The following is a 101,154-nucleotide window of genomic DNA, read 5'->3' as shown; positions in this document are numbered from 1 at the left end:
TTGTTGCACAGTGTAGCCCACCATTACAGTACACATGGGTTTGTAATTGGTAGATATTGTTGTTGAACAGGAAGAGAGCGACCTGTCAATTTCTTTTTTCGATCACGTGACCTTGGCCTCGGTCGGAATGGATCGTAATGGATTTCCACGTCATCTTACCTCTCAAAAATTCTGCCTGGCGGATCCCACTACAACTCGGGTAAGAGGCACGCGCTCCTGAGAGCTATGTTGTGGGCGTTGCGTTTAGGTCTTGCTAGCTCAAGCTAGAATTTGCGCAGGTACAATGATGGATTTTGACGAGAGGGTTTCTGTTGGCTCAAACATGTATCTGCCCAGCTGCACGTATTATGTTCCGGGGGCTGATTTCTCCACGCTGCCCTCTTTTCTTTCCCAAAGTCCGTCTTCTCGTTCCGTACCCTACTCTTTTTCTTCTAACCTGCCTCAGGTACAGCATGTCAGGGAGGTTACATTCCGGGACTATGCTATTGACGCTTCTAGTAAATGGCCTCACCGGGGTCCATTGGCTCAGTGTTATCCGCCGGAGGACATAGTACACAGGGAGTGTTTAGCAACACCGACGACTGTTGGTGAGATATTCCCCAAGAATAATTCATCTGCATATTACCACACATCGCATGCGAGCTCCGCGTCCAATTTCTACGGCGGTGGTGGAAGAAACGGGGTGCTGCCTCAAGCATTTGACCAGTTTTTCGACGCAGCCCATGTGGGCTCGGACAGTGCGCCGAACAGCGACTATGCAGCGAGGGATAAACAGCACTCCAGTAAACAGGCAACGCCAGTCCCCGCACCGGAGCAGGAGTCTGAAGAAAAGGAGCGACAGGAGACCAGTAGCCCCGAATCTTCTTCTGGCAACAACAATGAGGAAAAGACCAGCGGTGCGAACAGTATGTATGAGCGCAGCGAGCGTGCGAGAAAGTTTGCAATCTAGCGCGCTCCTGTTAAATTTTTTATATGCTGTTTTATAAGCGTATAAGGTTTATGGAGGGCTTGAGATTTCCCCAACAAAACCTAGGATACGTATAAACTGTTTGAATCACGTGCGCTTGGAATTGAAATTGGCCATGAAAACGCGGAGCGTGCATTTTTTAACTTGAACTTTAAAACGTATTTAAGTGGCTGCGGTGATTTCATAGTATAGCCTACTGCTTGCAACAGCCTTAATAACAAGCTTCTCCTGTGTCTCTGTTAAATCATGAATGTTTCTTTCAGGATTTAAAAGGCTTGTGCTAGGGAAAATGCAATATGTGCCTATACCAAGGCGTCTGATAAACAATCCAATATAAAAGTACTAATACTTTAGTACTAAAATAAATTATAATGTTTACAGCAATATTCGTAGTAGCTATACTGACAACACTAAATATTTTCATACTTTTAATGTATTTATATACATTATCAGTAGTAATACTTATATTAAAATATAAATATGTATATTTAATATTATATTGTAAAATATGAATATATGTCTAATATTTTTCTAGTCTTATCATCGTAAGAATTTTCTAATCTTATAATATTATATTATTTGTTAATTGTCTCCCAGGTGGACCCAGGGTTCGCAAGAAGAGATGTCCCTATACAAAATTTCAACTCCGAGAGCTCGAAAGAGAGTTTTTCTTCAGTGTGTATATCAACAAAGAGAAGCGACTTCAACTCTCACGGATGCTTAATCTCACCGATCGGCAAGTGAAAATTTGGTTCCAAAACCGGCGCATGAAGGAAAAGAAGCTTAATCGAGACCGATTGCAATACTATACAAACCCGCTGCTGTAGGACAAGGAAATGCCAAAAATGCACAAACACAACAGCGGCATTAATGATATCACAAATGATACGATACTGATGATCAGCGCCAGCGGATAATTTCAAGTTCGTGATAAAGAACCATTCGCAATAACTTGAAGAGTTCCATGATTTCAGTAAACGTTGTTTTGTGCTCGTATACTGACACACGTTGTGTTCCGATTAATTTTGTTGCGTACAAATCAGTATTTTTGGGAGGTCGAACAATTGCACCGAGCAATTGCTTCCCTGTTTTCAGTTGTGCATTACAAACAAAAAGTGAGAAAAACTGTGTAAAGCATTTGGGTCTAAACAAGTAAATGCTTTGTAACACACTTTTAATGTGGTGTGATAATCGTGGGGGAATGTAGTGTCTTTTTACGTTTTGGGCTAAAGACTTTGGTGTGACCAAATAGAAGAACAACATACGAGAATGTTGGTTTGACTGCTCGCCGTTTTCGAATTATTTATTGATTTTCCAACAATTACCTTCAGCATTATTATTGAAAGACTTAGGTAAGCAATTTCATATAATAATGTCTAAACATCATGGTCATCTGTAGCCTATACTGACCATATTCTGATCATTTCAATTTTTTTATTTTTTGCAAAGTCTGTGAACGGAGAGATATGAAATAACAATTTTACAAAGGTTGATTGAACGAAAAAAAGAGCAAACTTTCTGAATTCCAATCAATAGTAAAACATAAACACACCTGGTAATGCATATATTAAGTGTTTCTCTTGGTTTACTTGCATTATGTCCCTTTTCATCCTAAAAAGAAATATTTTTCGCACTGAACATTTTTGTCCACCTTATTCTCTGCACAGAAACGTGACAAACACTGTGCGGGGATGAAAACAAAGATTTGTCTGCTTGTATCAGAAGATCATATGTAAAACATATATTTCAAAAATTAAATAATCCAGAGGGGTAATTTGAAAGAGTGTTTGTAGCTCATTATTTGATCTGCAATGTATATAATGTTCCTTGCATGTTATGTGGTTTCATACGATGTTTACCGCCTTTCTCTTAAAAGCTTTCAAAAGAGCAACTCTCTCGGGGAAAAACTGTTTTTACCTGACTTTTACTGTGGTCACCTTATTTGTAGTTATCATCCGAGTGTTTATGGGCGTACTCGTAGCGTTCACATATGACAATTTAAGAGCAATAAACTAAGTGAGAGGGAGATAGAAAGAAAGTAGAACAGAGGGGGAGAAAGACTGAGCTTTATGATTGCTTGCAGCGAAGCGGCCGGGCCTGCCTGGCGCATCCTTTGAGGCGGTAAGGAATATCCGCCTAATTACGGAGACATCCTCCTTGTTGCTTAAGCAACGCAACCATAAAAAGCTCACTGTGTCTGGAGCATTTGGACAATTGCAGTGTTGTGTCATAAACTGTCTGAGAACCAAGGTAGCTACAGTTTCAAGGGGACTGAGGCGAAGACATCTTAAGGTGTGCTCAAAGTGTGTTTTCTGTCCAGTTCGTATTAATTGACATTGTTCGTATTAATTTAATTTCAACTGTACTTCTGCTAAATTTACAGTGCATTGTTTTTCTGCACTGAAGGTCAGTTATGACTGTCCGACGAGTAGTTTCAAATGGTGTCCATTGGGAGGCACTCGTGGGATCAATGTCATGGTCGTGGATCATCCATTGAACAGTATCTCACGGCTTGGAAACGGTTCAAATAGAAAGGTTTGTGTATCTAAAGCAATATATTGACAGTTGAGAGTTGTATATGGAATAAATTGAAGTGAGACAGCTCCCACTCAGAGTGGCTTTGAATGGATAATTTAACGAGACTTTCTTTAAACGTTTCCAATGTAAAAGTGGATTCATGCTCTGAACGGCTTGTTGAAACATATCAAATCCTCTGCAGGTGTTTCCAAAGGACTTGATTCAGTAAGTCACTGAGTTTATTCCGGCAAAACCGTCTGCTTCCAGAACACACACCAAATGTCAACTGTACTTATTATGTGAAATATGGGGATGTAAAAATATGAGGGCGTTAAAAGTCCACTTTTCGCACTGAAATAAAAAGTTTATGGCAAATGAACTGTGCTCCTGTGATTAAGAAATCCATTAAGCATATAGCACAGACGTTGAGTTTTCCGCGATATGGTTGAGCAAAATTTATTAGATTATTTTTTTTACAAAAATGGCCAAGTTAATTTATAGGCAGCTCTACTCGTCGATTTATTGGTCTCAGAAATGGAGCACATCTTTCACTCGAGCTTTCAGCAATGATGGAACTTTCTCTAAAGAACATAACAGTCACAAAGCTGCCTCCAAAGGCCCACTCTCACTCTAGTTGAGACAAATGATGTAATTTGAAATGGTGTTTTTAATTGTGAAACAAGACCATGCCTTTCCGCAATAGAGATTCAATAACAGTATGAAGACGTGAAAGGCGGATAGTATTACAGTGCGCGTGCACTATTTGTCTCCAGTGCAAAATAAATTCTTCCGCTGATAGCAATAAAATATCAGATTATTGTTCTCGAGTTCCGTTTACAGCGAACTCGATCTTGGGGATAAAGAAACATAGTAACCAAAGGGCTTGGTATACGATATTTCAACACGGCTATAAGCGTGCCAGCTAAAAGACAAAGAGAAAATTGTAGTTTGGCAAATGTGAAACTAATGGATGATCAAAGGGGTGTGTTAGGTTGTTATTTGATCAGGAATAAAATAGCTATATGAATTTGCAGTCCTTAAAGTATGCCTTCCTTCATTCTTAGCTCTGTATTAGCACTTTGAACAGATGTCTAACATTTTTAAGTTTCCTTTGTTTGTAGGGATGTAGCAATATCAAACGCTCACTGCACTATAATATCTCGGTATAAAGTCCACGGTACGATATTTGTTGCTATATTTAAAATGACACATGATGACTTTGAAACGTGCCATCATCTTTTCGTCATCCTTAGAGGTATGACCTAGAAATCCCTTTTATAAAATAAAATAATTGCAACAGATAGACCTTGATCTATTTTTTTTACATTCTCTATGTTAGGCCCGGAAGACCTATCGTTTCATACAATCATGTGACCACGATAATATTGAGACAATTTTGCTATTGCATAACACCACATCTATAATATTGTTACATCCCTATTTCTTACTGAAAGAAATTTTCTTACTGATGTGGATTACAAATAGGCACATCTGTGCTAAAGTATTACAGTATTAATTATTATTGTCATTATTATTATTATTATTATTACTACTACTACTACTACTACTATATTAGTAGTAGTAGTTGTAATAAATCGTCGTCGTATAAATTAACAATAATAAATACTTCGCCGTATCTTATTAATATTGGGCTATTATTGTATATTAAAAGTAGAATTTACAAAAACGTTTTCCTGTTTGCTTAAACTTCAAACAACCTCGTTTCAACAAGGCTATGTCATTTGATCAGTGTAAATTGTAGTAATGAGTGACGTGGTTCTTCATGTAGTTAAATTTTATTTTAGGCTATATGATGAAATACATTTGAAAGGGTAATATTATGTATATGTCAGGACTTTTCATCACCAGAAATATGCAATGTTTATAATAATTTACAAAAATATTTATAAGCTAACCATTATAGTTTGTTTTTACTTCATTTTCTCTTTTATATTTAATTATTTGAATAAAATATTCCTTTATCTTGTCTAAAATAGTTTAGAAGGCAAATTTCAAAGCAGAAATCCATTCACCGTACATATTCTTTTCTGCACAAGCTGCTGCTACTGTAAAGGTGACGCAGAGATGGGGGTGTGGTTTTGTGTTCCCTACTGGTATGCACTTAACCTCAGCACATCCAGCGTGTTAAACAAGGTAAATGACAATGCCTACCAATGTGCTCTCTGGTTCATTACAGCCAAAAACACCTGTCGGTAATGGCGTCTAGACTACATCCAGCGAGATGGGGAGTGAGCGTCTTGTGCTAATTGATAAGCGGACTGAATCTGCCGCCTACACCATCATCAGGAGCTGGGGTCTACCACGACATTAAAGCGAAACATTACTAAAACACGTTTGGATGAATGCCGAGCAAGGCGGAATTGTGAGAAACAAAGTCGTGACGCACAGTTTATGTGCGCGTTTACGTTTAGGAAAACCGGGCTGTTGTCTGCTCGACTTGAGGAAGGACTAGAGTTCACTAGATGTTTGTGACCCGTATCATATTTGCCTTAGGATCAAATACTTCTGCTGATATGCACTCTTGGTTCAAATACGGCATTATCAAGAGAGCGAGATGGAGATGTGTTAGTGCCTCCAGCTATTGGTGGCAAAAGGGACATTTACCCAGCAAACCCAAAATGTTTTGGGAACCAAACACTGCTAATTGCATACGGCTATCCTTTGGGCCTACAGAGCAGGAGTAAGTCTGTGAATTGTGTCAAAGGTGAGGCAACCTAAATATCTAGTGTTATGGTATAGGCCTATATGTTAACTTGATATTGTATTTATCGTTGTTAGACTAATCTGGTGTACACTATGCCTTATGTTGTTGTTCTGACTTGAACAGCACCAAATAGATGTAAATTTCAAAAAACGCATTGTTATTTTAAATGGTATATTTTCAGAGAGTAAAAAGAATATGCTGGCATGGCTTCAGTTTGAGTAGACGAGTATGATATTAAATGTCAGGTGACGTGCTGAATGATAAAAATCAACAAAACGCATCTGTGCAATCATAATAAAGAAAATTCAAATAGAAATACTAAATAAAGCATATGCTTACATGAGTAGTTATGCATTTGCTTATCCAGACTTAAGTCTAAAATATTTCATAATTTATATTTTTCCTTTAAATTTGTATACTTTCCTTGCTGTTCGTGGTTTAATGTATAGTTTAATGTGCACAGTAGACCATTAAACAAACATGATATTTCGGTATGTGCTTTTACAATGCATGTGTTTCATCGCTTAGAAGAGGCACGGAGTGCTCAGCTAACGGCTAGGGATACTAGGCTACCGGAAGAAGTACTGTCAAAACAACAAACGCAAAACCTCAAGAAAAAGGAGTTCCTCTTCAGTAGGCTATGTACTTGACTCATGAGCGCCGCCTAGAAATCAGACGCAGCCTGTACCTGATCAACAGGCAAGTCATGAACAATAAACATTATGATAATATTTGACAAAACAGCGCGTTTTTAATTTTCTCTCGGATTAGTTGCGTTCATGTCCCTGTTTGATCCAGTTATCATTTTGGTTCATTTACAAACATGTCAAATGTAAATTGCTGCGCTTTGGTCTTTACATGCCATTGGCCTAGACATACTCTAATATTTTTAAATGCTTATTAGCACATACATCATTGTGCTATAGAAACAATATAGGCCTATGTGTGAGTTCAAAGATCAGCTATTAAGAAGGTCTGCATGGCTAAAACAACCAACAACAAAAAACACGTTCATTTCAGTGTTTTACTGGTAATGTGCTTCTATACAGTTTATTTATTTTTAATTGTGTAGCCTATATTTTGCCTATGAATTTACTTGACATTTGCTGAGCTTTGATTTCGTGTACATTGCTTTCTGGGACATTCTGGGAGATTTTTGCTATTATTATTTTACATTGTTTCACATTTTCTATTATGGCGGAAATGGTTTGATTATATCTCAGCAAAGTACCGCAACATGTATGGACGTCGTAGTATTATAGCGAGTTTAGTCCGCTTTTGTGACGTTTTATTGCTGGTTACTTTATGAGGCTATAGCTTTTCAGAGTGACTACCCTCAGTATAGACTGGATGGAGGCAGGAATAAGAACACTAGGATTTCTGGCAATGGAAATATACGTTGTTTTTGCGCTGTTATATTTAAACGAACGCAGGTAAGTTTTTTTTTATCGGAATTGTGCAATTTATGATTAAAATTTAGTCATGTAAATGTTAAGAAAACAATGTTACACTGCTTTTATAGATATGCATTATGGATGGCGGCAAGAAAATGCCAGCGGTTTGTTTAGAATAGCCTTTAAGTTGTCAGATGTTTTGAACCAGACTGCCGAGTGGTTTAGGTAGTTTCATGTTGTTGGGATTGTATAGTTAAACTCTGCAACATGAAACTGTCTTAATTACCCCAGTTTAATTCGTCTTTAGCCTACGATATTACATTTTTGCATCATATATAGCGGGCATCGAGACTAGAATATATTTTACTGCCTGAATTACTTTTTATTCTACGAAATGCAACACATATTTTTTAATGCGGTTTCAACAATCATTGTCACATTGTTTAATTTGTATATTGCTGGTGAACGGGACTAAAGCTAGACGTTGATTTGTCCTCGAGCTCAATGCAGACAGGACTTGACAAGGCCTAGGTTACGTCCACAAAGCCGAAATCGAGCCTCGGGGGCTGTGGGAAACAGCGACATCAGTGGCGCGCAAGAGAGCTCAAAAGACCCAACATCCTCACTTTTGCGCCTAAGGTGGCTAAACACAAAAGATCGGCTTTATGGTGGCACTGCCGCACAACCAAAGGGAATTTATCTGTACCTAAAAGGCATTGTGGTTGTGCTAACTCGACCGTGTTAACAAACACCCCTGTGCCGTTTACAGCCTCAAAGTGGCATGTTGTTTCCGTCTCTTTTTCTTTCTTGAGTAGTGGTGTTTCCTGCTGTAAAAGGAAAATCGTCCGGCATGTCCTTCTGGTAATTAGTGGACCTCTTAGCAGTGTGAACATGCAAATAAAGAATTATATTTGTATATATATATTCATTTTTTTACTGAATGCTCACAGGTACAGAGATGATCAGAATGGATACAGGAGGATTTTATAATTTTGCATATAAATAATATTTTTGTTATGCTTTAAATACGACGTTGTTGTCTATTCCTGCATTTTGTTTGACGTAGGATACCCATTAGAGTTTCTATTTTTATTACGTTTATTAGGCTACATTTTCCTAATAGGTATGATGAGATTATAGGTTATAAAGTTAGTGTTTTCCCCTTTTCCCTTTTCCCTGTTCATGAAACACTAACTCATCGTTTTTTCTTGAGAGTCCTATGATTTTATAACTAATGTCAATTCTCCTAAATTAATTTTGTTTTGCGTGTGCTGAAAAATATCTTGTACTTTTGCGTTTTAAAACAATTTTTGTGTACATGAAACGTCAAAAATTCCTTTATTGGACGGTGATTGTTGCATTGAACACATTGTAAATTACTGTGTATTAGTATTCATTGTATCGCTATTTTGTCAATTCTGTAGTTTGTAAAAATGGTGTATAAGTTTTAAGTCAAAATAGTCAGATACAATTTTGGCTTGGTTGACGTTTTTGTCCGTTCTATTAAGCAGAAGAAATATAATAAAAGATACATTAAATGAAATGTATGTTTAGCTGAATGTAACATATATTATATTATACGTATTCAGTCTATCATTTGTTAAATTAGTGATATATATAGGACATTGTTTACTTACATGGATAAATGCTTTTTTACTACAGCCTGCATTTGTGTATTGTTTTATATAATTTATCCATATTGCAACAAAGTTAAACAATAAAAATAAAAGCTGGACAATCGATAGCCGCACGTCTATTAAGCTTATTTTTTTCTGTTCATACTGTTTATCATTACGGTATCAATCTCATTCATACTGAACATTTTAAAATAAAAAAAGAAATGGAAATGACTGAAAACCAAGTAAGGGAATTACTGATATGGACGACGTTATCTGACCTTGTTAATTACCCCTTTTAAACCAGATGACGTGCATAGAAATATCTGTACTAATTTTAATTTCATGGTTACATTGTTAAAGATAAATTCGCAAACATTACAGAAAACACTAGCTTGAAGCACAAAACAAGCCATTCCTAAAAAAATGATTTTAATACAGGGTGTCAACGGATTATATAATTTTTCTTTTTATTTTCATAAATTCTATTTTGCAGTATTCTGCAGAACGGTCAGAATAAGTCAATTCGAGGGATTTCATCAATATTTTGCTTTGAAAGACATAATCTGTTCAGAGAAAAGTTATTTTAAATGGAATTTTATGTGGACATAGATGTGCGCATTAATTTTCATAATTTCACATTTGACAGTTGTAGTTACAGGAAAGAATTGTATAATTAGGGTAAAGCAATCTTTATTTCTATTGATTTATTTTTTGTCCTCTTCTAATGGTCACGTGCGCACCTCAGCCAATCAAATGGCAGTCTGCTCCTAACTTATTAGCTGACCGGAGCTTTGTGAGGGGGTGCCTCTCCATTTCCACAGATTGTTATTTTGCGAGCGTGTTACTGTATGTGTGTGTTAGTGTTTTTATGTGTGTGTGTGTGCATGAAAGTGCGACCCCGCCATGTCGACATCCGGCGCTCTGACAGGATACTACGTTGACTCGCTTATTTTACCGGAGAACGAGGAGACTCGCTTCTCCTCAGGCTCAGCGCTCATCCCGCACGCCAGGCCCTCTGTTATACCCACAGACCACACAGAGCTCGGTCCCTGCACATTTCCATCAAAGCAACCTGTGTATGGTGGCGCAGGTTGGGGCCACATCCAAACGCATTTTTCCAGTGGTGTGCCTCTAGTGTACCAGCCGCATACGCATCCTCCTGTAGTTGGGGATTACGTGCAGTCTTGGCTGTTGGACTCGCCTTGTGGACTGCCTCTCACTGAACCACCGGTGGTCCACAATAACTACCATTCCAAACCTGATACACATAGAACAAATTATGATGGCGCACAGGCCAGTTCGCATGGTGTGCCTTCTTCTGTGGACTTCACTAACGGCGGATGTCCTGCCGAGACAGAGACGGTGTCTGGGCAGGCTGCTGAAAGGGACTCCGAGATTGACGAGAAACCGGTCGTTGATCCAGGTAAAGTTCTTCAAAATTATTTTCTTAATGTGAGGCGCACTGTATTTTGCTGTGAAAATCGTGCATGTAAAGATCCCTGTTTCAGATAGTGCTTTGAGAATGGTGAGGCTTTTGAGTAATTTAGATTTATTCTGTGTTCTGGATTTGGTTCTTGTATTAAAACTATTCAGTGCTCGTTTATGATTTCGAACCCTCCTACCTTTCCCTCTACCTTTTCTCAGACAACCCTGTGTCCAACTGGCTTCACGCGAGCTCTTCGCGTAAAAAACGATGCCCTTATACTAAGCACCAGATCCTCGAGCTGGAGAAAGAGTTTTTATTTAACACTTACCTCACGCGCGACCGCAGGTACGAGGTCGCCCGTCTTCTGAACCTTACGGAGAGGCAGGTCAAAATTTGGTTCCAAAACCGCAGGATGAAGAGGAAAAAATTTAACAAGGACGGAACGAAGGACGAGCGAGAGTAAAACACTTCGTGTAGGTGAGGATGAGGAACGATCCATCCATTTGCTGGAATTATGTCGTTGGGATTTTACATATACTTGTGTCATTCCTTCAAACAAGATATAATTGTCCATTGTTTTAAAGCATGCAAGGGTCTAGTCTTTGGATTGGGCTAAATGACTGTCATATGTGATTCTTGCTGATTTAAACATTCGTTAATTCACAGCCTTCTATGAGCTCTGTATTTCATTTGATTCCAATTTTATTAGAAATGACTATGGAGCTATATGTGATATTCCACTTAGATAGTAGCCTAGCATACCAGTATGTGTTTCGGACGTCTTATTAATAGTTTTCTTTCGTTTTGTAGCAGTTTCTTAATTGTTTTCATGTGGGGGAGACTGGGCCCCTGTTTATGTAAAGTTTATACACGTAGGGGTTTATGTGGCCACGGCCCTTTTTACAGTCATGACAAAATCTAACAAATGATAAATTATGACAAATAGTATAATACATTGCGTAAAATAACACTACCTATATACCTATATATTACTTTTTAAGTCGTTAAAAATGTTCACGCCATATCAGCCGATATAGTATTATAAAAGACAAACAGGGACAAGTTAAAATAGTTATGAAACTGTAGTAGCACTGTAGGCAACTTTACGAATACCTCATGGTCAATTGACCGCCACGAATATGTTTTGATTATGAAACTTCTCAGATGTAATTTGTGATTTATTTATTGAATAATAAAAGCAAATCATATCTCCAAACAAGTGTCTACGAAATTTTCTAATCCTCGTGAAATTTTAAACGAGGATTTAAAATGTACAAAATGCATGAGACAAATTGCATGTACTAGGTTGTGCGAAGTTGATAGCTTCTGCTTTTATGAATATCTTATTTTCAGTTAGCCTATGTTTATGTTCTTATTTAGTTATTTAGTTTATTTAAAGATTTGCTTTACTGGCTTTGGTGGAAAGAGGTATCTAAACATAAGGGATTATTTTAAAAGATTATCATTTTTGGGCAGAATAAGAAAGATGGTTATTTGTAAAAAAAATAAAGTAGCTTTTCAGGGGTAAAATGTAATGTTTTATGTTTGCAGGAAATAATATTCTCATCATTTCCCTCCCTTTATCTCAAACAAACGCACATATTTTAACTAAGACAGCCTTTAGATTTTTCAAAGACCTGCATTCAGGTTTGGAAAAACAGTCTCGTCTACTGACCCGTCTGGCAGATGAGGTTGTTAGCTGCATACTGCCATAAAAGACAATTACCGCTATAACCGTTTATGGGGTGCAAAGCGCTGCGAGGCGAGAGAACGCAACACAACAAAGATGTTGTGAGGCTCGACAGATGAGGCCAGTAAATTATGCGCCATGTGTGCATGAATCTATGGAATTAAAAGAATGGACCTGCGTCCTTGCCTCCATGACGATGCACTTTTGTTAATAACGATAATGGGATGGGCTGCCATGTTAGATGCTGTCTCTTGCAGACATCAAACCATATTAATAGATATTTTACAAGGTCTACAGTATAGCCTAGTGGACGTTAGATGATGGTAGACGTAGGTATCCAAAAGGATGTTGACTTCGAAGGCCTCGCGTCAGGGCCATGAATCGTAGACTCGGCAACACTGTCTGGCATTCCGCGTTCAATGGCTTTATGACCGTCCAGACACAATTAGACCATTTCCAGAGGCCCAGTTCCCATTTGGAGAGTTTTCCCCCTCATTCCCACCTGCCTTCAGTGAGACTCGACTGTGTGCACAAAAAAGCCAGCGGAAACAATCTAGTTTTATTGGTCTCTTTGATTGCATTTCGCCCTACGGCACCCTAAAACACCCTTTGTGCAGGCCTAAGTTATACACAAATAGAGATTTCAGATTCACCAGAAAAAGGTGTGTAAAAAACAGCTACTAACACGAGAAAATATTTCATCCCCATTCTTTCTCATACTGTACAAACTGTTTTATCCAACATACGAAGCTCAATCTTCTAGGTTAGAGATAAAATAAGCCTATACCTATCAAAATCATTAATTTAGTCGTTGTTGTTGTTTTACAGTTTAACCACTTGATGTCAGCAAAGCCTAATTTGGAGCAATGTTTAGATACCTAGGCCTACACAATAACAAGCGTTTTTCTTAGTACTATTCTTGGGCCCTGCTGGTTTTTAAAATTAGTTTATTTTAATGAAAATTTAGTTAAAAACGACTTGACATAATGATATTGAGCGTTTCTTTTTCATGACCACACCACAGGTGCTTAATAATGGCTTAAAAACAGCACTAAGTATAAAGATTTATTGAAATAAATATGTTAACTGTGAATGAAAATGCACTGTCCGAATGTAAATCATTTTTTACATTGAACATATACATCGTTATTATTAAAAATAAAAATATTAAGGTCTATAAAAACTATATATTTTTATATTTTTCCGTCGTTGTTGGTCATTTCGAGTTTTCCGGAAGGTTAATTCTGCTCCTTTTTATATAATGAAAGTTAATAAAACTGAGGTCCAAACATCTCCTTTTTGTCTCCGGGGAAGAAAGTCATTCGGTAATAACAGACATTTCTTTTTCTTTTCTCTTGACGTAAGCGGCTTGTTTAAACATTTTCTTTAAACAGTGTTTTTAACTATTTATTTGCTCAAAAATGATTAACTTTGAATTTACTTCAGTAGCCTTTTATTCAGACAGCATTGCGATTTCATTGACGGGAGAAGTACTTATTCTCCCTACGCATGAATTTGTATGTTCTCACATGTAGGCTAATGATATTTTTAACACCAAAATGTTATAAGAAATAAATTCGTTTATAAGAAAAAAATCCGTTATTTTTAATTACAATATATTGTTTTTATCAATATTCACAATTATCAATGTTCATTACTTTTTCCTTTTAATTTTAATTTATTCTCTATTCTTAGTTATTTTACAACCTTTTTTAGATTCATATTAACTTCAAACTAAATGCACCTAACAGAATACATCAGTAAAAGGTAATGTAGATTTTAGAATATTAAGTGATTTTTTTGGCGCATAACGTGCTTGTAATGTCTCAATACTTCTGAGGCTCAATTAGTTCAAATAAATAAAAAATGTTGTAAAATATTGATATTGTGAAAAAATATATTGAGAGCAAAAAAAAAAGATAGAATACTTTCGCTTTGTGAACATAGTAGTTTTTAAAGCTATTTGAAAGAGTATTTTCCTTTCTTTTCTTAATTAAATGCAAATTTAAAATGCTCGTTTTCAGACCAAATTATTTGTTATTTTCGGCATCAGCATTGAGTCTAGTTCATGATTTAATTCATGGTATTATGAGTGTATTTGGAAGCCAATGAAATACATATTGGCTATTTATTAGGGGTGTGGCATAAAGGAGGTCATGTGACATAAAGAGATAATGAAGAGATAAAAATAATATGAATCCACCTGTAGCGAGCATGTATATCACCCTATAAAGTACGACATTGATTACTTTACGTGTAGAAATATATTAGTATGTAATTTGTGGTTATACTGTACATTTTGTCTCAGTCGCAAAGTGTAGGCCTACCTAATCATCTTTTTCAGCACTTTGCTTTAGCATCGGAAATAAATTCTGTTGACAAAAAAGGTGCAAGTGATCATTTCTAAATTGCTGCTTAGACCTGAATGCTTAAAATATTAGGAGATTTAGCTAGAACTTAGAAGCCTCCATTTCCAAATTGGGTAGTACTCCAATGAAAACGCTGCATGGTTCCCATGAATCTAGTAACTGAGGCTACAGTCTCCGGTCTTGTCCTGCCATTGCCACAGTTCCCAACCGATGCAGCTGTTCATGTATCATGTGTGAAGTCGTAAACGTTTTAATGCCTTGACTCTGTGGTACTAAATTAATTACTCACTCCGTCTCATATGTGGTGCTCTCCAATGTGTATCTGGTTACATAATTGATTTCTCTCTTTGTGTCTGCTTGCAAAATACACTGCAAAAAGTGATGTGTTAAAAATGACACATGTTGTGTCAAATTTTAACACATGTAAGGAGTGTGTTCAGGGACAACATATGCTGTGTCAAATTTAACACAATATGTGTGCAAGCCATTTTAACACACAAATTGTGTCCGATAATTTAACACACAAATGTGTGTTTTTAAGCAATTAATGTGTTACCATGTAAAGTTTTTAGTTTTAAAATTACGCCCTCCCTTCAGGAGATAACACATTTACTGTGTTAATCTTTCCAGGGGTATTTTTTTAATAAAATGCATATGTGTGTAGAAATCTACACAGCATGTGTCATTATACTATTAACACAGTGATGTGTGTTGTTTTTTAACACATCAGTTTTTGCAGTGTACTGAAACGACAAATAGCCTACATTATTTTCTTGCTGTAACGTATGATAAGGCATACAAACTTTAAAACGGTATTGTAATATGTATAAAACATGTAAAATGTAGCAGAATACCAGACAATTAGCAGTGAGCGTTGAATTTAAAGTCGAGCACTACATAAGAAGAAAATGTGGTGGCTTTTATTGAGGCATGCATTATCTAGCCTATATCAGTGATTTTTACGTTCGTCGCAGATAGACAATATACATGCTGAGCAGACGCACCTGCATCTGCAGCACTGACAGTAAGCCAAATAGTCTGAGCCAGAAAAATAGTGTATTTAAGGTGATATTGTGTAAACACATTTAATGGCACATATTTCGAATGGTACCGTTTACTGCTCTATTAACAACAACTATTATATATATATAATATATAAACTTAACACGTGAAGTGATCACTTGGACAAAGAAAACTAGGCGTTTATGGCACTTATTGTTATTTAAAATGTTGTAAAATTATACAATTTACCTTCAAATAATTATAATAATGTACTTTGAATTGTAAAAAAATACCCTAAATGGTATCAGAAATATTGTGGCCGTTTATCCGGATTACAATCAAATTGTAGCCTAAAGGTCTAATGAAGGTCCTTATCAATAACCATCCGCCATTTTTATAGGCTACTTCTTTATTAATTTTAATTTTATAGAACATTTATGTTGTCACGATTTCTGTCATTGTTCTATTCTTTGTGTGTTTTTATTTTGGGGTAAGATTTATAACAAATGGATGTTACATCTGAAAATCTAATGCGTAAAAATCGGTCCTATTTTATTTTCCTGTGAGTTACTTTTGTAAAATGGCGTCTGGCAGCAAACATTGCTTCCCCAGCCCCCACCTCTGTCCTCTGCCCCGAAGAAGCTATAAATCTGCCGTTGTTTATGAAAATTTACTACTTTGCTTCGAAACTTTATGAGGTGCCGCTGGATCCCATTGGTTACCAGCTAGTCACGTGTTCTTAAGGCCACATGAACGTGAACTTTTTATGTGTATCCATCCCAGCCCAAAATAGAGCTGCATTCTTCTCCTGATCCTGCATTGTCTAAGATTCTTTAAGCAACGTCATTCCATATAATCTTTTCATTTCTTTATATGTTGTATTGTTTAATCCTGTGGTGATATTCAACATGGACATTGCAGAGAAAAGAGAGGATTGTTTATCCCGTCTGTGGCGCAATGGCTGGATAGAGCGATTATCTAAGGCAGACACATTGAACGGTAAGGACTCGGTGTTTTTTTGTACTAATAAATCTAAGGTTATATGTTAACTGTTTGTGGTATAACTGAAATTCTAGAGGATTGTTTTTGTTTTTAATAATCTCATGTTGTTGTTTTTCCGTCTGGTGTCCTTGGTGTTGGTGTTTTTGCCGCTGTTGTTGCTATTTATTGTTGTTTGTGTTTCACAAGATATACTGCAGTAAAAACAACAGGACAGCTGCAACTCTGTCGTTTTATGTAACGTTAGCCTAATAACGCTTTGTTTTTCCACATTTTACGCGTCAAATATTGGACACGATTTAAATAAGCGATGTGAGAACTAATTCCACTTTTGTGCGTTTATATTGAATGTAGAGTGGATTTACAGTGCAGTTTGGTTAATGTCTTCTAACATCATTGTATGATTTAACTGCATCGCAAGAGCTTTGGTGGTGCTTCTTTTAGAAAAGTTTTCAGAATGGAGCAATTCAGAGTAACAGCTGTATTTTTTATAGTGTTTGGGGTCTTATTTAATTAAAAGCTGGTATACAATATAATCTTTAACCTACATTGTATGTCTGACAAGGAAAAGTGTTATATCCTAAAATCGCCGCTAGGTGGCGATCTTTCACATTACAGGCCGATTGACTATACCATTTGTTTACTTGTTCAAAGCAAGGCAACCGCTCAAGATAATAGATGTTGCAATATGACGTGAAACGACAATGTCTATGCAGAGGTGTTTCATAGCATTGTACAAAGAATTGTTTTCAGGTTGACTTAAATGTGAAGCGTTTAAAATAGATGACAGGTTTCTTAAACGTTTTTGTTTAAATATTTTGTATACGCTCTCCTACTTGTAAGTCGTTTTGGATAAAAGCGTCTGCCAAATGAATACATTTAAATGTAAATAGATCTCTTTGTACTGCTCAAATGCCACAAAGTTCACGCTGTTCATCAGTAGGGCTTTAACTTGACTTGTTAAATTGGTTGTGGATTCTAACCTAAAACCATAATGTTTATTGAGGCCGTAGTACCTTTTTAGTAAAATTAACTGCTTGTTTTTTTTCACTTTATATAACGTCGTTTTTCTAGTTTTATAACTTATAGAGGTGAGTTTCCATTATAATATAATATTTTTGGTTTAATTTTGCAACATCGTTGAACTGTAGAAAATGTCAAGAAAAGTGCATCGTCATGATAACTGTAAAATACCAAGAAGTACTCAAACAGGTAAAACAAGAAAATGTTATGTTATATGTGTGTATGTTAAATTAGTGTACGATACATGTGTTTGTGTATATTGTATTGTGGTGGCGCTGAAAGCTATTAAACATGACTGAAAATAGAAAATGTTATGGCTTTGGAAGGAAATGCTGACGGAAATGTTAAAGCTCAAGTATACAGAATCAACAGGAAGAATGAACGTGTATGACAGTACCTTAAAACAACAAATATGTGAATTCGGAATTGAGTCTATATTTTTTTTCGTGTGAGCAGACTATTAAGAGTTACCGACTCTCATGTAGTAGGCCTGTAAATTTAAACTTCATAGGCTACAAGAGTTGACATTCAAATGTGCACGACCAAGCTACTTCCTTGACACTTCCATAGCTCTTTTCATCTCCTGGAGGTTTCCTAACCCAAGAAACCATACCTCTAAAAAACGGGCAAATCAAATATTGTTATAAAAACTACAAAAGAAGATTGTTTTTGCCCTTACTGTTTACATAGTCTTTAAATTTATGACCTTCAGAAATAGAAAGAAAATATGAATTCAGCTGAACATATTGCTGAAGAGAAGTCATTTATCCAATGCAAGAGAATTTGGGTTGCAACAAAGGCGATCATAATTATACTAGCATATTGCTGGTGTATTAATATGATATTTAGATAATCAGCCTTTTTATTAAAATATGAAGGCAATTCAAAACTAAAATGCCAGTAAGCCTTATACATTTTTTCTTGTTTTTAATAAGAAGGAGTGGGCTTAAATAGCATTAATATCGTGCTTTTTTTTCTATTTAAAAAAAAAAAATCAAACTAAATTTTTCAAATCAAGATTAGCCTTTACATTTAGACAATATTCTGAATTTTTTTTGTAACTGGTGAAGACTGTATGTATCTAAAACCTTAGAATTATCGTTGCGTTTTAAAATCTTCCGAATTCTGTGAACGTTCTGGTGTACGTGCTTTGTGTGCAGAACGCGGCGCATTGTTTCAGCAGATCCTATTTTTCTACCGCAGAATCGTTACCCTCTGAATGACCCCGCCGTGTGCTTGCTTCGAGTCTGATAGATTAGGGTAGTAGTGCCACATTTTACCAGAGGGTGGCGCGCGACTACAACCTTTTAAAGAACCTACAACATCTAGTTCGGTGAAACTCTCGTTGCGCGTTCACGTCTCCAAACAGTTCCACACTGATTTCCTGCTTACGCGCGAGTTTACCGCTGGAGGTCACAGAATAGGATTTACGACTGGTCAACAAAAACACGTGACTTTAAGCCGTACCCCATATTTGGAAGCCTACGTAGAAAGCATTAAGTCTGTCTTACTCATTTCCATAATTCATCATAAATTGTGCAAGGGTGCAATAGAAGCTCAAAACCAACAAGATACACAAATCAAACACGCACAGTATTGTTCTCTCCACAACTGTACTTGAGTAGCTAAAATAATTAAGGTAATTATTGTCAACCAATGAGCTCTTATTTTGTGAACTCATTTTGCGGTCGCTATCCAAATGGTGCGGACTACCCCTTACATAACTATGGAGATCACAGTTCTAGTAGCCAATACAGAGATTCTTCGGGCATGCATTCGGGCAGGTATGGATATGGATATAATGGAATGGATCTTAGCACCAGGGAGTCTAGCACCGGACACTTTCTCTCATCTGGTGAGCAAGCTCAAAGCTACACGGACAATCCAACTGCGACGCCTGTCCGGTACAATCAACCGGTTACCACGGACAGCGCTGCGTCCACGTCGCCTTCCTCTGACCCTCTCCCGTGCTCGTCCTTAGCCAACTCTCCTGTCAGCGAGCCCTCACACCGCTCCCTAAAAACATCACTACCGAACATCACTGGCTCAGCAACCCACAGTGTCGGGCGTACTCTCAGTCGTCAAAACGTCTCTAAAGCGTCCCACACCGTGGAGGAAGAAAATCCAGAAGAAAGTGCGCAGGCAGCCTCACTGAATGTATCTGATGGGTCGCAGCCACAAATTTACCCATGGATGCGAAAACTTCACATAAGTCATGGTAACCTTGAAACATTCGTTTTTTCGTATATGTCTAAGTGTTAGATTAAACTGTTCTATTTACATGAGTTGGGGAAGTCTTGATTTTAATTTGGTTTAACCTTTTGGTGTTTTAGACTTCTAACATTATTCCACGTGTCTCTAATAATTGTATAATAGTTTTTATGCCAAAAAAGAATAAACTAAACTAATTGTATTTTTTATTGTTTTCTGTTGATACGGATTTATAATTTATATTGACTAAATAACCACATTTTTAGGTGATTGCCTACCCAGGCTAAATTTGTTTCTTTCATTGAGCATTCGCATGCTTTCATTGAGCATTCGCATGTCATGTTGTATAATGCACTAGTCAATAATAATTTAATGATGGCAATATCACATTTTTATGTATGACAGACAGTTTGGTCGGACCGGAGGGTAAAAGGCCGAGGACAGCCTACACACGGTACCAGACGCTGGAACTGGAGAAGGAGTTCCACTTCAATCGGTACCTGACACGACGCCGGCGAATAGAGATCGCGCACACGCTCTGTCTGTCAGAGAGACAGATCAAAATATGGTTTCAAAACCGCAGAATGAAATGGAAAAAGGACAACAAATTGAAAAGCATGAGCATGGCGGCCGCAGGAGGCGGTTACCGGCCCTGAGAATGTGTACATAATGTATATGTAACTATATGTTTAAGTGTTAAGACATGAGTGTATGTGTGCGCCTGTTTCCTATACGTGTGTGTTCTGTATAACATAGGGACAGAATGTTATGGGTTTTTCCCATTTCGCAAAATACTTTTCAGGGGATTTACAGGCTCATGACCAGTAAAACTAATGGCCAGAAAAACAAAAACATTTCCTCTGTGTGTTTTCAGTGTTGCATATATGTGGGCGGATCTTTGCATTGTCGAAAGCCCATGAAGGTGTAAAATAATATAATTTTTGACTAAATATTCGGATGTGTTGGTTACACTAAACTAAAACTGTTACGTTTGGCTGCTTAAGCAGAACTTAGAGACGTCTTGATGTCTTATTGTTTGTAAATATACATTCATGTATTTAATATATTTATTTTAATTCGATATAAAATTTTCAAGTGTGTCATTATTTTGTCAAGCTTAAAGTAGGCTAGTACCTGTTTTTGATCTTGCTGCACTGTCACTGTGGTATTGATAAAGTCGTTTCGTTCAGACTTGTCCGCATTTTTGTAAGTTATGTCCTTATTGGTCTACCTGAATGCGTGGAAGTGTGTTTTAAGTGTTAAAATGTTAGAGACTAAGTCTATATATTTTGTCTTGTGAATTTTGAATGATAACTGGGAGTAATGGTTATGACAATAAACTTTTTACTTGAATATTAGATCTTAATGTTGTGTCATTTTTCCCTTCACAGTTTTTTGCAGGGAAAGGATCTATAAAACTTCAAAATAACGTAAACGTAATTGTTTTAAAAATTCGAGTGTCAATACAAAATAAAAAAACAGTTTGCATTAGCAAAATATAGGCCTAAATAAATGCGTAGTGAATTTTTTTTAGGTGATTTGGAAAATTTATTTTCTGGATTTATTTTCCTTTTTGTAAAAGTTAGTATTTTATAATCTGTGGCAGTTCAACAGGTACGAGACGCACTAAGTGCCATTTTACTCACCCGCTGTGCAAGGGGCGCTTTTGGTCCCCCTGCCAACCTTTTTTAACATGAGTGCATCCACGCCCATATTGTCTCGAACTCGTTCTTCTCTGGAAAACTGCAGTTTTAAGCGACAAACTTTGCTGAACCCTGTACCATTCTGCCTCCGTGACATTGGCGGGTAAGATAAATAGAGGTTCGGTCCATGAAGTAGATCGTAAAAAACACCCTGTTCCAGCCAGATAGGTTCACTGGCCATAAAATACGTCACGTGATGGCAATTAAAGTCGATTTTTATGGTTTTGGGAGTCGACACTATATCGCATATAATGTTTAATCGCACTGACGTGGAGCTTCGTTGACTCTTTCTCTGCAGACCGTAGAGGTGTTCCTTGACTTCATCCAACTGCTTCTGGCATACCGATTGCCATGGACTGGAAATATAACTACCGGGCTCACTTAGGTGGACGAGGGTCAGCTCATGGTGAGTTTAAGTTATTTCAGTTTTTCGCTGCTGTTAAAAAAATAAATTTCTTCTGACCCTTAGTAAAACAATAAGTAGATCATAAATGCGGTCAGTTCCTATTGCGTTAATGAAAGTTTGTGCTGTGAGAAGCTGCTTGTCCGGCAGATGAGTGGTAGGGGGATTGCATCTGACTGTAATTGCTTCCTATACTGTAAATTTAAATCCATTGGATATAGAGACATATATGCAAATTTTTCCTTTATCGGTAAATAAACACTTCATGCTTGATGCATTTTCACACTTTTTCCTCATATCGCAAATATTTTCAAAGTTTTGAACACAGATAGGCTGCATAAATACAAAATGTGCCCTATGAGGATAGCCGTAAAATTAGTTACTGCACTTTATACGTTTTGTTCTAGGAGATTCTATAGGTAAAATGTTGTATTTCTTGTGTAAGGAAAGTAACTTTGAGTATGGATAACGCAACAAAATGAAATGCTTACGCAGACGTTATACGTTGGCATACAAGAAGCAAAAAATGGTTTCATTAACACCGTATATAAGTTAAATAAACAATATTCCGATTTCTATTCGTTTCTAAGTTGGGGAAGAGGCGTTATAACTTCCGCATACTTAAAGTGAAGTGTGAGAGCAAGTGGGAGATAGGCAGAATTCGACAGACATCGGAGAAAGAGAGAGAGAGAGAGAGAGAGAGAGAGAGAGAGCGAGAGACTAAAGAAAAATGTCTTCGCTCCTGGTTCACCGCGAGGTCAGCGGCGGCAGGAAGATGAATTGTGCACACGCCGCAAACCACCAGCAGAGCTCGCTTTTGGCCAAGTTCAGTGTCACTCGTATTGGCGCCTCTTTCTCTTTAGAATAAAATAAGATAAAGATAAATAACACCCACATACAACTTTAATTGCAAAGGCTCTTGGTAAAATAAAAATTGTTTACAAATTTGGAAGCGGATCTCACTAGAACGAAATTGATGGCATAAATAGACCAATATTTTTGACCCAATATTTCTGTTCATCATAAATGAAAGATTAGCAAAGGAAGACAGAACCAATTGATGAGCTCGAATGCTTATTTGTGTCCATCTGTTTATTTGTACTTGTTAGTTTGAGAGAGTGAGTGAGATTGTATAGGTAGGGGGAGGGTTGGGGTCAAAAGTTTACAGCAGAACACGTAGCTGTCATCTGTTCTTGTAGAGCGCAATGCCACTTTTATAATGGCACAAAAGATGGAATAGCTGTGAATCCCGTGAGTTCTGGTCTAACCTCGCAGTGAACTCTGTGAGCTGGGTGACCCTGGGTTAGCATCCCCAAGAGACTCCTGCGCCTCTAAAGCCAAAGATTGAGTATTCAGGTTTTATTAAGGGGTTTGATTCGTGAATTTCCTTTTGAATAAATCGCATTTGATTACCAAAAGTTCGACGGGACATTTGCATTTAGGATGGATAATCTTTCCGCAATGAACATTTCTTTGTTCCCACAGTTCAAAAGCTTTGCGTTCTTTACAATGGAAAACGTTTGTCTTCCATCCTAAAATTTAAACATTCGTTAGGTTCATGTAACGAAAGGAATAAAGAATGATGAATGGAAAAGACTGGTGTTTGAAATAACATTATTTTAGAGATTCTCAAAGGTAGCATTCTTTACTGGCGAATACAAAAATCAAGGCCATGACGCAGATTTTACGCACCATTGACTTATAAATAATTTTATTTTGTACAAAGTCATTATTTTAAATATGTTGTAATTTAGTAACGAATCACAGTAAGGGCACATATTTTACCTTATTCCTTTGGCTACGTATATTTCTGACATATATTCGTCGTATGTTTGAAGAGAAACCTTCAAATATCAATCTCTGTAAAGGACATTTTTAAAAAAGAGATCATTGGTGTCAAAGTCGATCTCGGCTACCTATAAGGGACACCTTGATATTTTACAATAAGAACGTTAGCAATTATTAATTTAGCTGTTAGATAAGATTTATTATGAAGATGCATTTATCATTCTGAGTTGGAACAACACTGTAGAATTTGAATGACTAATAATCTAAAAAATACATTAATAGCTAAATGCAGATTATAAAAGAGAATATCAACAAGGCTGTATCGTCTGCATTTATATAACTTGTGAAGCCATCCACGTTTATTGTTAATACAGACAATTTCAATTTACTGCGGCGTCACAGTTTTAGAGAAGATGCTATATCATTTGCGAAAACCTTATATTCCTGTTTACTGGGGAAATCGGGGCCAGTTGTCACTCAGAGTTGTTGTAAAACTCACTCTGGGTTATATCAAAATTATACTTAACTAATGAAAACAATTTCAACAAAAAAACAAAGGATTTTTATAAACCTCAGGTTGGTTGTCAGGTAGGGTTAAATTTAATTTCAAACAGTTTATTAGTTGTCTGTTGACCAAACTTTATTTCAAAAAGTATTTCCGTATCTTATCTTTATTTTGCACCATTAATAATGGGTTACCTCTTTAAATTAGGCAAAACTAAATATCCCTCAGGTTTTACCTTCTTTGACAACATGTGTCGCTGTGCAACCTAGCAACTGACTTCAAAAAGGTAATAAAAGGTTGTTGGTTTATTAAAAGCTTATAATTTATAAAAAACACCTAAATTTATTTATTGGAAGTTTTATAGACCTACATAATCTTATTGTCTTTAATGATTTCGTCATAGGTAATTTGTACTTGTTTTTAATATGTTGAAGAGTGCTTGTTTGACTTTTTCGGCATTGTTTTCTACTTCAAAAACAGTTAAATATATAATGAAAAAAGACGTCATGATATCATTTTTATATATAGGCTAGGACTCAAAAAACTAGCTTTCCGGTGATTACTACAGGTTAAACCAATACGGTCATTCCTGATGTTGTTAATGTACAAAGAGGTGCACAAAACAAAAACACTAATAATATCATAAAAATATGGTATTTGTTAGGTGACATTTTGAAGGGGAAAGTCAGCAGTTTACCAATGGACTTTACTATACACGATTACACTAACGGCATATTTTTTGTTTTTTGGGGGGGTTCACCGACCTCCGAAAGGACCCATTATAGTTCCCCGAGGGGTTAGGGGACCAGGGAGAAACGAAGTCCAAGGCCGGGGTAAACGCAAGGTCACTGCGTCTAACAAATATGAAAATGTCACCTTTTCAGAGGGCACGCCTTGTTGTTTAACAAAGACTGTCAATGAACAAGATTAATAAGAAGCGAAATGGTCACTGACTGAGAGGTCAGACCGAAGTTATCTCTGTGTAGCTATTAAAGAAGGAAGTTAAAGAGGCTCTGAAGCGGTGAGACCGCACGTGGCTTTCAGAGTTAAGTTAACAAGAATACGTGAAGCTCTAGTATAAGAGTTTTCAAGGGTGGCCATTACACCACTTTACGGAAATATTAAAGAAAATGAAACCTTACATGAGTGTTGGAAACTACCTGTCGCAGAAGGACGGTGTCATTATTTTTGTTCATCTGACCAGACACCCTGGCATATCACCTTCAAGGTCAGGGATGTTATTATGCTCACAACCTCATACAAGGTAGGCCTTTTTCATTTATTTTTCTATTACCCGTTTGAACAGTAAATCTTGAGTCAAGTATACGGAATATGATTAAATTATTTAAATAATTAAACAATGATAACTGGTTTTAAGTTTTCTGTGATTTATAGAGTTTTAAAGAAATAAATGATTATTTTAATAATTATGAATAGTTTCGCTTGTTGTAATACAAAACATGAATATTTTTGCAACATTTTGTCAAGTAAAAATAGATCAACTAAAACTATCGTCAAGTAAAACAAATATTTAAAATTACTTACATGAGGTTGCCACGAAGTTAATTTTAACGGTTAGATAAAATAGCCTACAGCTACAAATTGTTAGTGGTTATACAGGCACATTCACAATTGAGATGGGGCAACCTTACATTGATGAGGAACATTTCAGAGATGTCCAGTTCATATTTGTTGTGCTCATGCAGACCAAAACTATAAAATATGACAAATAAGATGAATTACTACAATTACTTAGTCGTTCTGCCCAAATGCCATAAGGAATGAGAATATACATTTCTTATTAAATATACTTTTTAACTGAAGACAGTTTAAAAAGTGCTAACAAGCCGAAATGACTTTTATTGATGGAACCTAATGACTTAAAAAATATATATTTACCAATATTTTTAACTTGGACAAAAAGTAATTTCAGATGCAATCAAACACATTTTAAGATTACCTGAAAAAAAATAACAGTGTGGTTAGGTGAGATTTTTAATGGACAAACACAAACTATGTCAAATTATGAAATCGAAAAAACACCCAAACATTTCAAACTTACTTTCGTTGTTCGTGACTGCTCGCCCAAACATTTCACACATACTTTCGTTGTTCGTGACTTAACATCAGCAAATTATCTGTTTTCGTAGTTCGTTTAGCGGCGAAATACGCATGATTTAACCTAGAGAGGCAAGTCTGTTAATTGTGTTTAAATGTTACCAAAGACGTGTAAAATGAGTTGATGTTTGACGATTGACTATTTGAAAATAGTCTTTGTGCTTTCTATTAACAGGTGCATACTTATTCAGTTGGCTATACTGATTCAGTTTCATTTACAAAGTAATGGTGGGCCTTAATGAAGGTTCTTTTGTGGAGCCTATAGAAACTGGAACGTCCCTGTAGAGAACAAAAGTGCAAGTCGTGGTACAAAACAAAAGACATTTTTAGTAGATTTGTCATCAGAAAGGGCATTATCACTGAAATTACGTCTTCTGGTGCACTCATTGTTTTTCACTGTATGTCATGCATTATAACATACGTTCAGCTGGCTTTTCGTCTTTCTCTTTAGGAATAGTTGCTAAATTGAATTGTTTTCGGTTATATTTTGAATATAAAAACAGACGCATAGACCGCCCGAACACATTTTCGTTGTACTGTCGGCCGACCTGCTATTGGTGCTTGTTTACACGATGCCCACAGGAGGCGCTGATTGGTCGCATTCCTCACGTGACCGACCAACTTTGTACATTTGACAGGGGAGTAGGTGGGTTTTGGAGAGATCAGAAAAACGACAGCACGATAAAAATTAGAATTGTTGCACTTTACAAATTAATGATCATGAGTTCCTACTTGATCAATTCGAATTACATCGAACCTTCTTTCCCGCCCTGCGAAGAATATCAGCAGAACGGATACATGCCCATGCCCTCCGATTATTATGAGCGGCCGAAAGACTCGGGCTTCCCCCATCACGAGGAGGCATCATTCCCGCGATCAAACTACCAGGAGCCGAGCTACGATTACGGTAATGTGACAACCAACGGCATCAACGAGTTTACAGACCGTCATCACGCACAACCTCAGTCCGTTCCGCAGAATCACGGACCCCACCTCGCTACAGAGAGCTGTGCTGGTTCTACTGAAAACAAGGATTGTAGCCTTGTGTCAGAAGCTCTCCCAGGCGCCCAGAAGGGTAAGGAGCCGGTGGTGTATCCCTGGATGAAAAAAGTCCATGTTAATTCTGGTAAGTAATCTGCATGGGCAATAAAAGCCGTAGAAGCCCTGTGGAGGGCGTTCGTCGGAAGGCATGTATGGAAAAGACCCAGTAGTAATTGCTCATTTAGACGATTTACTACCCCCGAAATGAAGTCCCGGTGATTAGGAGTTCTCGCAAATATTATTTCTCGTGAAGATCCGCCCGGCCATTTGCCTTTGGATTCCTATGACCCGAAACATACTTCATTGGCGATAATTTCGCGCCAAACAATTTCTCTAAATTTTCCATACGCTTTGCACAATGTTGCACTGCTGCCAAATTAGTTAGTAGGCTACGTCAATGCTGCGTCTGAAAGGAATGCTGTTTTCGGACAACGACGAACGTCCATCGTGTCGTGCACTTGTCATTTTAATTGTTCTCTAAATATTTAATGAGTGAACCTAATAATCTGACGACATCTCACAAATAAAGGAGAATGCAAGTAACACCTGGCTGGTTATGTGTTTGTGTGTTTAGTGACCGCCAGCTACTCTGGAGGAGTGCCCAAGAGGTCTCGCACCGCCTACACACGCCAGCAGGCTCTTGAGCTTGAGAAAGAGTTCCACTTTAACCGATATTTGACTCGACGTCGACGAGTGGAGATCGCGCACACTATGTGTCTTTCTGAGCGTCAGGTGAAAATCTGGTTTCAGAACCGCCGTATGAAGTGGAAGAAAGACCACAAGCTTCCCAACACAAAGATCCGTTCATCGAGCTCTGCGTCCTCCAACCATCACGTGAAAACGGACGCCACTCAGCAGCAGCAAACACTACTTCCTACGCCGTGTTCCTCGAACCTATAGTGCCAGAAGCACATCGGCACAAACGGACCTCAACAAGAAAGAAGACATATTAGTATTAAGATTGGAACTTCACAGGGTTACTTTTTATTAAATGTCCGATAAGGCGACCTCATTCTCGACTCCCCTTCCATTTCCTTCACACTTATTTGAGGTGAAAGCATACCCTTCCTGTATAGATAGTTGTTTTTTCGTACTTGAACAATAGTGGTGTGTAGTTTAACTTGGTTAAAGGATCGTTTCGTTATTTCTCTCTAACCGGGCATATGACCAATGCTAGTAACGCGTGTACAAATCCCATTGACATTTTAATATGAAGGCACAAGTATAGGGGCAATCTCTGTGAGGTAGTCATCATAATTGTCTTAGTTCCATTTTAGTGTATTGTGTCTGTATTTACGTCATCAAAGCTGTGAATATTCGTGTATTTGGTTATTTGTATATTGGTAAAATATGTCAAGATGTTTTAGTAAGCTTGTATGCAAGTAATTGTAGGCAACCAGTGGTAATAATAAATATGAATTTATTGTGTATAATCCTTTTAGACTAATCCTTAGTAAGGGCCAAGATTGGTGCGCTATATATTGATCTTTGCACAAATATACAGAACCATGATACGGTTTTATTTAAACGTAATCCATAACATTGAATATAAGACATATTCAAATCTTCAATACAAATTGTTTTGTGACAATTAACAAGCCGAATGGTGAATTATTCTGCGTTTTGTTGTCGAAGAAAAAAGCCTGAACACATGCTTAATATGACACCAGTGCTAGAGGACAATTGTTTCTTTTTTTGTTTCTTTTTTGTAATCCTTTGTCGCCAAACTTGCGATTTACGTACGTTTTATTTAATCCAGAAATTCATTTAATTAGAAGGTAAACTATTTAAACAGGATACGTTAGTTGTAGTGTTCTTTTAGCCACGTTAATTTAAAGGAGATACATGTTAAAACATCTTGCTACATTATATGGCTTAATAGTAAGTTCTAAACATCTTTTAGTATCTTATAATAAAAGTAGGCTATATTACAAATCTAATGTTTTTAAATCATATAAATTGAATTATGAGCAAACCTTAAAACCAATAAATTATAATAGTGAATGCCGATGATTCTTGTTTTTGTCAAGCTAAATTCTTAGACTTTACATTAACGTATTTAAACTACAGTCCAGCTAAACTATAATTTCAGTTATGACGTTAAATATATATTGTAAAAAATCCCCATAGAAGTCTGCTGTAAAGCACAAGGCGACAGTAGACTTTGGTGTAAAGAGTCTACTGTGGGTTCACGCAGAGGACACAAATGAACTATCCAATCATCCAACTGAAGCACTGTGTATGACCTCTTAACCTCTAACCTCGCCATATTCAGGACCCTTCAGACCATGGAGATTTTTTTTCACGAACGCATGGGGCAGTAGTGCAACTTAAATGATACTTTCCCAAATTTAGTGGGAGACCGAAACATTTTTTCTGTGTATGTCTAGTTTTTGTGCCACCTTTTAAAATGAAATTACTAAAGTGTTTATTGAGTGTTTAAATGTGTTATATACCCCAGACTTTGGCCATGCGTTGTTTTAAATAGAGTAAGAGTTAGGTAAGGGAAAACAAGAAAAACACAAGCAAATGGACTAGTCACAAAGACGAAAGCATTAGATATAAATGGTCGTTTATTTGAGGATGCAAAACGAGGTCTATACATTTTCACACTACAACTACAGTTTCAACTACAAACTTCATCCTGTGCATTTATCACATAATCACAGCTTGGAACTATATCTGGTCTGTCTGACTTAGAGGTCACTACCAAAATAAATCATTAGGTTGGATTTATAACAACGCTGACGTTATTTGCAAATAACATTTTGTCAGCGAAAACATTTGTAACTGCAGTTAAGTAAGTTAAGTTACAATCCGTCATCATTGATTCAGATTCAGACAGGAAATTTACACTTCCATCACGTTACCCCCACCTCACCCCTCAATCTACCGTGCTTAAATTTTAATTGACTAGCTCACATGACCTTATTAAATAATAGATACCTCCCGGTCAGATATAGACACGGGAATTTTGGTAGGATTTTTCATTCTACCCTTGACCGTCGACTCTGCAAGACATCCCTGAACCTTCCGTGTTCCTGACCCTTCTTCGGCCAACCTTCAAAATGTGCCATAGAGTAAGTAACCTGAGCCATTTCAAATCTCTATACAAATGTTGTTAATAGGTGGCGTAAATTGTGTTTTTTTTTCGGAAAAGTTATCTAACAATTTATTATAACATTTTTTTCTTACAAATAGCTGTCATTTCAAGGTCACTGTAATGATAAAGGTTATATGGTAAATAACTTATAAACGTATAAAAACTTTTTTATAAAAAAAACTTATAAAACTTGGATAATATAATTTTTCTAAAATTAAAAGAGTTTGTAAAGGATATTCATATATGTTTTAGTAATCTGCTGGATTTTTTGCAAACATTAAGCACATTTAAATCTTTCGGGAACGTAATAATAATAGCTCATTATAAAAATAATAATGGGCCAAAGCGAAAGTGTCATTATCTTTAAATAAAACACTGCTCCCTTAATCATAATTGAAGATTCCCATTTTTTATTTCATTTACAGGTAAGAGTTCTCCAAAATTTCTCCAAACAGTTTTAAGGAGCCACTGGCACCATTGTTGCCAAGTTATCCAAAAATTACAGTTTCATTATTATACTTTGATGATAACCACAGTAAATCCAAGGAGAGCAATTATTTTCGAATGTGTGTCGAAGTAATCGGAGGTTGCGTTAAGAGCTCCAAATGTCAACATTGAGAACAGATTTGTTCTGTCCCTTGGCGAGGTTCCATAAATCGAAAACACAGCCCGTTGTCTGTTAGCTTCTTTAAAATAAGGACTTTTTTACTTTGCAGTGAGGAACAAAACATAAAACTTTGAAAAAAGTAAAAAGCATATGTATAGGCTATAGTGGTGTATAGCTATAATAGGCTAAATCATACGCAAAACCCACTTTGTCCAAGAACAGAAACTACTTGTACCCCTTGGTATGTAGCGTCCTGGTCCCTAACAGCAGTGTAACATCGGTCTTGTGGTGTGTCGTGTATTGGGTTCTGGGGTCAGTGAGAAGTTCAGGGGCCGTGCTGAAATGTGTGAGAAGGACATTAGCATAATCCAGAGCTTCGACAGGTCCTCGTTGCAAAATCCAAGTGATGCTTATATAGTGCAACCTAGTTAATACACTATACAAACAAAACACCAGTAAGCAGCAACATGTCCGGTTTAAAAAAACATGTTTTAAATTAACAATATCGGACTTTCGGGAGTAACAATTGATAAGCAGCATCACAGCTCAAGATATATATTTAAACTCACACTGATTTATTCGCCCTTCAATGCGTTGCGGATTTTAAATCTGGCCGTGGTTGCAACCATACAACACTTTCTTGTATGAAATGTATAGCTAAGACATAACATAAACCGACTCGTGTTCGTTTGTAAAACTTTGTGGTCTTGAAAGTTGTGGCATTTCAGAGAACAAAGCACTGATGTAAGGGGGAGAAGCGTCCTGCCGGACTGAGGTGATTAATTATCTACAGAGCTTCACCACGTCCGCTGGATGAGCTTTCAGCCGAAACACTCTATACTGCCGGTAAACAAGCACCAAATGGTGGTAAAGAACAGGCCTCTATTCGGGACGGATCTCCTTTCTTTTGTTTGTTGAGATGATAGATCACTTCTCTGTTGAAAAAACGTAGAAGATAGCCCTAACAAAAGGTTCTGACGTATAAAATAGTCTACATTCTAGTGCACATAATTTAACATCACAGACGTACGTTTACTCCGTTCATCTTTGAATGTTCAGGGGTGTTCATGCCACGAAAACCCTGAAATTCCATTCTCAAGTCTTTTTGGGCTGATACACCGTCATCACCGAGAGAGGGCCACCTTGCACACACGAGTTCTTTACAGGTATTTGAAATGAATGACATAGCTAGTTAGGTACGGGTTTTTAGCGTACGTAGTTTGTAGCTAGCACTTGGATTATGCATTTTTAGAAGATATGGGTAGTGTGAAAAAGATTGTGGACTACGGGCACAAAGGTTGCAGCAGTTCTTATCCGTTTTGAGAAATCAGACTTCCGTTTTTCGTCTCCTGTCAAATGCATGTTGTCTCTTCCAATAACATGAGCACACAGTTAAAGTTGTGTGGTCCAAGTTTGTCTTTTCTGTAGGTAGAACATGGTATAGCTCCACCAAGGTCATGGGTTCGAGCCCCAGGGAATGCACCTACTGTTGAAATGTATTTGGATAAAAGCCAAATGCATAAATGTAAATCTATTCTTGGCATGCGTCTAGGAAATACTGCCCCCAACATACAGGCACAAAAAACGCTCTAATAACTTCCAACACTACCACCATCTCCTTATAACTAATCATTTGAAAACGGTCACCTATCTGTGTTGCAAAGACTAAAACATAAGACCGAGCATTTTTAGCATCATTCAAGCAAAGCAGTCCAGCACTACTGCTTTTGTAATCCGTCTCAATGGGACCAACAACAGTCTCTATTAATGATTCACAGATTCAAAAAATGTTTCTTTTTTTAATAGACACTGGGTCACGTGAGTGGAACGCACAATATGGGTGCGATATTATGATGAAGGGGGTGGATGGCGTGCGAACCCCGGTCTTCTGTTGTGCTGATTACGCTAGCCTACTTCACGAAAGTGGGGTTGGGTCATTGTGGACTTGGTGGAGAGCTGGCGAGATAGAGAGAAAAAATAAAAAGAACGTAAGTCTTTGGTACATTCAGCGGATGGTGTTATACAGCTGTCATGAACGGATATGTTTTTCTATGGAGAAAACGACCGAAAGCCCTGCGCACCGTGAGGATGGATTTTATTTTGAGGTATTTCCGCTGATTGTTCATTAATCAAGTGAGTTATTGCGGCTAAGAGAAAAGGTCAGTACCGCAGACTGACGGTTCAACACAGGAGAGAGACGAAATCAAAATCATCCGTTTGGTCTTTATTAATAAACTAAATCTAGATATATTAGATCTTTAACTTTTTTCATCCCTAAACTGGCACCGAAATGACAAACACAACCGTTCAAGCTAATGCCATTGCATTTTAGTTGTTTATACATTCAATTTGTTTGAAGCAACACTTCACAATCATTATTTTTAACTGAGACTTAAATTAAAAATATATTGGTGTTTTACGTGATATAGCCTAACAGTATTTTAAGCTGCGTTATTTTTAAAAATACAACGGAAAGTACTCTGTATGTTTTCACCAGGTACTGCTGGCCTGCATTAAATAAAAAAAGAAGAAATAGGCCTAATGACAAATAATAATGAAAAATACAAAATACTAGTAATAAGTGTACAGAATAACCCTGGGACATGTTTACTATTTAGGATTTCAAAACTTACATGAAAATTGTCTGCAATTTAATAACACCACTATCATTTATTTGTATAGATTTAAATCACTTAAAATATTTATTCTAATCCTTTATTTTATTTTTAATGTGTAAATGATGAGTGGTAATGTCTTTGTGTTGCACGTGGGCTCGGCAACGCTCGTGTGTCGCTGTAAAGCCCTCTAAGTTGTGGAGGGTGTGTAAACAGTGTTTTCCCAGGAAGAATAAATCAGAAGACAGCGAATAAAACTCCACAGAGCAATAGCGGACAGTTTGTTGCCGGGGCTCGCATGGGAAACGAGGATATAATATAAGGAGTATCAACCAGAAGCACACTGCCACGCCGAGGTCACGACGCCCGAGTCTTGATTTATGGGCTGGGGGACTTAGGGCGGCCGCTGTTTCAGAGCTAATGACTATTCGATCTAAATTCTCTAGAAAGAAACAAAATGGAGGATAACTCGATACATTTGCTCGATTGTTTTATTTCTGTTGATGATACATTCTTTTTTCACACGTGCATCAATATTTTTTGTCACTGTACTAACATATCCATTAGTTAGATGTATTTTTGTTATTTTATTCTGATTGTTACCCACCTAATAATTATTACCTAGTATTAGTTATTATTAATACTAAAAAGAAAAGTAACGATTGAAATATTTATATTGTTCTTTAAGTCTGAGTTAGGTGCTTTAACGTGAGAATGTTTGTACAAAGCCTAAAACGTTATACAGATGTCGTTTTACTATTGAATTTATACAATTAACATTGCGCTTTTGTTACAATAGACTGTAAGTACAAAATACATTTATAATGGCATATTATATGTATTTTCTGTAAATTGCATTCAAAATTCCACATTGTCATTGTAATTCTAAAATAACAGACAATTAAAAATAATAATAAATTACTCTGTAATAAAATAATCCACAAATAAACGAGAAGAGTATAAAGTTATAGTGGCATTGATATTTGTGGTTACTTGTTGTTCTACATTCACTTTGTCTGTAATGAGAAAAGACGAAAATTGTGATGCTAAAAATTATAACACTTTTATTTTCATTTCTTGTCGTAGATCTCCCAATTAATGAATGTCTCTCATCACTAAGACTACCAGAGACTGTGTTTTGCTTAAGGTGAGCCCTAATTCTATTGTATTGCACAACGATTACTACCATGTATTACTATACATATTATATATTATTAACCATCTTACACACATGCTACAAGCACGCACAAAAACCTAGCTCAATATAAAAAACTGAAGCCCTATAATTATTTTCTTTACACTTGTCTGTGGTGTAATTTGTCATTATGAAGGTGACGCTCGTACCAACGCTTTAAAGGCAGTCTTGTATTAAACCGTGTTAAAGACGGTTTAATAGACATTAACAATGCTGATTAATACATTTTATACTGCAAGGAGAGAAAATCTAATTTGAGTTAAATTGCAATTATATAAATGACAATTTTACAGTAATTTAAGATAATATAATTGACTTTTCACCTCGTAGTTTGCGCGTCATCAGTAAATTTCCTTAGTCATCGATTTGATTGGGTGCAAAACAATAGAGTAAATGTCCAAAATGCTGAAATTGTCAAACGGAAAAAAACGCAAACTCAAGGATTTTTTAAATCCCACTCACCAGCCCACGTCGCCCGCTCTTTTCTTTTTTAGCTTTGGAAAGCTGTAATGCAGTGGGCCGAACAAAAATAGGAATCTGTCTGTTTGTTGTCGTGCTGTGTTAGGACATACATCTTCGAGTTTGGCCGAGAAAAGACACAAGCTGATGTTGTTAATTCATTCTTATGTTGAAAGGTTTTATCCACAAACTCACGTTCCCACTAGTTTGGGGGTCTAGGACTTAATGTAACCCTTTTTGAATCCATAGCGAGATAGCATTTTTACTTTTTTAAATGGTAGACCTCGGTTTAGACTTCATTATCAAATATTTATCAAATGGATAGATTTTGTAGAAAGTGTTTATTGTTATTGTAGGTGTTGCGTTTCGTCTTCTAGAGCAATATATTTAATTTAGTAAAGTTTTGCAGATTTTAGGCTATGCCATAAAACGTATTTATTTGTTTCAAAACCAAAACAATGTTGATTTTATTAAATGTATATGAATGTAACATAACACCTCATAAATCATTGTAGTGATAAGCATAAGAATACACTCCAAGATTCGATGAAGTTATGTGTATCCAGTCCTCACAGTGTTCACAGGGGAGTGGAACGTCGTTCTGTGCTTCTGAAGGCACTTCATTTGCATAATTTTCCTTGTCTACTGTGACGCTGTGTTTCGAGGGAGTTCACTGGGGTGTGCATGAGTATGTTAACATGCTAGTTTGTGCACGTTAGTGGTACAAGAAAGACTCGCTAGAGCGCAGCCCATGGTGGCATTTAGTATAGGTCCGAGAACACGGACGTTCAATTTAGTGGCATGTCATGTGTATGTTTGAAGGCGCTTCAACCAGGGCGCACGAGACTACTTTCGCAATCTGCATGCTTTACTGATCTACGTCAAAACAGAAAGAAGGAAGGAATTACTGCAGATACGTCCAATGAATCCTGCTAGTGCGACTCTGGCTTTGTTGTCTTCTCGATTTAGCTTTACTCTGGACCGCTGTTTGATCGATTTCTGCCGCTGAATGAGAAAAGCTCGCGCCGTGCTGCGCGCTGCTCGTCAGAGGGGAAGGTAAGCGGGACAGAGGCAGAGTTCTCGCATGGTTGTTAAATGGCGAGTTTGTGATTTATGACCGCGCGACTAAAATCTCGGTTCAGGGAGAGTTCATACTCGCACATACACACACACACACTCAGTCACAGGCAAGCCAGATTCCTCCCGTGCGGCAGCTGGGGTCTCCTACTTCGTGGCTTTAGCGTCTTTTTTCTACCGTTCTGTGTGTTTGATAGCGTCAGACTGTAAATTAATGTAGCCTACGTCAAGCGTGGGTGGAAATTGGCGAGGCATCTTTGATTTATTACTGTTGTTTTTTATTTACCGATATATGCATTCTTAATATGGCATTTAGGCCTAATTTCAAAATCATTCATTTATGTTTTAAAATTGTACGTTTCTCCATTCTTCCTAAACGTAGTCGAACAATTCAATCATTCTTATTATATTGATATATGCTACATATATTTGTTACTAAATATATGCTTCATATATATTTTATATATTGCGTTTCATATTTATTGCGTTTCTCCTTATTTCTGTCTGTGTTTTACGGTTATACAAGAATATATTTAACTATAGCCTATAAATATCAGCATTTAAATGAAAGGCCTAGTTTATTTTTATATTTTAAATCAATTTCTTAAATAATAATTGTGAAAACTACGTTCGAATAACTTTTTGGTGTTTAATGTTTTTTCGTCATGGGTAGCCTATTGTTGACTGTAGACTACTTCAATCTCCGCACATTGCAGGTTTTTCAGGTTTTCTTCGATACAGCTTTCGATCCCCAACAAAACACGCAGAGACTTGAAGAGAATAAAGAAAATCAACGAATAAATAAAATGTTACGAAAGAAACCTTCAAAATCAGTAACTTTATTAATGAGTTTTTTTTCCCGAATGGGAAATGTGTATTAATAAAAAATAAAATAAAAACGTACATGGCCCCATAGAAGGTCCAGTAAATTCCCGGTTTATTATGTCGCTTATAGCTCAAGTTTTATTTCAATTCACACTACAAAAAAACTTTACTTAAAACTTTGACTCTACTGTTTACAGGCAATATTTTTTTGTGAAAAAAACATGACGAATGTTTTCATATTTTATTGGGCCTAAGTGTTGACTAGTGATTTCATGAACTGGCCGTCATGTTTTCAGTGCACTTCAGTTATGTTAGCTATTGTTGCTACTGGCCATAAGGTAAGTGGTAACTGGCTCTCCCGGTCTGGCCGCGGTGTCATCCGAGCTTTGAAAAGTAAGATGGATAGACCCTATTTCACCAGCTTGCCTTATCTTCTCTTCGTAGGTTCCCCAGTAGAGCCCATTGGCGAAGAGGTGTCACGTGACTACGTTGAGCCAATGTTCTTCTACGACGGTGTCAGGACCTTGTCAGAAAGTGAAATAAACATTGGGAAACGGCGAGATGCAAAAAGCGACCTACTGCGACGGCTCGGCAATTTACAGTGGCTTCCCCTATCAAAGCGCAAACGGTTTAGGTTATGATGCCAATCAACAGCAATATCTGCAGGCCCTTCATGTGGAAAGTGAGTACCGTCGACCGGCTTGCTCCCTGCAGTCCCCTGGTGGCTCTGCAGCTCTGCACAAACCCAATGAAACTACAGAAGGCTGCCAACGGAGTAACGGAACCCAAGCCCCAGTACCAGACATCCCCGACAACAACCAGCCCCCTACTGCCCCTCAAAGACCAGTTTCCCCCAGTGTTCTGAACCAAATTCCGAGCAATGATGCCGCAACCAACAGCACAGGGCATGCCTCACCAACGCCAGCAACTACGAAACACATTTTTCCGTGGATGAAGGAGTCCCGTCAGAATATAAAGCAGAAACCCTGTAGTAACATTTCAGGTGATTAAATCAAAATTATCGAGCTTATATGAAGTATATTTCTGTCCTCTTTTTCATTTAAAACATCTCTTTATTGTAGGCCTTGAGATATTTTATATAGGCCTACTTTACTTGCTTTAAACTATTCAAACTTTAAATATAAACAGAATCATGTTTTTAATGTATTTTATATGTTTATGTTAAATATTGTATATATTTTTGTGTTAAATATTTTCTGTATTTATATTTTGTTAATTTCCTCTTCGGCCTAAACAACACTTCTGATATAGCGCCTCTAGCGGAACTTGGAAAAAAGCTTCTGATGAGTAATACCCCGCCAACAAACACAACAGTGCTCTGCCCTGTTTGCTTTTCAATTACATGCCTTTCTTTAGCCTTCTTTCACATTCTAATACAATATTTAGTGTTTTGTTTTATTTTACATGGAAGAGGTTAAGCCTTAGGTTGTGGTTGCAGCTACAATGTGCATGATTTACCAGCTGACCCGAAAAGCCTTAAAATGTCATAAAGCTGTACATTTTTCATGGCACTATACATGGTGTACGATGTTTTAACAGCAGGTGTGTTATTCAGCTTTGAAAACAAGAGCAACATTTGAAACCTGCATGGTCGGTGGAGTCCATTTACCGAGGCATGCGTAAAACACTTCCATTGTACTTAATGCTTTATCTGACCAAAACCTTTTTGTCCCCATACAGTAGAAAGCTGCGCTGGAGACAAGAGTCCGCCTGATTCAGCTGCCTCCAAGCGCGCTCGTACTGCATACACCTCTGCGCAACTCGTAGAGCTGGAGAAAGAGTTCCATTTCAACCGCTACCTCTGCCGCCCGCGAAGAGTAGAAATGGCGAATCTGCTCAACCTGACGGAAAGGCAGATTAAAATATGGTTCCAAAATCGAAGGATGAAGTACAAAAAGGACCAGAAGGGCATTGGAATGATGCCCTCTCCTGGGGCACACTCTCCCCACAGTCCTGTAGCTCTGTCATCTGGTGGCGGAGGTATTGGGAGTGGGTATTTAAATTCAATGCATTCTTTGGTTAACAGCGTGCCCTACGACTCACCTTCTTCAGTCTCTTATAACAAGCCGCAGTCTAATGCGTACAGTCTTCCTACGTCATATCCACCCCCTCTGAACAATTGCCCGCCTCCTCAGAAGCGGTATCCGGGGGCTGGTACAACCACGCCTGAATACGACACACTCCATCTTCAAGGAAACAATAATTATGGGGCTCAAGTACAGGGTAGCCCAGTGTACGTTGGTGCCACTGGAAGCTACTCGGATTCTTTGGTGGGCATGGGGGCTTCGGTTTTTGGCCTGACACATTTACCGCACCCTCCTCAAGGCAACATGGACTACAACGGCGCCATCACCATGGGAAACAGCCAACTTCAAGGAGCGTGCGATCAAAACCCGTGCTCATTTTCAGACCTTACTTCGCACTATTCTCAGGGAAGAATTCAGGAAGCGCCCAAACTGACTCATCTGTAGTGTGGCCACAATGAATTTCTTTCCCCGACTGCGTTATACATCCAATCGATCCTTTTTTGACGTAGCTCAGGCGAAGTTTTTTTTTTTGTTGGTTTATCTATGGAGTAAGTTTTATTTCCTCACATCATGGAAATATATGTACTATTTTATTTGTTTGAAGGAAAACTGAAACAGGGTATAAGAACGCATAGAACGTATATGTTTTATGATTCTTTTTAATGTGAATTTAAATCTTCTAAATTGTCCATGTTTTATTCTGTTTTGCATTTTGCACTTGTTTTAGAATACATAGGAACACGATCTTAACTTCTGATACATCTTAGACAAATTAACTTTTGTCTTTCGGATGTATTTTTTTCTGGATGGTAGATTTTAAGTGATATTTACCAATCCTTCAGAGCCGGGAATTCTCCCATCGACATCAGTACTGAAACGTTAAATGGTCCAGTGATAACAGGCCAGCTTGTTTATTGAAAGCCAATGTGTTCGAAAATTTGTCCATATGTGCGAATGCTAATCATTTTGTGCTCAAAGAGTCTAGAGAGACATTGATTAAATGCTCCTTTTATTTGTTTGACATTTTTACCCAATGCCATGCTGCTCAATTTTCGAAAAAAAATAAAAGAATTTGACGAGCTCATGTTATTTACCTGTGTAGCAGAGGTTACATAACAAAAAACATTAGCATCAATGCAAAACAACATTTAAAACAGATCCTAATTTGCCTGTAAGCTTCTCTTTATGGTTGGTTAAAACGAAGCAAAATTAATTTTATGTGCTTTAATATTAAATTAAATGTGTGATTTTATTAAAGAGATGCTTAAAAGGCATTTGGCGAAGAAAGGCAGTGATAGGCTAATACTGATGCATGGCATTTGTGTGATGCAACGTCATTTCCTGTATTCCTCTTTATTTTGTGAAAAGTGCAAGCAGTCTCATGATTGTCGTGACAGCTCCCCACACGGCCTCCAGCAGCGCCTGTAGGAGAGAAACATTTAAAATGGACCACGTTTAACAGTCTGCAAATCGGACCCTCTGTTAGTTCAATTGAAATACAGTTGTATTTCAATTGAACTAACAGAGGGTCCGATTTTATAATTGTGGACAGCATAATATGCATCAGCAGTGAAATCTACATATATTTGATAAAAATATGCTATATCTACCAGTGGTTGTTATTGGCACTTACATTAATAATTTTAAGAAAAGAAATGCATTAGACAACATCTCTAGCTCAAGTTAGCTATAATGATTAAATTTAGCGACTATAATTACTAAAGAAATGTGTTTGTTTTAAATGGATAAGAAAATACTTCGGCCATTACATTTTTCGGCCATAAAATGAAATAGCTGTGCGTGAAGCGTCATAATGTAATCATAAATAAATACAACAGACATTTACATTCGTTGTAAAGAAAACATATTCTTAGAATTATATCCCTGGACAGTTTATGGCATAAAGAATAATCTGATTCCCCATAGCTTGCAAGAGACATATAGTGAGATATAGTTCAAGCTGATTAATTTAAGGTGAAAACACGCATCAACCCTTTTAAACGTGGTTATAGATTCCATGGGAAAAGGATCATGGTCTTAAGCCATGTTTACAATGGGACTCAGTGTCACCTCTTAGAGAAGTAATCTTATTCACCAACACCAGAACCTTTCTATCTGAATATGGACCATTCACAAAAATAATCGTCAACAAAAATTGTCTTGTAATTGTTTTAATTAGCATATAATAGAAGAGAAAAAAATAACAAAATAATCAATGAATAGGCTTATCTCTGGTATTATGCAATCTTAAAGAGAAAATGCTATTGGTTTATTTAAATCTGTTTTTATGAGAGGTCTGTTGCCTTTTCTGCCTTTCGTCCTGGTAGGATTTGATCTGGCGCAGAGCTAGAAGGTTTAAATGCGTTGTGGGGCCACGAGGCTGTCAGACCTTTTGGCAAGTAAGATTGATCACGCACAGGCTTCTAGGGCTCTTTGTTTAGAATATGAGAACTAAAACTGCAAACGGCCCAAGTACCCTTTTCCCTAACGTTTAAGACAATACTTATACTCACACAATTGACATTAAACTCTTTTTGCTTCACAGATTACAAAGAAAATCTAATCATCCTCTGGTAATGACATAATATTAATCCGAATATGAATCCAGTATACAGACATATACACAGCACGTTAACTATAATATATAAAAATAAGTGCCTTTATGTTGCATAAAGTCATTTGCAGGTCATTACACATTCACTTTATTTCTTAGTATTCAGGTATAGATTGAAACAAAGTCGCCATCCGCCAGGAACATCTGACAGCAAGAAGCATTTTATAGGTCCCCATCGAAAATAGCAAACCGAGTTACGCAGAGACATGGTGATGATGGATAGATACGGACAGCACACATGTATAGCGCAAATAAATATGTCTAGTTTATTTTAATTCCAATCCTTTTATGTGTACAGATAATAGTATTACTGATATGGGAAGCTGCACCGAACCAACACAATCTTAGCACTTCTTTGACTGAAGTAATGGTGAGAGGCTCATTTGACATTTTGAGAAAAAAATACACTGTTCGGCACGGATCTGTGCAGCAAAGGCCTTATCTTCTAATAACAGTAGGATGCACCGGCTGCAAGCAGGAACAACAGTTCTGAACATAGCTACAAATTCTTGCACCATGCCTTAAACCATGACACCCGTGTAAATAACAGTGATCGCCATGTTAATGGCTATTGCTGCATGATGTGCATTAGATCAATCTAGGCAGGAGACTTTAAAATAATTTTTGAATTTTCATTGGGCAGAGGCTTGAACTTGGGTTCCAATTTTAAGAGTAGCCTATTTTACAAAGTTTTTTGAAACATGTTTTTCAGTCTTAATTAAATTAACAGTGTTTTATTGAAATATAATACTTTCCTCACCCGAGCAAATAGGAGAGCCAACAGTGAATAACGAGTTTGAGCGTGAAACGGATTTCATCAATAGTCAGCCGTCACTTGTTGAATGTTTTACATATTTTGCCCCTGTTGACGTGGACTTATCAATCAAAGGTTTTCACGAACCCTCACCCTCTTATCCCACCTCCTTTCGAAAACACCATCCCAAGCCTGAGGCTCGCGAGTCAGCCAAGCGGGCATCTGCACATCTTCAGGAATCGCGCAATGCTCGCAAATTTTCTTCCCAGGAATTAGCGCGAAGACCAGCAAAGGCTCGTGGGCTGTAAGATTAGGTAACTAAGCAATAACTGATGTAATTTTAAGGTCTCTCATAAAATATCGTGAATTTTCAGCCTAAGCTATACCGAAAATATAGCCACAATCATTTCACTTTATAGATGAAACGTGTGTAAATTAATTTGTTTGCATACCTCATTGGTCTATCTAATGTCTGACAAGTTACTGCGAATGATAGATTAGGCTACTGCTGTGTGGCGCAACAGTTTAGGCATTATGGTGGTCGCTGCCATCACTAACATCGTTTATGGACCTCTTTTTTTGTAAATCATTAAGTCATTGCATTTTTACAGTGGTCGTTATTTACAGAGATGTCAAATACTGTCATGTTATTGCTTACTAGAGGATAAGAAAAATAGCCAGTGTCCACACATTCCTTTGAATTTGTAATGTAGAATGTAGAGTGTTATTTTGTGGTATGACTTGTGTGTCCAGGCTCATAAGCTTCCAGATCGTTATACTCGAGGAGGAGGTCCGCGCAGCCTGAGAACAGCATACACAAACACACAGCTTTTGGAGCTCGAGGAGTTACATTACAACAAATACCTTTGCAGGCCACGGCGCGTGGAAATATCAGCGTTGCTCGACTTAACGGAACGCCAGGTCAAAGTGTGGTCCCAGAAACGGTGTATGAAATATAAACGTCAGACCAAGACTAAGGACATCCATAGGGAGCTAAGCAAGACTGGAGAGGACAGCACATAGCGACGAAGACAGCTCCATGTATGACCAGAGTCATAATAGAGACGGCCGTGTGGATGGGGAGTTCTCCAAAACGATCTGTCTGTCCTGTAATGCAAAAGACATGCAAACTTTTAATTTGTTTCCTAGCGGCTTTAGGAACAGAAGTTTGAGAGATGTTCCCAGTCAGACACCTACTGATCTGGGCAAAGGGACAACAATACGCCGTAATATCCAATGTGCCAGCATGGACAATATGGTTACCCACATGTTATGGACATGTCTTTACAGGAGTTGTCTGTCCGATACAGCTTCGCCAACACTGTGGGAGACCCGGGTAATATATCAGTGGATTTTTATTTGCTTACAGATTCTACAGTTGATTTACAACATAAAATATACAGATTGTCAAAATCGATCAGCTAACAAATGAAAGGACAGACGCAAGGACAGGAGTTTTTTGTATGCAAATAAGTTTCATATATTGACATAATTATCAGAAAATTTCGAAGGTAAGTTAACCCATGACTGCTATGCTTACACTAATTCTAAAAATGTCCAGTGTTGCTTTTGTAAGAATAAACACAAATTGTATAACTACTTCAAGTGTCAAGTCTAACTACTATGAAAGAATGAAACGTGCTTTTAGTCGCCACAAAATTTACTTCAACCCTATTAAAACATTTAAAGGGTTAATGAATATAGTTTACATGTTATTCAGATATTTTGTAAATATTTTTCAAAACAAATAACAAAATCCATCCCCAGAACATTTGTTGGAAAGCATCTTTTTGAATAATACAGCAAGATGATCGACACGACAAAATGTGCCTTAAACTAATAAAGAAATCATGTGCCTTTAAAACTCTCATGTAAAATATTAGCCTAAATCAATGGAGTTCGTTTTTGATATATACATATATACATTCAAGGATTATATTTAATGATACAGAAAATAATACATTTGCGGTTTTATTTATTTTGCCAAAGAAAATGAAAATAGAAATGAAAGTTACCGTTTAAGCCGCCAAACAGGATTAAACATGGCTTCACCTCCAGAAATGGGCTCTTTGTCTCGGCCTCGTCTCTGCTCGGCCTGGGGAAATGCCTCGGATGCTTTTTTCCCTGACGAAGTCATAAATCAAAGTCTTTCATGCAAGTTGACAGCAGCGAAACAATCACTACTAGCTTAGTCGGTGCAGATAAAGAGTCTTTTCGTGTTTTTCATTCTCACTTTGCAGTTAAAAAAACTGGAATCCTAAAACATAACATGGACGATCAATAGTAATTCATTTTTATTGCCGTTTAACACCCCGGAATAAGGATTAGGCTACACAAAACACCCATAAACTACATTTTCATTGCGCGTGGCATACACCATTTGTCTCAGTCTCTTTAGATGTTTTTTCTTGTCCCCCTGCCATGACTAAAATGGGGTTTGACGAGCAAATTTTATGTATTTTCCTCTTAACTATCAGATCATTGTGTTGGTATAAAATATACCTAATACTAACAATAATGTTAAATACTTTTTTCACATAAATTTCTAAACCACATTTCGTAACATACACACAAAAAATGTTAGCCTAAATACTGAAATTAAACGTAGGATGTAATAAGTATGATAGGGTTATTTTAGTCATCTTCACCTCATAGTTGGATCTATCATTGTTATTGATATAAAACAATTTACATTGATTTACCTGCTTTTAAACTTGAAAAAAACGACTGATTCACAGTCACACTTTTGCACTGTTGCTTTTGCTATATGTTAGGATATGTGCATATATGTTAACCATTTGTCAAATAATTACAAGACGATACATAGCCGAAATAAACAAACAGTTAATGCATTCCAACATCTTTTTCTTTGCCCTGTTCTCCTCCTTCCACAAGCGCTTTAATATGTGTAAGGAGTTGTGTTAAAATAGAGTGAAAAGAGGGTAAACGCTCGAAGGTAAAAGCTCAAGGGACGCGCCATTTTGAGGAGAAAAACATAACATTGGGGAAGGCTGTAAAGAATATGCTTCCCTTTTTATCCAGAGGGGGCGCATGTCTACCCTGCTCCACTTACCCAGAAAAATGTAAACACGCTCTCCTCTGATGGCTGTGCACTTGTTATACCCCATCACATAAAAGGAAAACAAATATTCTAATTCGTAGCCTGCTTTCCTTATCGAAGACCTACCTCCTTTTCTGTCGGGGTTCGCAAAGATTCACATAAAATAATATTTTTGTTATAGGTCACTTGAAGAAGAAATTAAGTTACATTGGTTTAGCGCAGGTTTTATTATGTAAGGCTCAGCCTTTTTTACATTATTAAAACGTACAATCTGTAGTGAACCAACACGATTAGTAATATAATATTTTTATCAGCCTATTCTGACTCGAAGATCTATTTGCAAAACACTCGCCCTCACAAAGAAGTCGCTCATCATGTCATACAAACAAACAAACAACGAGACAGACTTTTATATATTTTTTAAACTCTTACCTGATGCGTTTCGTCAACATGTTTCCACTCACACAGCCCGGGATGCATAGTGGTGCACCACTATGTGGATCCTGCCTGAACGCTGCCTGTCTGACATAGTCCCTCCTTGCTCTACTAGCTAATCCATCCTTTCAGTGGAGATTGCCCAATGGGTAATGTAGGCCTACGTCACGTTGATCGACAAGAGGTCGGCATTTACATAAGCCCGGTCTTTAACGACAACCTGTCAGCGCAAGACCAGTTAAGATCAAGACGAGACAGAACAAGTGATCACTGGCTGACCCAGCCCACGTGACTGTCACTGGTCATTCATATCACTAGCGCGCAGACAGCCCCCCCTCAATCCACGACTGATTGAAGAAGGCTGAAGGTTGGCTGGGTTAGACCCCGGGTGAGTAGTGAGACGTTAATCAGTCCCTGGGCCCAAAGATCGGTCAGTGTGGCAGCCACGTGCAGGGAAACCCAGGACGATGCCACAATGAGCACCTTCTTAGATTTTACGACCATAAGTGGCGGAGACGGAGGTGGCGGGGGCTCTTGCTCAGTTAGAGCCTTCCATGGCGACCACGGACATTCAACATTCCAATCGTGTGCTGTCAGGGTAAATAACTGCACTGGGGACGAGCGATTCATGTCCAGTAGATCGTCACAAGAGGCAATTCCCCCTCATCCACATCAAGCCGGGACGTACCAGTCCCCTGGGACTCTTTCAATCACCTACAGCCCCCATCCGAGTTACGGGACTCAAAGTTTTTGCGCCGGATACAATCACTATGCCCTGAATCAGGATGTGGAGTCATCTGTGAGCTTTCCCCAGTGCGGCCCGTTAGTTTACTCTGGAAATATTTCCTCGACAGTTGTGCAGCACCGTCATCATCGCCATGGTTACAGCAGCGGAAACTCTCACCTGAACGGCCAATTCCAGTACGCCACAGCCACATATGGTAATAGTTCAGATCAAGCGAGCCTTACGTTTGTGGCGGGCTGCTCAAATCCGCTATCCCCTCTTCATGCGACCCATCACGACGCATGTTGTTCACCTATGTCAGATGGCGTGTCCACGGGGCAGACATTTGATTGGATGAAAGTTAAACGGAACCCACCAAAAACAGGCGAGTGGCTGAAGAAATTTCAAATGCTTAGTTTTTATGTATTTATCTTTCATGGTACTGTGTTTATGCCAAGATTTAATATTTAAAAAGGTGTGGGAAACTGTACTGGATAACTGAACTGGCTGTTTAATAACTAAATTAAAGGTTTGCAGACACTTCATTTATCAGTTGATTGTCTCTTTTTTTAGGGAAAGCTGGAGAGTATGGATTTGGTGGGCAGCCAAACACTGTACGCACCAATTTTACCACAAAGCAACTGACAGAGCTTGAAAAGGAATTTCATTTCAACAAGTACCTGACTCGCGCGAGGCGAGTGGAGATTGCAGCTGCTCTCCAGCTGAACGAGACTCAGGTGAAGATTTGGTTCCAAAATCGTCGTATGAAGCAGAAGAAGCGTGAAAAGGAAGGTCTTTTGCCCAAATCTCCATCCGAACCGAAGGAGGGTCCTGAAAAGCCCGAGGACGCCTCGGAAAAGTCGCTCTCCGCACCATCGACACCATCCTCCACCGCTGATCCTTACTCCCCAAACTAGAAGGCTGTAGTGTTTGTTCTGCCATAATGAACGTGACTCTCGTGTCAAAGTCATTGTCAAAGTCATCTTGTCCATAAACGGACACGTGTGAAAGTGTCACGTAGAGAACAATGCACTGTTTAGACCTGAACAATTTTGACAGCTCGATGTATTTTACCTGTACCTTGCGGTTTTGTCAACTGACTTAATTGTCCTGGGCACCTTGTCAAGTAGCTAGACAACAAATTTTTACAAGTGGTTTGTACATTTTCGGACACAGCAAACGCTGCACTTTTACAAACATCTTTGCTAGGTCGGACCTGTACACCACTTGGTAAAATGCCTACCTCATGAACTGGATGATAGTGCAATATGTCTAAGGTATGTATGAATCTAAGAGAAATATTAATTTATTGTAAGTCTTGTTGGAAGATACCCTTTCTGAATCGTGAATGGTGTTAAGTCTGATTATTGTATCCATACGAGTTAAGCATCATAATGCGTAACTCCGTAAAGTTGTCACACTGAGTTTTATCAGTCAGGGATGATGGGTCAAGCCTTTCCATAGGCCTACTTTAGAAAAAGATCAAGACACGGGTGAATTAAATGTGTGTATTAAAATAGCTCTTAATCATAATTTATTGAAAAACTAGTCTTGGGTTCTTGTCTGTCTGATCAGCTACACGCACGCACACAGAGACACACAGACACACACCATGGACTCTTCATTAAATCTCTATGATGTCTTTTTAAATAGGTTTGGGATAACATTTAACTAGTCATTTAACTGTCAAAACACGATTCATAAATTAACAGTCCAACGTTTATTCGAGAAAACGTTGTAGTTTTAGATGCTTTTTTCTGATTCATTGATTTGCTTATTTCTATAGTCTTAAACATCCAATAACGCGCTCCGTGGTTCTGTAACTGATAAATGCGCGTCTGTGCGTGGTTTCTTACTTGGGGAAGAAGCGATAGGCCTATTGGCACATGGTAAGCATGTTTAACCACGAAAGGGAGATGCGCAACGTTGTCATCGTCATTCGTGATGACAACCCTATTGACCTGTTAGTTTATCGAAGGGAAACGTAGGACAAGGGAGGAATAGAGACAACATCGATTAAGTCATGTCGACTATCGACATCAATGAGTCAGTCCCTATCAGTGTTACTTCTCATTTCGTGCAAGGCAGTATTTGGAACAATTCCCAGCTTATACAGGTCACTACAGATGTGAGGTTCAAACTTAACATACTCAGCATACTCAAAATACACCCCCACACATAAAGCACTATGATCTCAACACCAAAAAGGACAAACCAAAAATTGCCAATAAAAATTATGCTTTCTGCATAAAACGTCACATATATGTTGTTTTCATTTATATAAAATGTTTTTTAAACATTCTAGGCCTATCAACTTTACATTAAATGCACCTCCACAACCTGGGAAGTTCGTACTTCTTCAGTTTAATTATGTCAATTAGACTCCTGTTTAATTGTCTAAAATATATTTTTTATTCTTAAAAATTGACTTCTTACTTCTGTAGAAAATAAAGCCTTCTAAAAATTATTATTTGTACTATTGCAAAGTGTCGAACATTTTGTGTAAACTTTTCAAATAATAATTGTCTTTTATTTAATGAAATCTATTTAAAACATACACATTTATCAACATTGGTATTGTTAGGCTATTATTTAAAATGGCATCAATCAATTTACAATTATACAAGAAAATGAACAAAGAAAAAATTAAAGTGAAGCTAAATTCAGATCTCCAATTCGGGGTTTAAAGAGGGATTTTATTGTCATCTTGGCCAGTCAAATCAAACAGGGAGGAATCGTGACTATGAAAACATAAACGCGATTATGTTCCCGTGCAGATTAAAAACGCCAATAAGAGCTAAATAAAACCCAACATAACAATATATATATATATATATATATATATATATATATATATACATATACACACACACACACACAATTAAGAATGCTAATTAAAGAATATTTAGAAAGGACTGAGGTTTGTGTTATTCTAAAACCTGAAGTGTCTTCATCCAATTGTATAATCCAAAATTAATCACTTCATATTCAAATTGATTTAAAATAATAGGCTATGAGCAACAGTTTTTAAGGAGGTTAAAAGCAACTGTAAATTATAATAATTATTAAATAATACATTTGGTTGTTCCTTTAGTTTATCAATACAGAAATAATGAAGAAACTAATGATGATGCTGTTGATGTATATTCTTTCTTGTTATTGACAATTAAACGATTACAAATAGTTCTTAAACATGAAACTAAAACATATAATAACAAGGGATGATTCGAGGACATGTTGTTATAATTTTTATCATTTATTTAATTATTATTATTTTGTTACTTTTTACTGTTGATAATTATTGATTAATTCTGCTTATTCAAGCATCTCACGCAGGTTATTTTTTCATTAATGCAGAACAACGTTTTTTCTGTAGGATTACATATACTTCGACTTGCCGATCCATTTGCAGCCTAAATGTTTTAGAAATCGAGATGTGGTTGTATAAAACCCCGGGGTCATCAAGTGGTCACTGAGAATTTAAGATTATTGTGTTCAGTTTTCCCAATACGAATACCAAACAACATAGCGAGAAAGAAAAGCATCGTTGTACAGCTCAAACTTTACTTGGCCTAGAGAGTGAAGCAAGACCCATCGTTTCACATCATGTGTGAAAGATATGAATAACGGATGTTTGACCATCAAGAGAAGAAAAAAAAAAAAATTTATATGAAGAGTTTGGTTCCAAAATGAGATAACTCATGTTTTTTATTGTGCATTCCAATTAATATCAATCAAACTGCAGTTGGTTTGTTTTGATTTAAGCCATAAAAACTAAAAAAAATACAGCTAACTAAAACAATAAAAACATGATAACATAATAAAAAACATGATTTTTGAACATTTTTAAAAACGGAGTTATCTCATTTTGGAACCAAACTCTTCATGTGTATATATGATATTAAACCTTTTAAGCTAAGACACAAAATACATGGCATTACTGGCATAATAATAAGAATACCTTACTGTTAATACAAGAAGGATTTTAATGCTGAAAAGGTGGAAAAATTTTTGGACATATATAAATAGGTGTCAATCTGTTCAGTATTTAAAAGATACTCAGTTTGGACTTTTTTCTAAAAGCATTTACCCATTCTGGATATTCTTTTTTAAGAACAAAATTCTCTGAAGTTTCAAGCAGGGCATCTTTAGGGCCCTTCCTATTGATCACTCATAATATAAAATTATTTAAATAATCTTATATTATCTTTGAAATAATCATGCCATCTTAATGCTTAAAAGTGGTAAATTATACGTAAGAAATACACACAAATATAATAATAAAGACACATCATTTATTATTATTGTTAGTTTTCCTTTCAAAACCTAGAAAATATTACAGCAAAATGTAAATGATATTCTTTTTGTATATGTATAATTCCAGAACTTTTTTTACCAATTATGTGAATAGCTATATATAAATACTTCACTATGAACCACAATGAAGACTACTCGCTTAAAATGGTCTTAAAATGGTGCTGTAATACATAAGTTCATACATTACTGTGTTGACAGAAGCACATGTCTGCCCATCCTTAAACAGCTGATGAAATCCAGCTCTGATGAACTGGGGGAACTGGCCCGCACATGCAGAAAACTAGGAATGCATTTCATTATGCAGTATTACAAGAACCAGCAATTACAAGCAAAACACTGGATGCTGCCTCAAATGATTAAAGGATGGTATCTATTGTGCGATTAAGACTTGAAAGAAGATTCCACACAGTTCTTTGTGTGAACCCATTATGTAGTGCTCCGTCTTTTATAAAATGGACTGTACTGCAACAATAACGCAAACAGAATATAAATTGGATTTCACTCCCACTGTGATATTTCAACCCCTTCACTTTGACTTAAAGTCTAAAAAACAATTATGAGAGCAAAACTGATAGAAATGAAGAACGTTAGAGGGGGTGTGCGATCGAGCCGGACAGAAAAAAAGAGGAAGAAATGGGGGGTAGACAGAGGCAAAAGTAAAAAGGACAGAAAGAGAGAGGTCCATCCATCACACTGTCTTAACCTCACGGTGACCTCAGCCTGCCAGCCAATGAGGCACCTCCCGTCTGTGCAGGAGATCGGGTAACCGTGGAGATGGACTGAACGTTTTAGCATGCTCTTTTTGTGCTGTCTGTCAACACCTCCCAAAATGCTTTGCTGCATGTTAACTGATGTGAGTGCCACTATTTGACTGAAATAACTATGTAGCCAACATCACTTAAAAATGCAACTGCATTCATGTATACAACTACTTATAACAGGAAAACATGCAGGCAAACTAATATGTCCTAATAGTCAAACTAAAAAATGAAAAACTTTGCCAAAGCTATACATATATATGCAGAGAAATAAATTATGCTAGAATAACTTTATGCATGGAATGGCTGCAGGGTGAAATTTTTATAAGACAGTCACATGTCAAAACTTGCAAGAGTAATAGTGCATTGACAAGTTAATTTAAATCGCAGGATCAGTCACTTAGCTATTAAGTCAATGCTGCAAAGTTTTGAAATGAGTGATGAGGAATCTCTTTCAGTCTCATGGAATCTATTTTTAAAACATCATCAACACTGGAAAACGAAAAAAGAATTGTGGAGGCAAAGAGAGTCAAAAAATAACAAAACTTCAAAGTACAAAAATAAACATACACAAGTAATAATGTAAAAACGCATTTAGTGAAAAACGAGAGAGCGAGAGGGAGAGGGAGAGAGAGAGGAGTGGAGAGGTGAAAAATATTTCCGTTGTCAGTATTTCCCTACAAGCAAAATTGAGGTTCATCAGATAAAAAGCGATTTTGTTTCAAGTTAAGTTTAGCCGCAACAATTAACCCTGGAGAAACAATCTCTCACCCTTGCGAAGTATTTACACAGACACACACAAGCCCATACATATCAACATGAAAAATGAAGTGCACATGACTTTTGACAGGCCTATAATTTAAACATTGTCTGTGGATTTGGTGCAATTTGTCCCATTGCTGAAAAAAATGGCCTTTGTTTTCATGATTTTCTGTAGATGTTCAGCTGTCACATGAATACATTCATTCAGTACCTATTTAATATTTGTAAAACTGTATATTTGTCATGTATATGTTTATCTACAGTATATGATTATAGATTTATCTATCTTATTTTTGCAACGGCTTGCACAGCAGAAAGCAAACAATTTTATTGGGGAACTGTGCATCTGCTCTAAGATAAATCACTTTTTAATAATCACTTTTCACAGATGTAGGAAATATTCTTACTACTGTAAAAATAAAAATAAAAGCATTTTATCCGTAAAGGTATGTCAAATTAGACCAAAACACTGAAAATGTTAGTTATTTGCATATTAAGGCACTGTCTTCAATGTTAAGCATGACATGGTCTACGCTCCTGCTTCGTCACTTTGCATGGGACATTGCTTGAAGGTATGATAGCGTTATCATTTGTCCATCACAGTTTTCAACATATGCTTCACTGCTCCCGATTTATACAAATAATAGTCACACTGTCAGTGTCTAAGTAATCATTTTTATTCTAGTTTCAGAAGAATGGAAGTGAACCCTGGGGCAACGTGACACTCAACATTGTTTATGAGCTGAAACATCTTGTCTCTCACACACCTACTCACTCTCGAACTAAATATAATTTTCAAAAAAAAAAAGAGAAAGGCAAAGAAAGACAACCCATCAGACACCAGTGAAGCTATGCATAGGCAATTATTGGCCGTCCCCTGTGGGCAGAGCTTGACGCACGTGACGCACACCTGCAAAAGAGAATGAAATGCAAACTACATCTCCCAAGGTGTGTATATAGGATGGTTTGGGTATGATGAAATGGCTACTAAGTTGAATGTTTTTACCAGGTGCTAATAAATATCTGCAGAAGGCTTCTAGAATTATTATTTTTCTATTTGTTCTAAACAAGAAATGAATATAGCTTACTTCGCACACTTGGGAAAATACCGTATATATACAGATATTAGCTAAACTATGAACTGAATTCCGTGACATTTGAGTCACATGAAAACATGTCAAAATGACAAAAAGGTGAAACAGAGTTTAGTTGTTTTTGTAGAATTGCTGTTTTGTTTAGAGTTAAACAAAAAGGGCCCCGGTTTTCCAAAAATTTGCATAGGCAGCCTGTAGGTATATGTGCAGATTCTCCTTAAGCTTTTCGACTCACACCTGCGCGCATTATACTTTATGCAACAGAGGCAAAAGGATATCCATACGATCATTTAATGATGGAGTTGTCTTTACCCTGACCATCACTGCCAGACGCTGGCAGGGATCATTCCATCCGAGCGTGACATGTCACCTCATGTCCGTGTGGCCCCTGATGTGATCTTTAGTCCCCTCATGATCTATAGACTGGCATTTGGTTGCTCAGACACCAGACCCCAGCGTGCATGCTAAACATTCTGTCAGCCAATATCCTGACAGGAACTTAACGCAGTCACGGCAATACTTAGACAGGACAGCGAGAGGCTGAAGACACAATCGCCAATAGCGAAATGGCAGCAGGCTGCTCACAGTCAAATTATGTGAAGGAGGTCAACAAAAGAAAAAAACATCAACTTAGAAAGTCAATTAAAAAAGTTATCCTATTAGTTAGTCTACTAATTCGTGGAATAAAAAAGGCAGGTCATGCTTAGACATTAAATGTTCTCCTGTGAAGATTTGTAAACTACTGACCACATTATGTTTTTCTTTTTTGTGTAGACATATGTTTCTAAGTCTAACCCTGTGACTTTTTTGTCTGCTTAGTTCGCTCTTCTCTATTTTTGTATGTGGAAAGGTTGAAGAAACGGACAAAGTGTGTGTGTCCATTTCCATTCCTCTGGGACCATCTGTCCATCCCTCCATTGACACGTCCACGGGTCTATGAAGTGATCTAAATGCATGGAGGTGTGCATGCACATGTCTGAGCCTTAGGTCAATATAACCCTCATCAGGGATTCCTCGACTCGAGCGTTTACATAAACAGCCGCTTAGCGGGATTAGCATGGTGTTAGCTTGTTAGCTTAGCCACGTAAACAGTGGTTTAATCTATTACCAAACTCTCGGGAGGCTGACCAAGATGACCCTGCTCCCATTAGGACAGGATATTTTTTGTCATCCTCAGGTCAGGATTAAGAGGCATATTAAGCCTCAATCAAAAACCCTGCAGCCACATGTAATGCAGAGATGGAGCTAATGTATTTCATACATTTTGGTAACCCACCAACAGTGGCTGTTGGTGAACTTTTGCAGCTGTAATGTCTGATGCCGTAGGGGCTTTTCTCATTGCTTCAATACCACATTGTCCTTTGAACTCATTACTGTGGTTTCCATTGTGCAGCTATGTCTGTTTCTTTGTTTTGATGAACAGAAAGGAAGATATTTGGAAGAATGTCAGTAACGAAACAGATCTCAACCCCCATTTACTGCCATAGTAGAGAAAATAAATACCATAGGAGTCAATGGGCATCTGTTTGGTTAATGATCTGTTTAGTTACTGACATTCTTCCAAACATCTTTCTGTCTTTTCATCGAAACAAAGAAATTCTACAATATTCAATAACCTCTGTTTCTCTTTTTTGTTGTTGTTGTTGTTGTTTTTACGCTACAGATATTCGGCATGCAGAAACTACATAAAATCAGTCAAGATTGCCGACTATTTCCAAGCTACACCTGCCCTCCTATTTCTTCTGTTGCCATTTTTTGTTTCTTCTGTTGTATGTGCAAATGTTTTGTTGTACCTTGCCAGCTCTTTGGTGTTGTGTGTGACCATGTGGGTATTGTTCTGTAAGGATGACATCCAGCCTTCCCTGTGAACCACAAGAGGTCATCCCTTCAGTGGGGTCACGACCTGAACAAATATTTCCTTGGTTGAGGTGTAGGGTAAAATAATATTTTCCCTGCTGCCTTCATTTTTTCATTTTCTTTAATTATTTATTAACTCTCAACTCAACTTTATTTATATAGCGCTTTTTACAATTTTCATTGTTACAAAGCAGCTGTACATAAGACATATTGATTATAAGCAAACCAATTAAAGTTGTACCTGCAAAAACAAGAAAAAGTTGAAAACACAGAAGACAGACATACCCACATACAAAACACTCCACACACACAATATGCACACGTACTAACACACATAGACATAGACACACACATGGACGCGCAAACACACACACACGTACACAGACAAGTACGCGCACACACAAAGACACGCATGCATACGCACACACACACGCTCAGTGAGAGCACATATTTAAGATAAAGGAGAGAGAAGCATAGAAGCATAATTTATTATCACATTATTATAAATGGTTACATTACAATTACACAAAAAAAATAATTTCTAAGCTTAACTCAGCTATACCAAAAAATGACCGTGCTGTACTGTGCAGCTGTGACTTTTAAGTCCAGAAACAGTTTTATAAAGAATAGGACATCTGATAACCCGTATTTATTATGTAACAGTCAACAGTATCAGAGATTTAAAATCTCTCACAAATTTACATATATGAAATTTAATAGATAAACATTACAATAAAAGCTCAAGATAGCAAATGTAATCGATACAGAAAAAACGTATAATATACACTTACCGATCACTTGTTAAATTGGAAATCAGCAAGTCCAGAAAATCCTTTCCTGCTAAATAAATTCTGTAATTGCAGTCTTGCAATAAAGGTAAAAATGCATTTATTTATTTAAAATGCATTTATTTACAGTAGCAGAGGCTTCAGTCAGAGCTCTAAATTATTTTGCTATTTGTGTGTGTATTAAAAAATGAAGTATCTTAAAACATGCCATAATTATACATTTTATATAAATTATAAAAACATTATTAACATATATCATTTATATGTAATATTTATACTATCAACACTATACAATCAGAGCATCCAGTTTGATCAAACATTACAATTGTAACAACTGTGCACTACTGCCCCTTGTGTTGACAGTAAATCATAATCATTGTGCATGTGTGGGCTTTGTAAATGAGACATCAGTACCTTAGCTTGATACACAGTGAATAGGTCAAGTGCTGTTAGTGACAATGGACGTGCAAGTCAGACGTGTCTACATGTCCACAAACACATCCTGTCACCCACAATATTTTTAAGCAATATTGATATTGGCTTCATAGAGGTAGACACCTTGATGTCAGAGAGGAGTTGTGTGTGCTTGTGTCTGTGTGCAGGTGGGTGGAAAAAAGAGAGTTCAAGGTGGTAAACCAAACAACATGACATATTCTATTCATGCACTCATCATTATCAAATATTATTAAGGCAATTTTTTATATATTCTGTAATAAGACGCTTCATAAGGCAACATATTAAGGTATGCTTAAAATATATGTCTAAAGGGAGTAAAATATTAGTTTAAGTATCTGTTTCTATTTCTGTTCTCCCCCACATGGCTTGTATATGGAACACATATATGTTAGCTCACACTGTGAAGTGAGCAGCCTGTGTTTTAAATGCATCACACCAGGTTCAGATAGAGGTCAGGCCTCACTCAAATACTTCTTCCTGCTGTGACAGAACTGTCGCAGAGCGCTGCATCCAATTCTGCACAAGAACAAAACAAGTTACCATTTGTGTATATATTTTGTTATATTAAAAGGAAAAATTCAAATGGATCTGAGTGTTACAATTTTGCACAATTGTCTGTCTCTCTTAAACATCTTCACCATTTTTAAAGGGGTGCCACAGTGTTTCATGCATTCTGAATTCTTTACAATGCTAAACGTGCAAGTTTCTCATGCTTGACATGAGTTGGACATATGACGTAGTATTTCTGTGCTCGATACACTCCCCTGGCGTTCGTATAGGTTTCGGGAACATGAAATTTCCTTACATAACAACTTTTCTTAGTCCCTTATTGGACAATTCTTCCGGAAAAGCACACCCACGCGTCAACCAGCGAGAGCGAGATTAAAGAGCACGCCCACGCGTCATCCAGGAAGAGCGGGAGAAGGAGCATGCGCACACGTCAACCAGCTGGAGCAAGACAGAAAGAGCATTTCAGCGATGAATGTTATATAAACGGTGCATATAACGCTGGATTTGCAGATAGTTTGAAACTGATAGATGGAGCGGTCCCAGTGCTAAAAGATGCCGGTCATGAACTGCACATGGTAAGTGAAATATGAGTCATATGTCTGTGTTTTGTTGGCAATCGGTGCGTACGGGCATAAGGTACACAACACTAACTTATAGTGAATCAACAGTTATGTAGGGGTAATGAGATGACGTAGTGTGTGCTCATCCTGTAGTCCCGTAACCCCCTCCTCCCCGCCCCACACGCGTTCAGGGCTTGCCTGTTTTCGGAAATAATCGTACAGCTGTATCTGTCTTTTATAAATGTGATCAAACTAAAGACAGTACTACTCTATAGGTAATCAAGATTAATATGAGATTGGCAGAAACGGTGTGCGTTACATCCACTTTTAGAGTAACATAGGTGTTGCTGACCCCTAAATGTACATGTTGTAATTACATGATAAGCATGATCTGAAGAATATGTTTTGAATAAATGGATTAAAATACTATTACCAGGAAGATGCCAGGTTGTGTCTGCAATTTTGCCAGGCTGTAGGGGTTGTTCATGACAGATGTCAACACAGTAAACGTAAGGTAGCCAGTTTTGAGTGCACAGCTCTTCTGGTTGTCAGCAAAAATACTCTCTTGTCCTCACAAGTGTGTGCGTAGTGATGTCCAACACTCCAACACTCAGCATGAATTTTAAATTATTCATCATGTCAGGCTCTCCCAGGCGTCTCTATGGAAACTGCTGACCAAGAACTATCATCCATCCTTATGGATACCCTCTCTCTTACTCTGATGAGTCAACACGTCTACCTTATGACACACTAACCTCTATTAATTTCACCATATTTGCAATTGTTTTCACTGTGTTTCAACATAACATGCTCTTGACCTGGACAACTAATAACTAATACTAGTCTATAAAGTATAGGTTTATGTGGTTTTCACAGACCGCAAGGAGCAAAAGTAAGTTTTAGTATATAAAACCTACAGGTAATTTTAGTAATGTATATCAAATATATCTAATAACAAATACAAAAATAATGTTGTGTTAAAACAACACAATCTATCCATAACTTCTGTGTAACATATTTGTTACTTTTAACTCAACCTTGTGTTGTCCTTTTTTATTTAACACACAATCAACATAAAATGGTGCATGTGTTAAAATTCTGTAACACTAAAATGAACACATCCTTTTTGAGAGTGTATGCATGTTGCTATCATCATGTCATTATTCAACTAATTATAATTATTTTGCATTTTATCTTCAGTTCTGTGCCCAAACAACAGGATAAGTTGCAGGTACAAACACATGATATGTGGTTAAGGTGTAGGTTAGTTTGCTAAAAATTGATGTCTACAAAAATCTAAAAATAACTTTTGCCATGGCTGAGGCATTTATGCATGAATATACGAGGTTGCATCATGAATGTATATCATCACATCCTGAACAGCATAAAAAGATGCATTCACCTGAACCTTAATATTTCACTTTCACAAAGTACGTCATATTTTAAGCATTAACATTTACCAAGAGAAGGAATAATAAAAGGTAAGAGGACGAGACAGTCGGCTAGTAACCTGTGGAGACTCACACACAGCTAATCCTCTCATACTTCTCCCCTATTCAACACCATATGTGTGTGCTTTGACCGTGTTTCTGTGTGAAGTGTGTGTGTCATGGGGCCACTGATTCTGACACGGCTCATATATCACGACTCTGAGTGTGTGTGATTACAGAGGGAGGTTCTGCATGATTTATCGCCGGGCTTAGAGATCTATGCTCCTGACACACACGCACACACTCCAACCTGTACTCCAAACCCCAACTTAGCCAACCTCCCACATGCAGAACACACCTGCCTGGGTCTTCTGTTATCCTTCATATAAAGGCCTCATACCGTATGGGCACAGATACAAGCGTATGTGCCTGTAGGAGGACACAGACTCACACACATTCAGCTCTGGATAAAGTAATCTGTAATAAAGTGAAAATAAGGTGGTGTGACAGAAGGAAAGAATTTATAAAACAATGAAAGAAAAGGACACTGAAGACCATTATTAACCATCTACAGTGTTTAACAAATTGATTAGACCACTACTAACAGTATTGGTTATACCGGATGTTTTATGTTTCTGACTTTCTGTATTGGTTAATCCACCAGTATTAGTTAAAATACAATTATTGTTGTGATCCATGCATTTATAGTTTTACCAGAAAGGCAGAAAAAACAGTAAAACACTTTATTATTTTCTATTTAGATGCATTACAGTCAATAACAACAGAGACTGAGGAAAAGTACATTAAACAATGCCAGCAAATCCAATGGAGACCACACAAAATATTAAGTGCTCGGTTAATATGTGTGAATAAAGACGATTTCATTGTTTCAGTTTGGTATTTGCCTAATAAATGACAATACAATTTTTTGTTTTAAAAGTATTATAAAAGTATCTTATAATACAACCGTGTTAAAAATTCAAAACTGCCATCGTCATTTAAGGACACGTCTTAAGCAAATCAATGGATCCATGTGTCGATTAAGAACTAGAAACCCAAGAACCCAAAGCACAGGAAAAAATATAACGTATGTGAGAACAAAAATTTCCAGTTTTCACACAAAGGAATAGCTAAGACCGAGACTGTGGTTGAAGTATGTGTGCAATCACGGCCATACTTCTTGTTTATGTGTTGTGTATCCAGTTCTCTAATTAAGGCCTGGGGCTCTGTCACTAATGAACAGTGAAGTAATTAATGAGCAGTCTAACAGAGCAGCGAGATGTAGACGCTGGTGTGAGCGAGTGTGTTTAAGTGAGTGAGCGAGTGTGTATTAGCGAGTGTGTGTGTTCTATTGCCCTAATTAAACCCAGGGGTTCTAATTAGCTGATTAACTAATAGCCATGGTGTTCAACAGGAAGCATTACGCAGAGAAAACACACACAAAATGTAAATGTCTTATTGTTTCAATGACTAAACATTTCAAAGACTGGGGCCCTTGTATCCTGGAACCCTAGCAGTTACATTTACGTTTAATCATTTCCCAGATGCTTTAATCACTTACAGCTTAACTCGACACAAAAAATAAGGTGACATCTGAGATCTTGATGTAACAAACCAAGCATTTAACAATGTAAATGTTGGGGATGAAGAATGAGGCTTAAAATGAGCAAGTTTCCATCAATTTAAAGTAAATATCAAAAATGGTCATTGTTTAGGTAAGGGATAATGCAGGCAGCCGGTTGTTATAGCAGAAATGAGCGCTTATTACACGGCTACTTACCAAATTAGAAAAAAACTGGACATGAAAAGTGAATTTGAAATATTTTATTAGCTCATTTTTACCGAATCCAGACCTTACGTGAGGAAAATCCGTTTACTTTCGGTTTTAAAGGCGAAGTTCTTAATTAACAGCGGCCACTAGCGTTGTATTATAGATTTGCCACGAATCGCTCAGTCCAAACACGACGGTGGCCACCACAGTACAAAAAGATGTCGTTCTCATGTTGACGCAGGGAAGAGATTTTGCGGGCATTAGAAAGACTGTAGAAAGAGCTATGACTTATGTATTACATAAAATAAAAGGTTTGTGTATTTTAAGTTTAAAAAGAAGGATAAAAGTCAGGCAGGAGCTAGGACCTGCGCTAAATAAAGACTTTACAGCAGAGACAGGTTAGAATTAAGTCTTTTAGCAGATATGTACTCACAGATATCTATGGAGATACTTTCCAGCAGAGAGACGTTGGAGAGAAAGATCGTCTTAAAATCACCCCCGAGGAGGTTGCTTTGATTCGGATCAGTATGTGAGTAACATACTAACATACCAAGATATGTTATTGTTGTAATATTAGCTGTGTGACGGAGCAGTTTTGAGCGTCATTGTTTATCTGGAACCGCTTTAATATTGTACTCATCCAGATACTGGAGAGAGAGAGTGAGAGCGCGTTGGAGCTGAAACTGGAGAGCGAGCGAGAGTGTGTTTTATTCTTTTACTAAATGATGAATAAACTTTCAGTTAATCCGCGGGTCACATGCGTTCCACACCGGAGAGCACGATCCGTACGGATCACGGATCTTCCCGCGATCTGTTTCACCACGATACCGCAGCGGAGAGCAAGGGAAAACGCGCGTTATAGAGTTGTTTGTCCGTTTAGGGCTGCTGTACATAACATGGCGGCAAATTCAATGTATGTAGGCCCGCTCTGTATGTAGATATAAAAAGCTTATTCTAAGGTATTACAAACTTAATGGTTCATTACGTAAGGTCTTTATACACCTCTGAAGAAATAGTTTTGTATATTATATTGTATTTCTGTCAATAGATCCTCCTAAAAATGCCGTATTGATCCTTTAAGGTAAGCAACAACGTTCAGATGTCACGAACAGGCAATTTGGTTTAATCATTTGTAAATATAATGTCATATATGTTATTAAAATTTAAATGTACATTTAATTTGTCAAAAAAACCTGTCAAAATGATTCGCTGCATCCGGGTTACCGTGTGTTATTAGTTTTGAGAGGATGTTATCTGGGAATAACGAACCTGCAAATGTCGCGACTGGCCAATCAGAATCAAGCATTCCAAAGAGCTGTGTAATAAAGTAGGATAACAGCTTGTTATGTGAAAGTTTCAGCTATATATAGTACGACAATTATAGAGATTTAGATTCCCAAAGTTTCTTTTGCTATATCAATATAATTAAAATGGTCTCTTTAGTGAAAATCTTATTTTGTTCAATTTGAAGAAACATGCTAATTGGAGCATGTGATCAATATATTTTAATAAGGTGTTTTCCAATTAAACAGTTGTATGTTTATATAACAATGAATTTAATCTGTTTTTAAGACTGCACAGACTAAAACCGATATTGATTCTGCAGATGCAATTTCAAACTAATGTTGTCATTAGTTTAGCCAAATTATAAACCTGTTATTTTTATGGTTTCATGCAAATGTAATTGAATTTTTCTCTTTCCTACATCTCACTCTATATAAAGAATGAGACCCTAATTTTATTACCACATTTTATCAGTCTTTGCTGTTGCAGAGAACTTTTATATTTGTTTCTTTAGTTCCTCTTCCTACGAAGTTGAATTAGTGAGTATGGACAGATATGATCAGGAATGTAGGAAAACTATTAGCGAGACTGCATTTAATCTCTGACAGATCTGTCACAACCAGAGATAGAATCACATGCCAAGTTAATTTGATAGTATCACCGCTTGTCACAACACAATGTGGAATATGCAGAAACGTCTCTACAATGTGCAGCTGAAGTGATTCAAAATCTCAATGTTCATCTTTTGCTCATCTTTAATCCAAAGAGAAAAAGATGTTGGAAGTTTTAAAAACTGACAAAATTCTGCCAAAACGACATTTTGAGTAGTACAAATAAACGATTTCTGTATTATTTTCATTCAGGCTAGTAGACCGCTATCAATCTCCCACTGTACCGATGTGGTCTCACATATTTCATACAATGCAAGTCCAATAAACCCATTAATCTCAGACAAGACAGTTCAACTACTTAACCATGAATTTATTTGACATTAAATGGTACCGAGGCCAAAAGGGCATTGCACATTACAATCATTAAATGGCTATTATGACTAATGTCACAACAGTCATAACATCCACTCTATGATTTTATGATTCTGTTAATCCATCACTATGTAAATGTTAAACTCTTCAACACAATATGAAAGATTATCCTGCTAAGCTTTAGAGAGTTCCTCCCAGTACTGCATTAGTATAGCTATATTTATAAACCGCTACTTCAACCTCAGCTGCCTCGTTCTTTTAATGTAAACAGGAATGATATAACCTTTACATTTTATATCACTGAACTAATAAACCATATGTTTAGATTGCAAGGCCAGATGTGTGAACCGACGTTTTGAAATTAAATTAAGAGAACCTGTTTATTTCTGTCTCTCACATACAAAAAAAACATGACCTAATATTTATTCATTAGAATAATTGGGCTGTTTTAAAGCATGTCTTAAAATGAGCCATTAGGAGGCCATCAGGCAAACCAGGTCATAGCCACACCCATTTATCACCAGCAGGAGCAGCCGGAGTTCAAGCAGGACTCAGTGGCTTTAATTAGATTGGAAAAAATTGCTTGCAGGTAACAAGTGCTTGAAATGCATTTTTCTCATTTTCATGAATAGGGAACATTGTAAAAAACAAGCCTCAACTCAAAATTTTGTAGTGACTGGTCAGTTTGTAGTGACCGCTTACTAAACTGACTCAGTATATCAAATGGCTCCGGTAAAGTTTTGTAAATGGAAGAAAAGTCTATTGCCACAAGTGATTTGCGATTGTGCCAGTTAAAAAATATATATGTAACCAGTAACCTCAAAATTTAAGTTGAGGCCTTACAATTTTTACAGTGCATTGTTTCTACATATCCTATATTCTATAAGCAATAAGGGACGAGTGGCTGTGCTTTATTGTGAATAAATAACAGATGTAGGGCATTGTTAGGCACCACGCAAAACAGTAAAGCACTAGCGTCCTGTGCATTATTACCACAAAATAAACATATTAAAGCCAAAAATATGTATAAATGCAACTTTCATGAAGCAAAATACCTTAAAGGCTGTATCCGAAATAGCCCCTACACCCTAATATAGTAGTATTTGAGGGGACATCCATTTTTAGTGGTGTCCGAATTCATAGTGGACATTATTGAGTGCACTTATTCAATCCCATTGTGCACCGTAATAAAGAGTGTACAACTCTAGCTGATAGCTGCTTGCCATCTATCGTGAGGCTCGCGCTGAATGAATTCCCGCTTCTCGGCAGATGGCGGCACCCGCAGTGCTTCCTGTGCACTGAGTGACCGAATTTACTCACTCGGGTTTTCAACCGCTCCTTAAAGTGGACTATATTAGTGAACTAATGTAGGGAATAGTGAATGAGGGTATACAGGATGATTACGGACACAGCCAAAGTATTCCTGATCGACAACAGAATGTTTTGTTTACGTTGCTATGGCTAGTTGTTAAGGGTAAGTATGTTTACCAAAGTCTGTTTACGGAAGTCGTGCTGGCAGCCATGTTTGCAATGCCTCTGGGCAGCTATTTATGTCATAGCAAGTCAACAGTCCTATCTCCCTGAATGGTGGAAGGGAGATATTTCTGAAGTCACTGGCAAAAAATTACAATTAAATAGCACATGTCCAATCAATAATTAAACCTGATATGGACTGTACCATAACTTCGTTTGCAACGCTTAAGTTGCGCTAAAAAAAAAACCTTTTTAGAAGTCACTTCAGCTACTGCGCATGCACATAGGTTGGCAAGCGCCTCACAAGAGCCCCGCCCCAGAGAATAGTCAGTCTTTATCGATTGAAGATTGGATCTTTTTATGAGAAGGCGGGATTTTTTGCTAGAGCGGCCATATTGAGCGTTGCATTCCTCCCCATTCATTGCAATGGCAGTGGCGCATCTTATCTTCGGTGATACACAAGGTACGTTCATAGAGTCACTTTTTAGGATTGACAACCGTATTTACTTACAGGCGTGAGTCTCGAAATGTCCAGTTCACACACCGGTTTAAACTTGCAGCTTGTATACTGTCTGTCTGAAAGAGAAACCGAACTCAAGCCTGTATGGTATTCGCACGCGACGCTTGTAACCATGGTGCGTACTACAGACATTATCGCAATGGATTTAGTGCTATATAGCAAAACTAGGCGCGATGTTATTCGCAAAGAAGTAATAAACAGACACGGACGGCGGCGGAGACTGTTTTTTTTTACTTTAAACCCTTTTGTTTTTAAACACAGCACTAACGGCTGAGCGCACAATGTGGGTTGCTCCCAAACCGCAGAACTGGTGGGAGCAACTCCGGTGGAGGAGAGTGACTGGATTGAAAATGTATGCATGACGCACAATTCATATCGTCTCTGTGAATTGCTAGAGCTCACATTGCGAAATGCAGCAACACCCAGATGCGATGAGCAATATGTGTGCAGAAAATAGTCGCAATCGCCCTCTGGCGTCTAAGGACGCTTGTGGAATACCGCACCATTGCGCACCTGTTCGGCGTTAGAAGATCAACAGTCCACAACATTGAGTTCTGCACTGACTCACTCGCTACAACCAGTCATTAACGGCGTGAAACTTCTGCACGCAAATACGTCACATGACGTGACAGACAAGTGGTGCGTTCCAAACGGAATATATCGCCCTCTGAAGGGCCCTTCCGAAAAGGGGACACCATACAAAACGTCACTCCAAATAAATAGAAAATGATGTTGTTTTTACCGCTCCTTTTGCCAAGTGAATTTTAAACGGACAAAATAGGAGATACAGTTGCGTTTTTCCCTCCAGAGTTTACACATAAAGAGATTTACTCTTCGAAGGGAGTAGGGCATAGGGATGATCACTTCGGAATGGAACGCTGGGCTAGTTGTCCAGTACGATTCCGTTCACACAGCAGGGCTTCACCGCAAAGGCGGTTGTGAATCCCGAAAATTTAAAGGTGCGAGTTCGGTTATAGAATACGGTTGTCAAACTCGTAAATAACCGAACTGCGTGTGAACACAACCGTATTAAGAACTCAAATACAGGACTGACAACCGAATTCTGGTGCTGTATGAAAGTAGCCACAGAATCATTAGGTGAAGCGGTCATAGCTGTGTTTTATTGTAGGCTAATTAAAGAACACCAATTGACCAATCAGAATCAAGGACTAGAACTAATCGTTTTATAAATCCTATTTTTCTTTATATAATATATGCCAGCCTATTTTGTATCAATGTAAACAAACATTTGTTTCATTTTAATGCTTCTGATTTAACACCAGATTCCTCAATTGTCTTTTTATTATTAATACAGTTGCAGTCATTATACAGAAAAAAACACAGCGGAATGACATGAATGCCCAATCAGAATCAAGTATTCCAAAGAGTTTCAAGAGGATCCAATCACTGATTAATGGCTACTAGTGAAAGTGGTTTAGTGCCTATTGCAGTTGTGGGGTCAGAGTAGGTGTCAGATGTTAGTCTCACATGTACTCCACTAAAACCACAAAAGAAAGACAAATTACTGTGTTTATGCCCATTAAAAACCACAGAGGAAAATAAATGGGCGGTTTTATTTCTGCGGGACTGACAGAGGAAAGATCATTACGTTCAGTCCCACTACAAACCACAACCAAATGAAAAACGCAGTGAGAGTTGTTTATTGCCAACTTGACTTTTACGCACAGGCGTAGAGTTTGGGGTGCTCAACAGTTGTCATGGTAACAGCTATGAATGCATTAGCCATGCAGGAAACATCTTAATTAATCATGATGATGACAGTGTGACAGTCCTTCCGGAAAAGACCATATCGATTCATAAACAAATCACTGAGCTACATAATGAATGATGCAGTGGCTCAGGCATTAAGCGGTGAATATTTCATTCATTAATTATCTTGTTAGATCTATCTATCTATCGATCTATCTATCTCAAATATTAACAGAAATGCATTGCAACATGTCCACCTGATAAATAAAATGCCCTTTTGAAGTCAGACAATGCAATTAATAATATTGTTAAAAAATTGAATACAAGATATGAATAAGCTTCATACTGGAGAGCAATTTAAAAGGTATATTAAGGTTAAGGTACAAAAGAGAGAGCGAGAGAGAGAGAGAGATTGTTAGGAGATGGCTTTACAAAGTAAGACAATTTACACAAGCAATCCTGGCTTGAATTAGTGGATAATGACTCAATTAGCTTTCATTTTTGCACAGAGGAGATTTGGCCGCATAAATTAGCCCGCATTCATCGGGAAAGTGTCAGAGGCAAAGGACAGCTCACAAATACTGCAGCCAATCTCTGTCACTGCCACGACAGCACAATATAGACGTCTAGCCGGACTTTGTGTTTGAGAGCAACAGACCGGTGTCACTCAGCATGTGACACAGGAACGGGTTGGGAACCCAGGGGACGGCCGGCCGCCAATGCCCTGAAAAGGTCAACTTGACACAGGCAGCATCCCATCGACCTGTCCCCCGTCCGGCCAGTGGAAAATCAGATAAACTTAAGACCGTTCATCGATCCTCAGATACGCAGCACAAATGTTGGCCTAGCTCAAACATCTTCACGGTGCATACCATTAAGAAACTAGTCAACACTGAATAAGAGTCACTCTAATTAATATGATATGTGTACTTTATGGAAAGAATTAAGAAATAAGGGGAGAAACAGGAGGTATAATAAAATAACAGCAATAATAATATTACTAAAATTTAAAGGTGAAGTTCACCTAAAATTGGAACTGAAGTTTCAAACTCATAAATGACTCTCTTCTATGAAGGCAGATAGGGATTTCCTCACACACTAATCTCTTGCATTACATATTTTTCCATTCAATAAAAGTGAATGGTGACTGAGCCTATTAGTCACCAAAATTTTGTACAGCCAATCCTTCTGTGCGGATAGTTCACCCAAAAAGACAATTCGGTCATCATTTACTCACCCTTTGTCCTGCTGAACATGAAGGAAGATATTTAAAAGAATGTCAGTTACCAAAAAGACCTCATCTCCCATTAACTGCCATAGTAGGGAAAATAAATACTATAGGAGTAAATGGGGGATGAGATCTGTTTGGTAACTGTCATTTTACCAAATATCTTCCTTTGTGTTCAGCAGAACAAAGGAATGTATACAGGTTTGGAACTATCTGAGGGTAAATGAAAAGTAAATGAAGAAAAAAATTTCATCTTTGGGTGAACTATTCCTTTAATGTGATCATTTTACTTTCCCTTTTAATCAGATTTTTAACCTTAATCCATTTTCTTGAAAGCCATATGCTTTCATGGAGACATTCGAAATTATATTTTGACCAGATGTCATTTCAGCAAGACGGATAAAGTTTACGAGTTAATTCAAGTCAACGTGGTTCAATCTCCCGATTAGTTTATTCCATATGCTCATTTCGAGTGTAAAAGGGTCCAAAATGAGAACAGCAGAGGGAGGAGGTGAGTATGACAGGAAGCCTGTGCTTTCAAAGGAAGTCTGCATTCTGACCGTATCACTGCTTTTATCAGTCCACCCACCTTTGTCTCTGTGTATGTATGTGACTATGTGCATCGGTAAAATTTTCTCAGTGTATGAAAATCTCTTCCGGGGCAAAAGCGCAAGACCTTTCTTGTAAGTTTGACACAACCTACGGATGTTATTCTCATATCACTGTCTGGGCATGTGCAATGAGAGGCAGCATCTGACTTGCCGCAAATGACAGGTTTAGCTTGTGTTTCCAAGTGTATGCATACATATTACAAATAAATATCATTATTACTGCTACTAGCTACTACTAGTAATTTTATTATTGTTTTCACTTATTTATTTTGGACAAAACAAATTACATATTGGGTAAATAACAGCAAGCACTTCATGATATTAGGCCAAGAAGGCAAGTTTCAATACATTGCACACACACACAAACCCACCAGAGATATATGGCCATAACATCGCACACGACTGCTTCAGAGCAGCTGGTGCTGCAGCTATTTCATCAGGCTGTCTTCACTTCGTAATTACTGCAATTAACAGGAAATATGGCATATTATATAGGTGCAGATTGTCAATTCCCACCATAAAATGTGTATGTGTAATCTTAAGCGCATAAACTAAAACTAACCTCAACTCTTCTAACAAATCTTCCCTCGTATGATCTCCAAAGCCGCTTGGGGAAGTAGAACTTTGACCTTGAGTGACGTCATTTATCGATACCCCGTTATTCCGCTCAGCTCTTTCGACATTGTGAAAAATTACTGTCGGTCAAATAATATGTTCAAAATATATCCTCATATAAAATATTTTGACACGAGGAAATTGTTTTTACAGTTCTTTCACAAATTAAACGGGGATGATATCTCCATATGGATGACCATAAACATCGCATAGGCGTTTTTAAAACAACAACTACCGCTATTACATGTTCACTTCATTGCAGAAGGGTTAGTGGAATAAAGCCAGTCTGCTATTATCTTAAATTGAAAAAAACAAGAGATAAATGGCAAATTCTCATTAGATTTTTCGTAGGGTAATGTTTTGCCGCGCTGTAAAATAATGAAATTAATGGAGGCAGACTCCGTCCATAAGGTTAAGTGTTTGTAATAGTTACAAATAGCTCGGCGTTGGGAGCATTTGTTTATGGGCATGCCTCAGTTTAAGAGCCTTGTTCAGACGCTCGCAATACACCATGTTGGACGCGATACATTTACTACCTCTTGGCAAATTGAATTATAGTTTGATGTGAGGTCGCACATCATCACACTCACAGACGCGCACTGAACTCTTCACCTGACAGCGCGCCCCCAAGCCTTTCTGTTTCCCTCCACTGCTTTGTTGACAACGTTCTTTAAATGTTGTAGTGTGACACCTAGTGGTTGAGAAAAAAAAACTAAATCTTGATAAAGAAACAGTTGAAATAGTAGTCATGTCATTTGTACATTTTTTTCACAGTTTCGCCGCAGAAATTATTTTGGAAATATAAATCTAAAAACATCGTGTAATGACAGACCTAATGCAAAACAAATGAATACACATATACAAATATGAATACATACACAATATTTTATATTATATATTTTTTTAACAAACCATTTGCATTTGCATTTGCATTGCATCCTGCTGCATTAAATGTTACATTTCATCATGTTATGTTGCCTGGCAGAAACGTCTTTAAATTGTTGTTAATGATCCTGGTACTTTTTCATTTTTCAGAATTATGGATTGTATTGGTATTCTAATTTATAGTATTTTAGAAACAGTAACAACAAAACGCAAACAACGATAAGCTAATGACTGCATGCACAAATCAGCGGATGTTGCATTTTCACGGCCTCCTTAGTCAATTGTCCATTAGATGGCACTAGAGATCTTTTCTTGGACGGTTTCTGGCATCAAATATCATCTAGCATTTAGACGGGGTGTGTGCTTTTACCAACTTGGATCTTATTTATTACAAACAAGAAAAAACATGTTTTCGGGCTCAGGTAAACAACAAAACAGTAATTAAATTACTGTCAGTTTAATGTAGTCGGGTCAGTTTGACATTTACTGTCACAAATACTATTTAACAGAATAAACGTCACAGATAGCTTCATAGATCTCAATGAATGGATGGAAATCTAATTTACTTGCAAGTACACTTTAAGGAATCGTGAAATGTTCGTTTTTTAGGGGTGTTTTGTCTTTGTAAATAATTGAATGCTAAATAAATGAAAAATGAAAACATTACAGTAGCTATAAACGTCAAAAGTGTCCTGCGCAGCTGACATCTGGCATGTTTTTGACTCTGTTGTGAGGATCTCAGTTTGACTTCACGTGTCTCTGAATGACTTGGAGGATGTATGTCAATGATGCAGACAGCAGCACTGAACTCATTTGATGCTCACATTCTGGCTGACAGACACTCCATCATTCTGACAGCTGTAGCTTTATCGCCTTCTATTCTGCACACACCCATAAACACACACACACACACACACACACACACACACACACACACACACACACACACACACGCATGCTGTTGTGGATATATGATGTGGATGTTGCATACACAGTGGCCTATATATAAAGGAACCATGCTCATATTAACATGATTGCTAGTTTTTGCATGTGTGGATTTACCTATTTGTTCCTAGAAGTTGTAATATGACAAAACATCAATTTAATTCTAATATAGAAAACGTTTATTTATTTTTAAAACGTGAGAAATTCAGGAATGCTGGTAAGCACACAACACTGGACTCCATTGACTTCCACTGTATGGACTCTGAGCTATACTGAGACAATCCTCAAAAAAGCTACCTTTGTGTGCCAGAGAAGAAAGAGTCACATTTTGAACAAAATGAGGGTGAATAAATGATGACAGAATTTTCATTTTTTGGGGGGGTGAACGATCTCTTTAATATGCATGAAAAAAACACATTATGTATTAAGGAAGCTCGACCTGATTTTGCCAAGTGGTTGATGTCCTCAGGGCAACATATTTTGTTGACCTAAGGACAACATTTTTATAAATAAAACCTAAACCCACACCAAACCCCAACCCTAACCATAACTTACCCCTAAAATCAGAGGGAAATGATAAGTGAAAAACAATGGTCTAGAAGCGCCTAATCCTGGTTGGAGATTAAACTTAAAATAAACTGTAAACTTATTTCTGAAATCTGTTTGGTTAATTTAAATGTTGTCCCAGGGTCAACATGATGTTACCCTAAGGACATCAACCACTTGGCAAAAACAGGAGAGCCAGTAAACAAACGGTTAATAGAAGGGGTAGATGGTGGGAAGTATCATGAGATTAGTGTTAAAACTACAAAAGTCATTGGAAAGTCCCGACGATGATAGAAAAACAAACAAACATGTGTTTCTAAGACCGACAGTTTTGTAGCATGAGGGGCATCAGACTTCCCGGAGCCCTTTTGGTCAGGGGCCTCTTTCCTGTGTTATGTTCTGTCTTCTCCATCAGTCATCATTCATTTTGCTCTCATTTTCTCTTTCTCTCTGTCACTCTTTTAGCTTTTGTTGTCTTCTCTCTCTTTTTCTCTACTGTGCTTTATGTGGCTGAAAGAGAGAGCATCGTCAGCATGGAATAAGTAAATGCTGCACCATTATAGCTCCGCCACCTATTGGCGAGTCTTCCAGATGCTGACGGGGCGGTTTTGTGCCTGCAAACTCCCTCTGTGTGTGAGAAGTTGCCCTCTGAATGACATTGCACACTCATTGTAAATGTATTATGATAATGAGCTACAGAAGAGCACATTGTAATTATTTCTACAACAGCAGGGGGAAGCAAGTAATAAGCTCATTCTGTTACCTCACCTACCCCCTTTCTCTCTCTCTCTCTCTCTCTCTCTCTCGCTCGCTCTCTCCCACTCTCTCAATTTAATTTTAATTTCAAAGTACTTTATTTGCATGATTGTTATAATATATTTATTGTTATAAAGTATTTCTCTTTACCGCTTTCAATTCACAGTATAGGAGAAAGTGTCTCAACTTCGCCACAGACTCAATCTTCCTTTTATAGGCATGTTTGTCTGTGTCTGCCTTTTTGTGACTGTGATCGCTGAGCTGTATTTGGTACGGATCTGTCTCTGCTTTGTTTCTCTAATGGTGCAGATATATTCTGCCAGATTATGCTTTCTGTTTAGGGCCTGATAACATTTTAATTTACTTAATTTAATGGATAACATTAATTCAATTTAGTTTTCCCCATGGCCCAAATATGAATTATTGCTTGCATTGTATTATGTAGGATTTTGTTTGTAAGTGGGTTTGTGAGTTTCGGAACCAGGGGGACTGTTTTTATGCATAAGATCCTGGGTTTTCAGTAAAGAAAATAATTGTATGTGTGTGGAGAATTTAACATACCTATAATCTTGAAGAAATATCTTTGTATCAATCCCCTTCATCTCTCTGAACACTTTGACATCTGAAAACCGAAAAGGTTTATTCAACAACAAAATACAAACATATTGTTAGGAAAAAACACAGACAGCTCGAAACACCATGTGTTTGGGTGTGTGTATGTATGTGTGTATGCATGCACACATTTAAGTGTATACGTGATAGATGGACGACAGGCTACATGGCAGCTCATTTCCTCCTGACTGGCAGAGAAAGATGTTACTGAGTTGCAGCAGAATCTGCAGCCTGTCAGCTTGACAGACCAAAAGATCTCTCTCTCTCTCTCTCTCTCTCTCTCTCTCTCTCTCTCTTTCTTTCTTTTGTTCTCTTCTTCTCTCTCCTTTTCCTTCTCAGGTAGTGATGAAGTGCAATCGTGAATCAGAGGATGACAGACTGATGGGAGATTTAAAAGGCTGCTGTACAGCCTAAAATTCCTATTTAAACTGACCCATGAATTATGCATTCATGTGCACTCGCACACACAGAGAACCAGCACATCAAAGCCCTCGTCCAAATTAAGAAACACAGTTAATCAATGTGTCAATGATACAACAATTATTGCATTGCACATTATGCAGCTCTATGTAAATGTAGACATGCAAATTCTTACTCACATAAAAATTCTGATTTCAGAAATGTGATTTCACTGTTTTCAAGTCTTACCCGACCCCCTGAATCATGTTTTGTTTATTTGGTCAGTCGGGCTACACGTGTTACGTGACAAACAAACTGCTAATGCCTGGATGATGTGTCATCTCTGAATCTGTCTCTCCAGGGTAGGTCTGACTCTGACCAGGAGTGGTTCAGCCCCCACTGCATGATTGAGTGCTGCACTACAACATTTCTTGCACTTTCAGTTTTAATGTGTGTTTGTCGTCCTGGTAAACTGGTCCTACAGTGTGGGGATCAAATGTCCCCACAAAAATAACAATACCTTTCTGGTGGCCTACCCTGTGGGTCCCAATAAAATAAACAGCTTATAAACGAAACTTAATGATTTGAAAATGTAAAAATGCAGAAACCGTATAAAAATCATTGTGTCAATGTCAAGTCATCTATTTTGATGTGAGAATTGCACATTTATACATGTGATGTCTGAAGAACTAATTTGTTTTTATAAACTTTTAAATAAATATTTCTCAACTTGCTATTGGCATTTCGGCTGAATTACCTCACTCAATGATCTTTAATCTTGTGTAGACGGTTTCATCTAGCGCACGCGCCTGCCCTTAAGCTAACTTCTGGTCTGTGTTTGGTTATAGTTTAACCATTTGTTTTATATTTCATTTATATTACTATTTTATTGTATATTAACTGTATTAAATTAAGTAAAAACTACTCAACAGGTTTGAATTATTTTCGGAGGTCTACCGGAAGTTAAATTTGGGCCACGTGACGTTTATGTTGTTGTTGCTGAAACCGTCTATTTTTTTCTTTTGAATGCAAGCTTTTAAAACCAAAAACATGTTGCCTCTAATACGTTTATTGATGACATCTAGCCTGTTTGTATTATAGAACTGAAATATTACGGCTCAAGTTTTGTTATTAATGCTTCTTTACATCACATTTGACTGGAAATCGGTGCTGGGCCACAAAGGAACTCTAGCATAACCACGGGCTGCTGTCATTTCATATGCCGTGATATTAAAAGCTTTTTAATTATTGGCTGACACTGTAGCCCTAAAAAATATACCCCACAACCTCTAAAGACCCGCGGTCATATCGCGGCGGTCACGAACTGATTTCACACGAGCACACAGAGACAATTAAAACTCATCTGCCGCTTTGCCTATCTACTGCGCGGGGCTTCATTTAACGGCCATTTGTCTCGGTGATGGATTTCCTATTTTTACCGACAGCAACCGAGTCGAGGGACGCGTGAATAATAGATGGAGGCTTAGCAGCTCGCGGTGAAATACTGTCACGGAGAAGGTGAGAAAGTAGGAGAGAGAGAGACACACACAGAGGGAGGGAGAGAGAGTTCTCGCACAAAGTGGACAGTGGCTGTTTTTTGCGAACGTTTGTCGTGAGAGGGGCGTTTATCATCGGGGTCGCAGGAGGTGATGTATCGTCGCGAGGACGAGCGAAAGAATGGCAGTGTAATTATGGCTTTAAAGGAGAGACCGGACACAAAGCGAGAGGAACGCAATTTAAATTGTTTTGTTTCCCTGGAGCTGGATCCTGCCCTTGAGTGACACACTGAAATTGGAAGCAGTTATTTATGTCTTCCACACTAATTGGATAATTTAATAAGGTCTCTGAGAGGCAGTCTCAATTTCATCTTTTCAGTAACACATCGCCCGTCCCTTCCTTTCTCGTTTTTCTGTTTACCTCATTTTTCTCTCTCTTCTCTACACACTATGAATGACGTCTGTCACATCAGTGCAGCCCACAAATAAACAATGCACCTCCTTCTAGACAGCAGTGCATACTCGGTTTAGTTAGAAGTTTCTTTTAATATAATATAGTTTTGTTTCAGTTTGTTCCCATGAATCTGAAGTAAGAAAAGGGTATTGGGAGGTAGAGGGGGTAACACAAGGAGAGGGGCCGAACAGATGGTGTCCCTCGCCATTAGTCATTCAGCCAGTAATGCACATTTGCTCTTCTTCTGTCTTCATATCTGTTTGTATCCCTCTCCCTCCTTCCGTCTTTCATTATCAAATAGGAAATGTGATTATTTAGGCTGCCTCGCAGCTGCACCATGCTCCAGTTTATTAATACGTTTCTGTGCATGACTAACATCCATTACGAGTCACTTTGTTACATCATTAACTAGCCATGTCACAATGAAAGCTGCTCTAAATACGTTTGCATTTATTGAGTACTGCGTTATGTAGTCTGGAGGGATTATTCATGCCAAAACGGGGCTTTTATACTATGTGTATCTTCTTTAATGAGCCCTTAAGTCGAAGTTACTTCTTGACAAAGCAAACAAGATGTTTACTAATACAGTCTACACAACAGGCCGGTGGGATGGAGTCCCATCCATAAAATGTTATCCCAGCCTGTGAATTTAAGCAACCGGCCTTGAGGCACGCCGGCCATATATAACGCCTAAAAAGCAAAGCTTACTCTCTTTCTGTCTCACTCTCTGTCTCTTTTTATTTTATAGGTGATTTGGTCCAAGCTGCAGTTGGATATGTCCTACATGCCAGCACACTCTTTAATGCAGCACAGTTGCCATAGCAACTATAACCCCACCTGCTCAGTAGCTGTCAGCCCAAGGTTAAGAGCCAATAAACCAGAGAAACATAGCAATTACTGCACAATATAACACATGCGCGCACACACACACACACGCGCACACACACACACACACACACAAAGTAATCCATCTGTTCCTTCTCTCCAGTTGATCAGTAGCAACTGGGTTTGGATTAGGTAAACCCATCAGGGTCCATTAAGGGATGTTCATTTGGACCAGTTATGGCAGTTCAACCAATGAGCGCAGGGAAGTCTTTATGGGATGTTTGAGATAATACCCTTGGCAATGGAATGACCAGCGTGTACTGTGTTTCAAAGCATCTCAGATAATGATTAACATGACAGGTTATGAGCAGTCAGTCTTATGGATCTTGATACAACCTTAAAATATGACAGTTCTAAAATGCTTTTATATTGCTGTCCTTTTATATTGAAGTCTTCGCAAAAAAACTAATTTCTTTGAAATCGAATGTGTTAGTCGGCAAATGGACCTCATGTAGTTTCTGATATCGGGTATAAAAGGGCACTCTCTCCGTCGCTTTGATTGTTAGCTTTTCCGACAGCTAGAATAAATGGCCACCCCTTGTCATCTCAGATATCAAAATCACACGTGGCAGTGATCGGTGAGCCGAACGGAGAATATGAGCATATGACCATGCTGGAGGTGCATTTTATTGCTGTGTGTGGGGAATGATTAGCTGGCGTTGCAGAGCAAGAAGAATCCAATTCGTTCAGTTGTTTAATCCATCAGCCCGTGCTGAGTTCTGATCACTGTATTGACGGACTCCAGGGCAATGTCAGCCGAGAACTCGAAGGAATGTTCTGTGGCCTCGGGGATGTTGCATTTATTTAAGTGTTTATGAAACACATCACAGCGCTATAGAAAAGATGACATGTCATGTTTGAAGAGAGTCCATTTAGAGTGAACAGATGTCTTGGTAATTCTGTTACGACCCAGTCTTGCCATCTCTCCGATGTGGCCTGCTCTCTCTCTCTCTCTTTGTTTCTCCAAGCCTCCATTATCGGCTGTTGGGAGTCAGGTAATCAGTGCTGATTAATTCTCTTTATTGTTGGTCGTTTGTCTGCAGACTCTGTGCTGTCTTTTCCTTTCAGCCTCACTATGAAACAGCCAGTGATAAATGACCATCTCTCCCCCTCCACCATCACCACAGCAACCTCTGCTCTGCCTAAGTGCTTCTGATTAGTGACCCATGACTTAAAGGTAGAGGTGGCTTTTTGTTTTATTTCTTAATGAGACTTTCAGCCCTGCCCGTGAGGTTTGGTGTTTTTATACATTAATATTTGATTTATTAATATTTAAGTTTTTATTCACATTTATATATACTGTACATAATCCTTTTTTCCAGGATATGGAAGGTTATATATTTGTAAATGTCTAATATGCGATACATTTTAACATGATGGCTTGTGGGTTTAATGCTCAACACAGTGATGGTGATTGGTAGTGGCAGAGATTAGTGAGGTTTTTTGAGTCGGGTGATGTGAATGACAATACTGAAAGTGTTTATCGGTCGCTTCTAGACGCTGATGAATCTGTGCCTACGCGGATCGAACGTAACCCCAATCAGACCACCGGCTTCAGCGAAACATTTCTGTCACAAACTTCATCCCTCATTCATCGAGAACTTAATCTCTCTGTTAAGCAACGATTAGATACTGAAAAAATGCTGTTGTGTGTAGACAAAGAACAGGAGGGAGACTTGTGACATATGGCCAAGTACAACATCTATATACTTGACCTCTGAATGGGGCAGAAATTTGGAGGGTTTATTTCTCTAAAGGCCTCATTCTTTCCCTTCATTTTGGGACATGTGCATGGTTGTTAAAATTACTTAATATAGAGTAAATTTTTAGAACTTATGAAATTAAATCCTACATAGGATGACTTGATAGTGTATATATCAAATATGTAATCATTTCATAGTTTATACTATTTGTGATCAATATGTACTGTTATTTTTATACATTTTTTACACATTTTTACATTTACCTTTACTGTTTTTAGCCATATGCAAAGTGCAAGAAATGTTTACTTAAAGGGACGATCAACCAAAAATATATTTTTTCCTCATTTACTCACCCTTAGATTGTTCCAAACCTGTATACATTTCGTTGTTCTAGAAACACGAAGGGAGATATTGTGAAGAATGTCAGTTACCAAACAGATCTCATCCCCATTGACTCCTACTATGGCAGTAAATGGGGGATGAGATCTGTTTGGTTACTGACATTCTTCCATATATATATTTTTTTGTTTAGCAGAACAAACACATTTATACAGGTTTGGAACAACTGAGGTTGAGTAAATTACATTTTTTTTCACTTTTAGGTGAACTATCCCTTTAATTTAGTGTTTTAGGATGTGCAAAATGCTTTTGAATCCGCAAAGGTAATTTCCGTTTTCTACTCCTAAACAGACAAGTGTTTCAAAAAATAAAGCATTTATTCATTTATCAATACATATACAATAAAATATTCTTTTTTAAAAAACACATTCTTATCCTCACACATTTTCAGACTTCAAAAGTTTTAGCACTACTAATAAAAAAAACACAAAATATGATTTTAAGAAACATTTAAAGTACTAATGCATTGCCATCTTACTAATAGTCTTCTAAAACTTATTAAACAAAAGCATATCTACACAGAAAAATGCTGACACTGTGTTTAAAATGCTTCTTTATCAGGCATGTATAAAACCTCATCTATACTACAGTATCACTGAAGAAACACATTAAGAATGATGCTGTAAACCATCCCATTTCACACCTGAACCATTGGTTAAGTAATTTCTTTAGTCATCGATGAATACTTAATGTGACGACCACAGAAATTTAAACAAGGCACTGAAAAAACAGGAAGCTGACGAACATAATATAAAACAGTAGAAAACCAAGACTATCTTACATGAGCATGCATCCAAATACAACTTTGGAGGCTGTCAGCAGCATTTGGGGCTCTTTGTCAGAGTGTATGTCAAGAGTGAACATGCTGCTGGTTGCTGGGTGATGTAGACAGGCTGCTAAAGAGTTCTGCCTCAGAGATTGTTGTTTGAAATTCATGGGCAAGGCTCTCATCAACAGGTGTGGAAGGTCCTACACTTTGGCCCAAACCTGACGATGTTGTACTGTAAAGATAAATAAAACCATAAGACGTATACCATATTTAGCTATGCAAGTATTAAATGTACTCTACAGCAACATGATTTGTTAAAAATAAAAATACATGTTTTATTATGCTTATATATAAATACTATACATAAAATACGTTTAAAGTAACACACACACCTATCACAGTCAGAGTCCCAGAACGTTTTGCTGTCTTCTTCGTGACACTGCTCCTCTATGGGAAAACGTGCGTCGCAGGGACATCGGTGTATCGCCTGCGCGACAGTGTAATGCGTCTGCCCCTGTGCGCACGCATCCATTTTTGCAATGCTCAGCTGTGACTGCAAAAACAGGTGCAGCCGACTGTCTGATAACAGTAATGGCGTCTCTAGAACTCTATAAACACAAACACAATAAACCAAAATGAAGGCTTTTTAAAATTTCATTCCACTATGACGGTGACTCTCAATTGTCAATATTAATTTCCTGTAACTATAGTTCAACAAATAAAACTGTCAAATATCTAAGTGAAAACAACCACTGCTTTTAAGCTGTAACTTTGGTAACACTTCACAATAAGATGTATTTGAATGCATTAGTAAATGCATTACCTAACATAAACTAACAATGAGGAATATAATTTTAATTCCATTAATTCCAATTCTTCATGGTGTATAATTCCAGTTCTTCATGCCGCTATTTTCACTGCAAATCTAAACGTGGACATGCTGATATTTCTTAAATGCAAAAAAATCCAAGAAAAGCTCAGACAGTATTAGTTTGTTTATATTAAAGAGACTTTTTCTATTATTAATTTGTTATAAAATTGCAGTTTAGTTTTGTTATTTGAAATAAAACATTATTTTATTATACAAAGAAACATGAAGCATTTAAGAAATAATGCAAGGGAAGTTGTTCATTTCTAATTTGTTTCAACTCATTTTGTAAAAATAAATCGTGAGTAAATCGTGAATAAATCGCATCGTGAGATCAGAATCGTGACTCGCATCGCATCCTGAGCTGAGGGAATCGTTACATCCCTAATAACTAATGTTAACAGCTACGTTTGACTTTAAAAACTATGATGAACTAAGATTAATAAATGCTGTAGAAGTATAATTGTTCATTGTTAGTGTATTTTAGCTAATGCTCATGCAACTTTTATTGTATTGTAAATTTCACTATCCCTAATGGTTTGCAGGGCATGTCTCCAAACAGCCACTAGATGGCAAAATTACTGCATTTACCTCATGTCAAGTCTGAGATCAGTAGGACAGCCAGAATGAACTCCCAAATGAACTAATCTATTATTAAATGATTAATCATCCTTTATATTAAAAAGGAAAATGTTCTATTTTAAATCGTAATAATCAGAAATAGATCAAGTGTGACGGTGCGACTGAAGTAACTCACTTCTGGAGAAACTGCTGAAGCCCCTGCATCCGTTGACTGACCTGGAACTCACTAGTGAAATTGAAGAATGGGTTCCCGGGAGGAAGTTTAGGCAACTCTCTACAGACACCAAAATTTGAAAGGGATAAAACTTACAATAATGCAAAAAAATTGATAGCAAAATAAAGCAACTTACATGAGCAGAGCATTGTACTGCAGTCTCTGGCGCAGCCACACAAATTCACTGTACCTCCTCCGAACACAAGAGGTCTTCTTCTGGAAACACATGCTATTGGTCTACAAACAAGAAATATGGGAACAATCATACTATCATCAATGTGCTATTAAAGCCATTCTTGCGTGCATTATTCAATGCAAACTGCGAAAATTGGTATATAAATGAAAACTAAAGTGTCATTGCATGCACACAGACAACTGATTAACATGTGATTTACATGCAGGAAGCCACACATATCCATCACCATAAAGAGATGTCTGATCATTAAAATTCTTTACTAACAAAGGTGCTTGTAAACACGTTGGGTTTGCACTCACATGAAGACAGATCTCATAGTCGATGTACGTGTGCCAAAAATCCTCCTTGTGTGCCCGAGGATCACGCACCCAAAGGCTTATAAACTCCTGCAACAAGAATTATGTCAGTTGCCATGTTAATGATCAGTGAAGTACATTTAACAAGGACTGTGAGTGACTCGGCGGATTCTTTTTCTATTATGTGTTATAATGTATAATGTGTCAAGCAAATGATTTCTTTTAAAATAAAAAGTATTTAATTTTACTTTATCGGATTATTGGGGCTACAAGAGTATTTTTAATGCAAGCTAAAGTTTGTTGTAATGTTTCTTGTATTTAAAGCAACACAGATGACAGTGAGCTCATGGGGAATTTCTATATTTCAGCATTCAGATTTGACAAACAAATGTGCCAACAGAAAAATCTACCAGTTTCCTCTTTAGAAACTCCAGCCAGAAGTCCTCAAGCAATGAGGCAATTAAATTTTTTGTAGCGAAATAAAAGATATCATGAACATTCATTATCACTTTGAGAAAGGGATATCAGACTGACCTTCACAAAGCTTGTGCTGTCCATGTCAGAGACTTGACTGGAAAAGAGAGGCTATTTGACAATTTATATTAGTTTAGCTCTCTTCTTAATAGGGTTGGGGTTTAACAATGCATAAACTACAAAGAAATAACAACAAAAGATTAAGACAACTCAAAGATAATGAAAAGGCTCAAAGACATTGAAACTATTATTTTCCAATGCTAAACAGCCTGTTCAATCACTAATGGAGATATTAATGATTTATTTATTTAATTGTCAATGGAAAAGAAAATCGCCACATTCCGTAAGACCTATCAGTGAGGAATATTTCTCAATCCATAAAGCTGACCACTTTTCCTTAAACACAACAAAATAAGAATCACCGTCTTTAGTCCATTCATGCAACATCCTCAATGACTTCATTGATACTCAATTTATTCACTTGGAAAATAACATAATTACTCTGACTAAGAATGCAAAGCTATTGACCAGCAGAAACATTTAAGTGACCCTATAACCTACACAATGAACTGGATCTCCATGATTTATTGCTTGAAGGTTTCCATCCGAATTTTGTATCTACTATATTGCATTTCTACTTTCACGTTACTGTAAAAATCGACACATACCCACAAATATACAATAATTAAATAAACAAACAAACAAACAAAAAATGTATCTGCAATCAATGTTACAATGGTGTTAACAAAATGTGACGCGCTTGTCTGGTAGCGATGAACTGTAAAACGAAACAGGTGCGACTGCCCAGGACACAGCTGAATTGCATCCATATCACAATACAAACGTTTTATTTCAAAATCATTTTAGCTCATTCACCCTATACATTAATTTACTCTTCTCACCTTTTCGTTTTCTCTTGGTGTAATGTACAAGTGCAGCTCAGGTGCCTCTGAGCCTGTGATTGAAAAGTTTGCACTCTCATGGATAGCCTATGTGAAGTTCACGTGTCAAAAGGGAAATGGGTGTTTTTCTTACCGCTGAGACTAAGATCTGCGCATGCGCGGCTCTCAAGCCTGAAAATTCCTTACCTGCAAATTCCTTAACTGCATAGTGCTTTTCATGATCATATACTTATAGGAAAGACTCTATTGGCCTTTTTTATTTGTGAATATATATTTTTAACTTTATTGTAAACGTGATTTTAATTCGCAACGATTTTCGTGTAAACACACAGCAAAACTGTAACCCAGTCAACATATTAACTAACTAAAGAAAATTCAACATGATTTTACTACAGTGATAAGTTTAAATATGGTTTTCATACGTTTATATGTTATAAATACGTATACCTATTATTTTAACAAACATACTAGACATTTTACCATAATAAAATCATGGTTCTTTTTTCTAAGGTGAGGGTCTGCAGCCGTGTCCTATACCAGCACAATAAGGATGCAATGTGTTTTTGGTGATAGGGGTACATGCCTATTTTTTAAAACTAAATATACATCATTTATCTTCAGGATTGGAGAGACCAAATTACCAACACACTTGCTGCTCTTGGCTAATACATTTATACATTACATGTATATTCTTCTAAAAGCTGAGGACTAAATAATTGTTAACAAATGATTTCTCCTATACAGATAATTGGGCATGAATTATAGCTACTTTTTCGTAGGACCAGTATTTTAAGCCAAAACTGCAAACTGCATGTGTTGGCAATACTGCCAGTGTTCTGAAATCCCAGGGCCTGTTTGTTGTTCTCTGTTTACTCCATTTACAGGTAACAGGATTTCCTTCATTGCAGAGTTTTAATTTCTCATGAAGAGGCATGACAGCCATCACAAGGGTGTGGAAAGAATGGCACTCAACTACTTTACTGTGGTATGTGGAGAGGGCAGTTACCAACAGCCACAAGTCTTGCCCTTTCTGTCTGCTATCTCTCTCATGTTCTGGAAAGTTCAGATGTGCCAATGAACATTAAGATTTTCAAAAACATCATTTGCTATTTTCGGAACAACTCGCTATTAAATGCAAATCAACTTTAGCATTAATACATAAACCAAAGCCTTTTGCACTCAGATTAAGATTTACAATTATTTACATTTACATTACATTTAGTATGTAATGTTAACTGTATACTTACATTTGTTAATTTAGTGACGCATCAGTTATATAATTTATTAATGCAGTGTAGCGTCACTAAACTCCGCCTACTCGCGGTGAGTTGTAGATTATCAGCCGTTAGTGTGCATCATTCTGCACTTCGAATTTCTACCGGAAGTAGTAGACCATCCGGGAATCTTTGGAATACTATTTGCAACATACTACGATTTGGGACATACTAATTCTACTTTCGAATACTATTAAGACGGATAGTATGCTGATTGGAACGCAGGGTTAGAATAGGCTTGTTCGACTTGATGCGGTGCCGCAAGATACGACAGGCGGATGACATCAAAGTACCGCAAGAGCGGTACCTGTTTCTAAAGCAAACTTTTTATAGATCTTAGAATCGCTCTCGCGGTACTTTTTTATGTCATCTGCCTGTCGGATCTTGCCTAAAAAAGCGTAATTTTTCAGGTTCATCCCACGTCATTACAGCTGTTAAGGCAATAGAGAGCGTTAAAACAATTCTGTTTCTTCTTAGCAACGGCCTGCTACAGCGCCTCTGATGGACAACTTTAAAGGTGATTTCTCAACATTTAGATTTTTTGCACCCTCATATTACAGATTTTCAAATAGTTGTATCTCGGCCAAATATCGTCCTATCCTAACAAACCATATATAAGTCGAAAGCTCATTTATTTAGATTTCAAATGATGTATAAATCTCAATTTCAAAAAACTGACTCTTATGACTGGTTTTGTGGCCCAGGGTCACAAATCATTATTATTAGTCACCCTTGTCTGTCACTGGGTTTTGCAAAAATCTAATGAAAAACGGTGCATTTGGACAACCGGTGTTTCGGAAGAACAGTGACAATGTGTATCATTAAAGCAACTCTTATCTATTTTATTCCCATATAGCACTCATATTTCATGAAATACAGTAGGCTACTGTCCACATCTGATAAAGTGTACAGTACATAAACTCAATAGACTCTGACCCTGATGGGAAAGAAAACCTTATGATCACATAAGGTCACATTGATGTTGTGCGAGTAGTAGTTTGAGTTCTAAGTGAAGCATGACTCAACAATCTTAACTTTGACTGAACTATAAGTTGCTAACTTTCCAAATGACTAAAACCCAAGAACTTTGCATAAGGAACAAAATATGGACAAAACTGCCTACACAAATGGTACAAAAATCTCAAGATTTTACTGAAAATGTTACTGAGAAACAGGCACATGTTGTAGGAATAATAGAACAGTTCTGTTGGAGCCTAACTGAACAAAATACAAAGAAATCTATTACACCCGGAGGGGATTTATGAAAAAAAACCCTCAGTTGTACGTATAAGTTCTTACTCCCTACATCCATAAAGACAGCTTAAAGACTATAAAAACCATCCAATGCATTACAAACAAAAGCATCAAGAAAAAAACACTATTATTTCAATCACACATTCTTAGAGTAGTCACACCTCTCTTATTGGTCAAAACTACCCATATAAAAGATTCAGTTTCAGAAGATCGCATGTTTGAGTTAAGCAACAGAGTAATTTTCAGAGATTGCTTACACCCATTGTATACATAGAGGTTAGTTTTCTCTAACCATTTCCCAAGACTTCACAAAGCAGCGTTTCATTTTCCATTCAATACATAGACACACATATTTGTTTGAATATTAATCTTGTACCAAGTATCAGTTAACATGTAGCAATGAAAACAATACACAAAATTCATGCAAACAAACAACTTTTCATTTTGAAAAATGAAAGGCTGTTTGAAAAACAGCCAGCAATGGCTTTTGTACCCAAAGTAGATACTGGTAGCCTTAGATCATACAATACACATTGAAGCAGATTAAAAGCAGGCATGTAAACCTTTATTGAACTAAAAATATTTACACAAACATTTACAGTAATGTAAACAAAATGGAAGGTAACTAATAAAAACTTAAACCTAATGAAACAGGAGTTAAAATAAATGTTTCTTGTCTCTCTAAGAGGATTACAATCATGGTGAAGAAAAACAAATGTCAATGCCTTATGATGAACAGCACTGGTGACAGTCCAAATGAAGAGTCTAAGCATCCTATTAAAAACACATTCATCATCCACCCTTCTACATCCTTTCGCTGGCTCAATTCAGTCATGCACATAGTTTACAGGCCAATCAATACTTAAAAGAATCCTCCACTGTCAGTTTACCCACACATCAGCTAGCAAAAGATAACACACTGTACAGGAGGAAGACACCACAGAACCATTCAGCAAAAAAATTGAGATGTTATTGCTGCTCATCCTCTGGACACGAATGCCAAGTCAGTCTTTCCTCATAGAAGGCGATAACTATTTGTGGGCACCGAGTGTTGGCCTCTCGTGCAGGCACCAGGTCTGCTTCATCAGAGTCCTTCCTGTGAAACAAAACATCTGATTGAATATAACTTTTATACAACTTTTTCTGTAAATTATATTTCATTCATTCTGCTGTATATAGCACATACCTTGTACTACAATAGTCTATTCTTATTTTTTACTTGTACATATTTACATACATACATAGTAGGGCTGGGCGATTTGGCCTAAAATCTAAATTTCGATTAATTGAACATTTTCTCTTGATTACGATTATTTTGTTTTTGTTTATTTTTCTTTGTTTTTTTGTTCAAGTAGATCACTGACAACGTAGTGTAAATATGCCCAACTAAAGGTGGGGTATTTTTTCTAATTAAACTTTTTATTTCATGTCGTTTTTAGATAATCAAAGCAAATACAAAGTATTTATGGTTATTTCTTGAACATTTCGAATAATAGACATCTTTGTGTTATTTTGTGGAAACATTTCCTCTGCCACTGAAGACAGGAGAACAAACGCAACACAAATCAGCAAATCATCTGTCTGCATGTGTCGTGAGAAACGGGTGTACTTTAGGACCCTGCCTGGAGACACCAGTCCTGCCGTCATAAGAGCTGTCACGTGAAAGAAACAGACGGAGTTTTTAATAGTTGAACGGAGCTTAAAACTCAGTCTGTCTAAAGAAATATGAAGTAAACGAGTTTCAGTATATCTGAATTACTCACAATACGCACATTTTTGGACAAAGTCTTGTGATAACTAAACGGGAGCAGACCTGGAAGAATGTCTCGTATCGACTGTAACGTTACCTGTCTTTCACGCATATTACATAAACAGAACATTTGATTTCCATTTGAATCGGGTCATTTAAAAGTAGACATTTTAAGCTTTCTTTAGACATACGTTTCATGTTTGTGTGAGAACTATTTGCAGAGTTTTGGATCAGTGACGCATTTCAGAAATTAGTTATGTTAGCGGAGTGGAGACGGCTGATAACGCGCCCTGTTTATTTTCTTTATTTTACAAAATAACAACGCTTTGATGTTATTGTAAGCGTACACACGTAAAAGTAGACAACTTACAGTTTCTAATAATGTCTTACATATATGTGTTTGCCCAAAATAAATCTTAATATTTTAAGTCTCTTTTGCTCTGATAATAAAAAAGTGAGGTATAGCGGCAGGCGTCGACATGGATATTAAAGGGAAAGTAATCGAAATAACCGACATTGAAAAATTACGTCAGTTAGAGCTACTTAATGTCGGTTTCGATTACTTTCCAATTAATCGCCAAGCCCTAATACATAGCTTTACACTCTCTATATCTTTATCTTATGTTTATTGTATTGTATTTCTTAATTTTTTATACCCATAGGCCCTTATTTAAATCATCTGTGTACTGTATTCTATTGTGTTATGGTCTCTGTGTACTGTTGTTGCTGTTTCTGTGTATTGGATGCTCCTGTCACCAGAACAAATTCCTTGTATGTGCAAACATACTTGGCAATAAAGCTCTTTCTGATTCTAATTCTTCTTTCTTCTGATTATATGAACTCTTGTAACAAACACTTACTCATAGTGATTATATTGGAGCAGCTTTCTAAAGTGAAAGATGTGTGTGCACATCATTTAAAGACACTGTAGGGGGCAGTATGTGAAGTGAGATGTTCCAAAAAAAGTTTCTCACCACTTCATGAGGAACATGAGCTCCCCACTGCTGTCAGTTGCTCCAATGATCCTCTCTGGCTCTAGGTTTCTTGCAAACCCTCTTGGCTTTTCAGGCTGGAAATATAAAGACCGTTTTTCAGAGAACTGGAATCCCACAATGCAGGTAAAAGCAGGTGATCTTATATAAAGAGCTAATCAATTGTTAAACAAACAAAAGCATACCACATCCTTCTTTTTCTTGGCCTTACTCTCTTCTGTTTCCGTATCAGAGCCAGTGGAGGCTTTTCTTTTATTGGAGTCTGGTTTCTCAACTACCCCTTTCTGAGATTCCAGAAAGGCAGAAATCAGTTCGGGGCAGTCCAAATTCTCTTCAGGCTCCCAGGTGTTATCAGCCCTAGAGAAATTTTTTTAGATGTTGTTATACTCATTGCTTAAACCTAAACAAAAACATTACAACAAATCCTAAATATCATGCAATAGTCAGTCTTATTGTAGCTGTGGGAAATCAAAGTAGAAAAAACAAATACATAACATTATCATAACCATACTTACTCTGTGAAGCCTTTCCATTTAAGGAAAAACTCAACTTTCCCATTGACCACCCGCTGGTCTATCACTTTCTCCACCACAAACTCTTCGGGCTCTGGAGCATCCTTCTTGGTTTTGCCTGCCTGTTTCTTACCCATGTCGAGCTACAAAACAAAAAGCCAATAAATCTATCAGATCGTGGATGGTAACTTTCCAAAGGATAATGCTTTGGGAATACTTCCATTAAAATTAAAAGTAAGAAAATGGGTTCATACTTTCATATGTACGACGAGTCCCGACTTATCTAGATATAATCATGGATCACTATTTGCATTCATCGGGCAACTTGCTCGCAAGCCCATTTATAAACGTTCTAGTTCCTGTAGTACAACTTAACGTTACATGAAAATGAATTGGTGCTATCGAGTGCACACCGTGTTTGCTATAACATGCTAACTACGTAGCAAGCATGAAAAGGCCAAGGCCTGAGAGGCGTTTAATTTTTAGCATGATCTTTCCGAAATATTGCTTAATAAACGTATTTTCCCGTATTTGCCACACCGTTAACCAATCTTTGTTCGCCACCTTTGTTGTTGAGGACCTACGCACACGTAAATGCTTCAGATACTTAGCTTGCTAACTAACGTTACATTAAAATGCAAACGCCTTCACAAAGTATTTAGAACTTATTCAACATCGTGCATTGTTACACACCACATCCATCAGAATAATATAAAAATTAACTGAAAAGCAAATTGAGAACATGCACAATGCAGCAAATGGGGTTGCAGCATCGTACCGTCAAACTACAATAGAGTGTTGCAGCACGAGATTCGAGCGCGCGAAAACTCACCCCACAATGGACAAGGAACAAAATACGACTTATAACTATTCAAGCTCGCCGCGAATAACTAAAACGAAAGTATAACTCACTTAAACAGGGTTCAAACTTGTAAACTTTTGTCTCTCCTCGAACTCTTTAAATCAATGGAACAGAAGACGACCGTGGTTCGACGAAGGCCAAGCCGAATGTAGCGTGGGCACGTAATGCCACGCCTCTGCGTGTCACGTGAGTCCAATGAAATTTTCTCAAGGAGGGCGTGTGGTTCACGTGGTAAATCATTATGCGAAATTCAGTAGATAAGTATGTTTGTATATTTTAAAAGGACAACCGTATCAGAAATGTATATTTCTGAGTTGATTTATCGTTGCAGAGAATATGTCATCCATAAAGATTAATTACAAACAGAAACACGATACTTTTTTATTATTAAAGTCAAAGTATTGTTCATTTGAAGGATCTGACGACCACGTTACTTATATTTGATGCTATTTGCCACAGGAAATTACACGGTCATTTCTTCGGCTGTGACAGAAATACGCCACAATTCAGTTTAAGCTTGTGGGTAGATATGCGTAATGTTCCTGTACATCAGCATCCACTGGCGCAAAAGAGTAACGTTAGTTATTCCACTGAAACAAGGTGGGCACAGCCCCCTTCCTTAACAACCGACACCCACCAGCACTCTCGATTAAATCAACCATCTTGAAGTGACGACTGCAGACTTTTTTATGGGCTGTGATGATATTCTCCCGTGGAATATTTTCGATCCACCTTTTGCGAGTTTCTTGATCCGTAGGGAAAGAATGAAAACTTAGGATCGAGTTATACTTTGAAGAGGCCTTTTAGAATTCATTAGTTTGCAACACTTGCCAAATGTTTTTCTTTGCTAACTATACTAATAACGGTAATTCCAAGGCTTTGTATCCGAAATACGTATGCTCCTGTCAAATGGCGACCGACACGCTCGACGTAAAACACGCAGAGCTATCGGTGTATAATATTCAAATACCGCGAGACTAGACTGGTCTGTATGCTTTTTCAATCGCTCTCGCGGTACTCTGATGTCACACGCCGAACGGTTTACGCAGCCGCATGAGGTCCAACCATAGACTGTATAGGTCCAACACAACTATGAAGAGCTCATTCACGTGCTTTGCTTTGTTTTTGTCCGGTCAATGTTAAAAAGCTTCATGTTAATATAAATTTAGAGGTATTTGTCTGTGGTGCTGGGACGGGGGTTGAACTCCGGGCATGCACCATGCTACCTATTGATGGAATGTAATGTATGGTTGTGATATGTGTCTGCCATATTGAAAAGGTGTGCTTTTGCTCTCAGGAGAAAAACCTTGACTTTAGACCCAAACCACAACATTTTCTGCTCAAGTAATGACTTTATCATATGCCTTCTAGGAAAATCTAGACATTTTTTAATGCGTGTTCATTCTAGCTACTCTCTAAAACCCATAATTTGAGAATTGCAGAGAATTCATGGCGTTTGACAATTATTGGGACTTATTAACTTTGAGAAGTGTTGTGCATCATGGCGTCCCTGCTGAAAACAACAATAGAAGCATGCCAAAAACACAATAGGCCAATAAAATCTAATGGTTCTAATGGAAATTATAGAGTAATTATAAGTTTGTAAACATTCGGCATGTGCGCGCACCTTGGTTGCAGAAAAACCCGGAAGAAATAGCCTTTATAACGACTAGAGAATTACACGGATACGGTAAACAAAATAGTTAAGACTTAGAAAGATTATATTGATTAGATGTTATTTTCAAAATGTTCTCTGCTTATTACAACAGCTTGTCACCAAGCAATAAGCGCTGTTATTCAACGAAATTGACATTAGTGAGTGGGATACGTCTTACATATCCATTTGCCAAAGCACCTTGTCAGTGGTCAAAAGATGAAACTAAATGGCCAAGCATCCAGTGGCCAGAGATATATAATTACCTGATCGACATTCCAATTGTATATACCCGGGAAAAGTTAAAAGCGTACAAGTCTCTTGATGTGTACAACTTTGTTCTGTGTGGTCATGTCCAAGACATACAATTTCATGATTACCAAGTTCAAAACTTCATAGTGCTGAAGACGGAGGTTCTGCCTAGCCAAAGACAAGGTAAGAAGACGGAATTGTACAAGGCCTGGGTTATCGTCAACAAGACAAACAACTGTATTCTTACTGCGAACTGCACCTGTATGGCTGGGTATGTAAATGAAAATTGTGTATTTCTGAGTGTTGCTTTTAGTTCCTCAATCTCAGATTTCTCCGAACGCAGGTTGACACACTCTGCAGAAAGCTGGCTGTACTTGTGTTTCAGATCATCATGGAGAACATTTGGGACTGTGGCTTCTGAAATAGAGATTAGATTGTAATTGACTTATAAAAGATGCACTGTCACTTGTTTTAGTTTAGTTTTTCTCTATTTGACAGATATTCAAACAGCATGTGCTAAACAGAATAATGTTCAACTTCATTCACAACACAGTTCTGCTGTATTGAACAATATATAAACAGGATGACCGGATTCATCCTAATAATGACTGCACTACATTAGTTAAGACAATAGAAGTTGTTACCAGTGTAAGGACCAGCACCAGGCTCCATTCTGCAGTCATCTGAGGAGAGGCAAGTTACTGAAGATTCTGATGCAACCTCAACAGTAACTTCTTTGGACTGCTGTACATCATCTGGTGGTCTGTGCGTGGTTTCATCCCTTATTCTTTTCCTCTTAAATCTGATAGTCAGAGATGAGAGCAAACAGTCAGTCCAAAACAGTTTAGTTGCCTGGCAGATCATAGAGGTTATCAGGTACCCAAGTCAAGTGTAAATTACATAGCATGCCTCAACGGGCTTGACGAGACAATGCAGACATAACAAAAACAAATTATCTTTACAAAAACGATGTGACATTACGTGCCATACGTTCTCTGCATTTTGATGCATGCAATGTGATCCTAGTTAGCAACTAAATAAGGCGAAAGTGACAATATTTACCTCTCAAGTTTTGCATCGCCTTTGTTTATTTCACAATGGGTTGAGTAGGAAAAGACAGAAGGGACAAAGTCGGGACTATTGAAGTCCATGGATACCTCTCCTATACAAAAAAAATGTAGTTCAGTGATTGACAGTACGATTGAGTGTAACAGCTAACTTTAGCCTGAGTTTGCTATAACGTATTAGCCAAGTACTAACGTTACTAGTAGGGCTGTCACGATTATTAAATAATCGTCTCATCGCGATTGTTTGACCTCATCGCGATGGTTTCAGATCATCGCAATTATTGCACATCTCTATAGAAGACAACAGGGGGAGCTGTAGTGCATCTGCATATTGCATATTTTAGTGTATGTATTGTAGCTAAAGCATGGTAATACTTGTAAAATGTACCACCACAACACAATCACTTTAAAAAAAACTAAAGCATATACCATACAAATCACCTGCAGTACAATTTAATATTATTTAAGCAAATCTCAGTGTGAAAACCAGTCTACCAAAATTTCAATAACATAAAAGTAAAATTTTATTGTAGTCTTGCAAGTTAGAAAAAAACAGACTAGAAGCTTTTCTATGACTGATAGTATTTTAATGGTGGCTTCAATTCCTCCTGATCAATTTACTTCATTTACAAGTATTTGGCAGTTGTATTATTGACATGTAAAAGCCTAAACCTTAAATATATGACGACACAATTTTTTCCGATGTATTTCCAAGAAAAAGAATATAGTCTTTATATTCAGAACAATATGGTGGTTTCAATCACTGAATCAAAAATGTATGAGAATTAAATGTCAAAGCTCAAAAACAGACAATTAATCGTCATAATCGTGAAAGCCATAAAACAGACAATTAATCGTCATAATCGTGAAAGCCATAAAACAGACAATTAATCGTCATAATCGCAATGATTTATCAGACAATTAATTGTCAGTCAAATTTCATAATCGTGACAGCCCTAGTTACTAGCCAAGTTTACTGTACGAGATTAGCTAGCCGCCAGGCTAACTACTAGCATGACAACGTAACAAAATGGAAGGCAAGTAAGCTAGTTCAACTCAAACTTGTACATTATTCTGTTTTCTATTGTTAGGTAAGCGTACAACTCATTATTTACCGTTATTTTGTTGTCGTAAGCCAAACCGTGTGATGTGTCTGATTTAGCGTAACGTTAACTTACGTTACCTGATATGAAGTGTGAACTGCAGAGTCGGGCATTTTTTATTTGGTCCTCTTTCCAATCGGCTCTTCGGATGGCTTGTATCCAAAGACGTCTGCGGTTGGCATTAAAAGGAGTGCAAGTTGATGGTATTCGGTAAAACTTAAGACCACTGTTTACAGATTTCCGATTCTGGCATCCCACTGCACAACACGACATTTTCCCGGTCGTCTTTTGTAACCGAGATGCGCAGTTGAACCTGGGTGACGTCGTGTGACGTTGGGTGATAATACGTCTATACTGTAATAGTGTCTACTGCATGGTATGTGATGGATTATGCTGGTAGGATGTTAAATCCTATTGGAGTAATGCCCAAAACACACTACAAAAAGGAATTTTGGTTTTAATGTAAAAAGCTAATGGTCATAATGTTAGTTGAATGGAAACCAATAAAATTTCTGTAATGGTTTCTATCATAAAAAACATAGCCCTATCAAATAATTTGACATATTTGGTCAAATTTAAAATGTAGCGATACAAGATGATTATGAATGTACAATAAAGGAACCAAAAATTAAACAATGGATTAACAGAATGTTCATTCTTTATTTGTATTAAAAGATATAAAATAAATTGTGAACATCACTGTTTAAAATCGGTAGGTATTTCAACCCCATACACACCTTTTTTTTTACAAAAGCACACACATTTAAAAAAAAACAGAAGAAAAAGAAATAAGAGCAGCAGCTCACACAAACAAATCAATCCATCCTGCCAACAAGATATTCAAATATGTTCAGTTTTACTTTTTATAAACTGCAAACTAAATAGTCATTAAGCTGACAATATAGTATTTGCCTTTAAGAATTGTATTGCTGTGCTATGAGGTAGACCAAAACTTACCAAAGTAATGCAAATGCACTTCTTAATGCAAATTTTGTAATTTCAAATATTGCAAATAAGGCAATCCAAACAAAATAGAATTGTTCTTGTCATCCAAGTGACAGTACTGCAATTAATTTAAAAATAATGGTGGGTCACAATTCCAGAAAATCAAAAAGAACTAAACACTGCATTATACTTAATGGGTTAGTTTGCCCAAGACAATAATTCTGTCATCATTTACTCACCCTCATGTCATTCCAAACTTTCTCCTAAAAGAGAAACTTTAAAGGATGTAAGTGCACAGAAACTAAGGCTGCCAGTCACTAACATTTTGACTCCTAACAAATATACAGGCTTTGAAGATGGATGAACCATCACTTTAAAAGGTAGAAAAGGAGGCAGCATGTTTGATTTGGTTTGTACTGATTTTAAACGGGAAAAGTTGACTAAAAAGGTTAGTGCTGAACCAGTTGGCCTCCAAACAAGACAGCAATACAAATGAGACTTTTAGCATGATCATCCAGTGACCATCTGCTTGTATCTGCAAACATACTTTACTTAGTAAATTGCCATTTACGTTAAGTTAAAAAAGAAATATCCTCTTTTTCATCAAATGTCCTCATTAGGAATACTTTATACACTCTTATAATACACAACGTCCAGTGTTTTCATTACCTTTCCTGCTGCAAGTAAAAATGTCTACTCCCCTGCTGTAAGTGTAGTATTTTTCAAGTCTGTCTGCCCACCACATGACTTATGAATGGCTTGTAAGAACAAAGAGCCCCAAAACATGTCTCAAGGATAAAAACTGAGCCTCAGCAAACATAAAAAATCTTTGTATGTAAACACACACACACGCGCCCCACACACTCAACAATGTCTCTTAAGGTTTCTTGTCCTTCTTTCTCTTTGCCGTCTTGCCACCTGTAACAGTTGTCCTTGATGTTGTGCTAGTGCGAGGCTGAACCACCACCCGTCCATTAGCACTGCAGTGTAGTGTGAAGTTTTCAGGTCTCAGAGGCTGTCCACATTCATCCTGAAGGCGGCTCAGCACAGTCCGCGAGAGAGTTTCAAAGCGTTCTGCCGCAGCAGAGAGCGCTTTGGCTGTGTGGGCTCTCTGGCGCAAGACAGCATCTCGCTGCACCATGAGGCCCTCGACCTCACCCTGCAGGCTCACGATCGCGTCCAGTTTCCTCTTGCGGCAGTTCTGAGCCGCAAGCTTGTTTTTGCCTCTCCTGCGCACGTCCCGCAAGAAACTCACTTGTGATTCTGACAGATCCTGCCGGTCCAGCAGCTCCAAGAAGTCCTCTACGGGCATGTTGACGATCTGAAAAGCTGAAAACGGAAGACCCAGGGCTTGCACGCGACGCTCATCGCGGCCCATCTCTTCTGGTTCGGCCTCATCTTCACTCATTACTTCTTGCTTGATGCTTTTGAGAGGTGGGACCCAGCAAGAAGATGTGGAATTTTGAGCCTGTGGGAGTGAATAGGTGTGGTCATGCCCGATATGCTCATTAAGGTCCACCGGTGACCAATCACGATAAGAGGCAGCACAGGCTCCACCTTTGGAAGAGAAGGACTCAACCTCGCTGCTGTAGCCTGTGGCTCCACCCTCTTCCTCGCAAAGTGAATCTGATGACGTTGATGGAGAAGCAGAGCTCCTTGAGCCGCTCTCTAAAGAAAGACCAGAGTCCGAATCGTCCAGCAGCATCTCAGGGTCAACTGTACCAAGATTCCCAAGATCTAACATATGTATATGCTCAAAAACAGCCTCATCTAGATAACCTCCCATCCGTGACTGGGTGGTTTCGTTACGAGAGCTGTTCCCTGACAAAGAAAAGAGTGATGAAGGAAGTGCGCCTAATGAACTTTGAGGTTGGTCAGAGTGGGAAGAATTTGTAGATTCCAGACGGAAGAGAGGTGCTCTGCAGATATCTCTCCTAGTTACCATGGCATCTTGAAGACTTGCATCATAGCTGATGGGATTAGGAAGGTCTGCTTCTAAATCGGGAATGGGTTGGGGGACCATAGAGTCAAAATTCTGTGGATGAAATGGAAAAAAACAACAAATTATTAGACTGTGAATCTGTGATACATCGAAGAGCACAAAATCAACTAATGTACAGTATGCACAAGAAGTTTATTATTTGAGAACAGAATCATCCTAAATCAGTATTTGAAGTGGGATTACGTCTGTAAATCCATAAAGTTATGGGTTACCATCATTGTAGGATTACCAACATTGGTATCCTACAATGCCCCAGTATAACTTGACTAAAAAACACAAAATCTGAGGAAGGACTTCAACATATTTGATAACTTACATTATGCCATTTATAACCAACATGATGCTGTTGTAACTGGCTTTTTAACCCAAAGCATTCCAATATTCAAGCTGACTTAAGTCTGTTCACATCAAAACTATAATTACAAACAAAGACTTGTCCATGCCACAATTACTACCATTACGCAACAGAGGAACAATACTTAGAGAGTTGGCAATGCGGTCAGAGCTATTTTTTCCAGCTAATGAATAATAAACTACATCCAGAGTCAAATAAAACCCATCCAATTATGTAATAGACTGGACTGAAGAGAATCTCATAATCAAAGTCAAGAAAAGACCCATCTTTAAAAAAACCATTTTAAATGATAAAAAAATAAGGATGTCTAAAAATCAGATGGGTTGACTCTCAGAGATAATACAAAGTATTCATATTCATCTTTTTTGTTCGTTTTTTTAAACAGTAGCGAGTCTACTTCCATTTCCTTAACTAAACATAACTGCAGTGGGTGCTCGGAACAACCTAAACCTTATACAGGTGCGCACACTAATACAGTTATTCAAAAAATGTATTGTTATAGTTACTGTTCTTGGTGTGCATTGTGAACAGGCCTTAATCCTGAATGGAAGATGAAGCATCTTTCTCCTCACAGAGCTTACTTACATCAAATTCAGAGAGGAAGTCTTGCCACTGCGGAAGCACCACCACGCCAGAAAGTGGTGGAGGCAGAGTACTGCTACCCAGCAGATCCTAACCATAACAGAAGTAATACAACGTAATACAAATATTATATTACACCAACAACTCATGTGAAGTTACATTTAGGTCAGTTCCTTTTCATTTTTTCAAGACCAAATATGCAACTCATACTCGGGTGGTTCATTAAAATCAATCAAATTAACATTATGTATTGAATTTTTTTCTCAAGTCCACAATTATTTGACCTCAAACCTGATATACACACTATTCTTGTTTTACAGGTAGTGAAGATAGAGTTTGTTTACCTCTGGCTCTAACGCTGAGCTCTGAGTCAGCGGGTTCAGCAAAGCAGGGCTGTTTTCCTCTTGCCCTTCTTCATCTTTCACCTCAAACTCCTCATCCTCTTGGTTCTGTAAAGTGTCCTGGGGAGAAAGTGAGATGTCAAAAAGATTAAAAAAAGTTTTTCTATAGGCATTGATTTGTATGTACACATTTTACTTCTCAAATAATTTATTCTGAAATGACACAAATGCATTGAAAAGTCCATTAAAATAAGGACAAATATAAAACTACTGTACTCTTGTTTCCTATCGTGTTTATTTCTAACTCTGAAATACATTTGGAATTATGTATAAGTTTGAAAATATTGTATAAATGCTATGTGCACCTATGACACTTAGCAAACTGCTTATGTAAAAACGTTTAACTTCAGTCCTAGGCTATAGATATAAGACATGACCTAATGGATGTCAGAATCTAATTTGAGCTATGTTAGGACATGAATAAGCTACAGACATTCAGGAGAAAGAGAGCGTGTTTGGGATGGATCCAGGTTTACCACACCTCTCTAAGACAGTATATTACTAAAGAATATTTTCCCTTACAAAGTAAACAGGAAAAGGCCCCTTAATTGTTGTATAACGTGTGTTGCCAAATTGCCATTTGATTTATTTGACGATTAAAAACTATGGGCCTAATGTTGTCAAAGTTTGCCTGACAAACTTGACCAACAACACCTGTAAGTCTGGTAGCCGATGTGACGTCATCAAACAAACAGGTGGCCAAGTCACATCTGCCCACGACAATAAACATCACATTACCCATTCTAGCCCTACAGTTTGAAAACTGCCATTACTGATCCATTATTCATCAACATTTAGCAGCAGCTATCTATGCAACAACTCGTGGATTAACGTTAGTTATTGTTTCGCTTTCTATTTTAGTGACTGACTGCGGCAAAATACTAATGGCTAAGAAACTAGCCGGCTAAATCAAAACGCCTTAATTTGTATGTTCAAGACTGCAAAAGAACAAGAAAACAACGTAAAACTGCAAAATACGTATGCCATATGAACTGTATTGTTACCTCTTTGGAAAGTTCCTCAGTTGCACAACCAGGCCTTGGTATAGTATGATCCTGATATACTGAAAGCCCAGTACTGTGATCATTTTCCACTTCTTCCCGGAGATTTTCCGCATGTATCTCGTCGTTACCAGAGTCCCCGGACAGATTGTTCGGCTCACCGATATCCGCGTTGTCATCAGGCACCAGGTGCACCAGCCATGCGCTGACACGCGTGGGGAAGCGGGCCGGGGACCCGAGCGCACGCACTTCGTCCAGCAGCCTGCGGCTGGTGAAAAAATAGTCCAGCTCGGGACATTTAGGATGCACTTGATGTCCCGCTGCCGTGTCCCGGTAGTGGTGAAACGGTGTCTGTATGAAAGCCGAGCTCGGCCCTCCGTCCGCCTCTATCAGCGGCGAGAAGTAACCGTTCAAATAGCTGTCGACATCCACGCGAACTCCTATCAAACTCAGCAGAATTGTAAGCTGAATGAGTCCCTCGGTGAAATATTTCTTCATGTGATGCATGTTTCACACAAAATATTTAAACCACGAGAGGCCTAGATGAGGACAAAGATCGTCCGTTTGCAGTTAAACAAAGACAAAATCCCAAACAAAGAGCACGCGTTGTGTCAAACAAAGAGGGCAGCCTCGACCGGCGAAACTAATACACTACCGGCTTTTCATAACTTCCTGGGCAGTAACGACTCACAGATACAATGCCATAATAGAAGCTCACAAAACAACGTGTCACTCTCATCCTACACCTTACCGACGCCAGGAAATCAAACTTCTGTCTTATTAAAACAGTTGAACTATCCTGAATCGAGCCTCTCTTCCGCAGAGGGAACAACTGCTCAAATTTGCATAATTCATAAAGTACCACATGCGACGGAATTACCTTCGCAACAACCTCTGATTGGTCCATTGCTGCTGTCCTTCATTTTAAGAGCCAATCACAAAAGGCATGGTATCCTCGATTCGTAAATCCTTTCCACTCTTGGACGAATGATATAAATCTGAAGTTTAATTTGAGTGGTAGCGATATTTGTTGCTGTGTATAACTGCAAGTGTATTTTGTGCCAATTCGCAGCCATTAAAGACGAATAGCTAGTGTTTTGCACAGCTATGACGAAACATCCTGTTACACCCTCTAGTGTTTGACCTAATAACCTCAACGGTGGATCATGTAATGGTTGTAGTGCATCCCTGGACGTTATGTACGAACAACAGACACGATTTGAGATTATTCATCATCTTTGTTATAGTTGTCTATCTGTCTGTCTGTCTACAATCCATCCATCTCACTGTCTGTCTGACTGTATGTCAGTATGTCTGTCTGGTCTACAAATGTAACCCTCTTATTCCTTATGGCGTTAACTCAATACACTGGGCAATAATGAACGTCAAGTCGGTCTTTCCTGTAATTAGTTTGTCCTTATCTGCCATCTGCTGTTTAAAAAAGGAATTACATAAAGTGTTTAGAAACGCAACCACCAGCATTTGTCTTGTGAATGCTTATTTGTAAATGTGCTGGATAAATGATAATTACTCGAGATATTCGATTAAGAACATTGTAAATGATTCGCAATAGAAATAATTGTAAAACAAACTGTAAATATCAATGATGGAGCAGAAAGGCGGGTTATCCTGCATTTAAAAGGCAGCCCAAAACTCTATACTGCAATAGCTTTTGCGTTGCGTTTCCGTTTTTTTGTGGTATCAACTTCTTGATGATTTAAACGATTAATTCTACAATGTCACAGAAGTATGAAATGTGTAACATTTGATTAGAATAAGAACCACAATAACACCTAGGCCAACTGGATTACTCTCAAGCAATTGTAAAAAAAATTGTGTCATAGAGCGAGAGAGAGCGAGAGAGAGAGAGAGAGAGAGAGAGAGAGAGAGAGAGAGAGAGAGAGAGAGATGGACATGCGCACAAGCATGTATTGCTCCCGCAAGGATGCATGGGATAGCAAATGAATCGAAAAGCCAAAAGGAAGTAGTTTTCACTGGGCTTCCGTCTGTGAGAATAAAAACA

At 37.6% G+C, this 101,154-nt stretch overlaps 10 protein-coding genes across 21 annotated transcripts; 7 read left to right on the top strand and 3 right to left on the bottom strand.

Annotated features, from left to right (window-relative positions):
* The first annotated feature begins 283 nt into the window (after positions 1–283).
* Positions 284–1,867, top strand: hoxa11a (homeobox A11a). Its single transcript, XM_057354037.1, has 2 exons — positions 284–905; positions 1,565–1,867. Exons 1-2 carry the CDS (start codon positions 284–286, stop codon positions 1,792–1,794), a joined length of 852 nt encoding a protein of 283 aa, XP_057210020.1. The 3' UTR covers positions 1,795–1,867.
* A 6,015-nt stretch (positions 1,868–7,882) lies between these two features.
* hoxa9a (homeobox A9a) lies at positions 7,883–11,842 on the top strand. Its single transcript, XM_057354039.1, has 2 exons — positions 7,883–10,645; positions 10,867–11,842. Exons 1-2 carry the CDS (start codon positions 10,126–10,128, stop codon positions 11,109–11,111), a joined length of 765 nt encoding a protein of 254 aa, XP_057210022.1. The 5' UTR covers positions 7,883–10,125; the 3' UTR covers positions 11,112–11,842.
* A 4,766-nt stretch (positions 11,843–16,608) lies between these two features.
* On the top strand, positions 16,609–40,509 carry hoxa3a (homeobox A3a). 8 transcript variants are annotated; one of them, XM_057354031.1, is made up of 5 exons: positions 16,609–16,708; positions 21,944–22,051; positions 34,912–34,972; positions 37,826–38,384; positions 39,083–40,509. In XM_057354031.1, exons 4-5 carry the CDS (start codon positions 37,943–37,945, stop codon positions 39,871–39,873), a joined length of 1,233 nt encoding a protein of 410 aa, XP_057210014.1. In that variant the 5' UTR covers positions 16,609–16,708; positions 21,944–22,051; positions 34,912–34,972; positions 37,826–37,942; the 3' UTR covers positions 39,874–40,509. The 8 variants fall into 8 exon arrangements, with proteins under 8 accessions (XP_057210014.1, XP_057210016.1, XP_057210015.1 ...); XM_057354033.1 differs by lacking the exon at positions 34,912–34,972; XM_057354032.1 differs by lacking the exon at positions 16,609–16,708 and having other exon boundaries at positions 21,756–22,051.
* Positions 18,650–21,270, top strand: hoxa5a (homeobox A5a). The gene is made up of 2 exons (XM_057354038.1): positions 18,650–19,949; positions 20,348–21,270. Exons 1-2 carry the CDS (start codon positions 19,388–19,390, stop codon positions 20,596–20,598), a joined length of 813 nt encoding a protein of 270 aa, XP_057210021.1. The 5' UTR covers positions 18,650–19,387; the 3' UTR covers positions 20,599–21,270.
* hoxa4a (homeobox A4a) lies at positions 24,833–29,513 on the top strand. The gene is made up of 2 exons (XM_057354035.1): positions 24,833–27,585; positions 28,075–29,513. The coding sequence occupies exons 1-2, from the start codon at positions 26,865–26,867 to the stop codon at positions 28,398–28,400; spliced, it is 1,047 nt and encodes a 348-aa protein (XP_057210018.1). The 5' UTR covers positions 24,833–26,864; the 3' UTR covers positions 28,401–29,513.
* Positions 40,510–42,796: 2,287 nt separating the features above from the next.
* Positions 42,797–44,776, top strand: LOC130566918 (homeobox protein Hox-A2-like; the record flags this gene model as incomplete). Its single annotated transcript, XM_057354739.1, has 2 exons — positions 42,797–43,102; positions 43,518–44,776. Coding segments are annotated over 2 exons (609 nt in total), but the record flags the coding sequence as incomplete, so codon positions are not given.
* A 1,779-nt stretch (positions 44,777–46,555) lies between these two features.
* On the top strand, positions 46,556–48,429 carry hoxa1a (homeobox A1a). The gene is made up of 2 exons (XM_057354040.1): positions 46,556–47,402; positions 47,591–48,429. The coding sequence occupies exons 1-2, from the start codon at positions 46,769–46,771 to the stop codon at positions 47,932–47,934; spliced, it is 978 nt and encodes a 325-aa protein (XP_057210023.1). The 5' UTR covers positions 46,556–46,768; the 3' UTR covers positions 47,935–48,429.
* Positions 48,430–79,141: 30,712 nt separating this feature from the next.
* On the bottom strand, positions 79,142–83,237 carry snx10a (sorting nexin 10a). Of its 4 annotated transcripts, none has more exons than XM_057354973.1 (7): positions 83,126–83,237; positions 82,284–82,399; positions 81,753–81,839; positions 81,394–81,494; positions 81,219–81,317; positions 79,986–80,201; positions 79,142–79,825 (listed from the first exon to the last, which is right to left on the bottom strand). In XM_057354973.1, the coding sequence occupies exons 2-7, from the start codon at positions 82,305–82,307 to the stop codon at positions 79,675–79,677; spliced, it is 678 nt and encodes a 225-aa protein (XP_057210956.1). In that variant the 5' UTR covers positions 82,308–82,399; positions 83,126–83,237; the 3' UTR covers positions 79,142–79,674. The 4 variants fall into 4 exon arrangements, with proteins under 4 accessions (XP_057210956.1, XP_057210959.1, XP_057210958.1 ...); XM_057354976.1 differs by having other exon boundaries at positions 81,219–81,269; XM_057354975.1 differs by having other exon boundaries at positions 82,284–82,334; positions 83,126–83,228.
* A 2,959-nt stretch (positions 83,238–86,196) lies between these two features.
* Positions 86,197–94,167, bottom strand: LOC130566860 (uncharacterized). 2 transcript variants are annotated; one of them, XM_057354670.1, is made up of 8 exons: positions 93,926–94,167; positions 92,738–92,837; positions 92,320–92,477; positions 91,935–92,092; positions 88,911–89,050; positions 88,581–88,752; positions 88,378–88,472; positions 86,197–86,749 (listed from the first exon to the last, which is right to left on the bottom strand). In XM_057354670.1, the coding sequence occupies exons 1-8, from the start codon at positions 94,116–94,118 to the stop codon at positions 86,623–86,625; spliced, it is 1,143 nt and encodes a 380-aa protein (XP_057210653.1). In that variant the 5' UTR covers positions 94,119–94,167; the 3' UTR covers positions 86,197–86,622. The 2 variants fall into 2 exon arrangements, with proteins under 2 accessions (XP_057210653.1, XP_057210654.1); XM_057354671.1 differs by having other exon boundaries at positions 91,935–92,089.
* Positions 94,168–94,495: 328 nt separating this feature from the next.
* nfe2l3 (nfe2 like bZIP transcription factor 3) lies at positions 94,496–99,978 on the bottom strand. The gene is made up of 4 exons (XM_057354669.1): positions 99,135–99,978; positions 98,074–98,190; positions 97,733–97,819; positions 94,496–96,825 (listed from the first exon to the last, which is right to left on the bottom strand). The coding sequence occupies exons 1-4, from the start codon at positions 99,636–99,638 to the stop codon at positions 95,668–95,670; spliced, it is 1,866 nt and encodes a 621-aa protein (XP_057210652.1). The 5' UTR covers positions 99,639–99,978; the 3' UTR covers positions 94,496–95,667.
* Positions 99,979–101,154: the final 1,176 nt, after the last annotated feature.

Source organism: Triplophysa rosa, linkage group LG16, assembly GCF_024868665.1.
Source record: "Triplophysa rosa linkage group LG16, Trosa_1v2, whole genome shotgun sequence".
NCBI lineage: Eukaryota > Metazoa > Chordata > Actinopteri > Cypriniformes > Nemacheilidae > Triplophysa > Triplophysa rosa.
The sequence above is the reverse complement of the archived record's forward strand: the minus strand, read 5'-3'. Positions and strand labels throughout refer to the sequence as shown.

What these genes read in the sequence shown, in the direction of transcription:
- hoxa4a (XM_057354035.1), top strand. Translation starts at nt 26,865, where the DNA reads ATGCATTATAACATACGTTCAGCTGGCTTTTCGTCTTTCTCTTTAGGA. An exon ending in AAAAGTCCATGTTAATTCTG is followed by an intron (nt 27,586 to 28,074) that starts GTAAGTAATCTG and finishes TTGTGTGTTTAG; the next exon opens with TGACCGCCAGCTACTCTGGA.
- hoxa1a (XM_057354040.1), top strand. Translation starts at nt 46,769, where the DNA reads ATGAGCACCTTCTTAGATTTTACGACCATAAGTGGCGGAGACGGAGGT. An exon ending in ACGGAACCCACCAAAAACAG is followed by an intron (nt 47,403 to 47,590) that starts GCGAGTGGCTGA and finishes CTCTTTTTTTAG; the next exon opens with GGAAAGCTGGAGAGTATGGA.
- hoxa3a (XM_057354033.1), top strand. Translation starts at nt 37,943, where the DNA reads ATGCAAAAAGCGACCTACTGCGACGGCTCGGCAATTTACAGTGGCTTC. An exon ending in ACCCTGTAGTAACATTTCAG is followed by an intron (nt 38,385 to 39,082) that starts GTGATTAAATCA and finishes GTCCCCATACAG; the next exon opens with TAGAAAGCTGCGCTGGAGAC.
- hoxa9a (XM_057354039.1), top strand. Translation starts at nt 10,126, where the DNA reads ATGTCGACATCCGGCGCTCTGACAGGATACTACGTTGACTCGCTTATT. An exon ending in GAAACCGGTCGTTGATCCAG is followed by an intron (nt 10,646 to 10,866) that starts GTAAAGTTCTTC and finishes ACCTTTTCTCAG; the next exon opens with ACAACCCTGTGTCCAACTGG.
- hoxa5a (XM_057354038.1), top strand. Translation starts at nt 19,388, where the DNA reads ATGAGCTCTTATTTTGTGAACTCATTTTGCGGTCGCTATCCAAATGGT. An exon ending in AAAACTTCACATAAGTCATG is followed by an intron (nt 19,950 to 20,347) that starts GTAACCTTGAAA and finishes TATGTATGACAG; the next exon opens with ACAGTTTGGTCGGACCGGAG.
- nfe2l3 (XM_057354669.1), bottom strand. Translation starts at nt 99,638, where the DNA reads ATGCATCACATGAAGAAATATTTCACCGAGGGACTCATTCAGCTTACA. An exon ending in CTGAGGAACTTTCCAAAGAG is followed by an intron (nt 98,191 to 99,134) that starts GTAACAATACAG and finishes CTTTCTCCCCAG; the next exon opens with GACACTTTACAGAACCAAGA. An exon ending in ACTTCCTCTCTGAATTTGAT is followed by an intron (nt 96,826 to 97,732) that starts GTAAGTAAGCTC and finishes TTTCATCCACAG; the next exon opens with AATTTTGACTCTATGGTCCC.
- snx10a (XM_057354973.1), bottom strand. Translation starts at nt 82,307, where the DNA reads ATGGACAGCACAAGCTTTGTGAAG. An exon ending in ACAGCACAAGCTTTGTGAAG is followed by an intron (nt 81,840 to 82,283) that starts GTCAGTCTGATA and finishes TTCTTGTTGCAG; the next exon opens with GAGTTTATAAGCCTTTGGGT. An exon ending in CAGTACAATGCTCTGCTCAT is followed by an intron (nt 81,318 to 81,393) that starts GTAAGTTGCTTT and finishes TGGTGTCTGTAG; the next exon opens with AGAGTTGCCTAAACTTCCTC.
- LOC130566860 (XM_057354670.1), bottom strand. Translation starts at nt 94,118, where the DNA reads ATGTCGTGTTGTGCAGTGGGATGCCAGAATCGGAAATCTGTAAACAGT. An exon ending in CAGTTCACACTTCATATCAG is followed by an intron (nt 92,838 to 93,925) that starts GTAACGTAAGTT and finishes TTTTTTGTATAG; the next exon opens with GAGAGGTATCCATGGACTTC. An exon ending in TTACATACCCAGCCATACAG is followed by an intron (nt 89,051 to 91,934) that starts GTGCAGTTCGCA and finishes TTTGTTTTGTAG; the next exon opens with CTCGACATGGGTAAGAAACA.
- hoxa11a (XM_057354037.1), top strand. Translation starts at nt 284, where the DNA reads ATGATGGATTTTGACGAGAGGGTTTCTGTTGGCTCAAACATGTATCTG. An exon ending in AAAGACCAGCGGTGCGAACA is followed by an intron (nt 906 to 1,564) that starts GTATGTATGAGC and finishes ATTGTCTCCCAG; the next exon opens with GTGGACCCAGGGTTCGCAAG.